Source organism: Vitis vinifera, chromosome 11 (assembly GCF_030704535.1).
Source record: "Vitis vinifera cultivar Pinot Noir 40024 chromosome 11, ASM3070453v1".
NCBI lineage: Eukaryota > Viridiplantae > Streptophyta > Magnoliopsida > Vitales > Vitaceae > Vitis > Vitis vinifera.
In genome coordinates this window covers 343,339-471,775 of record NC_081815.1, presented here as the reverse complement: position 1 = coordinate 471,775, position 128,437 = coordinate 343,339, and the positions used below count along the sequence as shown (strand labels likewise).

Sequence of the window (128,437 nt, the reverse complement as noted above, 5' to 3'; positions counted from 1 at the left end):
TCAACCAGACTTCGCCCGTACCTCGATCGGGAAGGAGAATACCTCGACCAGGAAAGGAAGGCTACTGGAAGAGAGAGAGTATTTTTGCACTCCTTGATTGGACCTCGAATGGGCAATGAGAATCGGTCGATCGGTACCCTAGCCGGTTGAGCCGGTTGGCCTAGTGCCTCGACCGGTTCAACAATTTGACCCCGAAAACCTATCTTTTTATGTTCTTTTTTTTTTCTAACACTTAGGCAAGGTCTTTAGGTAAATTAATATGTCAATTTTGAAACATTTTGCTTAAGGTACATTTGATAAAACTTGGGTTTTAATGAAATTGTAACTTTAAAGAATAAACCGAGTTTTCCAAAGATGTATGAAATGATATGTAAAACCTTAGTGCACACATGCATTCATCTTACATTTGTTTCATATGATTAAAGGTATTCCAAATGTCTTGATCTTGTATCCATTATGTCATTTGATGAATTTCCAAATTAATACCTGAGATTCTTTACAATTTAAACCAATTAGTAATTTAACCATGGTTTGTTATCATCAAAACCTGATTAGAAGAACCCTTTGGCTAACAATCTCCCTCTTTTTTATTATGACAAACCTTAGTTATCTAGGAGAAGAAGAATCTTCCCCCTCAAACCAATCATGGATCAATCAATCAAAATTTATGAAGTTAAAACCAAGATAATCAAGACATGTTAGAGAGAATGAATTTTCAATGGGAAACAGTGTAAGTCATGAAACATATAAGCATATCATATATAAGTCAAATGTACATGAAACATATAAGCCTATCATATATATGATCCAAACAAATGATATGACAATGATATGCATGTAAGTCTCCTAAATCCTAAATATCTTCCCCTTTTGGCAACATAAAAAAGAAACAAAGGGGATCTCTCTGAAATCAAGGCTGAGGAGGTGGAGATGGAAACATGGAGCGTAGATAAGACATCATCTCCTCATGCTGACTCTCCAAGTGATTGATTACTAACTAAAAACCACATATTTTAGATACTAACTTTCATAAGTTTCACACCTTTTGAGTAGTAATTATGCCTAATATGCCCAAGTAATACATTGCTACCCTTGCAAGAGATACTAATGGTTCTTTGTTGAGTTTTGGAGATATTTTAAGGTGATTTTTTAAGCATGGAGTGAAAAATGGAAAATGGAATGGAGGAGGGTGCATAATATGGATGAAGAGGAAGAGGAAATGCACTTAGACCAAGCTTTGGAGCTTAATTGAAGGTGGTGGAGATGGATTAAACATGAAGAAATGAGAGAAATTGCAAAGAGGAGCCGGAATAGCATGATTTTCGATTTCGCATGACCATGCGAAATGAAACAGAAAGGTTGTGGTTGTAGCACATAAGGAAATTGTGAAAAAGTGATTTCGCATGACCATGCGAAATTTTCGCACAATCATGCGAAACGCTCTAGAAGAACGAAATTGAAGCTGATGGATTCTCGACTTCGCACCATCATGCGAGATTGCTAGGGGCTCATGCGAAAATGCATTTTCTCCAGATTCCTTGATGAAGAAGCATCTGGAAGACCTCTAAAATGTTGCCAAGTGTCCTTTTAACCTGGGCCTATAAATAGAAACGAGATTGATTCATAAAAGGAACTTTTGATACATTTTTCTAATTGTAGAACTTTTCATACTTCTTCTCTCTATATAATTCTCCACTTTCCTTCAGTTTCTCTTATTTTCTCGGTAGCCAAACATGTCTTGTGAGATCAAATCTCCAAGCATGAGTAGCTAAATCTCGTTTTTCTCGGAGGAGGAAGGATTTAGAGGCAAGATCTATGGTGAATTAGAGAATTAAGCTTGAATTACAAAGGTAATTTGATCCAATTGATTGATTAATTGAAATTTAGGGATTTTTCTCTTCAAATTGTCTTGGATGATTACTACAATGCAAGCTAGGTAGATTCATCAAATTCTTAATGCTAGATTTGATGAGATTGAATAGTTGCATTGTGTGAATCATTGGAAGATAATTTAAGATGAATTGAATATATGATTCAAATTGATCTCTTGGATTAGATTACCTAATTTGAAGAGAAATTAGATCTAGATCTAAAGCTAAATCAAAAATCGGTTTAGATGAAAATTTAGGTTTTCAATCTAACTTGATGAAAATTAGATCTTAACATCTATTCACCATGGAAATTGCTCTCTAGAAAATCCTAACTCCGAGAATCTCACATCTTATTAATTTTCTTCTCTTTTACACTTCATTTTCAATTCAATTTGAATACATTGCTATCTTGAGATTTTATCATGCAATTTCAAGTAAATTTCACTTGATCACCATCATTCCTTATCATCTCATTCAAGCCTTAATTACCGAGAATAATCCATCTTTGTGGACGATACCTAAATGCCACTATACTACAGTAGTTTGTACTAAAACCACATTTTTGATCGGGTACAAATTGCTATAGAATAGTGAATTAGGTTATAAATTTTGTTTTGATCCAATAAACGACAAAATTTGAGCGATCAATGACCCTCAATGCGCTCAATATTTTGCTGGAGATGTTCAAACGCAACCTGATGTTGATCCATGCGAGCCTTAAGACTCTCAAACCATGAGGTGAAGCTAGTCTGCTATTGATCCATGCGATCCTTCATACGCTCAAATCTCTGCTGCATATACTCAAACTAAGAGGTGAAGCCAGTCTGATACTGATTCATGCGATCCTCCATACGAGTGCCTAGAGAGCTAATATGAGTAGATAAATTCATCCAAAGTGCATGATCAGGAGCGTGAGGTGCCTAATGAGGTGGTATCTCTATGTGAGGAGGCTCAGACATCATCGGCTCAGAAAATGTGGCCTCAAATTGAACACCTTATAACTGGAATGGAGAAATGTCAAGCTCGGACTCTCTCTACTGAAAGCATCTCTCAAGGTCTACTTCACCCTCCATCTCTCGTATCTCGACCTTCTACTCTACTCTGGCATGTGCTTCTTTCTGTCCCCGGGCCAGTACTGGTGGTCTCTTTACTTGTCTAACCCAAGAACCATCGGGGGCCTTCTCAAATTTCATCTGCCTCATCGATAGATCATCATATGTGTCATAACTGCTGGGGGCCTCAAAATCGATCTCTTTGCTTAAATCAACCCCGACATCCTTGAACACTCTGGTGAAGAAGTGACCATAGGGGAGTACGTAAGTCGTGCTCTCGCAACATGAGATCATGTGCATCAACATCAGGTATCCCAAGTGGATCCGTTTCCCCGTCATAATAGAGTCCATGAGGAATGCCTCATGATAGGAGACCTCGTCTTGGTGTCCGCCCCGTGGTAGTAGGATAGAGCAAATCATGTGGTGTAGTACTTTGCTAATCGCGGTTAAGCTGTGAGTCGATGGTTTGCCCATTCTCTGAGCGTCTACAAGTCCACAAATCCTCTTAACGGCCTCTCTAGGCTCGAATCTTGGCGCAGTGGGCCAAATCTTAGACTCGTATACCTTGAGTCCAACCAAAGCAATATCGAAAATACGGTAGATGCTCTCCAGGTCTAAACGGATCTCGATTCATCTAATGGTGGAAATAATCGGGCCACCATTGCCATAAGTAGCCCTTGAATTAAATGCTCGCACCAGAGTCGGGAAAATCGGCTCCAAAACCATCACCACGAGCAGCCAACCCATCCGATTGAAAAAACCCTCAAACCCGAAATGCTGGAGTTGGGAGAAATTAATATTTCTCCTCGAAACGACCTTTCGCTGAGCAAACTTTTGTTTGTACCGCTGATAATCCTCCATAGAGCTAAATAAGGCGATACCAAACCTCGCATTTGACTGAGACAGCTTAGCTGGGCGCTTGCCCTATGCCCTAAAGGCAGCCGACTCTCTCCTAGGAGCCATGAGAAAGACAGAAACAAAGAAGATGAGGCTGGTAGAGAGAGAAACACTCACAACCGAAACCCTAAGTGCGCGGGAATGGAGAAGAAACCAACTGTGTCGCATGGAAGGAAAAAAATGCAATCCAAAACTGAAACCCTAGGCTCCAATCTTCCTAGAAATCCAATCCAAAGCCTTCAATTAGTCAAACCCTTGCTTAAAATCATCTCTAGAAGCCAAAAAAAAAAAAAAAAAAAACCTTGAAGAAATGGAGGAGAATGGTGGAAAAAACAAAGCACGGGAGGCTAATTAAAACCCTAATCCCGAAGAAACCGATCGACCAGTCCTCATCCGGTCGACCTCCTGGTCAATGTACTCAATAATTTGACTTTTCACATTTTGTGCATTTTCTCGTTTTTTGATCCGTCTGCCCTTTTCAGTTGAAATCCCCATTTTTTATACCCAATGCCAAGGGAATTTTGATTTTTATATGTCTGTATGATCCTTATGACATGAAATTCATGCAATCAGAAGGTATATTCATAAAAAATTCATTAAGCAATCATTAGATCATAAAGAAATCACTCCTAGTTGTCTTCTAATATCAACAAATTGTTCTTCACTTAGAGGTTTTGTAAGGATATCGACAAATTGATCTTTTGTGCTTACAAATTTAAGTGTTATGTCACCTTTTTGTGCATGGTTTATAAGAAAATGATGTCTAATCTCTATATGCTTAGTCCTAGAGTGTTGCACGAGATTTTTTGATATATTTATGACACTAGTATTATCACATTTAATAGGAACATGCTCAAAAGATAAATCAAAATCACTAAGTGTTTGTTTAATCCAAAGAATTTGTGCACAACATAAACCGACTACTATGTATTCGATTTCCGTCATTGACAAAGCTACCGAATTTTGCTTCTTACTATGCCATGAATCAAATGAGTGTCCTAAGCAATAACAAGTGTCACTAGTGTTTTTTCTTTCAACCTTACAACCGGTAAAATCAGCATCCGAAAAACCAATTAATTCAAAGTTATCACTCTTAGGATACCATAAGCCTATGTCTATTGTCCCTTTTAAATATCTAAGAATTATTTTTACGACACTTAAGTGAAACTCTTTAGGACAAGATTGAAATCTAGCACACAAACATACACTATACATAATGTCGGGTCTACTAGCGGTCAAATATAGCAAAGAACCTATCATGCCTCTATACACAGTAGAGTCAATGGGTTTACATTTCTTATCCTTATCAAGATTAATGGATGAGCTCATTGGAGTCTTCATTGTTTTGGTTTCTTCTATGTTGAACCTGTTGAGAAGATCTCTTATATACTTTGCTTGATTGATGAAGGTTTTTTCATTTAGTTGCTTGATTTGAAGTCCAAGGAAGAAGTTGAATTCTCTCATCATGCTCATTTCAAACTCACTATGCATGCACTTAGAAAATTCTTCACAAAGAGAGACATTAGTAGCACTAAAAATAATATCATCAACATATATTTGAATTAAGAGCATATCATTTTCTTTGGTCTTTATGAAAAGAGTTGTGTCAAATTTTCCCATTTTAAAATCATTTTTCAAAAGAAATTTACTCAATCTTTCATACCATACTCTAGGTGTTTGTTTCAAACCATAAAGTACCTTTTTAAGTTTAAAAACATGGTTAGGAAAGTTAAAATTTTGAAAACCGGGTGGTTGTTCAATATATATTTCTTCAGTTATAAAGTCATTTAAAAAAGCAATTTTCACATCCATTTGATATAAAACAAAGTCTTTAAAACATGCAAATACAAGTAGCATCTCAATAACTTCCAACCTAGCTATGGGGGCAAGGGTTTCTTCATAATCTATCACTTCTTCTTGATTAAGACCTTAGACTACCAATCTTGCTTCACTTCTAACAATTATGCCATTTTCATCCATTTTATTTCTAAAGACCCATTTAGTCCCAATAACACTTTGATTTGAAGGTCTTGGTATTAATTCTCATACTTCACTTCTTTTAAATTGATTTAACTTTTCTTGCATAACAATCATCCAATTTTCATCATCTAAAGCATCATTTATATTTGTAGGCTCAATTTGAGAGATAAAAGCAAGACTATAGCAAATGCTATTAAGAGATGATCTATTTCTTACCCCACTAGATGGATTACATATAATTTGATCTTGTGGGTGATTGATGACAAACTTCCAATCTTTAGGAAGGTCTTGACTTGATTCACCTTGCACTTGTTGCGGAGGGGATAGTGTCAATGGTGATTCTTCTTTCTTGGGATCCTCTCCAATTACTTCTTGTTGTTTTCTATCTTCAATTTGCAATCTTCCCATGGAGGTCTTCAAGCCTAAATCATCATCAAAATTCTCTCTTTCTTGGAGAGAATTGTTAGATTCATAAAAAATAACATGAATGGACTCCTCTACAACCATGGTTCTTTTGTTAAAAACTCTAAAAGATTTACTTGAAGTTGAATAATCAAGAAAAATTCCAGCATCCAATTTTGCATCAAATTTTCCAAGATTGTTTTTGGTGTTTAATATAAAACATTTGCACCCAAAGACTTTGAAATAGCTAATGTTGGGTTTCTTGTCTTTCCAAAGCTCATAGGGAGTTTTTTTAAAAATGAGCCTCAATAATATTCTATTTAAAACATAACAAGTGTTAACAGCTTTTACCCAAAAATATTTTGGTAAATTGTTTTCATTTAGCATGGTTCTAGCCATTTCTTGAAGCGTTCTATTTTTCCTTTCAACTACTGCATTTTGTTGATGAGTTATAGGAGCCGAAAACTTGTGGTTAATTCCATGCTCTTTGTAATACTCTTCAAAATCAATATTTTCAAATTCTCTCCCATGATCACTTCTTATACAAGTAATTGTAAAACCTTTTTCATTTTGAACCTTATTGCAAAACTTTGAAAATTCATAAAAGGTTTCATTCTTTTGACTTAAAAACAAGACTCATGTGTATCTAGAGAAGTCATCCATAATAACATATGCATAAGACTTTCCTCCAAGACTTGGTGTCCTAGAGGGACTAAATAAATTCATATGCAACAACTCAAGTGACCTAGATATGGAAATTAAGTTTTTATTTTTGAAAGAGTTTTGATTTGCTTTCCCACTTGACAAGCTTCACAAACTTTATCTTTTTGAAAATTTATTTTGGGAAGGCTTCTAACAAGTTCATTTTAATTGAGTTGAGAAATGAGGTCCATGTTAGCATGTCCCAACCTCCTACGCCACAACCAACTTTGATCATGCATGCTTGAAAAACATCTATCATGACCATCATATTTTGAAATATTTATAGCGTAAACATTATTATATCTATGGCCCATGAAGATGGTTTTATCATTTTGAATATCCTTAATGATGCAATAAGATGCTTCAAAAATTATTTTAAAACCTTTGTCATAAAGTTGACCAATACTTAAAAGGTTATGTTTTTAACCATCTACTAATGAAATGCTTTCAATAAAAAAGGATGTATCATTACCAATGTTGTCTTGACCAATAATTCTTCCTTTTGCATTGTCTCCAAAGGTAACATATCCTCCATTTTTCTTTATAAGAAAAGCAAATTTGGATTCATCTCTGGTCATGTGTCTTGAGCATCCACTATCCAAGAACCACTTATCTTTTTTTGAATCCTACAATATAAAACTCAAGTTGATTTAGGTTCCCATATCTTTTTGGGTCCTTAAGGGTTAGTGACCTTGGATTTTTCAATCCAAACATTTTTACCTTTTGCATTTGAATTCTTTTGAGAATCATTTCTTAAAGGACATGTACTACTAATGTGCTCTCCTCTTCCACAAAAGTTGCAAGTAGTGGAAGGACTTACACTGGTGGATTCTTTTACAAAATAGTTTTTAAAATACTTTTGATTTTTTGAAGATTTGAATCCTAGCCCTTATTTGTTAAAAACACATTTTTGGCTAGCTAGAATCATTTTAAAATATTTTTGTCCACAATAAAATATTGAAAGAGAAAAGGTCAACCATTCATTTTTCTTTCTCAAAATCTTATTTTTTTTTTTCAAGATGAGTTTTAGAAATTTAAACAATTGAAAATTTTCCTTTTACTTCTCCAAGTTCTTTTTCAAGTTGTTGAATTTTCTTTTTAAGAGAAATATTTTTCAAACTAAGTTTTTTCAAAATCCTCATACAATTTTTCAAAAACATTATGCATATCTTCATCACTAAAGTTAGAGTTTACTTCATCAAGTTCATTTATTGCCATGAAGCACATGTTTGCCACTTCTTTCTCATTTTCTTCTTCAAGTGATTCTTCACTTTCACTCCTAATGGCCATCATTGCCTTCTTCATTCTCCTCTTGGCTTTACTTTTGTAAAGAAGACAATCATATTTAATGTGTCCCGGTTTCTTGCATTTGAAACATACCAAATCTCTTTTCTCTTCTCATTTCTCCTTGTCACCATGAGATGAAGATTCCTTTTTAGAAAGGTCTTTTCTAAAGGTGAACCTCCTTCCTCTAAACCTTTCACCCATTATATATTTGTTGAGCTTTCTTATGATGAGGGCTAAACCATCATCTTCTTCACTTTGTTTTTCTTCTTCAACTTCTTCTTCTTCTTCCTTAGTTGTAGCTTTGAGAGTTATGCTCTTCTTCTTTTTGTCTTCACCTTCTTTTAGCTTCTTTTCCAAATTGATCTCATATGTCATTAATGACCCTATGAGCTCCTCTATAGGTAGCTTGGTCAAGTCTTTGGCTTCTTGAATTATGGTGACCTTTGTATGCCACTTTGATGGGAGTGACCTCAAGATCTTCATCACCTTTTCGGATTCCTTGTAGGTCTTTCCCAATGCTTCAAGATCATTGACAATGTTGATGAACCTAGTGATCATCTCAACAATAGTCTCATTTTCTTTCATAAAAAACAATTCATAGTTATGAACAAGTAAATTGATTTTTGACTTTTTCACTTGATTTGTTACTTCATGAGTTATTTCAAGCAATCTCCAAATTTCTTTAGCTAGTTTGCATTGACATATTCTATTATATTTATTTCTATCCATAGTGCATTGCAAAGTGAAAACGACCTTAGCATTTAATTGAAAATTTCTTCTATCAAGCTTATTTCATACTTGCTTGGGTTTTGGAACTATGACTCCATCAACTAGTTTTGAAGGAAAAGTTAGGTCATCTTCAATGATGTCTCATACGTCTAAATCAGTTGATTGTATATACCAAGTCATTTTAGTTTTCCAATAGGGATAGTCGGTTCCCGTAAAAAATTGAGCTCTATTTTTTGCAAAACTTGCAGTGTGAGATGAGCTTGATGGAATAGTCATTTCCTCTTAGACGATTAAGTCTTAAACAAGAAGCTTAACTCTGATACCAATTGAGAAAATAAAGGCTAATCTTAAATGAGAAAAACACCCAAGAGAGGGATGAATTGGGTTTTTAAAAATATTTTTGAACACAACAAATTCAAGCACAATAGAAGCAAATATAAAAGGATAGAGTTAGAGAAATCAAACTCAAATTTTATAGTGGTTCGACACTTCCTTGCCTACATCCACTCTCCTCAAGCTCTTAACCTAGTGAGGGTTCCACTAACTTAAAACTTCAACCAAGTTTCTAATCTCCTTTACACTTGAATTCCGGCTCCAATGGGCTCTTACACAATCTCTTCAAGATTCAACTCACTTGAAGGTTTTAACACTTAATTTTACAAGAATGAATCCATCAACCTAGCTCAATGATGGCTCAAATAAAAATCAAAGTTAGGATGAATCACAAAGGTGCACTAAAGGATATGAAAGTGAAAATTTAATGTACCAAGAAAGAAATGAGAGATTTTAAGGCAAGAATAAGTGGGTGGACAAATAAATGCAGGTGTTTTATATGTTATAAATGAAGTGGAGCTCTCTATTTATAGGTTTCTAACCTCGGGAGCCAAGAAAATAAAAAAGCAGCCTCAACCGATTGATCTGAGGTTCGACCGGTTCACTAACCATTGGAGCATTTAATGTTTTGGCAAGTTACCGTTGCTTCGACCGGAACTCGATCGGGAAAGGAAGGCTACTGGAAAAGAGAGAGTGTTTTTGCACTCTTCGACCGGGCAAAGGGAACCGGTCAACCAGTACCTTGGCCGGTTGAGCCGGTTGGCCTAGTGCCTTGACCGGTTCAACAATTTGACCCTGAAAACCTATCTTTTTATGTTTTTTTCTTTTTTAACACTTAGTCAAGGTCTTAAGGTAAATTAATATATCAATTTTGAAACGTTTTGCCTAAGGTACATTTGATAAAATTCGGGTTTTAATAAAATTGTAACTTTAAAGAATAAACCAAGTTTTCCAAATATGCATGAAATGATATGTAAAACCTAAGTGCACCTATGCATTCATCTTACATTTGTTTCCTATGATTAAAGGTTTTCCAAATGTCTTGATTTTGTATCCATTAGGTCATTTGATGAATTTTCAAATTAATACCTGAAATTCGTTACAATTCAAACCAATTAGTAACTTAAACATGGTTTGTTATTATTAAAACCTTATTAGGAGAACCCTTGGACTAACAAATAAGATCAATTTACACTTTTAAGTCAAAATTGATTAGACTTTTAGTGCTAAAAAAATATAACCAAACCATGCTTATTTAATCCAAAATTTAACAAATGCATTTAAAGATTAATTTGACCATAGTCTAATAATAATGAATTATTTTAAAAGAGTTTACTGAATAAGCACAATAATAAATTTTAAAAAACTCATTAAACATTAAATAATTATAATTCATAGGCCATGAAAATCTTAAAATGTTAGATTTAATTTGGTTTTTATCGTTTATGAGACAAAAAAACTAGAAACTAACGATTCAAAGACTATTCTTCTAGGTTATGTTTGGTTGACAGTGTAAGAGTGGATAAGATATGTATATCTTAAGATGTTATATTTCATTCAATAAGAAATATATATTGTAGAATATAATTTTCAATAGGATATAATATATTATGATATTCATATATTATGAATATAATATTCTAAGGTAGTATATCCAATGAGATATGTTATGTTATCTTAAGTTTATATTTAATTTATAAAATAAATAAAAATAATAATATGAAATATATATTATTGTTAACGTTTAAAATAAAAATTCTATCACATTCTAATATTTTTTATTTAAAAATTGAAATTTATTTTATATTTAATAATATTCATGATTAAAATCTTTAAACTTTAAAAATAATTTTTTTTATAATGTGTTGTTCAATATATAAAAATAATTTATATATTATATATAAATATTAGTTTATAATTTTTTTAAAAAAATTCTCTTCGTAAATTTAATTTATAATAAAAAATTTATTTAATAAAATAAGTATATAAAAAAATAATTAAAAATAAATAAATTTATGATACATGGATATGCATATATCATATATAGATATATATATATATAGAATAAGATAAATCACCAACCAAATATAGAATAGAATATGATATTTATTTATTTTTATCACATCCTATCTTATAAGTCGGTTAATTAAATATGACGTTAAAGAAATTACCTTTTTCTTTGCTTTTGAGGAATACATTTAAATACAGTGAATAGTTAAATGCTATTTATTTGAATTCCAAATGCAACAAGAGAAAATAAAAAATATATCAAAAATTGATAGCATAAAATAAGTAAACAAAAATGATAAATTTCTAAAACCTAAAATTTTAGATAGGATTAAGAAAAACAAAATGAAGGAGGAGCTCACTGGGGAAGCTCACGTAAACCATCTGCAGGCGATCATTGCCCCACCCAACATTTTGAAAATGCAGGCAGCGGAAGAAAAATAAATAGGCGAAATAAAGAAACGAAAGTAGCCGTTACCCACACACACTCCTCTCCTTCTCTCTCTTTCTCTACTGTTTCAACATCCTCTTTCTTCACTTCCTTGCATTCTTCCATTTCCGTCTCCCTACGGCCTCCTCCGGCCGTGCCCGCCCCTGGCCTTCAACGTCTCTCTCGTCCTCTTTCTCTCTCTGAAGGGCTCGGATTGAAATGTGAGTGATCCGTTTGTTTCTTTTGTTAGAGTTTCCGAATCTTTCTTTATCTCAGGTGATTTTTTGTACTTACACTCATACTCAACGTAGTTTGGTGATTTTGGAATTTTTTTGCTCTCTTTTTACTTGATTTACTTGTGTTGTACATACGTTCTTGTTCGTTATTTTCAGGTGATTTTTTTGTGAATGAGCAAAAAATGTTAAGACTAGATTTGTAGGGTTTGCAAGATTTTGATGACGGTTTCTGCTCAAGATTACATTAGAAGATGATTTTTCTTTTTTTCTTTTTTTTTTAATCAAAAGAACTGGGAATTATTCAGGATTGTATGTTCAGGAAATTAGGGTTTCTCTTCCAATGTGATGTGGGTGGTCCATTTTCTTTCTTGGAACTAGGTTTTTGGTACGGTTTTTGCCTGAAATTTGAGTAAGAGCCCAGATTATGTTCTACAATGTTGATATTCCAAAGGTTTATTTTTGCCTACATAAATCAAGACTAGAATGATTATATTAATCATTCCAAGCTATTTGTTTCATAGTGACAATCTTTATCCTGCTTTTATTTGTTTATGCAGAGGATAGTAGTAAATGAAGATGATGGTTGGGACACCAGCCACTCCATTCTCTAAGATACAGAGGACCCCGTTGTCTACTCCGGGTGGTCCAAAAGTTTGTGAGGAGAAGATACGTGTCACAGTTCGAGTGAGGCCACTGAACCGGAAAGAACAAGCAATGTATGATCTCATTGCTTGGGATTGCACAGATGAAAACACCATTGTTTTCAAGAACCCAAATCATGAGCGACCAACAGCCCCATACACCTTTGGTATTTTAAACTATTACCCTCCAGTTCTTTGGTGCTATTCTTCATTTATGTTCAATGTCAACCCTTGGATACCTGAGTAGATAGATAAGTTTTTAAGGGGTTATCATCAATATGATCTTTTGAAACTTCAAGATTTGTTGATATGAAGTATATAGAGCTAACAACATGCTTCCTCTGTCAGTCAAAGATGCATTACATGGATGGCATGCCAGGTTTGTGGGTAAGAGTCAAAACAGGGTGTGGAGGATGGGTCCTCTCTTTGTTCTCATGCAGTTTGAAAGAGTATAACAGGAGGATTTTTTACAGCATGGAGCAAACGTAATTGGCAACCAAAGACCTACTTAAATCCCTGTTTGTGTGGTCTAGGGGTTCTCTGATGCATCTACTTAGATTTTTTATTCATAGCTTCAGTGGGTGGAATCTGATTTTGTGCCTATTATTATTATTATTTTGGCTCCCTTTCATTGATTGCGCCTCCTAGACTCCCCTCTTCTGATTGGGCCCTATTTAGAATATCTCTAATTTACCTATTAAATTTCTCAGATAAAGTTTTTGGTCCAACCTGCTCCAATTTGATGGTGTATGAAGAAGGAGCTAAGGATGTTGCTCTATCTGTACTAACTGGAATTAATGGTAACTGCAAGCTTGCATGAAATTCTCAGTTTCCTTTCTGTTTTTCCTATGGGCTAAGTGGATGCTTTTTGAGCCAATTCTAAGTGATACTCAATTTCTTTTTTCTTGCAGCGACAATTTTTGCATATGGTCAGACTAGTAGTGGTAAGACATTTACCATGAGAGGAATAACTGACAATGCTGTAAAGGACATTTATGAACATATCAAGAATGTAAGATATGACTCTTGCCAAAATTTGTTATAAATTTTTTGGGGTGAAACATATTTCTCTTAACTTTGAAGTCATGGAAATATATCATGGAAAAAAAAATGAGAACATGGCTTATAGTTTGAAGCATTCAGATCTGAGTTTCACAATACCCTGTGATATAATTTTATGAGATGTCATTCTGTCTTCTAATTGATACGTGCTAATATTTTCCTCTTTTTATATTAAAATTAATAAATGACAAACCTATTCAATGGTTTAATTTGCCATGTCTCACAGACTACAGAGAGGGATATTGTTTTGAAACTATCAGCTTTGGAGATCTATAATGAGACTGTTGTGGACCTCTTAAATCGTGAATCTGGCTCCCTTCGGCTTCTGGATGATCCTGAGGTATTTATAAGGGATTTTCTAGTGATGAGGAAAATTCAGACAACTCTCTTTACCTCTCCATATTGACATTTTCGATATTTGAATGTAGAAAGGGACAATTGTGGAAAAATTAGTCGAGGAGGTTGTTAAGGATAGTCAGCATCTAAGACACTTGATCTGTATTTGTGAAGGTATCCCCCACATACATGTACTATAAGGTTTTTAAGATTGATAATTCATGTTTTTCCTACATTGACATCCCAACAGTATGACCAATCAATCTTAGTGTGGACAATCAGGATTTCCCAAGCCCCAAAAAGGGCATTTCTAGACATTCAATTCCGTTCTTTTTTTTCTTTTTTCTTTTTAAAATTTCTGTTTCCAGTGTTGATTTCTGCTGAATGGTTAGTGCTTCCATGTGAGGCTGATTTATTTATTTTGTTATTGATAACAAAGTGAACTTTCCCTTGATATTGTATTCACTAAGAATAAGATTAATGAGGGAACAGGAAAGCTATGCTGCATTTTATTAATAAAAAAAGGAAAAATAAAAAATGAAAATTCTTCTCTTGTACCATACTTCTTATTTTCTGGCATTTACCAATATCTATTTATGCAGCTCAAAGGCAAGTAGGAGAAACTGCTTTGAACGACAAAAGCTCGAGATCACATCAGATAATCAGGCTGGTATGCTTAACTAATTGTTATGTATGAGTAATCAGGCTGGTATAACTAACTAATTGTGATGTATGAGTAGTCAGGCTGGTATGACTAACTAATTGTGATGTACGAGTAATCAGGCTGGTATGACTAACTGTTATGTATGAGTTTTATTATTAGTAGGGAATACAAGGTGCATCATGCTTCCCTATTCCATTAATGTGAATAAGTGGGCCCTAATTGTGATGCTTTTTCTTGGAATACATGGTGCCCTAGCTCATCTTGCTGTCTGCTGCAGTTTCCCTACCCCTTGGAATTAATAGTGTAACAATTGCTGCCATTCGGCATGGTAGAAGGTAGTTTGGTAAACAAGAACTATTTGAAGGGCAGAAGGTAATTTGGTAAACAAAGAACTATTTAAAGGGCAAAACATTACTGAAAGAAGTCACTTTGCTTGTATTTTAAGATGTTGACTATCAGCTAAAGAATAAAAACTTTTTGAGCTCTAAACGACCTCTACTCGACAAGGCTACCTTTCTTAGCAGGGCCGAGGACTAGCTATATGAAAAGCTAATAAAGCTGAACTTGAGAAAATGTGTTAACTTGAGATTTCATATCTTAGACAAAACAAAGGTCAAGCTTGAATACTTCAATTCTCCCCCCTCCCTATGAATGCTTTTCCTACTCAATCTGGTACATGGTTCAGTATGTAAGTGCAGATGCGTGCCATCATATGCCTTGTGCTTGGTTTTATTGTTATTTTCATGGCCTGATTTTTTACTGCACATTAACTTTTTAGTAGCAATTCTGATACATACATAAGACTAACATCTTGTCGTATACTACTTCACTTTTTGGTTTCAGACCATAGAGAGTAGTCTCCGAGACAATTCAGGGTGTGTGAAATCTTTCATAGCAAGTCTGGTTCGTATATTTGTTCGCCTTTACCGAGGAGTTTTTTCAGTAAACTACGGTTCAACTCTGATAATTGGAGTACTGGAATTCTGCAGAATCTTGTGGACCTTGCTGGAAGTGAGCGTGCCTCCCAAACAAATGCAGATGGAACAAGATTGAAAGAAGGCAGTCACATTAACCGCAGCTTGTTAACACTCACAACAGTGATTAGAAAGCTAAGGTTAGCAAGTGCAAAGGCTGAAAACATCATGGTTTGCATACATCAGGGACTTCAGTACCTACTATATTTGACTCCTAAAATTTCTTTATTGTGCTATTTAGTCATGTTTTAAAATTAACTGTCAACATAGACGTCCAAACTGGCTTCTGAAATGCACAGAATTTTACTCGAATCATTAATGATGATGTTTGATTGCTGTAGTATTGGAAACTAATGAAATATCATAGATATAACATGTGAACATAAGGTAGTGCTTGAGGCAGTCTATTGAATTTTGAATTTATGGGCCTCTGATCTATTTGGTTAAATTGCAGTTATAAAAGTTAATACATGCCTTTCTTTCAGGATCCAGTTTCGTCCAAAGATTTGTTTTCTGCATTTAAATCTTGTCATCCACCCCATGCAATTGAAAATGCTATAATACAAATATGATCATAATTGTTGATAAATTTTGGGAAAAGAGAACTGCTTTAGGATAGTGTCTTACCAAGTTTTTCTGTTTGCAGTGGTGGAAAAAGGATCGATCATATACCATACAGAGATTCAAAACTTACACGAATATTACGGCCTTCACTTGGAGGAAATGCTCGAACAGCAATAATATGCACTGTGAGTCCAGGATTAAGTCATGTAGAGCAATCAAGGAACACGCTCTCATTTGCAACTAGTGCAAAGGAAGTTACCAACACTGCTCAAATAAACATGGTATGATAAGTAACAAAGTTTTCTTCAATAATCAAAGATTGTGATTATATCATATTCAAGCTTTGGATATTTATTAATGTCTTGATTCAAAGAACTGCTTGTTTTTCATGTTCCTGTTTAACAATGGATGCATAGATAAAAATTCATTCCCTGGGAATTTTGAGTCTAGGAAAATACTTCTTTGTGACCACTGAGATGGACATGTTTAACTTCTCTAGAGCAGTAGGTGAATCCATTTCAATGAATCACCACAACAATAATCCAAGTTACTGTAGAGTTGCATGCTGGAGTCTGGCCTCAGAGCCTTTCTTTCCTTAAGTTTGCATTGGACCACCTTTAAATATATCTGACAAGGAGTTAACACACCTGCAGGCTAGTTTCTCCCCACTGATTATTTGTGGTACCCATTATATGTGTTTTACAAACCAGTTAACCACTCTAATGATAAAGACTTGTTTTCTAAGTCAGAAAATGATTTTTTATGGTTAGGTTGTACCAGACAAGAAATTAGTAAAGCATTTACAAAAGGAGGTTGCCCGACTTGAAGCTGAGCTACGAAGTCCAGAACCTTCTTCCTCTGCATGTATAAGAACTTTACTGATGGAGAAGGACTTGAAAATCCAGCAGGTATGCATGGTAGTAATGTGACAATTCCTCTTCATCTTAGGAGATAACAAGCCAGTCAATTAAGTGCACTTAAATACTCTTTCAGCTCCTAGAAAGAAATATACTTGCTATTTATTACCCTATTTATGATCTTAGAACTTTGGCTGCAATACTTTCTGTTTTTATTATTAAAATATTTATGAATGTAGAAATCCTAGCCAAGAAAAACACAGAAATAGGATAACTACAGTGTATAGCATCTGGATTGTTGTCCTCCGGGAATGATATAGTTTGATTGTTTGTGAATTGTTTAGAGTATAATATACCTAGGATTACCTTTACATAACTAAAAATATCTTCCAATTAAAAGATCAAATTTTGTTTCCAAGTTGAAAATGATTTAAATCAATCTGTAACTACAAGTTTTCACAATCCAGCTTTGGATCCAGTACACAAGAGAGAGCAATATTGAGATCTATGGCTTAGGATTCAAGATCCGTTTGAGATCAAATCAAGCCTAGAGACCAATTCAAATTTGAACCCTAAAAATTGATTCTTTTTATATTCATATCACTAAACCCAATCAACTTGAAGTGTGGTTTAGGCCTTTTAAGTTCATTCATTCAACTTGCATATTTGACTTTAGACTTAATCACAATAGATTAAACCAAGTCAACTAGTGATCAAGCAGTGCCTAGTATCACTAGTACCTCAAAAGCATCTACTGTATCGCATCTAATCCAACCTACTCAGAGGCTTTTTTCTGTCAGATTTAAACATTAAAACCCTAATCTACCAATCCACATTTCCATGTTCAATCTTAGTCCTCCTTGTCCTCTTACTCCACCTTCATGCTTCATCTCTAAAATAAAGGCTTTCTGGCCTCCCATGGAGTGGTTGTCACACAGATTCCATAAGAAAAACTAAAGATATCTCTATTGAAAAGTTAAAAAAGAAACCAGGGTTCAAAGTATCAAAAGAAAATCAAAAAAATGTTGTTCGACATAGAATCCTCTCCTCTCAAAACTAAGTGTGAAAATATTTATATCCTAGACTTAGAATGACACATGGCTCACTCTCATGGGTCACTTGAACCAAAATATTGTTTCAAACCCCTAATTCGTTAAAACAATCTCCAAAAGCAGAATTCTCATTTTGAAAAATGCAAGGAACATGGTGAAATCGATTTCAGGATGTTGAAATAGGAATTTCAATGTTTCTCCATTGTGCCGAACGGCCAAATCAGTTTCAGGGATACTAAATCGGGTTCAAATTGGTAAACTAATTTCATGCACATTCTTGTGTTGAACCTTCCTACTTGAAATCGATTTCTCTCCTGAAATTGGTTGGCTTTGGTTTCCAAACTGATTCCATGCCTCATTTATCTTTTTCTATTTTTGTTTCCTTTATGGCCTATTGTTGCAACTCCTCAAACCCCCCCTCATAAGCACAGTCCTGCCTTCTTTCCATCTCGCACAATAGGATTGCATCCAGCATCTCACATTTTCTCCATTGTCTGCCTTTTTACTGAAAAATAATGCATTAATCCTCAAAGGTGATACTAGCCAAATCTAAGCTAAAAGGCAGTGATTTAACCCATTTCTTGTGTCTAAAACGCAGTTGTTAGCCCTTTTATAGCCATGTTTGATTCTTGAAAATTTTGAGAGAAAGAGGAAAGAAAAAAAAAAAAAGATTTAAAGTCAATTAATCATTTTTATATGCTACTTCAAACTCATTTTACTTATTTTAACTCTTCTATATAAAGAACAAATAATTTAAAATTTCATAAGTTTCTAACTAATTGTAACTATATTTGATTTTCTTTCATATTTTTTAGAATAAAACCAAGCATGAGAAAATTATTGAAATATTTTATTAAATGGGATGAGATAATACCCATATTTAAAAAAACAACTTCCATGTATTGAAAATTGCATATATAACCTCATTTTGACATTTTTTTTACCTTTGAACTTTTTATCCAAAAAGTGTTTAAAGTGAGATAGGGATTAAAAAATTGTTGAAGGATATTTTTGTCAAAAAGAGGTTATAATTCATGTTTCTAAAAGATTGAGGCTATTCTTCTGAATATGCATTTGTTTTACACTTTTAATCAAATAACCCAAAATCATTTTCCTTTTTTTTTTTTTCTCCTTAATGTTTTCCTGGAACCAAACATAGTGAAGTCCAGATTTTGGGCACAAATCACTATTAATCAAGAAATAAATTGTCATCCCTTTTATATTGATGTTTCCTTTAGTCCTCAGCTTGATTGCAGAGGATCCATTTTTTCTTGTTTCTTTTATCTCTTTTTAATAATGCAGAAATTATGAAAAAATCAATATATAGTTCTTGTCTCTAGGTTTCATTACCAACCAGAGGAGAAAAGAAATTTTTTTTCGTCTTTTTCTTTTTGGTGGGGGCAGTGAGCATAGATAGCTCAGGTGATTTAAAAAATGGACTCTCTTCCTTGTCAGTATATTTTAATTGAAAAGGAACATCTGATATGCAGATGGAGAAGGATATGAAAGAGTTGAAGCGCCAACGAGACTATGCTCAATCCCAACTTGAAGTAGAAAGAAAGTCACGGAAAGAGCACGAGGTACTATAAAGATTTTAGTTGGGTCTATATTTCCAGTGTTTGTCTTAAACTTATCTTTTATTTCACTGTCAGGGTTCTCATCAAGTAGTCAAGTGTCTTTCCTTTCCGGACGAAAATGAATCATTTTCAGGTAGACCTACTCCAAAGACTAGGCGAAAAGTTGCAGTTGGGAGGCCAGCAATGGTGAGGCAGTCAGCTACCTCCACAGATCCATCCATGCTTGTGCATGAAATCCGAAAGCTTGAGCTGCAGCAGAGGCAGCTTGGCGAAGAAGCAAATCGAGCACTTGAAGTTCTTCACAAGGAGGTTGTTTCTCACAGACTAGGGAGTCAAGATGCTGTTGTATCCATAGCTAAAATGTTATCAGAAATAAAGGACATGCAAGTAGTTAGGTCCATTCCAGAAGATATCATGCTTCAAGACAAGGCCAACTTGAAAGAAGAGATCACTCGTTTGAACTCTCAAGGAAGCACTATTGAATCTCTAGAAAGGAAGCTTGAGAATGTTCAGAAATCAATAGACAAACTAGTGTTTTCTTTTCCTAGCACTGAGAAGACTCCAGAACCCAAGGCCCAATCGAAGAAGAAGAAAGTCCATCCATTTGCCTTGAGCAACAATGGGACCATGCCAAACTTAATACGCTCCCCGTGCTCACCTATGTCCTCTCGAAAGGTAATGGAATGTGAGGTTGAAAACAGGGCACCAGAGCATAATAATATTGTGTCTGGAGGTGGTGATGCATTACCTGGTCTGTATAAAGCTACCTCACCAAGGAGTGATCAAAGTGGCAACTGTATCTCAAGGGAGGGCACTCCTGTCTCACAGAGATCGAATTCAGTTAATGTGAAGAAAATGCAAAGAATGTTCAAGAATGCAGCTGAGGAGAACATACAGAGCATTAGAGCTTATGTTACTGAGTTAAAAGAACGGGTGGCAAAGCTACAATACCAAAAGCAGCTCTTGGTTTGCCAGGTGAGAACCAGTCATACTTCATGCACTTTTTCCTAATATTGATTTATAATTCAGATCTACTGAGAAGATTTTACTTAAACTTCTTGGTAGAATCAACATGAGTTATGCAAGTCGCAACAATGCTGTTCTGACATTAAGTTCTGGCTCCTGAGAGTTGAGATTGTTTACATTCCAAAAACTTGTCTATTAGTCTGGGTTTCAGTCTGAGGTAGTTGGTCTTGGTCCTAAGATAGTAATATGTTTGATTGTTATCAAGTAGACAGACACACACATACACATTATATTCTGTCTGCTGATACTATGACATGAGGCTTGGGTGTTCTATTCGTTATCAAAATTATTACTTTTGTTCTGATCCCATATAGCTTCTTAGTGTCCAGCATTCTCTATGATGTAGTTGATTGATATCTCATCCATGGATGCAGATATGGTTCGACCAAACTGCATTGAACCTCCTGTCTCTTATGTAGTTTCTCATTGATTCTTTCTTATTATTGTACATGACCTCAAAGCTTCAGCTGCCTTGAACGTCCTTCTTTGGTGCGAATTCTTTTATATCACTGAGATTTGAAGCTGTTCTGTATAAAATCAGGGGTAGAATATTTTGCAGAGTTTTTCCCAATATTGTAGAGCCATAAAAGTTGTTGATTTTTTTTTTCTTTTTTAATTACATGGTATAATCTGGACCATTGATCTTTCAGTAATTCAATTGCAGTTCTTTTAGTAAATTATGTACACTATCAATTTAATGTTGTTGATATCGGTATCAAGTGAGGCATGAAAACATCCATCCAGTCTAGTAACTGAGAACTCTGAATTGAAAGTAAAAATATCATTGACTCATCAGAACTACTTTGATATTTCTTTTCTAGATACATGGAGTCTTCGTAAATCCATATGACTTTAGTTCTTCTTCCTCTTTTCTTTGCTCTGAACCATTTTTTGAATTCTTTGCTCTTTTTATCAATTTCATCCCTTTTCTTTATTCATCGAATTGATAGCCACAGACCTCAGTCTACTTTGGTGCGTTACAATTTCATATCAACTTTAACATGGTTTTTCTTTCCATATGTGGTGTTAGGTATTGGAGCTGGAGACAAACGAGCCTGCAACTGAGGAGACAGATATGATTGATCATTCTCCTGTGTCATGGCACTTGATGTTTGAGAGCCAAAGAAAGCAAATTATCATGTTATGGTATTTGTGCCATGTTTCAATCATACATCGTACACAGTTCTTTTTGCTATTTAAGGGAGATCCTGCTGATCAGATATACATGGAAGTTGAGCTTAGAAGGTTGACTTGGTTGGAGCAGCACTTGGCAGAGCTTGGCAATGCTAGCCCAGCACTCTTGGGTGATGAACCTGCTAGCTTTGTTTCATCAAGGTACTCTAGTAGCGCTGCTAGGAATTCCTCTCTCCCCCTACCTCCCTCCCTCCCTCTGGCTCAATGCACACACACATATTGATAAAGACTGAATTCATAATTTGTTCTACAACAGAATGAGTTTTTCTCTTTGGAAGGGGGAAAAAATGATGATTTTCTGACCATTTTTGGCATGGTGCACACGCAGCATCAAGGCTCTTAAGCAAGAGAGAGAATATCTAGCCAAGAGGGTGAGTTCAAAACTAACAGAAGAAGAAAGAGAGATGCTGTACATAAAATGGGAGATACCAGCAGTAGGAAAACAGAGGAGGCTGCAGCTGGTGAACAAATTGTGGACAGACCCTCACAACATGGAACATATTAAAGAAAGTGCAGAAATTGTTGCAAAGCTTGTTGGGTTCTGTGAATCTGGTGAGCATGTTTCCAAGGAGATGTTTGAACTTAATTTTGTTTCCCACTCTGACAGGAAGCCATGGATGGGCTGGAATTTGATATCAAACCTCCTGCATCTGTGACAAATAATTTCTTCTTGTAATTCACTAATTCAATTTATTTGTGTTCTCATTTTCATCACTCTACTTTTCTTTTGTAAAACAAATGTACATCCATCCCTCTGTAGTAAGCCGGGCATCATCTGCAGAAACTAATAATCTCCTTCCAAATCCTTCCTCGTCCTACTACTAGTCGTGGCCTTGTTTGGATTGGCGAAGTATAAAACAAAAGTTTCTATATCTATATTTAAATAATTTGCGACCAAAAAAAAAACATAGATTAAATTTGCGACCAAAAGTTTTATGTTGAAATTTAACTCTCCTTATTATAATCTTAAAAATTAAATTAAAATGATCTAAAAAATAAAAAAGGAAAAAGATAAAGACATGTATTAATAGAGTAATAGATTTTTTATTTGATTATTTTGATTTTATACTTAAATAGAAGATAATGTTAACATGTTATAATTTTTTTGAAATTATATGATTAATTTGTAAGCGTCTTACCATAATCGCATATTTCTTTACGTCAATTTAAAATAATTATAATAATTTGATAATAATATTTTTGTTATTAGATTTTCATACACAATGCAACCAATATTTGAATAACAATAAAAAAAAAGGGAGAATTATGTTTTGGGGGTAGATGGGCCTCCCAATTAACAAAAGGTCCATATAACTCTTCAAATTGAGTCCAAGACCCGATGAAAGTATGGAAATTGAGTTGAAGGATATCATCCTTCAGTATTTCTAAAAATGCCCTTGTTGATTTTGAGAAAAAAAAATAATATTTCTGAAAAATACTTTTATTTAATTTAATATTTTTGATTTAATTTAATATTTTTTAAAAATACTTTTATGTAATTTAATATTTTTTAAAATACTTTTATTTAATTTAATATTTTTTAAAAATAAATTTATTTAATTTAATATTTAAAAAAATATTTAATTTAATATTTTTTTAAATACTTTAATTTAATTTAATATTTTTGAAAAAAATTTTATTTAATTTAATATTTTTGAAAACTACTTTTATTTAATTTAGTATTTTTGAAAAAAAAAATTATTTAACTTAATTTTATAAAATATTTTATATGTGTTCTTAAAGGGTATATTTGTCCGTTACTATTTCATATCCTTCAACTCAATTTGAAGAGTTATATGGACCTTTTGTTAATTTGGGACCCGTCTACCCCAAAACATAATTCTCCCTGAAAAAAGGAGAGGGGTAAAATAGTATTTTCGTCAGGTTCATGGTTGCTGGTTAGCCCTAAAACCGGCTTCCATTGGTAAGAATTAGGGTTGGACATTGCCATCGATCAGAAACCAGGGAGGAGACAGCAGTTCAAGAATGGGAATTCCCAAACAGCAGCCGCAGCAGCAGTACACGGTGGAGCAACTACTCGCTCTCAATCCCTACAATCCCGATATCCTTCCCGATCTTGAAAACTTCGTCAACGAGCAGGTCTAGCTCACTAACTTTTCTTTTTCTTCTTTTAATTTTTTTTTCCTGAATTTCTCCACTGCCAAACGGTGACAGTGAGATTTCTAATGGTATGACCTCGGCTTTCTTGGTTTACGATAATTTATGGGTGTTTGTTGTAATGCCTATTTCTGTATGTCGTAATGTGAAGTTGACTAAGAAGAAAGGTGATCAATATTTATATTTTCTTTCTCAAAAATGGATGGTGTGCTTGTCAGGTGTCTTCACAAACATACTCCTTGGATGCAAATCTTTGCCTTCTTCGCCTCTACCAAGTAAGTCTACACACCCATGAGAAATCGGTGTCAGATGTTCTCTTTCATGGACACAATATTTTCTGTATGGTTTTACTAATTAATAGTGTTATTGAGTAAAATACTCTGATTATCGGGAAAAAAAAAAGGGTAAAAATCCTCAGACTATTGACATGATATATTTTTTTTGCTTTTTCCCCAGTTTGAGCCAGAGCGAATGAGTACCCAAATCGTTGCTCGGATTTTGGTGAAGGTCTGATATGCTCTTGCTTAGACATTTCGAAATTGTCTTTTCAGCTTATTTGGTGTAGAATGTGAATTTTGTTTCCCTTTTTGCCTTGTGAGCAGGCCCTTATGGCAATGCCAGCTCCAGATTTCAGCCTTTGTCTCTTTTTAATTCCAGAACGAGTGGTATGATTTCTGTTTCTTTATTTTTGCAGTAATTAGGTCAATGCTTAGAATAATAATTCATAGATCTTACTAGAAATTCACAATTACTCTCAATGAAAGGAGTAGAATTTTCATATTTTATGGCAATGGGATTCCATAGTTGAGTGCCGTGTAATGCACATGGTGGTATCTCTTCTAGAGACCTAGCCTGGGATGGTGCTGGTGGCACATTATTGATGAGACTCTTGTCTGGATTGTTGGTCTTCACAGCTACTTGAACTTTTGCATGAATTTTGCAGCCAGTCTGCCTGACTTTTTGTTGGGAAAATAAGTATGGACAAGTCATTCTTGACTCAATGTGGTGATGCTACTCTAATCTCCTGTCCACCATGCAGGAAGTCCTTATTGTCTACTTCCCCCTTTCTGTTATGTGCTAATTGTATTTTCATTACCCAAAAGAAAAAACCTCTGATGGAGTTATTCATTTTGTGTGAGACAATCTACTGCACTCCTATTGTCTAACCTCATGATAGACTTTACTTGGAATCAAAGTGTCTCTTTTCTACTTTTGTATGCCCCTGGTGATGGTATATCATTGGTAAAGGAGGAAATCACAGTTCTAGCTGTGAGTCTGAGTTCATCTATCCACCTTCATTTTCAAATCCAAGCTCGTTATCCCTCATCATTGACTCATATTGTCATAGTTCGCAATGGATATTGGCGAAGACACTCATACTGTGGAAAAATATTCTCTAAGGAATTCAGATTTCCTGGAAGATGGCAAAAGAATGAGTTTTTCAATCATCTAATAGAATGTTCTTTTCTCAAATCTTTGAGTTGCTTTTAGAGCCTATGGGTATTGTTATTTAAACATTTTTTCCCCTTGATTCTCAGCAAATGGAGGAACAGTTCAAGACTTTGATTGTTCTCTCACATTATTTGGAGGTATGTCGTTTCTGTATTGTCTGACTTGTATTGTCATACTCATCCATGCATTTCAACAGTAAATAATTACTTATTCATCTGCAGACAGCAAGGTTCCGTCAGTTCTGGGATGAAGCGGCTAAGAATCGACACATAGTTGAAGTTGTTCCAGGTAATGAGGAATCAGAAGATGGTGTATTGCTTGTGCGTTCCTTGGATGCATGATATACTGGGTTCTTTGTTGTTCTATTTAATAAATATACTGTTTTCTCCTCAAGGATTGCTTTTTAGGAAAATTTAGAGCCTATTTAGGAACTATTTTTAAGACCAGTTTTTTGTTCTTACGATTTTCCAGATTTGAAAACACATTTGATAGCCTTTTAATAGAAAATAATTTTTTGAATATTTGTTCTGAAAACAGGGTGTTTTCTGAGAACATGTTTTAAGTGTTTTAGTTGTTTTCTAGGGCTTATTTTGAAAAGTAATTATACAAACATAGAGAATGATTAAAAATAAAATATTATAGATAAAATTTATTTTTAAGAAATATTTGGAAACACAAAAAACATGTTGAGAACATTCCTAGTTCCCAAACAGACTTTGTTCTAGAAAAATGTTTTTGAAAACTGTTTTCAAAAGCTGTTTTTTGAGAATTTTTTTTTATGACATTCCCCAACAGGCCCTTGGGTTTTCACTTATACAACAAGTGAAATTATAAAGGGAAACTCAGTGATGCATTGAGTTGTTTATCTTTACCTATACAAGAGATTGGTAGGAGAAAATGCCATTGAACTCTATTTAGATAATGGATCTTTTTAGAACTCCATGGAACAGTGTGCCAACTTGGTCTCTTATCTGTATAATCCAATGGTGCACCGCATTGTTATTTATCTATTTTTAAGTTCATGGAATCTTGTGCATAAATTATGTCCTTATGGTTGTTGTTCTGGATGATATGACTTTATGCCTCTATTTTGCAACTAATTTTGAATCACGTGATATTAATAAAGCCTGATCTTCCTTTCAAAAGCTGAGATTGGTAATCAGGATAATGGATTTGAGAACTAGGACAGTAAATATGCCAGTCTGATAAGTATATTTACCACATTCTTCTATTAGCTCACTAGAGCTTATTGCAACAGTTCTATTTTTTAAATTAAGGGGTAGTACTATCTGCTCCTAAGGTTAGTCCTAAACTGCTCTGTGAAACAAGTGCAGTGTTGGCCTTTTCCTATTGTAGCTATTATCATCACTGCTGCCCTTGTTGCTGTTGGTTTTACTATATGTTTTCTCCATGTGTATGCTATGGTTAACAAGAAGAAAAATTGCAGGTTTTGAGCAAGCAATCCAAGCCTATGCCATTCACGTTCTTTCCTTGACTTATCAAAAGGTTCCTAGGACTGTACTTGCTGAGGTATGCTTTGTTTTTGTGTCCTTTCCATTCAATGTTGTTCATGTTTGCTCCAAAATGTTTTGGCACATTGTGCAAGAGGGACAAGCCCCTCTTATGGATGATGAAAACAAAGCTCTCCTAGATTTTCAGGATTTATTGTAAACCTCTTGTTCATATTGATTATAATTGCTGGTTTAAATTTGACGGAATCCCCAGATGTTTATTTCTTTTTCATTTATTTGTTTATTGTTGGAGGAGGGGTGTGCATTGGAGCAGGGTGGGGGAGAGGAGAAGAGATGGATGTATAATTCTTGGTGGCCACGGAACCTGGAATGAGTCTATTTTCTTTATTCTTTCCCCTTCCATTTGATGTAGATCAAATAGAATGTCCTTAATGTGATTTAAGCTACATCATGGGTGATCTTGATTTTTTTTTTTTTTCCTCTCCTCTGAAATTCTCTTGGAACTGATATTTGCACTTAAATTGCTTCTAAATTATCTTCCATGTTACAGGCTATCAACATTGAAGGTCTATCTCTAGATAAATTCCTAGAGCATCAGGTAGCTAACTGTGGTTGGGTTCTTGAGAAGAGTCAAGGCAAGGGCCAACTTATTGTCTTGCCTCCTAACGAGTTCAACCATCCTGAACTGAAGAAAAACGCTGCAGATAGTATTCCTCTAGAGCATATCACCCGAATCTTCCCCATTCTCGGCTGACACCTCCCTTCGGAGGAGCTTGGAGACATCTGCTTTTCATATATTTGCAGCTGAAGCTTGGGACATCACGATCAGCACAATATACCATCCTTTCACTCGTACACCACTTTAGATGCTTCATTTTGAAGCAATTATGTAACTCTGGTCTTTGCTCTGGATTCATGAAGGGAGAGTACCATTTAACATGGTCTCTTAACATTCCTGATAGCTCTGGTTTTAATTGTTTTATTGATGCTTGCTTTTATTGCGGCTTGGTAGCTCAATTTTGTTTTTTGCCTCACCTATGAAAGGTTTCCTCAATATATAAGCAGGTTTTGGTGAGATGAGTTACATGATCGGTCATCTGTTGCACCATTTCTTCAATCACACCAGTCGATGGCTGCCTTCTAAGTGGAATAGCACTGGGTCGACTGTTAAAAACTTGTTTAAGGGTTTTTTATGCTCTTGAGATTTGACCTGGATGGCTGGACTCATTGGGGGGGTTGCCTTTTAACATCAGTAATTGAACGCCACTCCCGAAGTGAAAACACAAAAATTGGGAAGCTGAAGACATCATTACGGGTCCAATTGATCAGTAGGTTTTCCCCCATATAAAATTATTTGCCTTGTTTATATCACCACATACCACAGATTAAAAAAGAGAAAGAATCAATTGCCTACGATTCTAACAGTGGAGCTCTCACAAGCAGTGTATATATTTACAATATCATAACACATGGAATCCATAACCTAGTAGAGGAAAAAAGGGGCCAAATAGGAATAGAAAGGAAGAAAAAAAGAAAGAGCTCCAAAAAGAATTTTAACTGTTGGCTATTTACTCTTTTTGTACTTCAGTATCAGGCTCCGATTGAGGGGGGATTGATTGGGGGGTTTTTACGATCCAATAAATTCGGTATGTCTGCGCATGAGGGCCAGGTAGGGGGACGGTTTTCTTGGGAAAATATCTTACAAAAGAATGTCGGCAGCACTGCTCCTTGTTTACACTGCTGTGTGGATGCTCTATATTCCCTTTCTCCAGTTTCATGGCGTACTTGGGAGCAGGTTGAGTCAAAATATGGGGTTGATTTCATATTTGATTCAGGGGAAGCTTACCTATCTTCAAAAACAAAGTGTCTCTCCATTGTTTACCCAGTGAACAAAACTATCAGAAAATTCCTCAAGAACCTCTGCATTCTGCTCAATATCAGATGATAGCTCTGTTCCGCTCCGCTCCTTTCCCTGTTCAATATAACACAGAGAAAGGTAATTTAATACAAGTTATTGTCCAACTACCTGGGAAATAATGGTTTGGACCACATATACTTCTTTTTCATCATTCTTTTTCTTCAATGTTTGTTTGTTTGTTTGTCTTTAAACTTTTTCTTTTCTTTTTGCTCTTAGTTTTTGCTGTCACTATTTTTTGGATATGCAGCATATGTTAAATAAATAACAGTATATTTAATGCAAAACGCCCTTGTTCAAGTGCCTCAAGCATGAGATGGCGATACATTACCCATATATATACAAAGATATAACAGTGTTTAGCTTCACTAGACAACAATCAAACCAACCCACATGATCAATTGGACCTTAGAATCAGTCAGCCAACCTCTAACCTTAGAATCATTTTAGTAAATTCAACAGACTATAATAGCATGTAAAAGAACCAAACCCCTTGTTTGAAAATACTAAATCTGGAAACCTGCTTGCTACACCCTGGAGAACATTTCAACATACTAATTTTGAATAGCTTGTACATTAGATTAAAACAATAATAACCAACCCAAGAAACAATGGTGAAGTAATGTCTGGATTGTACCCACAGGACCTTGTATGGTATATAAATATTTGATGCCATGGCCGTGAGGCCTCACTTAGGTGACGACAGAATGGCAGTAGGGTGGGTAAATTCCATGTTTGATTCCATATACCAAAGAAAAGAAGTGTCGAAAAAATAGAAGATAAAATAGCAAGCCCATGTCTTCAGGGAGAGCGAAGCTACCTATAGATGAATCAGCTCGAATCAAATAATCATTTCTCATTTATATTTATTTTGTAATGCACTAACATCCATCATATTCTTTTATGAATAACCCAAGATGAAAACCATATAACTGATAAGAGGCTTTTTTCAGGCGTGCTTTGTTCCATGTGGTGGAGGGTGGATATCATCAATTCAGAGTTTGGCGGAACTTATCCAGATCTGTTATGATCTCGAAACAGAAAAGCATAACAATTGTTTTCTTGTAAACCTGATACCAATATGCCAAAGAAAGTACTTACCCTCATGCTGGATCCGTATTGACTTGTGCATGGGGTTGTTTCTCCCATTATTCCATTGACAACATTCTCTGATGACTGCCCAGAAACTGGAGAGTTCATAAGCATTGACCTGCAGCCAGTAAACAGTCAGGAACTAAATTAATCCTGATAAAGTTCATCATTACATCAGATGTTTCTGAAGAGACATCCACATAATCAACCAGTTCAATAAATTGGGTCAGGAAACAAAAAGCCTCTCTATTATGGCTTTACCAAATAAAATTTAATCATATGCTCATCAGCACACATCAAAAGAATACCTGTCATATGGCTCCTCCTCGCATGAATTTCCAGAGGAAGACAGCCAGTCTAGATCAACAAAGTTTGAGCAGTTATACAAATCCCCATGTTCATTATTGTAACTATGATCTTCAAGGCACCGGTCTCGTTGCATGTCTACAAAAAGCTGCCTGCGAGGCATTGAGGGAGTATACCTACAGAAAAGATGAACAATAGCAGATAAGCTGAAACATACATCATACATAATGATTTCAGATTACACATCACAAAACCCAAACCTTGATGATACCGATCCATAAAATATAAATTGATATATAAATGCACCAAGAAGTAGGATAAAGCGATTAATTGATAGAAGAAGAAAGAGAGGAAGAGGAGCAGGAGATGACAAATAGTTTATGAATTAAATATCTAATTATACAAAGCAGACACAGTGGTATGTAAACTTAAAAAGGTTATAATTGTATTCAAATCAAATAGCAAACTTTTTCCCAGATGATTTTGCTCAGAAAGCAGTATACCCGGTCCAGTTACTCCATTTACCATAATATCCATGGAAATATCGCTTTGTGAAACAATTGACCTCATTGACACACTGGCCTCTAGTTTTCTTTCAGAATGTTATACCAGAAAATGAGAGTGCAGCCCTTTGAAATCAGGCATATTACAAGCAAAACATCAAAAATATTTTCCTAACTACTAATTTTGATATAGAACTTCATTCAAAATACTTATCCAGAGTGGTTCTGTTCAGGGCATTACCAAAAATTGCATTCTTCAGTCAAATATTTTCTCAAGAAAGAATTTCCATTTTGATGGCTGATATATTAACTTCAGATAATTCAACATGACTTCACAATCCAACAAGGATGACTGATCTCTAGCAGAGTGACACTCCAAAATACAATGGGCTTAAACACTGAAATTCTACAAGTGTACCACCTCTACAACCAAAGTGAAAACAAAATTTATCTTCCTATGGTGTATGTATTAAGGGGATCTGGTTCCAACAAAAGGGGTAGAGATAAAATAAGAAGAAGAAAAACCTTGTTGGATCCAACAAAGAGAAAGGAAAGCATCAAACCTTGCCAATGCCATATCACTTTCGGAAGTTGAAATTTCCGGTGATGACTCTGAAAGAACCTTGCTTCCCCCTTGTGATCGATTAGGCAAAACTGAGTTAGAAAGTTTCTCCTGCTTGACATTTGTTTCTTGGGCAGGTGAGCTGCTTTCACAAAGTATGTTTCCATCTGAATAACATCTTTTGAAAAATGACCTAGAAACCAAAAGTCAACACGTATCAAAATAAGCTGCAGAAAAATAATCCAGTAGATGAAATGTATTGGTTTTTGTTGAACTAGGCAAGGAAAACTACTAAAAGAACATCAATAAAACAATCCATAAAATCAGTTCCATATTCCTCAACTTGTTCAGAGTTTCATGGGCAGGGTTTTGAGGGGAATTTGTATCTCACTTGTACTTTGGTGCTGTTTTTACCTTTTCTTTTCCTAAAGGACCTTTTATGTTTCTTAATTTTATACTTGTTCTACCTAATACAATTGCAAGTATAGTTTATACATACATGCATGTGCATATATATATATATATATATGGTCATTTTCCAAGCATACACAACAATATTTCTTTGCAGCTTCATTTATCCAGCTAAGTACCTTCCATTTTCATCTATATTTGTTTGTCCATTCCTCCCTGTATTGTAAAGTTGGTCAGAATTTAGCTCCCACAATGCAGGTTTACCCTGTTGTGGCTGGAAGTGCCCCAGGAATCTGCCAAAAAAGGGAAAACATACAACAATATAAAAGAAACCGTTAATACATAATACAAAATACATGCATTAATTACACTCTACGTCTTATCTGCCATTCATATTCTCTTAACATAAACAAGAATGGTGTGATATATTATTAAAGCCAATAAAGCAGGAGGGTTTTGAGAAATATGAATGTCCTGGGTGGTAGATAACAAGAGGCTCCCCATTTGCATGAAAAGCAGAATAAGGCCCAGGTTTGGCTCATGTTTCTGAGGCCTAAAAGAGCTTTTTAACAATAAAAGCACTTTTATATTATATTTGGTTACATTTAAGAAAATTTTTTGGTTAGATACATTTCAACTAAAAAGCTCTTTCAGGCAAAAGTTATAATTGAATAACTTTTGGCGGAGGCTTTTATTTGTTTGAAAACAATTTGTCATGTGAAAATTTGTAACCTTGTATATTTTGTAAAGTGGCAAATTTGTCCATTTTTATTCTAAGATTGTGGTTACATCAGAGAACTGAAAGGTCATAAAAGATACTTTTGATATTGAAACTCCTTTTAAAATGCTGTACTTTTCAAAAATCTTTTCTAGAAGGACTTCCTTAGAAGCTACATCTATGCCAAACAGGGCCTAACTGGCAGACACCACAAGATGTTACCAAAATTTGCTGTCTTGTCCTCAAAAGTGAGTGCAACCAACAAATGATGAATGCAAATCTGACTCACACATTAATTGCAGCTTGTTTCTCTGCATCCATGTACGCATTGCTGTAGTACCGCTGAAGAGTTCTGAAGAATTCCTGGGACTGAGTTGCTGCTTTCCACTGACCCCTTCTCTCAGAGAATATCTACTTAGCATCAATGTTCAGGAAGTTAATATATAGAGCTCTGTAGACTTAATGAACAAGAAGATGATTGCTAAGATATGGGAAGGAGGAATCCAAATCATGATTGTAGCTTTGAAAGCAAATGGGTGTCTGGAGTTGAAAGTAGAATAGTAAAACACCAGGTGTTTTGTGTAATTTAGACAGTGAAAAAGATTACGATCATGTGCACAGGGGTTTGATAAACTGTATGTTAGGAAAACATGGGGAGCTTGGATTTGGAGTTGCACCACCTCTATGTCCCTCCAGGTGCTTAACAATGTAGCTTCTGCGGGATATTTTAGGAGATTTAAGGATCTGTGTAAGGAGCATTGTCATCTATTCTATTAATTTTGGCAGGGGTATTGAGTTTTTAATGGATAGAGCAGTGGCATGGGCTTTTATTTCTGGGTTCAAAGTGGAGATTTTGGCTGCCAGAGTGGCTCATTCTCCCATTTGCTTTATTCTAGTGATACTTTCATCTTTCATGAACCTTCTTTAAGATCAGCTAGCTAACAATGCTCATGGGCATTCTCAGTGCTTTGAAGCAGATTCTGGACTCAAAATTAGGTTAACCAAAGCAGGATAATCCTGTGGAGCGACATTAATGAAATAGCAGTATTGACTGGTAAAATCTTGACTACAGAAACAGAATGGGTTCTCTTCCTTAGTTTAAACTTGGCAAGAATTACAAGTCCAAAATGCAGTTCTGGGTCCATCATTTGAGAATTACAGGAGACAATACTGTCCCTTTTTTGCAGAGGATTTGGAATTCTATTTTTCTTTCTTTTTCTTTTTCTTCTTCCTTCTTCTCTCTCTCTCTCCTTTTTTTTTTTTTTTTTTTTGTGTGTGGATTGACTTAGGCAACAATATCAAGCATCACCAAAGTGGACCGGGAAGGGATCGCTTCTTCCAAGGAGGTGGGAGGTCGGGCATCAGATGTCTGCCTATTGAATTGGGTTTTGTTGAGTAAGTGGAGTGGAAGTACAAGTGGAAGGAGAATTTGTGAAGGGGTGGTGGGTCAAAATACAGGTACGAGAGAGGAACTTGGCCCGCATCGAATTGAGAATTCTTCCAGGGTGAAATCATCGAAGGGATGAGCTACAGAGGAGGTGAGGCATTGGTGCCCATTGTTTGAGAGGTCCCTTCATGACAAGTAATTCAAGCAGGACCCTCTTTTTTATTTGAGTGGTAGTCTGAAGGTAGAGTTGTCACTAGGTTAGAAGGTGAAGTTGCTTCTCCATTGAATGTGGTTTGGGGTTCTTTAGGCCTATCAGTGGTGTTTCTTGTCCCGACAGCAGTGCAGAGAAGATTTGATAATCAACCATTTAATGAATGGGGACTTACTACAAGATATATACAAGAGGGAAAAAAATGAAGAATGTGCCTATCAGGTTATTGTTTTCTGGCATATGAGGATTACTATGTATTGAAACATCCATCCAATAATGCAAAATATCAATTTTGACTCCAATTGCAAAAAAACAAATCAAATCAATTCTTGATGACTTGGCAAAGAGAGAATGAGGGAGTAAGGATATGACAAAGGTAGTTAAAGAAGAGAATACAAACAAAAACAAAAACCTAAGTTCAATTATTCTTTTGAATTAAAAAATTGCATACACTAGCAATCAGCATCACAAGTCATCCTTACCTTGTTATGAGCAGCTGAGCCACCATATTGGTGTGCAAGTGTGTCACCCATTCTTTCATAAAACCCCATTAAATCATCAGCTAAAGGAGCATCAAGATCTATTTTTGGGACATCTATAACACCTAAAGCATGAAGCTGGCGACCAAGAGCTGCCAGGCCATATGCATACTGTGCAACATTAGTCCGATCCAGGCAGTCTATGCAATTGGTCCTGAGCACCCCCTTTTGGAGCATTGGTGGCTTGACAGAATGATTTCCATTAGCAATATTGTTACCTCCACTAAATTTCCTCTCCAAATTATCATCATCCTCGTTGTGACTCTCACAATTTTCATGGAGAGATAAGTCGCTCATATCAGAGTTCCTGCATTATATTTTCATAGCCAACCTTCCTGTCAGTACGCTAGCATTACTGGGAAAAAAACTAATAAAGTAAAAATCTGCAACATGATCTTTTTGCTTCCAATAATACGTGCAATTCTCTATGAGAGATTAGAGTTACATTTTCAGAGATCAGAAAAGCATAGGGAAACCCACCATCCCACCCAATTTCCCCATGTATCTACAAAGTACATACTGCAATATCCATCCCAATGCTATGGCAACCAACTATAGCTAAAATGTATTTCAGCTACAAAGAAGAGGGAAAAGAGAAAGAAAAAAGAAGAAAGCTCATGATTTCTAACACCCAAATCAATAACCAACAAAATCAAACTTCATGAATCACATCATTTATACACAAATTTTAGCAGGAGAAAAAAAAGAGACCATCCACTGAGTGAATAGTGAGCTATATTAAAATCTTTTGTACAATCACATGATTCAACATGCTTAACTTCCAGAATTCAATTGTCTTAACTCAAGGATTATATATATATATATATATATAAATGAAACCTTCATGACAGCAGGTGATTAGGGAAGTTCAGAGGGAGGAAAGAGTGGGCATTAGATCCTTACAAAAAAAAAGGTTCCTTTACTAAAACACAAAATGGAAATTTATTTAAAAGAAATTTTTTTTAAAAAAAAAAAAAAAGAAAAAAAAAATAAAGGGCACATGGAACAGCAAGTGTATCTGCTTTTGTTAATCTTTTAAAGCAAAGATACCATAGCCAAGCTACTGACAGACAAAGACAATCGGAAAAGCGTATATTCCCCATGGCTTCAAGCATGATCTGAAACTAATTGGTTCTCTAGTAACAGAGAGAAAGATCTTTTATCAAACATTAGAAAATAATATCAGTGCAAATAAGCAGAATAAACAAAAGGAGCCATATTTGATGCAAATCTCAGACAGCTCAAATCATGGAATAGAGAACTTACTCAAGTTGAGGCCCTTTCAAACAATCCTCAGGTTTCAAGTCAGGTGTCACTTGACGATAAAAGAAACCCGTTAACGTCAACGCATATGAGGCCACTCTTCCCAGAAGTAGCAAAACATTTGTAGCTTTGCTGAAAAACATTGCTTTTCCCAAATAAGAAACACATCTATAAAAGAGCATTAGCATAAAAAATAAAGCCCAAAACTGAGATAAGTCAAGTACCTCCGAGAATGTCTGTGTAGATCCCAGTGAAGGAACTTGAGGCGGTTTTCCTCTGATAAATCTTTATTAATATATTCAATTGCATTAGCAAACTCAGCACGAAGAATGGACTCTCGAGGCCTCTTCTCATGTGTCTATTGATTAAAAAAATAGTGTCAACCAAAAGAGGGTAAAGAAGATAAAAATTATTCAACATCTGCCAATCAAATGCATCAAAATTTTGGAGTTCCCTATTACCAATATTTCTATACAGTAATAATATCAGAAGTCCTCTATCCTCTGCATGCTTAATGACAATTTATGAAGAAGAAGAAGGTGATGGAAAAAGACAAGAATTAGATCAAGTTATAAATACCTTAATCAAGTTCAAAATGATTATAGGGTTGCCATATCTCTTGACAAGATTTTCAAAGTGAAGTCTGGTGGCTTCATAATTTTGATCCTTCTTTGACACTAAAGAAATACAAGTGTCAGTGGAAAAAAAATACAGCATTATGTTTAATGCTATAATTAGCATGTGAGAACATACATATAATATCAGGTTTAATATTCAAGCGTGACGTTTCCTGTGACCAAAAGAGAGGGATTGAGCCACGATTCTGGACAATAGAACTAATTTGAATGGGAGACCCTTCAGGGACATCTTCAAACACAATCTGTTCTGTCTCAACATCATTAGCTACTCTGCCTTTCTCATTTACACCTCTTTTCAAATACCTACATTAGAAGAAAGCACTCGATGAGAAGCAAATAAACATAACATTAACATATAAAGCAAGTGGCCAAAAGTGAGAGAGGAAAAAAATTTACATTACTCCTAACTGTATCAGAAACATTTTCTCTCTCTCTCTCTCTCTCTCCTTATTGATGAATAATTTCATTGCAATATTACAAAATCTTGAATACTAGTAGCTTAGCTAACCAGGTCCACTTGTTTCATTGGACTCATAAGCAAAGTGAAGTTAAAATCAATGAAATGGATAATAATCCATCAATCGCTCATTCAAGGCATATAATGAATATTCCACACAGAGATGCTTATATATTATATGCAATAAACCTTTTCAAGATGCCTTACTACAACGGATCATTAAAGAATAGCAACAAAAGATACCATGTATTTTCTTAAAAGGACATGGTTATAGCATAGAATAACTAACAATCACAAGAAGCCAGTTCAATCCCACCTGGTGCCAGCATAATGTCGTGAACGCCTTGCAATGAGGGTGAGTTTAAAGTCCCGTCCAGAGATAGAAAATTTGGCCTGGTTTCACACAACATAGAGCAATCAATAAAATGCCAAAGGTTTGGTGCATGCAAAAAGGAGCAGACAAGCATCTACTGAGTTTTCTAGGCAATACTGATATATGATCGAGACAGTAAGTTTCAACAAAATTCGACCTATCAAAAATTGAGTTTCAACAAAATTAGGAAGCTAAACATTTTTTGTTTTCTGCTAGGAAACATTTTTTTTCTTTGTTCTTTTTATTTCTTTTCATCCCTGTTGGGACTCTAACCTCCCACATTCCCACTTGAATCCCTTGCCACTTGAATCAGGCATCAAGGCAGGAAGTAAAACAATTTTTAACTACTTATACCTCAAACAATTTGATCTGCCATTGTAAGTGCAAGTCTATAAATAACTCCCTTTTTCAAAAGTTAAAACATTGCTCATATCTATGCTATGAGTACAAGCAAATGGATTCAAAATTGGAGAATTGTTCTATATCCCCCAAAATGGACATGTATAAGCAAAGGACTTTCAGCCCATAAGTTTGATAACAAGCCTTTATATGATGCTGAAAAAGATTCACTTCTCCCCAAGCATCTTCATTTCAGGGCTTCATGAAACCATTTTCCCTCTCAGGCAGCATTCTTGAGATTGTGAGTGAGAGATATCAGTTATAAAAAAAAGGATGGGATCATCCATAAGGTGAATTTTAAGAAGGCTAATAATCATGTGGACTGCATTTTTTGGACCAAACCCTCAACAAGAAAGGGTTCGGTGTTAAATGGCAAAGAAATTCAGGGATGATTATCTTCTCTTTTCCATGTACATTTGTCTCCATTTGTTCCAAATGTGAAAGCACCTTCTTCTTCAAGAGTATTCTCAACAAAATATTTTCTCTTAGCATTTTCCAATTTATCACATTCAGTTCCTTTCAATCCAGCTAAATTTTTGTAGGAATCAAAAGTCCCTTATAAGGTCATGGCCTTTGCATGGTTAATGGCACATAAGAAGGTAAATACCAATGATATACTACAATTGAGGTCATTTAAAGCCCTTAGTCCCGATTAGTGCACCCTATGTAGGGGGAGTGGAGAGACAATTGATTATCTCATCAATGCTTACATTGTCTAATTACTTTGGAATTCTGGCACAAGATATTCTCATAGGTTGGGATGGTACGGGTTCAACCAAGTAGTGTTCATGATATGATGGTTACTTCTTTTATGTGTTTTGGGAACTCTACTAGAGGCAAGACTCTTTGAAAGATTGGTTTTTTTTTTTATAAGTAAGAGAGTCTTTTTGAAAGATTGTTTGTCTCACTATGATGTGGATTGTATGGAGAAAGAATGCTATGATTTTTTAGGATACTTGGAAGACGCTTGAGATGATGTGAGATTTACTTCATTTCTATGTTTCTTTTTGGGCCTACTGCACTGATGTTTTAAAACCCCTTTCCCTTGAGTGTCATCCAACTTAGTTGGCTTTCAGTATGTTTAGGGTTGGACTTACATGGTGAGGAGCCTAGATGAGCTTTTGGAGATGTTATACTTGTATAATCTTTTTTGTTCCTTTTGTACAAATCTCCTTGTAAAGCAGAGGTTTTTTTTAGGTCTTCTGATCAAGTTTGTATTTCATGGGAAGTATTTCTCATTTTTCTCAAGTTTTTTCTCACATTAATTAATACATCTTTTGTTTCTAATAAAAAAAAATGTTAAAGGTTGGATTAGTTTAGGCCTCCAGACATATCCAACAAGGCAACCCCCATTTCTCGTTTCTTACTTATTATCACAAGAGATTTCCTTATTAGATTGATCTATACGATTGATAAGAGGGGCTTGATTGAGTAGTTTGAGGTTGATGGGGACCGAGCTTGTATCTCCCTTTTGTAATTTGTAAAAAACATCATTTTCTCTTTAAGTGACAAGGAATTCGTTTATAATCTTAAACTCATTCTTAGAACATCGAGGATGGTATCTAGACTTATGATCAATATAGATAAAAGCACTTTAATAGACCTCAAAGTTGACCATGATCATTTTGTGCAGCTGGCTTCTATAGTGGGGTATAGAACATACATATGGTCCATGACTTATCTAGGCCTCTCCCTATGATTCAATCCTAAAGCCACCCAATTTCAGGGACTTGGTTATGTAAAAAGTTTCCAAACAACTAGATGGGAGGAAGATAACTTATATGTTCTTAGCAGGTTGAATTGATCTGGTTCAGACTCATTTAACATAAATTCCAACATACTCCAAATCAAATTTTAAAGTCTCACATAGCCTTTGTAATTGGGAAATTCTGAGGGATTTCTTTTTTAACAATAGAAGAAGCCATCTAATTGCATTGAATGAGATGTGTAAACCTAAAGCAGCAGGAGAGAGGGATAAGCATGCGTGTGTTTGGTCTTGGGGCCTGGGGGAGTCACTGTGAGGAATGGAGCATTTATTGGTGATGGTGGCAGTGGTTCCCGAGGTTACCTGGGGTGCCTGGTTCCTTATGGCATTAGATGATTAGGATCACTTATGGTTTGCACAAAAAAGAGTAGATGTAAGGTTTGAGATCAGGACACCTCACTGGTGTACTTGGAAACCAATAACCCAGGATAGGGGTGGTTGTTTGTAGAGGTGTGTGGTGATGAGATCAGCCCTAATGTTTGCAGTTCCCTTGCCTTCATCCTTTCCAGATTGAGCTTCACTTCTTTCTCTCACAATTCTCCTTCTTCAAATTTCGATTTGCATGCACTTAAGGCATCAAGAAATTGATGACCTATTGTCCTTCTATCGCATTTTGGGAGCATGTCTCTTTCTTTCTCTTCTCAGACAAGAGGTATTGAAACTCAGAAACTAGAGTTGTTTATGGAACCCATTTTTGTTCGGTCATAGGTGGGTCCAAATTATACTCAAATTTAGTTCCCTGACAGATGATTTAAAGATATAAAACTATAAACTAAGATATTTTTGTTATTAGATAAGTCAGGAGATCACAAACAAAAATATAACCGGGCCTAAAAAATTCCAGCACTCCACCTGACCAGGGTTGATCCACCTGCAGCTATACAAGTGAAGGGGAAAGCATACACAAATCATACTGAAATTCAATTTCCTTACGAAAATTCATTCCAAACATTATCCAATCCTCACCTGCTTGAAAAATCCATATACCAATGCAACTGTCCAAACTGTATTCTGGAGGTGATTCCGTATTCCCCGAGTTAAGAATTCATTCCAGACAAACATAGTTTCATAAAGGACCTGCCCTGTCTCATTATCACACAAGTTCCTTTGAAGACTACGCATAACATGGTATGAGTAGCTGAAAAAGAAATCCTTTGTAAGATCCACCATGCATAGGAGCTTCTTGTATCTATAACACCAATAAAACAAATGTAAAAATTAAATAACAATCATAAAGTTTTGAGCAAAATTTCAGAAAGGATAAAGCATAAAGAAAATGTTTAGGTGACAGATTGAAACAAGAAAAAAGATGTTCCATTCATGAAGTAGGAAGAATTGCACTGGTACATAGTATCAACAACAACCTGATAGATAAACAAATAAGATGTAAAAACTGGAGTATTCAGCTATTTTATTTGATAATTTACCGATTGAAAACTTCATTCTATCTTTAAGAACTGCAAGAAAATGGCAACAGAAATTCTAAGCATACTTATTAATTAATGATGAGCGTGATAATTATAAATTAGTAAAAATTAACATGTTTGTACGGCCATGTGCATTAGAAATGTCTGCTGTTAAGAAGGTACTTCAAAGTTAAATTACTTCCTATAGAAAGATTAAAGGGAAATATCGAATGAAAGAATCACAAGGAGAACACAACAATTTCCTGACTAGAAAAAGGGACTCCATTTTTATAAGTCATATCTAAGGTTTCTGCCAGAAGTACAATGGACTTAATATATTTACATTCAGAATGAACAAGAGACCTGTTCTCATTCATAGAATAAGCCATATTGATCTGAACATCAGGATTTGGAAGTGGAATCATCTCACTCTTGGAGACAGCATATACCGTGTGGCCACAGATCACACCAATCTGCCTTCTTTCTGTGATAAGCAGCATGTAATATGGACCCAAAAATTTAATGAAGCCTAGAAAAAGCAAAGCACCATGAGTACTGCAATGAAGATAATATGTTTTCTTAAGGTGCAAATATCTTTAGTACAAAAACATTTCAAACAAGACCTACATACCAACAATTCCATAACAAGTAGTGACAAATCTAAGTCCACCAGTGGACCTGTTTCCTTCGTTTATCCGTCTCAAAAGATCAGAGCATTCACTTTCTGTGTATGTCGTAGAATCCTCACGTATGTTTAGCTCAGAGGGGTCCAACCTGTCAATCTTTAGCACTCTCCAATATGTTCTAGTCTTGTCCCTCCCGATCATATAAAATTTCTGCAGCATGACATATTGCCAAAATATGAGTAAGTTGTTGAATATACACAAAAAGATTTAAAATAAAGGGAGTATATGCACCAATAAACCTGTTTAAGAATGAAAATACTTTGCTAAATAAGCACTTGATCCTTGTTTTTATTCAATGCAAAGTGAGATTGTTCTAAAAATGAAGTAGTCATGAAGAAAAAACAATTAAAGCATGAAATTGGGAAAGGAAGTACAACAGATAAGTTACAATTCGATTTTTTATTTTTATTTTTATTTTTTGATAAGTAAAGAAGAGTATATATATTAAGAAGAGGTGCCAAAATTGCGACCCAAGATATACAAAATAAATACACCCACCCCCACACAGCTGAAACAAAAAAAGCTGCCAAAATGAAGGTACAGAAAACATCCCCACCCTAAAATTCCAATCTTCTTATTAATTTTAATCACAGTAAAAACCATGCAAAGTAGAATAAGTCCCGCAGTCCTATGCCAAAATTCCAGCAAAGGGGATGAAGTATTTACATCTTTGAACATAATATTTGTTTATAAAATGAGAGGTAAACAAACTAGAGGTGCAGGAGTCAAGAAGCATTATCATTTAGGAGGTTCAACATAGAAGGAGTAGTATTTTTTGGTTGAAAGAATAACTAGATGATAGCTTTCTTTTCTAGATTTGAATTTTGAATAGAAGAGGAGTTTCACTTTATTTTATTAGAATATATTACATCAACAAGAGCTGAAACTTTGGAGCTTGTTGAGAATTTGTACTTTTCCTCAGGCAGCTGGAGCTCATATCACAATAGAATAAATCATGATTATGTGACTAGAGAATTGTAAAATAGCTTCAAATAGTGTAGGAGGTTCGTGTAGGAGGTTCATGCAAGTAAGATTTTTACAAACTTGGCCTGAATTGAAATTAGAATTATAGACCATAAATTCTTTGATTAAGTGCCAACCTTTACAAGAAAAATAATATGAACAAAGAACAAAACAAAAAAAGGAAACCAATTTGACACGACAATTCACACAATTTGAGAACTCAGCCATGATGTTTGACCCAGCAGAAAGTTAATAACTTGGCCCAGAAGTAAATGACTCAACCAGCTCATACACTAAAGATTCTAGACAAAACCCGAAGAAAGAAAAGTATGCTTTGACAATTTCCAAACTGGAAGAACATAACGATGGGCTTTTTTTTTGGGTGACCCATGATCAAACTCCATTGAAGATGAACTTTGATGCTAAACACATAACATCTGAACACCGAATGTAGCAGTGCAAGATAAGAGTCATAGCTGAATTGAACAAACACGCATTTGATTCAGATTCCGTATAAGAACCAAAAGGCCCCATCAATGAAATGGAAATGATGCCATGTTTCCACAATTCAAAACACAGCCAGAATTTTCAAGCAAAAGAAAAAACGAATCAAAAGAAAGTATTGCCAGGAGATCAAAGCTAGAGACGAAATTAAGAAAGGCAAAAAAAGAAAAGAAAAGAAGGAAAGGAGAATTACAGAATGAGTCTCGTAGAGTCTGAATTTCTGCATACAAGCGTGGGAGGGACGGGGTTGCTGACGGGGAGACTCGTTCTCAGAAGCCATGATTGGAGGGGTGGGGTTCCAGATCCCGAGCCTTAGGCTCGGGAACAGAATCAGAAGGGCATGCAAAGAGGAGCTGATTTAGGCCCCTATGACCCCATTCACCCACTTTGGCTGCTTCAAATACAGCATCCCCTTCCCCAATCTCCCCCTCTTTGACTCCTCCCTTCCATTCACAATTCCTCCCTCAACCCCCAACACACACCAATAATGCCTCCAATCCAAACCACACCTCCCTTCTTCTTCTTCTTCTTCTTCTTCTTCAATCAAACCCTATTCTATTCTATTCCACCTCCCTAGAGAGAGAAAATCAGGTCAGATCCGGAGAGCGAATGAAAACCACAATTTGGGTGAACCCTCCATCCACACATCACAAATAATAATTTTAACACCCCTATGTTTATATATTTGTTATTTAATATTTACACACACCTCTCTCGACATTAATAATAAAAATAAAAATTGTATAAATAAAATAGAGAATAATAATATTAATGGGCAGTGTGAAAACTGAAAAAGGTGGAGTATGTCATGTGAATCCTGCCTGTGCGTTAGTGTTACATTGTGGTGAAGATTTGTCATGCCAAATAATATTTCATTTTCCCTCTTTCGGAGACACCGTTATATTTTCTTATATGCTATGATCCATTCACCATCAATTAAATCCCATTCCCTCTATGATTCAAATCATATTATTTTATACCTCTATGATTTTTTTCATATTCTTATCTATTTATATTTCAAATTTTCATATTTGAGCTTGGACATAAAAAACTGATTAGTTGACCATCCATAAATGTGAACATGGCGAAGATGTAGGGTTTGAATTTTATTTTATTTTTATGGATAAAAAGGGGAAAAAAAGGTGTGTTGCACGTGGTGATTATAGTGAAAGAAAGTGGTCAAGAATTTGAGACACCTGTTAATATTTTGTCGCCTCTGCCATCTGTTTGGTTTCGGTTTGCCATTCCAGCACGACACGGTGCGACAATGGTTGACTAATCTTGTGCTAATCCCTTTACTAAGTTTTATTATTAATACTCCATTTTATTATAGAATTTTAGCATTCCATAACTCCAAATTTTATCATATATTTTCAACCCTTTAAATTTATATTTTAGTAACTACCAATTTCATATGGTAAACATCTTCAAAAGATTATTATTTCCAGAACCAAACATGGCATGGCTGATTACATTAACATAGGTGGTGCCCAACAAAACAACGATGTGCTGAAGCGTACAAACTGACATGGGGTGGGAATATTGGATTTGGTATCTCAAGATTCTCAACAACCAAAGCATATACCTCCCACTCCCGTGCCAACATTATAGGTTTATGGTTATTCTATCCCTGCGGCCCTGCCCTTATTAGTGTGGAATGAGTCAAATCAAGCTCATCCAGCGATTGGATTATCCGGGTCATCCACTATGTCAGCAATGGTCATGCGCTTCTTCTCCTTGCTCCAGAAGAGTTCTTGTAGATTATATGGGCCTACAGAGAAAGGAGGTCCATCCCAGAGAGCCTTAGCAAACTGCTCATGGATTCTCTCCGTTGGATGGAAAGAATCCCACCATATGTACTCATGTGGGTTCTCACATAACTGGTACTCAGTTACCTTCTTTGTTCCACCACAACTGAAGACGCCCCCATAGGGCCCTGCTCCACAGCATGCATTCACCCCATCCTTGAAATCTTCACAATTAAAACGCAAATTTGTCCTTAGTGTAAATGTAAAAAGTAAAAACTTATCAAGAAGTGGTTTATCACAAATAAATAAATATTGCTAAGTTATTCTCAAAACATAGCAGTTTTGTTGAATAGCATACTAAGACCTTTTGTTTTCTAATTTTACATAAAACAATAGTAATTTTTTTATGTAAAATGTAACAACTTTTTGATACTTATTTAAGAATATAAACACTTTTATAAACTGCTTATTAGTTGTCTACCTTTTATAGAAAAGTTATTTTACTTTATATATAAATAACTACTTTTTTTTATTTATAAAAATGTATTGAACCGTGAAAGTGTCATTTGAAAGTAATTTTAAGAACCCTTTGAACATTTTTAACACTTAAAAAATTTAATTATTTTAAGTGTTAAAAATATTATAAATATTTTTTAAAATCACTATCAAATGCATTCTAAGATTGTATTTATAAGTGTTTTTAAAAAGTATTTCTATAATTTTTAATACATAAATGATAAAAAATTTCAAGCATTATAAATATTAAAAGTGCTTTTTAGAATCACTACCAAACGAACTCCCAAAATGTGTTTGAAAGTGATTTTATGAAATGTTTTTATCATTTTTAATATTTGAATGATGAAAATTTTTAAGTATTAAAAATGTTAAAAACACTTCCTAAAATCATCATTAAAGCTATAAGTAATATATTTTAAAAGTGTTTCCAATGAAAGTAATATTAACAAAAACACTACAAATGAAAAGCATTTTTAACCGGAATCACTCCTAAACAGCTCTTAGTCGCGTACTTACCATACTTGGAGGGATTGTTTATTCTGTCATTAAGCCAATTATAGAAGTTGGATTTGGAGTACATGAACCCTTTCATCGTGTGTTCAAGGCTTCTGAGGACAGCAGACAAAGCATTATTATGTGCAAGTGCAAGAGCACAAGCCTCTTCCAAGCAGCCACCTTCACTGGCTTTGGGGTTCAGAGCCCTCAGGGCAGGTAAACAACCTAGTGGAGACAAGCTCAGGAAACCAAACTTCCTGCCTCCTTTTTCATATAAGACCTGAACAGAACAGGCACAAACACAAGTGTTCAGCAGGCATGATAACCTTTGGACTGAAGTTCTGTGATGACTCAGTCTCTCTCCCGTGTAGATATCGTCCGGTCCTTAGTACAAACTATAAACACGATAGAAAATAAAGGGCTTAATCACCTGAATTGCCTGAGTCAAGTTCCCGATCACCATCCCAACATAAGCTTCGGGATGGTATAACTCTCGCATTTTAGGACTTCCCAGATAGCCGCCCATATAATCATTGCTGCCAATGCTAATAAAATAGACAGCTTCTGACATCAGTTCCTTAGCCTCCTCATCTCCCAACTTCTCTGTTAATGATTTTTGCACCTCTTCAAAGTTCTTCAACTGTGTTTGAAGATCAATCACCTAATGCAGAAGATCAATCTGTAAATCTACCTTATCTCTATATAGATATTCACACGCAGAAAACCATTCCTTACCAAGCCCTGATTGGTTTCAGAAAGAATGCCAGCCCCACCAGAGGCAAAGTTGACGCCATTAATGAAATCAGCGGATGGTTGAAAAAATGGAGGAATCAATGGCAGATTAGCATACTCAGCTGTATCAACAGTAACAAAAAGAAGAAGCCAGTACGATTTAGGTAATGATTCTGAGAAAAACTACATAAACACAAGTGGGCTTTGTACCGATGAAATCAACGATTATTCGGCCTTCACAGAAGCGGCCAGTGGGGTGATCGAAGAAGCCATTCTGGCCATATGGCTTGTAGTCTGCTCTGTTTTCAGGGATGGTGTTGATGTAATTGTTGTTGCCGGGATCGACAGTTGAGTCTCCGAAGATGAAGAAGGCGCTGGTCTTCTCCGATGGCTGTCCCCATGCCCCAGCACAAAATACTGATGATATTATGGCTATGGAGGTGACCCAGTAGCCAAATTCTGAAATCAGGCTCGCCATTAATTAGGAAGATGAACCATTCTTGATATCTTCTCTGTACTCCTTATATAACTCCAAACTAGGGTTTTAGTTGGCGATCCCTCCAATGAAATGACACTATTTTCATTGTAATTGTCAGCGGGGAGGTCCCTCCTCGTTTGCAGCGATGTCTGTTATATATGAAATTTTCGAGGGAAATAAAATTATGACGTATTTGGAAATATCAGTTTTCTATTTTTAATAAATTCTCCCCACCTTACTGTGAACTCAATGAATAAAATGGGAGAAATGAAAAAGGTAGAGAAAAAGTATAGAATGTCTACTATGTAAATCTAATTTTCAAGAATACTTCTTAAAAATAAGTTTTTAATTTTTTAAAAAATTATATTTGAATACTTAAATATCAAAATATTTTTTTCTTCTATTATTCTTCAAAATAATATAATACAACGTATTCATGTTTTTAATTATTTTTTTAAAATTTTATCTAAAAATAAATGAAAACATCTTATATTTATTTTAGATTTGTTAAAGTTAAACAGGTTCGGAACTTGGTTGACATGTACCTTTCTTTAGGAAATAGAAATAAAACTATTTTTTGTAGTTTTTTTTTTTTTTTTTTTCATATTATAAGATAGTGAGGATTTTATTTTATTTTTTTCGAATATATTCTGACGGTTGTTTGTGTCCATGTCATGGAACATCCAACCGTGTTTTTAACTTTTGATAAAACGATGCGTTTTGGGTTGAAGAAGTAAAGACGCATCGTATTATATATAAGAAATATTTGGCAATCTTTGCAAGTGAGGGTATTTATGTAATTATCATATATAACTTCAGATAGCGGGGGATGGGTTCTCGAGGGGAATGGTAAGAGCCCTAGAGTGGGGAACCATAGAAATTATCATCAATGGCGTCGTCGAAGAGGAATCATAAAGAGAAGATAATTCGTCGAAAGTAAGTGAAATCTTCAAAATCGATCGGCATCAGTGACTTTGCGCCACTGTAAAGATGCTGATTTTTGCATCACTGTGAATGCTATAATTATTGGGAATTTTTTTTGCAGAGAAGAGAAACCAGAAGAACCGGAGCTACCGAAGTATAGGGATCGTGCAAAGGAGCGGAGAGAGGATCAAAATCCGGATTACGAACCAACTGAACTCGGCTCTTTTCATGCGGTTGCTCCTCCTGGCACCGTCGACCTTAGGTCATACATCTCCTCCCTCTGTTCTTCCTTTTATATATATATATATATTGTTGTCTATTGCATTCTATATAATATTTGTTGTTGTTCTTATAATTTTAATAGGTCAACTGACGCCAACAAGATATCCATCGAGCACAGCAAGTACCTCGGAGGTTCGTCCTTTTGTTTTCCCTTATTTGTTGAGCCGCTGAGGTTTTATTTATTTCTATTTGGTCTGTTTTTAGGGTTATTTCGGTGCAATTCCAATGCATTGTTCTTAAAATGTAGTGGATTCGTGGTCACTGTAGTCTAAACCATCGTGAAATGGAGCTCTTCTAATGATTCTCCATTAGTTTCCGGATATGAAGTGTTTTTTTGAGATACCAACTTAATTATTTTAATTGTTAACATTCTCTTTAGTGGAACCTACTGCCTTAAAGGGTGGCTGTGTTGATGATTTTGTGGGACTAGCCCCTTTTTTATTTTGGATGGATTGATATTGTTTAGGGGATGTGGAACACACGCATTTGGTCAAAGGCTTGGACTATGCTTTGCTTCATAAAGTGAGAAGTGAGATTGAAAAGAAACCGGAAGTTGGAGATGATGCTGATGGAAAGTCCAGGTAACGTAGTTTGGGTCAATGGTTCTAAACCTGTTAACATTTGTCCTTTATTATTCTGTTTCCTGTTTTTAATTTTGATGTAGCAAAGAAAATTGAACTGTTATTTCCTTTATGTTCTCTTGTTGTTTCTGAGAACCAAACTGAGCTTAGAGGATTTCTTTCTTAGATACGTGGAAGAAAAGCTCTGAATCATATTGCCTTTTTAGTTCTTTTAAAAATCTGAAAGAGGAGACAATGCATGCAAGATTAGCGAAGTTGTCATGTTCACATGAGAAAAGGAAGGGTCAACAAAGGGAACCCCTGAAGAGAAACTGATAGGGAAAGACATAATGCTCAATGCAACCCCAGTTACATGGTGAGCAAAACAAGCAACCCTAGGAAGGCATTAATCCAAACTGAAGACTCCAGAAGCAAATGCTCCTCTTGGCTAGAAAATCAATCGCAGGCTTCATGATATATCAAGTCAGAATAAAGGAAAATGGATAGGAAATTATTTTTTTTTGCAAGGAAATCTGCTTCCTCAGTAGTTGAATGATGGAATTATTCAAAGGAGCCAATGAAAGTGAAGGAACAACTCAGTGCCTCTTTGAGCTAGTGTTTTATGTCCATTAGTCATGTTCCAAATCACCTTCCTCTACTACTGATATGTTTGCAATAGCCGTTTAAATGTTTGATTCTCCTTTTGCTGTTAAAGTATCGTTATTGTTGTTATTATGTACAATATGTAACTCAAAAGAAATTATAGTGTACATTTCCTAACTGCAAAAGTTAATGTGTACTTGGCATATGGTAATTGTTATGTAAATCTGTTGTTTACTGACAGAGTATCCAATGAGGACCAGCCATTGTCATTTCGCACTGCAACTGCAAAGGTGATTTGATTTATTTAGAATTTGTACAACTATTGAATACAATTGTAATTTTATCTTATGAGCTTAAACAGTGAGAAGACTGTTAGCCCAGAGTTGTGCAAATGCTTTTTTTAGTGACCGTTTTACTTTCCTTTTCAGTCAGTGTATCAGTGGATTGTCAAGCCCCAAACTGTTGTCAAGTCAAACGAGATGTTCCTCCCTGGTAGAATGGCATTTATTTTTAGCATGGTAATATTTCTCTGTTTTCAATATGCTTATTTAATTAATTCCTTATTTAAGATGTTTATTCTTTGTTAGTGGTTATTGTCAATCCTGGACTTTTCTGGGAAGCCCAATAATTGTTCATCCAAATATGAACCCAATTAATTTGTGTTTCATTGCTGCTTGAGCATCTAAGGTGGTACACTATGAGCAGGAAAATACTTGTTTAACGCGCTTAAGCTGATTTTTTCTGTACCTTTTCAATTTAGCAAGACACAATTAATCTGAACTGCCTGTTATAAGTCAAAGAAATCTACTGCTACTTTTGTCTAAGTCTAATCTGTGTGGATAAAGCTTACATGGATAACCTAGTCACTACTGCCCAGAGGTTGAGCAGGCAGGCCAGGGCTTTGCCCAGCATGGTACCTCTTTTTTCAATGGTTTTACCTGCTCGATTGTTAATCTAAGTCCCATGGTCACCCTTTGTGAAATGTGCATGAATGATGAAGCTTCACAATGATTGGTGTGTGTGTAACGACCTGCACCCAACCGTGTAGATATCGTTCGCTTTGGGCCCAAAGGGGTCCTTATGGTTTTAAAACGCGTCTACAGAGCTAAGAAAAGTTCATACATATTTAGCACTAGAAACTTTTCCCCCCTATCCAATGTGGGATGTCACAAACACCCCCCTATATAGATACAACATCTTTGTTGTGTCCCACGAGATTGTGGAGCCAAACAAATAAACATCCTATATGAGGCCAAACAAACCCCCACACCGAGGTCGGATCGACTCAGATACAATTTGTAATGATCCCCACCCAACCGTGTAGATATTGTCCGCTTTGGACCCAAAAGGATTCTCACGGTTTTAAAACACGTCTACAGAGTTAAGAGGAGTCTATGCATGTATAGCGCTAGGAACTTTTCCTCCCTATCCAATATGAGATGTCACAGTGTGTGTGTATACATTTGTACCTAATTGGGACCATAAGGGAGGGGGGTGAATCATTGAACTTATTAGGAGAAACCTCTGGAGATCCTTAGCAAAATATTTCTGTTGGTGAGATAAGATTCTGTAAGATAAATGTGAGGACCGTTTGCACAGACACAATTATATTTTGCTGATGTAATTTATCTTCCAGGGATAACTATGTCTTGTATTGTTTAACTTGATGATTGTTGAAAACCGTGTCTTTAAATAATTCTTTAGACAAAATTTTCTGATGTTACAAACTCTTTTTTGCCTTATAGGAGGGTGGATTTTCTAGTGACATTCCAACGACCCTGCATAGAAGTAAAGCTGACTGTCCAGTGCCGGAGGTTAATATCTTCTTCTTCCCTTCCTAGTGCAGTTCTCTTTCCTTGAGTATTAGACAAGTGATCTAATTTTGTTGTTATTTGTTGTGCAGGAAATGGTTACTGTCGGCGTTGATGGTTCTGTGCTGGACCGAATTGCTAAAATCATGTCATATCTTCGCCTGGGATCATCTGGGAAGGTTCTCAAGAAGAAGAAGAAGGAGAGAGATGTCAAAGGTATTTGCTAAATGCCTCTCTTTATCTGAACTCACTGGACATTGTCATTTTGACATGTTATTTTGCTTTATGATTCTGTTATGAGCATAATAGTACCAAGATTCCCTTACTATTTTGGAAACAGTTGGATATTGAAAGGCATATGGTCCATGTAAAAAAAATTAAGCTGGCGCTGGCCTACACACAAAGGATGGGAATGTTATCCTTTGATTTGCATAAATATATAAGTAGTTAGCATCAAAACTGATATTCCTTCAAAATCCTGACAAGATTGACTATTTATTCAAGTTGTATTCTTTTTGGAATTGAATAGAAGTGTTTAATTATTCACAAGGCACTTGTTTTGTTCCATTTTCAGACTCACATGATTAATGAGATTTGTGGTGATGGTGATTCACTAATTCAGTATTTAATGAAAATTGTCAAGTCATATTACTTTTGGATAATGCTTTTTTTTTATTGTTTACCTAAAATTTGTACTCACAAAAGCAAAAGCAGGATTTAAAGCTGTCTTGATAAATTTTGCCTTTTCAGCTTGATGGGTGTTTGACAATCACATAATATTCGCAAAGTTTTTTTTTTCCAGAAATTCTCAAAGTAATTTTCCACGTTAATCAGCCTGCCCTAATTTTATGTGCAATGCCTTTTCTGATTCCTCAATGAATGAACAACAAATAATAAAACCAATCACTTTTAGGTTTATATCTTGATCATTTAGTTCAATAAAAATTACCGTGCTGTTTTGCCTTAGTACATAAGTTATGATCTGGACATGCCATTATCTGCCACCATATATGTATCTGCATGGTTATTTTCTGTTTATGTTTTTATAGTTCAGGAGGTTTATCTTTTTCTCATGGTTATTTTGTCTTGCAGGAAAGATATCAACTGTTGGTAATGAATTTGATGAAGAGAAGAAGCCATCAAAGCTTGATGGTGGAATGTCAAAGAATCAAACCGAAAGGGAAAGCCTGCCACCACCTTTACCTCCCAGGAAAAATTATGTTGATTCAAGAGAGAAACATGGTCCATCTGTTGCTAGATCTGAACAGGATGACATATTTGTTGGGGATGGTGTTGAATATGATATTCCCAGTAAAGACATGAGTCAGAGCCCTGTCTCCGAGGACATGGAGGAGTCTCCTCGAAACAAGGAAAGAATTTCCTATCTCAGTGAACCTGCTTATGGTCCAGTTCCGCCCTCTGAGCCTCAGGAATGGCAACAAACGGTTAGCTAATCTTTTAAGAAACATTCATCTTGACTCAAGCAAGATAAAATGAAGTAAAAGGAATGAAATCTTTGTTATAAATTTTAGAGATATTTAGTCAAAACTAATAGCCAGACTACCAATTTTATTAAAGAACAACAAAAATTAAACGGGCTACCTTTACTCCTTTGTCTTTGTTGAAAGGAGTTAATTCTTCCTTTTGAATTTTGTTTGGCCTGCTGGCTTCAGAATGGATATGATGCTATGCAAGCACAAGCATTGGCTGCTGGCTACCAGGGAGACTGGCAGGAGTACCAATATGCTGAGCAAATGGCTTATCCTGAACAATATCTCCAGCAGAACATGCAAACATATGATGTGCAGGCAGGTATGGGCATTCCTCAGGATCCACGCTTCATGACTCAAGAAGAGAAGGATCGGGGTTTGGGGTCCGTGTTCAAGCGGGATGATCAAAGGCTGCAGCAACTGAGGGAGAAAGATGCTCGAGAGAAGGATCCCAACTTCATATCAGAAAGTTACTCTGAATGCTATCCTGGGTATCAGGAGTACAACCGTGAGGTTGTGGACAGTGATGATGAAGATGACTTGTCAAAAATGGACATGGGTGGACGTGTAAGTGATCACTTTCTTTGAACAATCTGATTATCATGTTCTACTTTTATTAGAAAAATTCTTCTAGAATTTTCGTGTGACTTTATCATCATCCAAAATGAGACGAAAGCTTTATTGAATTTTTGGTGCTTAATGTGAACCAGCAGCTTCTTAATGTTAGTTTAACAATCGTAGAACCTTTATGTTATAAAAGCCAACTGATCCTGGAATATTACTAAAACACTTGTCCAACAGGCTAAGGGTCGTCTACATCGGTGGGACTTTGAAACAGAGGAGGAATGGGCAACATATAACGAGCAGAAGGAAGCAATGCCAAAAGCTGCATTCCAGTTTGGTGTGAAGATGCAAGATGGTAGAAAGACAAGAAAGCAAAACAAGGACCAGAAGCTCACCAACGAGCTCCACAAGATCAACAAGATACTTGCCAGAAAGAAAATGGAGAAGGGTGAGATGAATGATGATGGAGGCCGCTATGATGATGATTCACAACCTGGGAAGAAGCTTCGGATATGAAGCTTTTAGAAGAGTTGGTTGATGCAACTTTTGTACTATTTGTAGGATAATTTTTTTGTTGATCTGGAGCCTGTATTGCACTAAGTTTTTTAGGGCAAAGGAAAGTGAAGTTTGTCATAAATTCTTGCTAATGTAGTAATCGGTTTCCCTTTCTTCTTGTTGTGCATGTCTGTCTGCCCCTTCACAGAGAAGGGAGGAACAGTGTTGAATAAAATAAATGGGCAGGGACAAGCCGGATGTGGTGGATGGTTGTTTTTATTCTGGTTAGTGTAGGAGTTCGTTTTAGGCATTGGTAACAGGTGAGTGTGGCTGTAGAACGATTAGTTATCTGTGACTCTTTTAAAATGGAAAAACATTTTAACGAAAATCATTCTCAAAAATCAATTATTATTATTTCAAAGAATAATAGTGCTATTATAAAAGTTATATTAAGCATAAAGTATCCTTGTTTGTAAGATAAAATAAATATCTTATGGGAAGTAGTAATTTTAATTTTTTTTGAAGTCATAAATTTTTTGGGCTCTTTTTAGGAAGTGTTTTTCAAAAGCTTTTAAAAATGATTTTTTGATATTTTATAGAATCAAAATTTATTTAGGAATCTTAAATGTTCTTAAACGGTTATGTTTTTAAATGTATCTTAATATAATTTTTATCATTAATGTTTTACTTTTAATTATTTTTTTATTTGTATAATTATTTTTTTAAAATAATTTGGAGAAAACAATTGAATTTTGATTATTAAACTTGTTTTTATTTATTTTTTTATTTTGAATAATAAAAAATTATTCTAAAAAATAGTTATAACTTCCCTTTTTGAGTTGAGCGAGATAAATCAAAGACATAAATTTTAAAAGATATTATTGATATTATAAAAGTTAAATTTAAATATTAAACTTCTTGTAGAAGCCTAAATAATGTTTATAGAAGCTTCGAAAACCAATCCTAAAAAGGTCATATATATATAAGACTTTTTTTTATTTATTTTTTATTTTTTTATGGCTGTATAGCCTATATAGAAGTGAATCCAAAACGGGACTTTCTTGGCTTTACAGAAGTGAATCCAAAACGGGTGAGAAAAAGATGGTTGTGGGAGATGGATACGTAGGTGAAGGCTGAACATCAGCGACCAGCAGGGTCTTTACAACCACTTGCTATTCCTGAGTGGAAGTGGGAGCATATTACCATGGATTTTGTGATAGGATTGCCAAGAACCTTAGGGGGTAATAATGCTATTTGGGTGATTGTTGACCGGTTGACAAAGTCTGCTCACTTTTTGCCTATGAAAGTCAACTTTTCTTTAGATCGTTTAGCTTCTCTTTATGTGAAGGAGATTGTGAGAATGCATGGAGTACCAGTTTCTATAGTGTCTGACAGAGATCCTCGTTTCACTTCTAGATTCTGGCATAGTCTACAAAAAGCTTTGGGCACTAAGTTGAGTTTTAGTACTGCCTTCCATCCTCAAACTGATGGCCAATCAGAAAGGGTAATTCAAGTTTTGGAAGACTTGTTGAGAGCTTGTATTTTGGACCTGCAAGGTAATTGGGATGATCATTTACCTTTAGTAGAGTTTGCCTATAACAATAGTTTTCAAGCTAGCATTGGGATGACACCTTTTGAGGCATTGTATGGTAGGAAATGTCGATCTCCTATCTGTTGGAATGATGTTGGAGAAAGGAAATTTTTGGGACCTGAACTTGTGCAGTTGACTGTTGAAAAAGTTGCTTTGATTAAAGAAAGATTAAAAGCAGCTCAAAGTAGACATAAGAGTTATGCTGATCAGCGTAGGCGAGATTTGGAGTTTGAGGTGGGTGATCATGTGTTCTTGAAAGTTTCACCTATGAAGTCTGTGATGAGATTTGGGAGAAAAGGAAAACTTAGTCCTCGTTTTGTGGGTCCGTTTGAAATATTAGAAAGAGTAGGCACTTTGGCATATAAAGTAGCCTTGCCCCCAAGCCTGTCTAAGGTTCATAATGTTTTCCATGTTTCAACCTTGAGGAAGTATATTTATGATCCCTCTCATGTTGTGGAGTTGGAGCCTATTCAAATTTTTGAGGACTTGACCTATGAAGAGGTACCCGTTCAAATTGTGGATGAGATGGATAAGGTACTACGACATGCTGTTGTCAAGTTGGTAAAGGTCCAGTGGAGCAATCATAGTATCCGAGAGGCCACTTGGGAGTTAGAAAAAGAGATGAGAGAAAAACATCCTCAATTATTTCAAGACTCAGGTATGTCAAGTTTAGAGGACTAAACTTTTGTTAAGGAGGGGAGGATGTAACACCCAAACATTTTCTCTTAAGGGTAATTTAGGAAATTGTTATTAATAATTAAATTAATTGATTAATTAATTTAATAAAGTGGAAGAGGGGTAAAAGTGTAATTTTACGAATAACTACCCTAGGTATAAATTAGAAATTTTATTCTTTCCCTTCTTTTCTGAATAGAGTTCCTGTTCGCAGAATTCCAGAGAACGTAAAGTTGGAGTCAGATTTCAGGGTTGAAGAACAGATCTCTATAGGTAAGATTCTAACCCCTAGTTTAATATTTTAGATTTATTGATTAATTTCAAACACATTAGATATATTTTTTTGGAAAACCCCAAATCTAGATTAGGGTTAGATTTTTTTTTTTTTTAATTCGTTTTAATATCAAATAGTGAAAATATAAGATTTTGATTTTAGTATTGGAATTTGGGAGATCTTAAGTTTTATTAGAAAAAAAAAAAAAATTCCTTGGAAGGTTTTGATTTTAGGCTAGGGTTAATTTTATATAAAAATAAATAAATAAATATATTGTTATTTGTGGTTGAAGAGATTAGAAAATGTTAAAAAAAAAAAAAACAGAAAAAAAAAAAAAGAAAGGGAGAACGCGTGTGCACAGCACTGGAAGGAAGGAAGGAAAAAATAAAAAATAAAAAAATGGGGGACGTGTACTGTGCTGGAAGGAGCCTTTATATATATATATATATATATATAAAGCATGACGATGGCAATGAAAGGAAAGAAAAAAAAAAAAAAAAACTAAACTTGCGTTTTTTTTTTGTTTGGTTTGGTGTACCCGACACATGAGCCTTTTTATATATATATATATAATAAAGCATGATAATGGAAATGAAAAAAAAAAAAAAAAGTTATTTTTTTTGGTTTGGTTTGGTGTACCCGAGACATTGAGTGGTTTTTGAATTGATTAATTAAACTAATAATATTTAGTTTTAGATTTATAATTAAGATAATAGTAATAATAGATTTAGCAAAATATATATATATAGAGTTTTATAATGAAATAAAATTGTAATTTAATTAAATTAGTAGTGTGTTATTAGAAATAAATTGGGAATTTATTAGTTTTATTTAAATAAGGAATAGATTAGTTAAATTATAGATAAATAGTAATAATTGTTTCTCTTATATTATATTAGGTGAAAAGTAAATTATATTTTTTTTCAGAATTATTCTTCTCCCAAGCTTTCAAGGACTTCTTTTGAGGTAAGGGAAGTTAATGCAATATTTATAAAATTAAATTATTTTATATGTTATTTTGAATTGTGGAAAAGAAAATGATATTTTGTTACCATGCATGGATCAAATTGTTTTGCACTAAATGTTATGTTGGAATACTTTGTTTTATTTATGACACAAAATATGGAGATATTATGTTATGTAAATTTGAATACTTGAACAAAAACATCACTCTGGTTTATTTGGCCATTGTCAACGGGATATAATAGTTGACTATTCGGCCCTGTCAACGGGATATAATAGTTGACCTTTACATTTCATGGTGGGAATGTAATTGATTTGGACCCCAGCCTCTAGGGGTTTGGTTAGAGGTTACTAGTACTAGTAGTGTTTGGTTCCGTCCACCAGGAACAATTTGAGGCTAGCCACCCATTTGAAAAGTCCCACCTAACTGGGCATTTGATATTTGATAACCAGAGTAATTAAAAAAAAATAAAATTGAATGGATTTGATTGAATCTTATGTGAAAGTGTTTGAATTTGATATGAAATTGGTTGGTTGAATTTTGAATATATTGGTATTTTTGAAACTCTGATATTTGATGAGAAAAAAAAAATGATATCTCCTATTTGAAATGAAAATATTTGATCCATGAATTGCATTAATATTCCTTATTGGGCTGTGAGCTCATTCCCAATTGTTGAAAATTTTTCAAGTACTCTTAGTTCGGGTGAGGAGTGATGGCTAGGCTGAGGAATGGTCATCATTAGGATTTGACTTAGGATTTTACGTTGGATTTTGTTTAACTATTAGTTATGTTCATTTGGATCATTTGATATTTGAAAGTTATTTGGAAATTGAATTTTGAGGATTTTAGATTTTGTTCCGCTACTCTGAACAGGTATTTGGTAATTGGTAACATCCAGTTACAATATGATTGTTTGGGTCAGATTATACTTTAAGCCTTCGGGTTTGAGGTGTGAAATGACCGTCACGCCCTTGGAGTGGGTCTTGGGGCGTGACAGAGTGGTATCAGAGCCGATCCCTGACCCCGGTGTGGGGGTTTGTTTGGCTTTGTCTATTTGGCCCCGCAATCTCGTGGGACACAACGAGGACGTTGTGTCTGCATGGGGGGTATTTGTGATGTCCCACATCGGATAGGGGAGGAAGTTCCTGGCGCTATATATGTAGAGGCTCCTCTTAACCAAGTAGACGCGTTTTAAAACCGTGAGAGCCCCCTTGGGCCCAAAGCGGACAATATCTATATGGTTGGGTGCGGGTCGTTACAAATGGTATCAGAGCCGATCCCTGACCCCGGTGTGGGGGTTTGTTTGGCTTTGTCTATTTGGCCCCGCAATCCCATGGGACACAACGAGGACGTTGTGTCTGCATGGGGGGGTATTTGTGATGTCCCACATCGGATAGGGGAGGAAGTTCCTGGCGCTATATATGTAGAGGCTCCTCTTAACCAAGTAGACGCATTTTAAAGCCGTGAGGGCCCTCTTGGGCCCAAAGTGGACAATATCTACATGGTTGGGTGTGAGTCGTTACAAATGGTATCAGAGCCGATCCCTGACCCCGGTGTGGGGGTTTGTTTGGATTTGTCTATTTGGCCCCGCAATCCCATGGGACACAACGAGGACGTTGTGTCTGCATGGGGGGTATTTGTGATGTCCCACATCGGATAGGGGAGGAAGTTCCTGGCGCTATATATGTAGAGGCTCCTCTTAACCAAGTAGACGCGTTTTAAAACCGTGAGAGCCTCCTTGGGCCCAAAGCGGACAATATCTATATGGTTGGGTGCGGGTCGTTACAGTAACAGTGCAAGTTGAGCGGCGTTGGCGGGAGGGGAAGTAAAACTGTAACAAACAACCGTGTAGAAAGATCGGCCCGTAGGGAAGAAGTGGCCCATGGGCCCCAAGAGCCTATAAAGTTGGCTGCTTGTTTGTTACCTTGGGTTTTGTTCAACTGGAGCGTGCGTGAGGGTGTAGGAGATTGGAATTTGGAAGTTACCTTCATCCTCCTCTTCCCGTCTCCGTCTCGACTCAACCTCCTTTTCTCAATCGAAAACCTAAGCTAATCCCTCAGGTAGAGAAGGCAGGGCGATTGAAGTTATCTTGAAATCATTTGCAGGATTCACTATTTTATATTTGAGGTAGGCTACTTGTTTCCCCTTTTCATTCTTTCTTCTTAATTTTCTCTTCTTTTCTTTTATTTTGCTGTTTTGCCCTAATGAGAAAGAGAGGGTGAGTAACAAGGTAATTGCTTTAAAAACCCTAATACCAAGCCGGGCCATGAACTTTTGATGTGTAATTATGTATCGCTAATTAATTCTCGTGGATGCTCGGAAAATACCCCCCTTGCGCCTTTTTATTTTTATTTTTATTTTTAATTGTTCTTTTCCATTTTTTTTAAATCTCCTATATGATTGGATCAATTTAGCACTTGATTTACTGGATCTCGATTGAGTATGCTAGTTTTGTTTTCTTGTTGGTTATTGTTTCGGAGCTAGTTTCCTTTGGAATTGTGTTTCTGTGGCTGCCTATTTGCTCTGCCTGTTGATTGATTTGTTGGGTTGAAACTGCAGTAGGATAATCCTTTATTGGAATTTATCACACGCATGGCTACGTCCCAGGGGAAAGTTTCATATTCTTCCCTTTCTAAGCTAGAGAAGGGAAATACCAACTTGTACTATGATGATGACTTCAGTGATTCTGTCTGGGCTATGCCCCAGGGCTCAAGGTCCTCCAAACAAGATTACTCCTACCAATACCCCCTCCAGTCCGAGGATTTTGTTGATGAGGAATGCGATTCAATTGAGGAGCCTTGTAACTCTACGCAGCAATATGGTATGCCTCCTGAGGTGAACTTGAAAAATGTTTTGGGTGGGATATTTGCAATTTTGACTGGGCGGAATAAAGGCATCGGTGATGCAGGAAGCCAGCAGTCCCCCACTTCAAATGTTTCATTTCTTGGGTCCGGAAAGAATGGAGATAGTTTCTTGCATCCTTCGGTTTACATACCTAGTGCCCCACCACTTCTGGAGCCAAGTGGGATTAACTATAGTGCTTACAAGGAAGTTTTGGATGCTGAACCCCCAGAATGGGTTCCCGACAGTTCTACCACAGTTTGCATGCAGTGCACTGCCCCCTTCACAGCTCTTACACGTGGAAGACATCATTGTCGGTTTTGTGGGGGGATATTCTGCAGAGCATGCACTAAAGGAAGGTCTTTGCTGCCCGTTAAGTTCAGAGAGAGGAATCCACAAAGGGTGTGTGATGCCTGCTATGATAGGCTTGATCCTCTACAGAATATTCTAATTAATAGCATTAGCAATGCTGCACAAGTTGCAAAGCATGATGTGATGGACTGGACATGTACACGAGGATGGCTGAATCTTCCAGTTGGTTTGTCCATGGAACATGAGATATACAAGTCAGCTAATACATTGAGGAGCTACTACCAGGTGTGATTTTTAGCATTTAAAAAAAGTCATATTTGCACAAGTGATTGGTTCTACCACTTTGAAATTAACACCAAAATGTCCTTTTCTGCAATCTCAAGGGTCATGATGTAATAAAAAGTTCACATCTAAGTTGTCAATTGCATTCTGTATGCAAGAATTATATTGCTAAGATAAAAGGGTGGCTTGAACTCCAGGCCTTCCATACTGAGGTCACTTGGGAAGCTACCCAGGATGCCAGCAGATCAGCACATCTATGACATACCTATTTTATTTATACCATATTCCAATATGGATATCTTTTCAAATTCTTACAATGTAATCATTATTTAATTTGACAGGTTGCTAGATTGAACCCTGAGAGGTCCATTCCCTTAGCAGTTCTGAAAGGAGCCAGAGGCTTGGCTATTATAACAGTTGCTAAAGCTGGCATGCTAGTTTCTTACAAACTTGGCACTGGTTTGGTTGTTGCCCGAAGGTCAGATGGATCATGGTCTGCACCATCTGCCATATTCTCTGTCGGTTTAGGATGGGGTGCTCAGGTAAACATACCATCTGTTATGGTTCTTCCATTTTATGGTGCCAGTCAGTGTTACCATAGTTATATGTTTTTTTCTTGAGAAACTAGAATCAGTTTTGTTCTCAGTCTTAAAGAAAGAGGAAACTATAGAAGAAAAGTAGAACAGTTTTAGGATATGCATGTGCTTCAAAGAACTGTGGAGATCAAAAGGATAGTGCACTAAAATTCTCTTTTGAGGGGAAATTTGTTTTTCCTTTCTCAAGGTGTAGGTTAATTTTGGAGTGATGATGAAGATATTCTAGCAGTTTGTGAGGGTTTTGAAAAGTCTATGGGAAGATCCATGATTGCAAATTCCCAACCAATGTGAAAACTGTCATCCTAAATTTAGTCATCCTGTTCTTGTTGATGGAATATTTTGGTATCTATCTTTAACCACCACACAGAACTTTAGCAGTTTTCTGACTTACTTGTAGCTAATGCATGAAGGACAGTACACATCTGGTGTTTCTCATTTTAGTAGAGCTATTTGAGGGGAACACTGGGGAGGAAAATAGTAGTAGTGGGCTAAGGGTCAGAATCTCAAGGGACATTCAATGAATCAGGGAGATTCTTGGGAGTGAGCTAAGGATTTTTGTACTGCTTCAACTGTGGTCATCTGGGCCTTGTAATGCTAAGGTCAATAAATAGGTCTTGTTGTGTGGAGGTTCCCAAGGCTGGAACCCTGTATGGATAGCACTTGAGTGACTCAAGCATCACCTGAGGAGTGGGTGTCAATGCCAAAATCCCACCATCCCTTGGCATTGTGCAATGCTCCTTGGCTTTCCCCTGGAATTATAACTGATGGTATGTGTCTTTAGAATCAAAAGATCAGATGGCCTCACCTTGAACTAATGTGTCATCCACCAATGGTCACGAAGTAGTTTTTGATAGGAAGGGTGATGTGAATACATTCTGTCAACAGCTTGATTTTTCCATGCTAATTTGGTCTTGCTGTGTCTTCAAATTCTCCATATGGTCACAGATGTTCTTTGTGCTGATCCTTCTGTATTTTCTGTTCTAATTGATGATCTTCTATTTCCTTCCTTCCCACAGATTGGGGGTGAGCTCATGGACTTCATAATTGTGCTTCATGGTTCCAAAGCTGTGAAGACATTTTGTAGTCGCATGCATTTTTCTCTTGGTGCTGGTTGCAGTGCTGCTGCAGGACCTGTAGGAAGAGTGTTGGAAGCAGATCTCCGAGCTGGAGATAGAGGTTCTGGCATGTGTTATACATACAGTTGTAGCAAAGGTATTGTATCCTGGAGATCTATATATATATATATATTCATACTTGAATGCTTTGTATTTGGGGAGTTTCAAGTTTTGGGGAGTAGTAGCTGATGACCGATTTTGTTGGGAGGGGAACAGGTGCATTTGTTGGAGTGTCATTGGAAGGGAACATTGTTGCAACAAGGATGGATACAAACCTACGGTTCTATGGTGATCCTTACCTCACCACAGCCGACATTCTACTTGGGACAGTGGACAGACCAAAGGCTGCTGAGCCCTTGTATACTGCCCTTAAAGACCTCTACTCCAAACTGCAGCATTAGACTCAGCTCCCTTTGCATATACCATCTCCTTGCTGCCCTTGGAAGTTTCCTTGATTCTTGAATATATCTCCATGGATGAACTGGCTGGTGTGAGTCTGTTAAGAATCAAGGGGGTTCTTGATTCTCATGAAATCAATTCCTTGGCCTTGATGTGAAATTATAAAATCCCTCGGCCACCTTGGTTTATATTTTATGTTTCACAAAGGAAAAATAGGATGCACACCACAGACAGCTCTTAAGTATAAATCTATTTCTTCTTTTATTCTGTGTCATGGTATGTAGTGGAGACTGGAGACTGGCTGACTGCACCGTGGATATGTGAATTGAAAGTGTTACATATACCTGTATATAAACTAATGGTGTACATGTTTTTATTTGACTTATGAATGGTGGATCATTTAGAGCTTAAAATATTCTGCTGCCTAGATGGGGTTTCTGTAGCATTACTTGTAGGCTTCTCCCATCCACTTTAACAATTGCCTACTACGGCTTTAAATGATTTTCCTTCCATTATTTCTTTACATATTTTTTATCTTCTTCAAAACCGTTTGTCTTTATCTACTTGATTTAGTTAAAATGCAAAAATCAAGGTATTACTTGTTCTAGAAAAACTTAAATTTAGTTTAAATACAAAAATGAGAGTATTCCTTTTAGATTTTCCAAAATGAGAATGAAATAAATTTACCTAGGAGGCATTACTTTGTTTGAAAAGATGATTCATTCACTTTCTAATTCTAGTTTGATATAAAATAACTGTCTTTTTTCTGGGTTTTGTTGTTGTCACAGAGCTTTATAACTATAGTCTATTGGGTCACATAAAGGATCCCAGAGACCCACCAAATTATGAAATGGGTTGTTTTGGGGTTTTTTTATTTTTAATAAAAATATAAAATCTAAGGCTTTGACCACCTAAAAAAAATTCAAAATGTCATGGATAACAAGTACTAGTTTTGCTTTTATGGATTTTTTTTTTAAAGGAATTATTTTTGCACAAAACTGTCATCTATATCCCCGCATTTTCTGGTAATATATAGATAAACGAATTCGAAAAGTAAGATAAAGGGATATGCATTGAACGTCGGGAACTGCGGTCGACTCTCTTTCCCCAATAGTGGAAATAGCAGAGACGATGGAGGCGATGAAGCTGGAGAGACCTGTAGTTGAGATAGTGGATATGGAGGAAGAAGATGCTGAAGAACAAGTGTCGTTGTTTTTGACACCCATATCTTGCAGGGGAGGCACCAGGAACACTGCAATCTCCGTCGAGCAATACTCTGCTGACAAAGAACTCTATCTCTCCATCAAAGCTTCTCTCCTTCAACCCCAAACCCCTCTCATCCACCTCGACAACGACGATGATGATGATGATCTGCAAATTCTGGGCATAAACCCCCCCACAACCCCACATGCATTCTCCACGAGAAAACCCTTTACTTTTCCTTCTGTTACTGAAACAGGGCAGCCCTCCAATTCCAAACCAGACCCTCCTCCAACCTTCGTTTGTGAAATCTGCATTGACCCCAAACCCCTAAACCACTCCTTCAGCATCAAGGGCTGCCCCCACTCTTACTGCTCCGACTGCATGACCAAATACGTGGCCTCTAAACTTCAAGACAACGTTTCCCGGATTTCTTGCCCCGCACCCAACTGCACCGGAGTGCTAGAGCCCCAGCAGTGTCGTCCCATCCTCCCATCCCATGTGTTTGATCGCTGGGGAAATGCTTTATGCGAGGCTCTCATTCTTGGGTCTCAAAAATTCTACTGTCCTTACAAGGATTGTTCTGCTCTGTTAATCAGAGATGAAGGAGAGGTCATTAAAGAGTCTGAGTGCCCCAATTGTAGGAGGCTCTTCTGCGCCCAGTGTGAGGTTCCTTGGCATTCTGGGATTGATTGTGGGGAGTTTCAGAAATTGAACAAGGATGAAAGAGGGAGAGAGGACATTTTGATGATGAATCTTGCCAAGACCAATAACTGGAAGAGGTGCCCCAAGTGCAAGTTCTACGTTGAGAAATCATTTGGTTGCATGTATATCAGGTGCAGGTGAGGGCATTGTCCTTTCTTCTTCTTCCCATTGCCTCTCATCTGTATTTGTGTGGATTTGTTGTTTTTAGTTACTTTATTATACTACTTGCTTACTCATTTTTTATTGGCCTTCTTTGTTCTTACCGTATATCTTGTTATTAATTAACAAAAGTACAAAACTGAAATGGGCAGTGGCCTCTTCCAATTGTTTATCCTTTTCTAGAAGAATCAATCACACCCCAGGAAGAGAATAGTATCACTCTGTTTATTAATACTGAAAGTGATTTCTTTGCAGCACTTCAAGAATTTTCCATGTCATGGTGCCCCGCTTAAAATATTTTTGAAAACTGACATCATTTGCTCTCTCTCTCTCTCTCTCTCTCTCTCTCTCTCCTAACATTATTATACCATAAGATAACTAGATTTCATCTGCCAGATAACATATTTGTTGTCTTAAAGCATGAACATGGGCTTTGACATTAAGCTTTTACTGCTCAGTTATATTCACTTTATATCCTTGCCTATGAAATGCAACCCCTTAAGAGCATTGCTCCCTGCTCCCATTTAAATAAACAAACAATCTCTTCTACAAACGAAAAAGAGCAAAAAATATCATGATGGATTGTACCTTTCCATAATTTCTTCTATCTGTTTGTTGTAAGATGAATGTGATCAAAGGTTCCAGAGCTTCTAGTCTGTGAGTTAGCTACAGATGATGATAACTTGTGTTACTTCAAATGGTTGTGTTCATCATCCAAGAACGATCTGAATGATTTTATCTTTTTAAAATTCATAGTCGTTCAACATATTTTATTGGTGCTGAAACATCATTATTCAACATGGTACACATAATTCTCAAGATTCATCAGACATGTATCATAAATGAATCTCTGCTGATGATTAATATGGCTATACTGTGATTCAAATAATGCCATGTTATCATCACCACGACTTGCTTTTACAACTGTCCTTCCAAATCTAGTTTTGCTGGGGACATTGCACTGCCAATGCTTTCCTTAAGCATGTTCTTCAACTGCTCTTGTGCCCTCTAAACTTTTGCCAAATCCTTATCAACAGCTTGAGGATGAACTTTCGAAATTTGAGAGGAAGTTTGATACTGTGTGTGATTGTTGGTGTTTTATATTCACGAATAACCTCCCTTTTGCAATGTGACTTCTGTGATCTGAATTCAAGTGTATAACCTAAAAAAATCCTAGGTATCATATTGAAGTCTTCTAAGCTGGTGATGATCCCTTCTGCTGCATTTATTGAACACCCAATGCTGTATGATTTATCATGGTTATTACTCTTCTTGACTAATCACAGGTGTGGATTTGCTTTCTGTTACAACTGTGGAGCTCCCTCATCTACCATCTCCCATATATGTCCCCATTGTCGGCATTAATTCTTGGTAGATATTTTCTGATTGCTTGGTATAAGTTTGATGTAGAAAGTCTTTTTGTATAGTTTGATATAACAATTAGAAACACCATTGCAAGCAGTATCAACTCATATTTTAAAATCAAACTTGGATTTTAGAATCCTCATGGAGGGCTTTTTGCATCATGATTTTTCAACTAGATTTTGTTGATTGTTGAGATGAAAGCTGATTATGAGTTCGCATGTGGGCACTACTAGTTTTGGGGATAAAGTCTCATTTGAACATCTGTCTTGGTAGGATTCAGAGAGGGGAAAAATGGAGAAGGGGGGTGATACAATTTCTGCTGTGTTGGGATGGATAGATGTAGAAAGCCTTTAATGATGAAGATGGACTAAGCTACTAGAATTCTCCTAGTGGTTTGGAAAAAGGGTAATGAAAAGAGATTTGTGACTCCTATGCCCCAAAGACAAAACAGGAAGCCCAACTCTTGATATAAGCTTTTTAAATCAAAATTTTTTCCTGAAATCTAATTCACATCCAATCAATTTACCAGCCATGGATGCAAATCTGGTTCCTTCACTTGTTTCTTTCTTCTTATTTTCTAGTGTGAGATATCATACATGGAAGGGATTCATGGTCTCTATTTGCTAACTGTTTTCTAAAACATTTTTTTTTTTGTGATCAGAAAACTGTTTTCTAACTTAGAAAACACCTTTAGTAAACTTTGAGGTGTTTTTACTTTTAAGTTGCTTTTTGAGCAACAATTAAAAATTTGAGAACATTTAATTTTTTTTTTTTGCATTAGGCATACAATTCTTTTATGAAGAATAAGTTGAGAATAATTTTATCCGTGAAAACAGATGAGAACCGTTTTCTAAAAATATTCTCAAAAAACTGTTTTTAAAATAATATGGAATTAAGGGTAAAAGTCAGAGGCTTAGTTGTCAGGATTATATTGATAGGCCACATAGGAAAGCAGAAGAATGATATTACATTATGAAAATTGTGCAGTAAATCATCCAGCCAGGGTGGTTGATAGTGTTGGTGAGAGGGACCAGAAAGTCAAGGACGATATTTAATTGGATAAAAAGAGGAAGGTGAAGGAAAAGGACCAAATACAATGAAATTATCTGGGCAGCCAAAATGACTGAAGATGGTCCCATATGTCTCCTTCTTTAGAAATACAGGATCCAACATGATCCCACCTTCCCCAAAACATTAATAATTTGTGTGATAAAAAGGTGTTTTTGACAAACACAATAAGCTTCAAATCTTCTTCTATTCATCCAACAACCACCCGCTCTCTGGTATACCAACTGAGGATGAACTCCATCACTTTGAATCCATGACAGGTGAATGTGTCTTGTGTGTGTTTTGATAGCCACTTGGTGCTTTATGACAACTTATCCTAATTATGCAACAAGGAGCAGGTACAATGCCATTGACTTGAGCCATTCACCCTTAGGAATTTGTAAGCCTTGACTTGAACCCACATTGCATTTTAAGATGGTTGCCATTTTGGAATAAAGAATGAAAATGAGAAACCAAATCTCGTTTTTATAAGAACTTTGATTCTTTTTTTTACATGTGTTATTGTGATTCATTTTCCTTTTATGTAGAAAAAAGAACCAAATCACTACACCATTGGTTTGGTTTGGTGGGTCTACAGTGGTTGGAATTAGTAAAGTGTTAGGACTTGGGAGAAGAAGTTTGAAGGAAAATGTGAGAAAAAGAAAAAGAGAAAATAGATTTAAAGTCTTCAAAATTATTTTACTTAATTATTTTTTTTAATGTAAATATTAAAATGTATAAAATTTTAATTATATTTCTATAATAAAATTCGATATACAAAAAATGTTTTTTATTTCCTTAATACTCTTTAGAACCAAAAATGACATAAAGATAAAAGAAGAAAGATTTTGTATAATGAGTATTGGAGTTAGGATTTAGGGTTTTAGGCATTGAATTTTAATAAAATTGTTTGGAGTGTAATATTCAGATCACATTACTTGCGTTTTTTTCACACTTTTTTTTTTGGGTTAATTATTAATTATAATCATTAATCAAGGTCTTACTTTGCATGTATTGAAATAAGATGAATTACGTTAGTCCATTTTGGTAATACATATTCCGTGGGAGGGGTATTTACGTCACTTCGACACAATTGGCATTCCGGTGACGCAAACGGCAAATCACCCACGCCTGGGGCATTTTTAGAATTCTTCTCTAGCCACCAAATTTATCCAAAAAAAAAAACCTTCACATCTTGTATTTTTAGTATTTACATGCAAAGTGAAAGCAAAACACATGTAAATCTAAATCAAGGAAATTTTCGGGGCAAAGATATAAAATCCAAGGAGTAGAGGGCTTTATAGTCAAACACCAACGACTAATGATTCAAAGAAGCGAAACTTCTCCGCTTTATACGGCGGATTAAAACTTCCCACACGAAATGACCAAAATATCCATGATTCATCTCATAGGCTCACCGCTTCCGAGGTCATTATCGTAATATCAGTCCGCAGCGGACACTCTCACACCATTTTATATAGAAACGTATTGCAAAGCTTTGAAAAACAATTATCATTAATTTCCAGCAATTAAAAAACGCTTCCGCCACGTGTCCCAATGATAAATTGACACGGAATCGAAAATAATCTTAAAATTAAATTGAAGAGAAAAGAAAAAATAGCGGTTTCTCTTCTGAGCATTCCAGTTCTGCTTCTTCTGCTGCTCTGCTTCTTGAGGTTCTGCTCTGCTTCTACTTCTTCTTCTCATTCGGTCTCTCTTTTCATTTTGGATTTTTTTGTTTATTTATTTTTATTTTTATTTTATTTTTACTTTTTTATTGATACCAGTTTCAAATTTTCAATCATCTGCGGACAATTGCCTTGGATTATGTAGAATTCAGTTTTTCATTTTCCAGATGGATGGTGGAGAGAATTTGCGTGAACTCGGGACTGGAGAGAATTTCAAAAGAATAATTTCTTTTTTTTTGGTTAGAATTTAGCTGATTGATTATTAAGGTCGGATGAGTTTTTTGACAATTGAGGAGGTTTTGGCTGATTTTTTATTTGATTTTTTGTTTGGTTGGATGTTGAGTTGGCGATCATGTGGTTGAATTAGGGTTTTGGAAGGGTTTCTGAGGCATGATTGGTGTAGATTGAGGTGGTCTGAACTGCATTAAATGAGGTTTTTTTCACTGTGGCTCAGAAATGACGAAAGGAAAAGGAGTGATCTTTTGTGGGAGAAATATTTCAATTGATAATTTCATTTCTACCATTTTCTCCTCCGATGTGTTTCATTGCTTTCTCTAAATTGTGTGTGAAATTTCCATGCTTAAAAGGAAAATTTCTTTCTTTCTTCTTCTTTTTAAAAAAATTTCTCTTGAAAATTTGAAAGTGATATTCTGTTTTGTGCTTTATTGAAGTTAGATAGATATTGTAGTGCTACACTACCTCACTTTATCCCTTGTAATGTATTGGATCAATCCATAAATGGTTTTATTTTCTTTATTTTGCTTCCCTAGATGTCAATACTGATCCTAGTAGTTAAAAAAAAAAAAAAAAACAAGGCAGGCAAAAAAATGGAGCTTGGAATAGCTCTTGGAACATGTATAGGTACTAGTTGTTTGTATGATATATTTTTTTTAAGGTGGCCACTTCTTTTTTTTTTTTTTTTTGTTTACATAAATTATATATATTGTGTATATGGGGCTTCCTGAACTTCTCTTGTTTGGCACCCTGCATTTGTTTCTACCTCCCACATTGTGCTTTGGTTCTAGCCAGAGAATCACAATGTTTTAGTCAACTTGTTCTGGTACTAAAACAGGTGACGGGTCTGGCAGGAATGGCTTCTCTTCATATATGTGTGTGGACATGATCTGGATTCTTTTCAATTCCCGTACAGGAGAATCTCTCAATTTTTTTTATTTTATGTTGGTTTCCTGTGCAACAAGTAATTTTTTGTTTGTTCTCTAGACATATTATTGTTACTATTTTTTACTTGCTTTTCTAGTTTAACTCTCCAGTATGGGATTAATGACTTGTTAACTGTCTCTGGCTTTCATAATCTTAGGTAGTGGCAGAGAGGATATGAGCGGAGGTGATTATCTTGCAACTGCAGTGCAGCATAGATATTTGGACATATACCTTTACAGTTGGTACTGGCTCTGAAAAAAAAAGAAGAAAGAAAAGCAATTCTGTGGAGCTTTTGCTTTTGCAAGATTCAGCTCAGGGATTTCACATTGCACAGCGTTTTATAATGGATGAGTATCTGGATCACTTGTTTTCATCCACATCATGGTCAGATGTGAATGTGAAGGAGGGATCATCTTGGATTTGTGGTGAGCCTAGCCAAACAAATGGGATGCTTTCAGATTCAATTGGAATATATGAAGGTGATAAAAAAAACTCACCTGTTGGCATGACTAATTCAAACCTTATGATCGAGGGCTTGGTTACTCAAGATACTTCATCTATTGTTCTTGGTGGAGAGTCTGATCATGGTCTTGGCAAGGGCTTACTTTTGGAAGAAGCTCCACGGCAGCAAGACCTTCAAAACACTGAAGGCAATTCCTCCTTGAATGGAGCAGTGAATGGCAGCTCAGAAGTTGGATACGTGGGCCTGCAACTAAATACTCCTACTTCAACCCCATGCTCACTGGATCTTGGCTCTCCCAAGCAGCTTTCGCTGATTGGTGGCATGTCTAGGTCATCTCGTCCTTTCACTGAGCTGGATCATGTTGGGTGCAATGGTAATGAGCCATCTGATTTTCAGAGATCAGTTGGAAATTTTCAAGCATTGCCTCCAATTCCACAGTTGTGGTCTCAACCATCTTACGGGGGTGGTTCCTCCTTGTCTCCTGTTATGGGAGAATACAAGATGCAGGGCTTTGGTCTGCAAGGAGAATATGTGGATAATGAAATGGATATCATGAGGAACAGATACGTTGGGGATGAAATTCTGCAACTTGATAACATTTCTTCAGCAATCCCCATAAAGGTATCAATCTTTCAAGTTTCATGGATGATTTGACTAACCAGGAAAGATCAAATTAAGGGAACCAAATACACATGATGGTGACGTCACCTTGCCTTGTGGTATGCTGGTGGCTCAATTTATCTGATGCTCTGATTTAGTGGGGAAGCTAACTATGTTTTTGTCGAATGTTCTAAGTTTGAGAGCTGCATTTACATTTTTCTTTTGGTACAATGTAGGGGAAAGAAGAGCAGCACACTCATCCTTTCTCTCCTTCTGCGGTTGGGCCCCACATGACAATGACAGCATCTGGATTACAGTCTTTGCCACAGGTGCTTCATATAATTTCTATTTCTCCATGTTTAGTGAAGGATTTGTTGTCAGTTTTTTTAGTATTGTTTGCTCATTAGTTCTTATCAGCTGTTAGAGTTGAGTGAAGGAAACCCATCAAACATTATACAAATCAACCTCACAATTTTCAATTACAGACTACGGTAGGTACTGCTTCTGGTGGCTGTAATGGAACTGGAAAGCCGCGTGTAAGGGCTCGTCGAGGCCAGGCCACTGATCCTCACAGTATTGCTGAAAGGGTTAGTTGTAAATTTTGTATGATCATCTGAAACAAGTTCTTCATGTTGTTTGTTATTCACTCTCATATCTAAGACACATCATTAGACTTTGAAGTTGACATGTAAAAAATGGCTTTGATAAAGACTTTCCTGGGTTATAATCTCTTTTGTTGTCCCTTTGAAAAATATCTATGATGCAGCTTCGGAGAGAGAAAATTGCTGAAAGGATGAAGAACCTGCAAGAACTTGTTCCCAATTCCAATAAGGTACCTACTTATTTTGTTTGTTTTATTCCTCATGGAGTGCTATATTCATGTATTGCTTTCTTTTCTTTTTTCTTTTTAGTTTACATTTAGTAATATCCAGGTGCTTCTGTAAAAGCTAATGTTTTTGTGCAATCCAGATGTGTATGGTGTATGGCATTTATTTCTAAGTGTGGTTAGATTAACCTTGGTGACGGAAACCTGAGAGCAGTAGACAAAACTTCTTCAATTCCAGAAGAATTAAATGAGCTCTTTGATTTCAACAAATCAAACTACGAGTTCCCTATTATTTTTTGCAAATTGATTCAGCTGAAAATGGTCCAAAAAATGAAAAATGACTAAACCCTTAGTTTTAAGCTTTGCTTGGGATAACCTTTTTAACCAGGACCTGAAGCTCTAGACATTGATTCAATCTCAGTATTATAAAAATTTCATTAAATGAAATGATTTCCTGCATGAGCTGAAAAGGAATTTTGGAGCTTGAGGAGAGCTTTTGGCTTTTGAAAAGCCAATCCAAATCAGACCTTTCTCTGTTAAAATAGCTGTCTGAATTCTGTTAAGCATGATCCAATGATTTTATCAAATTACAAGCACTCGTCCAGTCATATCTTACTCTGTTCTCTACTAGTTTCTTGGTAAGCACTACAGGAGAGTTGGGTTCAGCGTCTGTCATGCTATTTCATTCCCTTCATTGCATCTAAATATATGAATTTTGAATCTCTAGATACCTATAATTCAATAGAATATGTGAACGATCCATATACAGCACCTTTTCTTTTATTAATGGTTCTTTCCTGATAAACCCTTGTAAAGAGAGAATGGCTTATTTTCCAAGATCAGATAATTATTTCTCAACTCTGCAATCTGTAGTTGGCAATGAAAAACTAATCTTCAGGCCAGGACATAAGCTGTTTTCATCAATCTCAAGTTAGGAACATGTGTTCGAGGAGCTTAATTGTATGGAAGACCATTCACAGCAGGACTCTAAAAAGAGTACTGATTCCTTTTTGCTTTCTGCAGACGGACAAAGCATCTATGCTCGACGAAATCATTGAGTACGTCAAATTTCTTCAGCTCCAGGTCAAGGTATAAAGTGGATAAAAACTTTCTCCAATCCATGTTTGAGATGTTGAACTTAGTCTTCAAATTTACATTTGTAGAGTTAAATGCAGGGGCCAGAAAATATGGGTCCTTGTCTTGATCAAATTGTAATGATCTATAGCAATGAGATTTTGGGCATTGCTTTCTTACAGTTGGAAATTTTGCACTGCTTCTGAAATGATGATTTACAGGTACTAAGCATGAGTAGGCTGGGGGCAGCAGAGGCAGTTGTTCCTCTCATCACAGATGGCCAAGCTGAGGTGCTATACCCTTCTCTTTCTGTGAGCACATAAAAACTTTTTCCTTCTTTTAGTGAACAGAAAAGAAATGAGCATGGTTTTCACATATTTTGGTGAAAACCAGGAAACCTTTCCTCTTCTTCTGATGTGGATCTTGCCCACCTAAAACTCTGCTAAGAGGAATCACTCAATGGGGTTGAAAAGACCTTAGGTGACTTGATTCCATGAATGTTCCATGTGGGATCTCGTCAAGGACAAACAGGGTTAAGTGGTTGGGAATATTAATTATTCTAGCGAAATTTAGTTAAAACTTCACATAAATGGACCAAGTAAACTTGCATAAAAATAATTTTTGTTATCTAGTACCCATCATTGTTTAGATAGATGATATCCGTATGCGAGTATCCATTGGTTATCATTTTATAGTATTTTTTTTTCTCATTATTAATGCATGCTTATAGAGATGAAGATAATGAGGGGAATTTGAAAATTCTACTCACAAGGCAATTCTTTAACATCCGACGTTGTTTGGTTAGGGCTCTAAGGGTCTGTCACTTTCACCCTCGGCTGGTCAAGCTGAAGATATTTGTCAATCTCCTGATCAAATTGCCTTTGAGCAAGAAGTAGTGAAGTTGATGGAGTCCAACGTGACCATGGCCATGCAATATCTTCAAAGCAAAGGTCTCTGCCTTATGCCAATTGCTCTTGCTACAGCCATATCCAGTGGAAAGGCAGCATCATCAGGTACTGGGTCCGATGAGGGAAAGAACGGTTTGATTGGTGGATTCATTCCCAATAATAACAGTAGCAGCAACACCAGTAGCAGCAACACCAGTAGCAACAGCTTACCTGGCATTGGGACACATCATACATCTTCTGATGGCAATGTTCTGATTGGAAAACTCAGCAGAGAAGGCATCACCACCAGTAGTTGCAATGGGGCTATTAACAAACAAGAAGAGTTGAAGAGCACCTCATGCACTGCAAGAGAACTGAAAGCCAAAACTTAAACTCTGGTTTGACCTTCATTTCTGATTCCAGTTCAGAACTCAACTCTGGTTTGAACTTCATTTGTGATTCAATTTCTCGTTTTTTGCCTTAGGCTGGTAGTTCCAGAATTTAGGATTAGTAAATACTATCTGAGTGGGTCTGTCTTTAACAGTAGTGGGATTTGGTTGTGTTTTGTATAGATGTACATATATACATGCATGCATATATATACATTTATATGCGAGCATGTGCCTATTTGCATAAGTATATAACATTTCATGAGCTCCAGTTTACGACAATGGCCCTTGGCATTCAATTTTATGGTCTGGTTATTGGACTTTTGAGGCCTTCTACTGAATTGGGTTTATATCCATTCACTTTGATAGGGTCTAAAAGCACATTTCCTGTTGAAATTTACGGACACTACAGCTCCATCCTATCCTCACTGCCTTGTTTCAGTTGAAGAATCCTTTTCTTGTCCCCCCCCCCCCCCCCCCCCCCCCTTTACAAAACATCATCACATTGACCCTTGGATCTGTACTACATGCTTCTTTCTGTCCTCCCCTTTACCATGTGAAGCGCCTTGTTTCAGTTGAAGAATCCTTTTCTTGTCCCCCCCCCCCCTACAAAACATCATCACATTGACCCTTGGATCTGTACTACATGCTTCTTTCTGTCCTCCCCTTTACCACGTGCTTCACAATCGCTGTTTAACCAAATCAAAGAGTGTTGAAACTGCTAGAAATACAACCATCTTTCTGGGTTTTGGGAACCCAAGTGGAACTGGATGTCAAACATACTGAGATAATACCATGCCTAAAACTGGACCTTGAAGGCTAAAAAGACTTTTACATAACCTTTGACAGAACCACCCAGTTAAATTGAGTGAAAATGCTAAAAAGACTTCTACAATTAATTTTACTCATCATTTCCTCTTTAATACATAGATTGGGGGTAAATTGGGGGCTGTTTTCCCCCTTTTGTTAAGAGCTATGATAAAAGAACAACAATGGTAGTCCAGTACAATAATGCAATCCTAACCCTGCCTCTCTTTTATGCATATTGACCCTTGGATCTGTACTACATGCTTCTTTCTGTCCTCCCCTTTACCACGTGCTTCACAATCGCTGTTTAACCAAATCAAAGAGTGTTGAAACTGCTAGAAATACAACCATCTTTCTGGGTTTTGGGAACCCAAGTGGAACTGGATGTCAAACATACTGAGATAATACCATGCCTAAAACTGGACCTTGAAGGCTAAAAAGACTTTTACATAACCTTTGACAGAACCACCCAGTTAAATTGAGTGAAAATGCTAAAAAGACTTCTACAATTAATTTTACTCATCATTTCCTCTTTAATACATAGATTGGGGGTAAATTGGGGGCTGTTTTCCCCCTTTTGTTAAGAGCTATGATAAAAGAACAACAATGGTAGTCCAGTACAATAATGCAATCCTAACCCTGCCTCTCTTTTATGCATAAAAAAAGAAGCAAAAACTAGCTCGTAGGACGGTCAAGACTTGCTAATATCCGTTTGCAGTTTTCTGGGACTTCTTCTGGAAATTTGTTATGCTGCAGTGGGGACAAATGTATTCCAGCCCATCTGTTTTTGCATAGTCCTGTTGTTCAGCATGTAACTGTCAACCCAAAAGCTAAAAAAACAATACGGGGAACTTAAAAGTTCTCTTTCCAATTTAACAATAAATTCCAAATATTTAAGGAATAGCAGTAGTGTGTTTGGAACGAAGGAGCTTTGGTGCAAAGAGTCTAAAGCCCTGTTTGTTAAAGCTTTTCAAACGCCAGAAGCCTTTAAATGCAGCTTTTAAGATTTGTTTGGATAAAACTCTTAACCATGAGCCTAACATGATGTGTCCAGGTTTTGAAGAAGCGTGAACATGTGATGAAGAAAGAATATTTTTATTTAATTAAAGTTATTGAAAATATCATAATTATCCTTATCCTCAATAAAAGTATTTTTAAAATATAGATTCCAAATATAAAGTTCTACGTCTACTACTATTAAAAGTAGAAGTTAAATGTTATCCCAAACAGCACCTGGTGCCTCCCAAAACTAAATAGATTTAAAAACACAATGCCTTATATATATATGTATGTTGCATTTTTAATTTAATTTTCTTTTATTTATCTTATCACAAATCTAATTTAGTGGCAGTATTAGTACACTCAACGGGTCTAGATATGAAGTATAACAGATAGATACAAAAGTGGTAGCTGTGATTGTCGGACTTCACAACATGAACAAAAAAAGGAAAAGAAAATGGCTCATTCCTAATGATTTTGCAATATTCTGATTCCAACATTGTCAATTTCCTGATTAATTACTGGATGCAACAATGTAGATATAACAAGTCTGACAGTTCCAATAAAGTTCAATTCTGGAAAATTTGAGAGAAAATGTAAAGGAAATAAAATTGTGAGGAAAAATAGAAAAAAAGACAAAAGTGAAAGAAAATAAAAAATTAATAAATTATTTTTATATACTTCTTTAAACTCATTTCACTTATTTTCTCTTTTATATAAAAATTTAAATAATTTGAAAATACATAATATTCAACTAATTTTAATTATATTTTATTTTTTTTCACATTTATCTTGGTAAACAAAATATAACAAAATCATTTTCCTTAACAACTTTTTTCTTTATTTTAGTACTTTTCTAGGAACCAAACATAGCCCCGGGGTTAAATGTGAATCCCAAATAGGTTCTGCTTCTTACCTATCAAAAAAAAATCTTTGAGCTCTAACAGACATATTTTCTTACTCATTTTCCTACTAAGGGTTCTGGATCATCTTTGCAATATGCTCCTTATTAAAATAGGAGCTTATATGTTGGAAATATACCTTGAAGGCACCAAGACCCTGGCGCCGATCACACCCAAAATGAGCCCATTCACCACATATTCCACAATTCACCCAGTCACCTGCTGCACTACTGATGCAACATTCCATGTTCCAATCGTTAGTAATGCATAAGGGTTAGTGCATAAACAAGTCAGTGCGCAGAAGAGCATGTGTGTGAGAGGAATAGAGCACAGACCTGTGACACAACAAGCAGCATTCCCCATCTACATCATCATGGGCTAATTCATATTCTAAAAGATAGGTTTCATAATGTCTTTTTAGAGTATTCCCAACACCCTAAAAGAAAACAGGAAGAACAAACAATAAATTACAATAAAAAGTAGAAACAATAGGAGAAAACAGGGAGAACAAACGATCAGCTCTCCAAAATCACATTAAGAAGTAGCAAGTCAATAATATTCAAGTAGAAAAACAGAAAATAAAACCAAATGAAATTGAATGTCCTGCATTCAACAGGCTAAACGTAATTAAACTTTTGGATATGCTTATGAATGGACAAACCATCCCAGTAACTATCAACTTGAGATAACACCAACCAAACCTTGATCCATAATCAAATGGTTGGGATTCTTTATCAGAGCCAAAATAAATTACTAAATAATTCCAAAATTGAGCTAGCTACGTGTGTCCAAAATTAACATTCTTCTATTATTTGGTTCTGAGGAACACTGACAGATTTCAGGGATTATAACGAAACCAGCATGACAAAGACCAAGAAGCCTGTGACCAGAAACAAAACACAACCATAATCTCAAATACAATTCATTTAAAAAAAAGAATTTGAGTGCAGATAACATAATAAATTTTAAGGCAAAAGAATAAGCAAAAAATAAAAATATGAAAACAGAAGAGTTCAAAAACATAAAACCAGGTTACTCACTTCAGTAAAAAGGTTGCACACAGTTCATTATATGGTTAATCACGATAAGAAAGAGAGATCAAACACACAGGAAAGGAAAATAACAAGGGATATGAAGGGGCAGTTTAAAATAAAAAAGAAGCCAAATGATAAATCATGTCTAAATGGATAGAGGATGCATCATGAAATATATGAGAAACCTCACCATTAAAAAAATTCTAGATGACTGGACATTGGAAACCCTGTACCTAGACATTGAGATATGTTCCCTACATGAAAAGATTGCTCCAAGCAAAAGCTTATTGTTCAGGCTCAGTTATCTGAAGCAGCATTCATTCCAATCTCAAGACATGCATTTGCATACATGCAGAGCAGAACATCTCACAAACCAAATAAATAAATAAAGCATGAGTTTGGGACACATACTGTCATTCTATTAGTCAATGTGTGATTTCGCATCTTTGAGAAAACTTGTCCTTTCCAGTTGATGCCATTCCCTACATGGAAGCCTCCCCTTGAAACCACCTGAACAGGGTCCCGAATTTTCAATACAAATTTTTGGTAAACTCCTCATCAGAATCTGCTTACTCCTTTTTGAAAAGACGAGGATAAAACCTGCTTAGAGAAAAGTTTTTTTTTTTTTTTTTTTTTACTTGGCACATGAAAGAGGTTACCTCTCTATACAAGTTGTAAAGGTCAAGGCGTTTTGCATTAAGTATAGCATCAGGGAATTCAGCCAGCCCCCCTTGAGGGACAAGGCGGGTATGCCCTCGGAGAATCAAAAATTGCATTACATCCCTGAGAAATTCCTCCTGCAAAAGTAGGAAAAAAAAATAAGGACAACAGATCTAACTTCAAGATATATATAAAAACCCTCATGTCAAAGTTGCATTGAGTTGAGAACACAATCCTAGTAGGAGATATTTTAGCCATTGCCCTTACTTCCAAAACTTACCATTTCAAACTAATGGAATGCACTCAATGCTTGTGAATAGATTCAATAGTCCTATTTTATGGACTTTTCTTAGGAAGGGCAGTTTTGGAGTTAAGTAACATAATGAAATACAATATCAATGGAATGGAGATAAAGATGGTCGTAATATAAGGTCATCAGTTAGCACAATAATTTCATTACAATATATTTTGCTAATAATATCCTTTTGCAGTTCCTTGAACCTGCATATAAGCATCATTTTTCTTACTCTTTTAGAATTGTGAGAAGTCCTTCACACTTCATAAGGGATGGGTAAAGGAGGTGTCCTGAGTCCAACTGGTTGAAGTACCACTAGTCCACTGTCCATAGCACCCACTCCCCCCCAAACACGCACACACCCCCTACCATCACCACCAAAATAAGATGCGATCCCAACAAAAAGGAAAAAAGCATACTTACAACAGTAGATAAGACCGGCTGGATTGACAGAATATAAATCAAATACCAAGGCATGACAATGAAAGGAAATGAAAAAAAGGAAAAAAAGTTCCCAAACTGATGCACAAAATGGAAATCAAACAGCTTTCTCTGAATAATGAAGTCAATAATGGAACACACTGAGAAATTAAAATCAGACTACTAACTTCTGAGCAAATCTGAATTGGTGATCTGCCACAACCATGCTTCTTTAGAGGTAGAGGGTTCAAAGAAATAATCTGCTGGGCCTGGAAAGAGCTTGACAACAATTTGCGATGTGTGACAGGTGTGGTGCCATTGTGCTTTGCTGGAACAACTGACAAGTTACCCTTTGCTTGGTCTCCATCACACCTGCTGGCCTCAGAAATTCCAGAAAAAGGCAGCATTTTATGATTGCGAGTGTGGGGAATTGGCCTCATTGCAGCAATCTTTGGTTTCTGTTGAAGAACACCTCCATTTACACCTCCCAAGACTTTATATCCAGATGGTTTGGTTTCATGGCATGGCCCAGACCTTTTCCGACTAGCTGGAGGAGCTATTAACCAGCTAGGAGGCCTAGGAAGAATAGAATTGTTTTGATTGAGTTGTTTGGCATGCCTTGTACAAAAGAAGAGGAGGCGGTCAGCATCATCTTTTTCAAAGGAAGCAACAGATAAACCTTGAATGCTAGCTATTCCCAGGGTGACTAAGCTGCGATAAGATACATCTGGTGCTAGCTGCCTCAAAACCTGCAGAGACATCCCAACCTACATAAGCATGAAATGGGAAACCATGCACCCAAATTAACTCAATCAAAACTTACAGAGGGATTAAATGTGTAGTGTCTAGCCTATCAAAAAACAAAAAAGAAAAAAAATTGTAGTGTCCAGTTGTCCTCAAAGCATGAAGTAGCTAACCCTTCATTGGCAAATGCTTTATCTCATATATCCATCAGATACAACAATCATAATTTCAAAGTAGAGCTCTTGCAAATCAATTATCGCTCCACAGACAGCAAAAATAACAAATCAATGTTTCAATTGCAGGTACCAGCTCATGATATAACTTTCCCTCTTCGAGTAATAAAGAGAGATTAAAGAATACTAAGATAAAAGGAAAAGAAGCAGCATACGTATTGCATGGCCAGGCTAATCCAGTGGCCAGTGCAATACTTTAGTTTTCAACCATCAAATTACAATTCTTTAGGAAGTTCTTTGTGATAAATGCAACCTTGAAAAATGAAATTTGTGTTGTAGCTCATCCAACAGGTGATCTAGCAATTAATCAAGAGAAAATTACTAAATTAAGCAGCATGGCAAGGTCAAAAGTTCCATTTCCTATCACAAGGCGCCTCTCTGAACTTCTGGCATGAATTGAACTATATGCATAAAGAACAGAAAAGAACTCAAAGATAACAAAATGAAATCGAAACAAGAGTAGAAGACCTGGTGAGAAGGTAACCTGTGAAGCCCATGTTGGAACCTTTATACGAACTTCAAATACACTAGCCCCACAAGCTATTGATGCAGACCTCCGAGGCTCAGATGAAGACAATTTGCTTTCCTCACAGCTGGGTACTGCATGGACTAACTGACTCTTCTCAATAAGCTCATTCTTGATATAACTCTCCAACAGCTGAGAAAAACCAGAAAAATATCATCCAAGAACTGCATAATACATTTTTAACCACACTACAAGTAAAAATTTAATAGAACAACCAAACATCATAAGGATAATGGATCATTGCCTGATCATTTAAACAAGTCTGGGCACTACCAGACACTAAAAGTGATATATGGGCAGAACTACAGGTTGATAAGTCGCATCGCATGGTCACTACGCCACGAGAAAATGTCCCTGCTTGAAGAGGTGGTGGTGGAGCACTGCAGCAAATTATAAAATCCATCAATCAACTCAAACTGAAATTGAACCTCATAGATTTTACAATTCCCTATCCACCACAACCATCATAAAACAAGGAATCAAAAAGTACCTCACACGATTATGAAGTTTACTCCCGCGAATCTGAAGAAACCACAAGGGCAATAATGAGAATCCCATTTTTAAAAAGAGCTTTGAGAGATGGTGAATGGACTGAATGGTGACAGTAAAATTAAAGCAGGATAAAATCAATCTAATTGCCTTGCTCTCCAAGAAGAACAATCACAACTTGTTAATCTTGCCTCTTTAACCCAACTCTAGGCTACTCCAGGCAAAGCAACCTGGCCCAAAGGCAAGGAGTTTCTAGGCCTTTTCAACACAAAAGACCTTTATACAGGTATGGGCTAAGCCCAGTGTGCATTTAATGTCATTGAGTTCAGACTGGACTGATCAATACTAAATACTTTAAAAAAGGTATTTTTGCCCAAAAGAAATACTGGATACATTAAATGTTATTAAATTATTGAAACCATAGCACCTTAAAAATTGAAATTGTAAATCATAACTCTGAGTTCATTTTCCAAAAGATTCATCAATTGGCATCACAAAGATAGCACCAAGAACTAGGGATTGCAAAAAATAAAACTAAATGATCAAAAGACAGAAACAAGTAGAAAAGCAATAGAATGGGCCACAAGGCAAATACAATTTACTTTTAAGTAGCAGATGCCATCACCAATCTAAGTCATAACCACAGGGAAAAGGTTATGTGGTTTAGGAGGTGTCATAGTCAAATAAGGAAAACCTTTTTCCCCCTTATCTTTTTCTTTTTGGTAGATAAATATAAGGTATATTGTTCTTATTCTATAGCAACTGCACTTTTGCTTTGTAACTGTTCTTATTTTACTAATGGTTCTTTCCTCCACCAAAAAAAATGGATTTTTGAAAGGTATTTTTTTCATACGTAAAATTTTCTTTTTGATCTGTACTACAACTCAAACCTAAAACCTCCCACATCAACAAACCCCCCCCCCCCCTCCCCAATCCTTTGTCACTTGAGCCAGGCCTCAAAGAGCAAATTTTCGGAAGCTACTCCAAGAAACCTTAGATTTAAAGAACTAAAATCCCATAAATATAAAGATACCGGGAAAAATATGAAACCACTTTTTGTTGACACCAAACTCATTTATGACCTATCTGAGCTCATGTGAAATCTTCAGGCAAAAGAAAAAAGGAAAAGAAGTAGTGATTGGGTCAGTCCAAGAAGAAAGCCTTAGAAGAGCATCCCAGGTTTTATGTATCATTATGCACAAAGGGCTGACCAGAACAACACTAGGCTGTTCTCAGAAATGAGAGTCTTAGCCAACTATATGAGGCAAGATTAAGGAACTTAGAGACAGATATGATAAACTACTGCAATAAACTTACTTCAATGCACAGGAGGGCATTGAGGCCATCCTCCAAAGATCCCAGTAAACATGCATCCTGAAAAGAATACAGTTTGTGACCAATCCATAGCAAAGAAATAATATCAGTAATTTTTGCCACCAAGTGACAAATATAAACTTGAAATTTTGTAACCGAAACCAACCAATGCGCTTGGTGCTCCACAAACAAGAAACCTCATGCTCACATCAGCATCATATATCTTTATAACAGGAAGAGTTGCAGGCAAGCTTTCCTCCTCGTCAACCTCAGGAGGAACAACATTAATCTTGGGAGGGTCTCCAAGAAGGCAGGGTCCAAGCTTACCACTAACTTTCTGGTTGTTGGAAGGTACGGTGTTGTTTTGCACACAATAGAGCCTAAAGGATGCATGGGCAAGCTGGAATGCATCCCACGTATGGCTGCATGAACTGCAGTGTACAAAAGAACCAGAACTTAAGTTGAGAGACTTTCACAATAAAGAAGTGGGATGGTCTTCAACATAAGCAGTTGATTAATAACTACAAACTCTATACAACTAACAATTTAGTCCAGCCTATACACGCATTAATCTACATATGTGTCTGTGGGTCAAAGTCATCTAATCCACAGAGACCAAAAAAAAAAACAAAATAAAAGAAAATGCTCACACACAGTAATAACAAACTCCAGTAAGTCATTTCAATTGTAGTCATTATTTAAGGCATTGATCAGTCAGAAAAACTAATTTATAAATGTATCCTTGGGTTCTGACAGATTCAACAGTGTAAAGAGGCTCTAACATCATCCAGATGATAGAGGAACCAAATCATGTTTATATTTTGTGAGAAGGTGGATGACTGTACCTTTGCACCACAGAGAACAGTGCTTGACGAAAATGACAAGCTGCATAGCAAGAAAATGCATTTTTCCAATATATTACATAAGAAACACCCTGTCAAAGAGAAACAGCCTGATTCAACGACTTCTTTTCATTAGGAAAGCATATCCAAAACCATATCTAGTTCGATTTCTCAATCCTTAAATCCAGATTGAGAATTCAAGCCTAACAACCATTTCAACTAGTTACATTAATAAAAAATGATAATAGTGATGATAATAATAATAAGTATTAAAAATGGTACTAGTAGATATCCTCACAAACCAAATCCACCTTAGAATGAAGTGCCTTTGCTAATTTTTCACCATTTGGGGTCTCTAGATAAACCTGAAACATTTTAGGTTGAATTAGGTCAAACAACAAGAAACCACAAATTAGTTCAACAATTATAAAGAAACTCTAAGTCCATAACTGGATGATTTGTAAGTAGGAAGCTAATAATTAAGAATATCTCAAAAGTGAAGAGCTGTTCTTTTGTTTTTTCTTAACTATATTATTCCAAAACAATAACTCCTTTCTCAAGGGTTACCAACTCTCTTGACCTGATATTTAGAAGCTAAAGTTTTAAATACACAGTAAAATTGATATAAAGCTTAACCTTTTGGTTCTTCACAAAGAAGCAAGTATCGAGTTCTAACCATTAACATAAGCACCAACCCATGTCTTGACATCAAACATACCCAAAATAACCAAAAATAAAATTAAAACATTAAAAAATAAATCAGAGAAAAAAGAAGTCGAAATGGTGGCAATGAATAAATACACACAAAAAATGTACATAAATCAGGGATCCAAATTGCACTGAACAAGCTCAGAATGATAAAACACTCACAGTTGTGGGCAATGTGGGACCAAAGAGTTCAACTAACGCCTCTGCAGAGGACAAGTCCACCCCTCCCCATGTCAGAGATCCTATTTCTTCACTACCCGGAAGCTGCTCCCCTTGCAAGTAAAGGAAATTTGGCTCCAACGATTCAAGTGACCGTTGAAACTCATGGATACTAGGATTTTTCAGAATCTGAACCTGCATTCAAGCATCAAGATAGAGGCTGCAAACTCTTAAAAGGGGAGTTTCCAGTAAAAATGACAAGAAGGAAATTGAAACACAGACCTCAAGGCGGCCGGAAGAAACAAGTTCCGGGAAGGGATATGGATGCTGTTGTTGATCCTCAGAAACAGGGATTTTGCCGCACACAACTGCGAGGAGAGCACAGTGATTTCTTGAAGCAGCTTGAACATGGAACATCATTCAAACCGAACCACCACTCTTAACTAATCAATCAGAACCCTAAAATTGCTGCATACCCTCAAATAAATTATCTCCTATGTATGAATGAAAACTAACCAAATTCACAAGTCCCACCAACCAATTGAAGAAACAGCCCACAACCCACCAACCCAATTCCCTCAATAGCGCCACCCTATGAAGAAAAATCTGGAAAATTTTCGACCGTGTAGCAGACAAGAACAATTCCTAATTAAAATTTTCGAAACCCTAGAGAAGGAAGAGACGAGACCCTTATTTATTAATTGATTTACGAAACTGAAAAAAATATAAAAAATCAAAGGAAAGTACAACTCCTAATTAAAATCCTCTTCACGCTCAATCAACCCACCAACCCCCATCCTAAAAAATAACAAATAAAAATCCAATGCCATCATATTATGAATCGTGAACCCCAATAATAATTGCGAATGGAATTGACATAAAAATAAACCCATTTCAGGGAATTGCTGAGAAAGTGTCCGTTTTTCACTAAGGGCGGATAGAAAAAGTAGCAAACACATTCCCCGTATCCCAAAGAAAAAAGAGGACAATTACTTACATTTAACACGACTAGGGTAAACAGGAAAGTATTGTGGATAGTACAAAGCGTTGGGATATATGCGTACGCACTTGCTTTCTCCAATACGAATTTACTATCGTATGATTCTTGATCCCTTTCCATTCTTGTTGGGATTTTCCGGAATTCCCTTTTTATGGGTTGTATTGGGTTGGGATTATCCTTTTCCATTCTCAGACACAAACTCTATCCAAATTCCACTTGAAACCCATATGACCCATATGTCCCCTCTGCTTCTTTTTTCATACTCAAACCAACCAACCCAATTGAATTTCTTGCTCTTGTTTAGATGGCTAGTAATTGTATCTTGTTGAAGTAGAGGTGGAGTGGTGAGGATGGTGTTTTGGAAGATTGGCGGTGAATCCATATCAGATGCTAGCGTTGGTGGTGGACTTTACCAAATACCAAGTGGATATTTTTGGAATGGGCCTATAAAGCAGAATTTGAATACTCCCTTTGTATCTCTTCTTTAGCTGTTTGCCTTGACTTGTCTTGTCTTGTAGACTTGTCTTGTAAAGCAGAGTTTCTAGACTTGTCTTGTAGTTGAATCTTGAGAACGACAACCTCCTCCATGCCTACAAGGCCTCAGGCCTCTGCTAAGCAAAATACTAATCACATGTTGGCTAGCAACGTGGGTTGTAGAGAAATGAGGTCTGCAATCCAATTCACCCGACCCCGTGAGCAGGAGTGCTTGAATTGGGCGGACGACCACCCATTGGTCAAAAAATGCATCACTCCACACGTGAAGAGCAACCGTGCCTATCCCACTATGGAACCACTCCTTGGCAATGCCACTTGTTGGCCCACTAATACATGTGTAGACGTATACGGTAACTCTATATATTATATGAATGGGTTTTTTTTCTCTGCCACAAGAAATAAAAGAAAAAGAGCTAGGAAATAATCCAGAAGGATAGAGAGAGCTAAAAAGGAGAGGAGAGGAAGGTAGATTTCTCGTGTATATTATTCAATTAGCAACACCTCATAATTTATGTGAATCTCAAGAGAAAAAGTACAAAACAAACCACAACACACACCAGTCTGGCACCCTCTACTCTAAATAAAAGAAATGTGATGAATTCTTTGACATCTCTTCCTCATCAACTTCAAGCAGAATCTGGGTTCCCTAGATTGGATTCCATTTTCCTTGTATCGTCTCTCCTGGAGATTTGCTTTATACTAAAGGTAGCTTCCTCTGTTTTTCTCAGTATTACTGGATTTGGATTACCCCTTTATGGGTTCAGCTTGTTTCTTGATTCAATTTCTGGGTTCAAAGCATTCATCACCACTGCCTCTGCCTCGGTCTCTTCGACACTCAAGATTCAGTTATTCGGAAGCGTAACGTAACACCTAGTTCTAGAGTATATTCTCATAATTGGGGATTCATATAGGAGATTTCAACTCTTTGTAGATTGGTTTGGACGGCCAAAACCTTGTCACCTATCATTCTGATTGAGGAATTGAACACCCAACCTATGACACAGCAACAGTTTCTGCCGTAGGGTGTCAAAAAGGGCTTTTAGGGTTGGAATCGAGGCTTTGAGAATTAAGGGTAATTTAATTTCACTATTTTCTATTGGATATGATTGGCGCCAGGGTGCAGTGTAGAAAGTGGGAATGAAAATTTTATAATGAGTGAGGTAAGGTGGATGTTTGTCCATGGCCACCCCAGACAACAAACTAGCTGATCTAGTTGACATAGTGAAATCCTGGATTCCCCGGAGGACCGAGCCTGCCAATTTGTCGAGGGACTTTTGGATGCCCGATAAGAGCTGTAGAGTATGTTATGAGTGTGACTCCCAGTTTACTGTATTTAACCGCAGGCATCATTGTCGGCTTTGTGGACGAGTATTTTGTGCCAAGTGTACTGCAAACTCAGTTCCAGCACCATCTGATGAGCCCAAGGCTGGTCCAGAAGATTGGGAGAGGATTAGGGTGTGTAATTTTTGCTTCAAGCAATGGGAGCAGGGGAAACTGACAGTTGATAATGGGATCCATGCATCCAGCCCGAGCCTCAGCCCATCTCCATCAGCTACAAGCTTGGCCAGCACAATGTCTAGTTGCACCTGTAACAGCACCGGCAGCACTGTCAGTTCAATTCCATACTCAACTGGACCTTACCAGCATGTCCAATATAGTTCTGGACTCAGCCCTCGTCAGTCTGCCCAAATGGATTCAGTTGCTGTTAAGCAAGACCAAATAACAGGTGGGAGCAGCACAAATCCTATTGAAGATGTAGCAGGTCCATCTGCTAATCAATACACCTTTTGCATCAACAGGTAACTTTTCCTAATATATCACTTTTTCAGGAACAAGGAAACTGTAGTTCTTAAATTGATGCAGCCTCTCCTTTTCCTTAACTCCTTTTAAAGTTTCAGATCTCATGCAAAAAGTAAAAAAAAAAAAAAGAAAAGAAAAGAAAATACATAATTTGGGTTCGGAAGGGAGCAAGAATTAATTAAGCTCTCATATTAAATATTAACATTTTTTTTGCAAGTTCCTATGTGATGTTAAGTAATATTAGACAATTTTTAGTAGTGATTGAGTGACAAAGTCAGTAGATTCAGTACTTCCTGTCTTTTGTCTGAAGTTGATCAGGAAATAGTTTGGAGGTTGAAAGAATATATATACATTTAACGTTACTTAAGGATTTGACCTTTACTTCTAATTCCTCGACTTTGATAATTGGAATAGTTTACTAAAAGTTATTTTAATGGCCATCCTTCTTCAAGATGCTCCCAAATTTTCACTGCATATCAGATCACACATCTCAATTTTAAGCATGGCTTAAACCATGGTCATTCTGTTCTCATGTGTTTTTGTTACAATTATCAGTCTGCCACGTATTTCTAATTCTTGCTTATCCTTTGGTATCAGGAGTGACGATGAAGATGATGAATATGGTATTTATCAATCAGATTCTGAAACAAGGCATTTTTCTCAGGCTGATGAATATTATGATGCAGTCAATTTTGATGAGATTGAGAGTGTATATGGACCACATAAAGTGCATCCTGATGGAGATGACACAAAAAGCACAGAACATTCTCAAATACCTGAGAATTTTGATACACATAGTTTAGAAGGAATCAAGAATCATAGGGAAGAAGCAGAAAATAATGATAATGGTCATGAGTGTGAAGCTCCTCCTCCATATCGTGTGGAATGTATGCATGCAGAACCAGTGGATTTCAACAATGGCATTCTCTGGCTCCCTCCAGAGCCAGAAGATGAAGAGGATGACAGAGAAGCTGCTTTATTTGATGATGAGGATGATGGGGAATCTACAGGAGAGTGGGGGCAGCTACACTCTTCAAGCAGCTTTGGTAGTGGGGAGTGGCGTAGCAAGGACAGGTCAAGTGAGGAGCATAGGACGGCCATGAAGAATGTGGTTGACGGACATTTTAGAGCTTTAGTAGCTCAGCTTTTGCAGGTTGAGAACCTACCTGTGGGTAAGGATGATGACAAAGAGAGTTGGTTAGAGATAATTACATCTTTGTCGTGGGAAGCTGCCACATTTCTAAAACCAGATACAAGCAAAGGTGGAGGGATGGATCCTGGTGGTTATGTGAAAGTTAAATGCATAGCTTGTGGGCATCGTAGTGAGAGGTAAGCTCATTAGAAGAAATGTGATGATGGCTTACCTTTAATCCTATCTAATGATGCAGCTCGTACTTTAATTAGCTCTCACTTTTATTGTTAGACCATCTTCCAAAGGCTCATAATTCTGCTCTTATATGAATGTTTAAACTCTCTTGGTTACTACTACTCAGTTCTGTTCGAAGTTATTGAACATTTAGCTATGCTTTAGGCATCCTTGTTTAGTATTCACCTTAAAACTAGTAAAACATTATCACTGCCTCTTCTAGATACATTTCTGTTTCTGGACCATTTAAATGTCAGAGATAAATATGGTAGTTCCCATTATGCTCAAATTTAGGTTTTTTTTCCCAGTTGTACCATCAGCAGTTCTGTGTATCTTTTTCATTTTTGGATAAGTAAGATTTTATAAAATGAGTGCCAAAAAGAAGGTGCTACCCTGTATGTGGAATGTATATGAAGACCAGAAAACAAAAGATGCTTCACAAGCTTGGTAGTATTATTTTTTTATCTTTACATCTTTGATTTGCTAGGATTTTTCAGTCATGGAATACTCAACTTTCAAATTTTTGAGATGGTGAGATTTTATTGGTAACTGGAAGTAACTGTTAAGGAAACAACCAGAAAGAGGTGATTACCTTTCTTTTTCTTGGTAGTAAATATACAACATCCATAATTTAATAGAAAGCGTCACCCCATATAGAGTGGAAAATGATGTCCTATTGCTAACTAGAGGATTCTGGATGACAATTGACAATCACCTTGCAAACACTTTAACTAGAGGATGCTGTCAATTTCTTTTTCTTTTTCTTTGTACTGATGAAATTTTAATTTCATATCTTCCAGTATGGTGGTTAAAGGAGTTGTTTGTAAGAAAAATGTGGCTCATCGACGAATGACATCTAAAATAAGTAAACCACGTTTCCTACTCCTCGGAGGAGCTCTGGAGTATCAGCGGGTTTCTAATCACTTGTCAAGTTTTGATACTTTGTTGCAGCAGGTTTGGATTGTTTATCTTTTTCTTGTCTTTTCAAATATGTAATTTAAATCCCTAGGCTGTAAATATAACTTAGGGTATCAAGCCCCAACATATTCCTTCGATAATGTCTTATTGAGTGAATTGAGGAGTTTCTTGTTCTTATTGGTTATAACCCGTTTTCAGGAAATGGACCATTTGAAGATGGCAGTTGCAAAGATCAATGTTCATCACCCCAATGTTCTTTTGGTAGAGAAGTCAGTATCTCGATTTGCACAAGAGTATCTTCTGGAAAAGGATATATCACTTGTTCTGAATATCAAAAGGCCACTTTTAGAACGTATATCTCGCTGCACGGGTGCACAAATAGTCCCTTCAATTGATCATCTCACATCGCCAAAGCTGGGGTACTGTGACATATTCCATGTGGAGAAGTTTCTTGAAGGGCATGGGAGTGCTGGGCAAGATGGGAAGAAATTGGTGAAGACTTTGATGTTTTTTGAGGGTTGCCCAAAACCTTTGGGCTGTACTGTAAGTTTCAAATATATAAATAGACGTGCTTAAGTCTATTCTATTTTGGAATGAAAAAGTATTATCTTTTAGAGCCTATGGATGATAACTAGGACCTACAGTTTGTACTTTTACAGTTTTACTTAGGATCTACACAACAAATGCCTTAGGCTGTACTTAGAAAATAGTGTAGCATTTGAATCCAGAGATTTGGGAAGAGTTGGCAAACAGGCTACTGAGGCCCTTGGGTTAGGTTTTTATTTATTTATTTTTTATTATATATATAAATGATCTAAATCTTACTCTGGATTGGTGGATTTTTTCTTTCTTCAGGTTATTCTGGAATGCCTGCATGTGATCCTACATTTTTGACACTTTAACTTTTAGAAAGAATTGATGCTCATCTATTGCTTTTCTTTGTTTCAGATTTTGCTCAAGGGTGCTAATGGGGATGAGTTGAAGAAAGTGAAACATGTGATCCAGTATGGAGTTTTCGCAGCTTACCACTTAGCTCTTGAGACATCTTTTCTTGCTGATGAAGGTGCTTCTCTGCCGGAACTCCCTTTGAAGTCTCCAATAACAGTTGCATTACCTGATAAACCACTGAGTATTGATAGGTCCATCTCCACAATTCCTGGTTTCAGTTCCCCTGCCACTAGAACGCCTCAGGGCTCCCAAACTACCAGAGAACCCAAGAAATCCTATAATAACCGCATGTCAGATGGAGCCTCATCAACCAATGCTGCCCCCATTTGCAAATTGGAAGTGATGCAATCAACTTGTTTCTCAGATGATCCTAACTCTCAAACACTGTACACAGACCCTGCCTCTAGCTCCAGCAAATCTTGTGCTTCATGCACTTCCTCATCCCCTTCAGGGCAAGAGTACTCAGTGGCTTACCATAATGAGGCATTCTCTAGTTGTGACTGCGAGGGTAATAAAGTGTGTCTGAATGGATCTTTTAAGAATGAAACTTCTATATCCAATAGTGGCCAAGGTATTTTGGATGTTTATTCGAGTTCTAATGGTTTTAGCACCTCAGAGGCACCAAGACAAGGTGTTGGCAGTAATCATGCTGACAGCAATGGATTGGCTGCAAATCAACTTGATATTTTGGAGTTGGAAACCTTGGAAAAGTATAATAATAATAATCACCATGAGGTGATGAGATCTTCAAAAGAAGAGTTTCCTCCCTCACCCTCTAATCATCAGAGCATTTTGGTGTCCTTGTCAACACGCTGTGTGTGGAAAAGTACCGTGTGTGAGCGGGCACATCTCTTTCGAATAAAATATTATGGAAGCTCTGATAAGCCTTTAGGGCGGTTTTTACGAGAGCAGTTATTTGATCAGGTATTTTTTTTCTCTTCTTTTACATGATTATATACTTCTTTCCTTGTCAACCCTACAAGCACATTTTTACATTGACTAGACTCATTCCATTTATTAGAGTTATTGCTGCCGTTCATGCGATATGCCATCAGAAGCACATGTTCATTGTTATACACATCGTCAAGGCAGCCTTACTATTTCTGTGAAGAAGCTTCAAGGAATTGCTTTACCAGGGGAGCGAGAAGGAAAAATCTGGATGTGGCACAGGTGTCTGCTATGTCCTCGCACCAATGGGTTCCCTCCAGCAACACGCAGAGTAGTGATGTCTGATGCTGCATGGGGTTTGTCTTTTGGAAAATTTTTGGAACTCAGCTTTTCAAACCATGCTGCTGCAAGCAGAGTTGCTAGTTGCGGTCATTCCCTTCATAGGGATTGCCTACGGTTTTATGGGTATGCTTTCCCTTTAAACAATGTTTATGTTGTGATATCAAGGCTGATAAACTGTGTTGCTTTTTAACAACAGAATACTATGGACATGGCCTCGTGCAGGTCTGTTCCTTTTAGTCAATTCATCATCCTCCTGTGATCCAAAAGGTCAAGAACAAACCCAGTTGTCCCTAGAGGTATGGTGATACATGTGTATTCACTTGGACATGGAGTACAAACGAATTACTGACCCTTCAAATGCGATAAACACACTCTTGATCAGTCTGTGCCCATTACAAATTGATAACTTTTCTGAATTTCATATAAAGGTGCAAAAAATTATTTTAATGAATTACTATGCTTGAAAATCTTGTAAACAATGTATAAAGAACAGTAGAAAATGATATAGAACAATTTCATTAATGTTTGAAGAGAAGTGTGTTTTTCAGAGGTGAGGACAATATAGTTGTTTTGCTTGGTAATCAATTCTAGAGAAGGTAGTTTCAAATATTAAATAGCTGTTGTGGGTGGCTGTGGTCTTTTGGTTGTTTTGTTTGGCTCCTGTTCGTTTTTCTTTTTTTGTGTATACTTACTATATATGTAGGGTGCACCCCCTTTCTATGGTGCTCTTTTAATAGACTTCCTTTGTTTGCCTATCAAACAAAATATATATATATATATTAAATAGCTGTTGGATGTGCTATTATTGTGTTCTTGTTTTTGTTTAGCCTGCTAGATCCCACTTGGAGAATCTTGGGTTGAATTGACTAAGAGCCAGTAAGTTTATATATGCTCCATGTATCCCAAGACATACTCTTGAATAATCTTCTCCTTCATTTTTTAAGTTCAAATGGGTTCTTTCTAGGTCTTTGAGGGATTTGGCCCCTCTGCTGTGCACCAGTCATCAAGTTAGGCTTGCTTGGGCACCTTATCTCATATGGGTCCAGAAAGCGCCTGGGCTATTTAAAAACCCAGCTTCATCATCCATAGTTTCTATCTCTTCTTACATTATTGTTTTACATGTGCAGTTTTGGAGGAATGGTTGCTTGCTTCTGCTATGCTTCAATTGATGTTCATTCCGTTTATCTTCCACCACCAAAACTTGAATTTAACTCTGATATTCAGGAGTGGATACAAAAGGAAGCAGATGAGGTTCATAATCACAACCCTTGGTTCCAATAGATCTTGTGGTTTAAGAATTCTCATTACTTATGGGGTGATTGATCCTGTGTAACAGGTGCACAACAGAGCAGAACAACTATTTACTGAAGTGTACAAAGCTCTTCGTCAGATATTGGAAAAAACATCAGGCACAGAATCACTGGATGGCATGAAAGCACCTGAATCAAGGCACAATATTGCAGAACTGGAAGTGATGCTAGAGAAGGAGAAAGGAGAATTTGAGGTATGTTTGTGATTTGTGGTTTTCCTTTTCTGCTCCTGTCCATTTATGAGCTAGATTGTAAAGAAAAAAAATTCTCTTTCCTTTATGCAATAGTAAACAATTTGAGATCTAATTCATCGGTATTGAAAAATTTTCCAATCATTTTATGTGCAATTAGGTATATTTATGTGCTAGCACTAAAGAAGCAATTCTGTTTCTTGCTGCAATTAGTTTACCCTGCCTTTCCTTTCAGGAGGAAGGGATATTACCATTTATGTTATCTGGTTTCTGATAGATAATTTGGCATTATTTTAGGAATCACTATGGAATGCACTACATAGGGAGGTGAAAGCTGGCCAACCTGCAGTTGATATTCTTGAGATTAATAGACTGCAAAGGCAGTTAGTCTTCCACTCTTATGTCTGGGACCAACGCTTAATATATGCAGCCAGCTTAGGTAGCAATAATCTCCAGGCAGGTCTGAGCAGTTCCACACTGAAACTGAAGGAGAAACCCCTCACTTCTGTTGAGAAGGTTGTTGATATGAATGTGACATCTAAGGCAGGTAAAGGCTTTAGTAGTCATGATTTGATTCTTCTGGATATGAACCCTAACATAGTCCTTAATCTAGGTGGAAAAGTTGGCCCTGTTAGCCAGCCTAGCAGAGTTCACAAAGGAAAAGACATGGATCAGGGTTTGAATAACAGGAAAGAGGCTGAGATTTGTCTTTCTTCTAGCTCAAATGTCAATGATCAAAGTGATCCTGTGGAATCTGGAAAAATTGTGAGAAGAGTCCTCTCAGATGGACAGGATCCTGTGGAATCTAGAAATCTTGTGAGAAGAGTCCTCTCGGATGGACATTTCCCAATTATGGGAAACTTATCTGATACCCTTGATGCAGCATGGGCTGGTGAAAGTCATGCAGGAAGTAAAACATCTAAAGAGAATGGCTATCTATGTGCTGATACAGTGGTGGTAGAGTCTTTGGCTACAGTAGAACCAGTTGCAGCAGACTTAGAAATGGAAAACTGTACTAACCATCAAAGTGAGGTTGAGGTAGCTCATTCTCATGGCTCTTCATCATCTATGAAGGGGCCTGAAAAAATGGAAAACTCCATGACACCAGTGGGGGTGCCTTTTTCAAATTTCTCTTACATGTTCAGCAAGAATTCTTCATGGAATGCTCAAAAACTTGGTATAATTTGTGAGTATAATCCTGCATATGTCTTGTCATTTCGGGAGTTGGAACATCAAGGCGGTGCCAGGCTGCTTCTTCCTGTGGGTGTTAATGAAACAGTGGTGCCTGTTTATGATGATGAACCCACTAGTATTATCTCTTATGCACTTGTCTCACCAGATTATCATGCACAGGTGTCAAATGAGTTAGAGAGACAAAAGGATAGTGGCGAATCTTCTGTCTCATTGCCAATCTTTGAGAATCTACTTTCACTTCACTCTTTTGATGAGACGGCTTCTGAATCCTATAAAAATCTTGTCTCTACTGATGAGAATATCTTATCCTTGTCCGGGTCTCGGAGCTCCTTAGTTTTGGACCCACTCTTATACACAAAAGATTTTCATGCCAGAGTCTCTTTCACTGATGATGGCTCACTTGGGAAGGTGAAGTACACTGTGACTTGTTACTATGCAAAGCAGTTTTATGCCTTGAGGAAGACTTGTTGCCCTTCTGAATTAGATTTCATACGGTCACTTAGTCGTTGTAAGAAATGGGGGGCCCAGGGTGGCAAGAGCAATGTCTTCTTTGCAAAAACCCTGGATGATCGATTTATCATCAAACAGGTTACAAAAATAGAGCTGGAGTCCTTCATCAAGTTTGCACCGGCTTATTTTAAGTACTTATCTGAATCAATCAGCACTGGGAGTCCGACTTGCCTGGCAAAGATCCTGGGCATTTATCAGGTATTATCTATTAATTGTTCCATTTTCAGAAAGATTAAAGTTCTTACTAGTTTAACAATAATTGGAATCCTGAAAGATCTGAAACTGTCAATCTACTAAAGCCAATCTTCGAAATCGTAAATACATATGAGGCAGTCATTGCCTTTTCTTCTTCTTTCTTTGATGGAACTGCTGTAATCTTTCCCCTGTTAATCCAGCTATAAATGCAGTTTGAAGTTGTATGTTTAAGCGTGACTGATGAAAGTACTCCTAGATGTTTTTCTGATATCATCAACCAGGCTTCAGATTCATACTCTTGTCAAAGGCAATATGGTTTTATCTTGGCAAAAGTTTTCCTGACTGAAATCAGTAGAACACTTTATCTAGGAAATACATTTTTAATCATCTGTGAGAATGGGATGTTTGGGTAATTACAAATAATAGATTGGTATTCGACAGATGGTACTCCCTTGGTTCTCCTCTGTAATATGTCTCATTTCATATGAGTCTGTTGACATTCTTTTCAAGGTTGAGAAGTTAACCAAAGGGATATAGAAGTATTTTTTACTCAATTCCTCTATAATTTTCACCATATTTGTGTTACTTTCTCTCATTCTTTTGACATCAATCTAGTCTTGATCTGCTTCCTTTGTTGGTGGTTGTCTTGAAGGTTACATCAAAGCAACTTAAAGGAGGGAAAGAATCAAAGATGGATGTTTTGGTAATGGAGAATCTTCTTTACAGGCGTAATATTACACGGCTTTATGACCTAAAAGGATCGTCTCGATCACGTTATAATCCAGATTCAAGCGGGAGCAACAAAGTTCTGCTGGATCAGAACCTGATTGAAGCAATGCCAACTTCTCCTATTTTTGTGGGGAATAAGGCAAAGCGGTTGCTAGAGAGAGCTGTCTGGAATGATACTTCATTTCTTGCTGTAAGTTCAGAAACTAACTGCATGCCTCAAAGGTTTATAGGTCACCACATGCATAATCCTCCCCTTTGGTTTTGAATGGAGCCATTGCTGGAATTGCCTTTCCAGTAACTATGATGCTTGGGAACGGTTGATTTTGCTAGAATCAGCTAATTTAAATATTTAGTTTATTTCTTTTGATAGGTAAGAAAAATTAAGGCATTATAAACAAAAGGGGGTGCAACCCAGCATACAGGGGTATGCAAGTAACACAGAAGGCAACAAAAGGAATAAAACTGAAAAGACCGAATTGATTAGGGGAGATACTGTCTTCAAAATCTAGTATAGAAATAGAAATTGACCTACCTTCTCAAAAGCCCTTGGTCAATGCAAATAATGTTTCAAGATTCTCTTGTTATAGACTCTAATTTGTTATCATTTTATGTTCTTTCAGTCGATAGATGTAATGGACTACTCATTACTGGTTGGGGTGGATGAGGAAAAGCATGAACTGGTCCTTGGGATAATCGACTTTATGCGGCAATATACCTGGGACAAGCACCTTGAAACCTGGGTGAAGGCCTCAGGCATCCTTGGGGGGCCTAAAAATACATCTCCCACTGTGATTTCACCAATACAGTACAAGAAGAGGTTCAGGAAAGCCATGTCTGCTTATTTTCTGATGGTTCCAGACCAGTGGTCACCAGTAATTATCCTTCCCAGTGGGTCAAAATCAGACCTTTGTGAAGAAAACTCACCAGGTGGGCCTTCCTTTGATTGATGTCCCCACAAGCAAGTTGAACATCAATATGTCGAAACTTATTCTTGGATAGCTCTGTTGATCGTGCATTAATGGGAAAAAAAAAAGGAAAAAAGAAAAAAAAAGAAGCTTTTCAGGGGTATGATGTTGGATTGGATGGTGTTCCTGTGGGTTTATTCTTGTTCTGTATAGATTTATGTGTCTAAGAGTAATCCAAATTTTGATGTAATGTTCTTGTATGATTATTTTCCATATGTAAAGGTTGCGTGTCTATGTTTTTTACATGTTTACTCAACTAATTTGATCACATGGGAAATGGTGGTAGATTGGTCTTATTCAGATAAATTTTCTCCTTAAATCATCAAAATTTGGTGGATTCTCTGTTCCATTTTCATTCCACCACTTCTGGCCTTTGTGAGTTACTAGTATGATCAACAACATAATAACAAGCCAAACTATAGATTCAAATTACTGTTTTTTCAGTATCCACTTTGCAAAGCCCAAGGATTTTCAATTCTGGTGAAGAAACTTAATCCACCCGTTCGGCATGGCCAAGGTGATTGGCAAGGAGGAAATTTTTGGAGATTAAAGGCTTCACAAGAACCCTACAGGAGGTGGTCGAGTTGTGCTTGCAGATCTTGGATTGACACCATATTGATGGTGCTCTGTACCTCTTCAGGGGTATATTCTGATTTCAGCAGGGATTGTACTTGAATATGGGCTTCCACAATATTTGTCCTGCATAAAAGTAAATTCAATCCAATTAAATTTGAATAATTACTTTTAGTCGAACTTAGCACTAAAGAGACTGTTTACAAAATACTTGAGTTGAATTAAGAGACAACATAAGCTAATTAAATTGAACCTCCCCGAATCATAAAATACTGATTACATGAGATTTATCAGTTTGGACTTAACAAGCATGGCATTCTCCTAATTATAAAAATCTCCATCAAGTACACTATAAAGAACTACAATAGGTCTAAATAATCAAAGTATAAATTAGCACTGCAAGGGCATCTCTCTTTTGTGTGTTTTGGAGAACAGTAGGAAGGTTGAGCAGAGAGTCAACAGATCCATAAAAAGGGAAAGTAATAAAAAGCATGAAACCAGGTTAATCACCCAAATTCTCAGATACTCAGGTGAGGGACAAATTGTGAATTCTATGTGTGAATCAACAACTTACTTTATTGGCTTGAAAAGAATTGTTCTTGTTGATGGGTTCTGCAGATAAAGCTTCATTTTTTCCATCACCTTCGGCAACTCTTGCTGTAAGGAAGCACTTACCTGTTGGAGATACGTAACTTGAAATCAGCTCAATTTGAATGGTAATGTTTTTGTAATTTATTTATTTATTTATTTTTTTGATTGGAAATGACGCAAAGATATATTGATAGCAAAAAGAAGTACAAGAAGAAGGATGAAAAATCCTCCCACCAAAGACAACTAAATTACAAGAAAATACACATAAACAAACGAACTCCCACTAAGGACCAATCCTTATGGAGTACACGCCACTATCCAATCCAGTTGAATCACAAATGTTTTTGTAATTTATCTGTCCCAAGTTTTGTTATAACTTCAAATTCCAAACATAGGTACCAGATACAGGCAAAGAAAACATATCAAAAGCAATCTTTCACAATCAGAAATATTGTACATTTTTGTGGTTTAGATATAACATCATCTTGTTAATAATTTTTTGATTTAAAAATAAAACAAGAACAGAGTATTTAGGTTGTGATCTTCCAACTCTGCTAGATTGCTTCTAATGGCTTAATTGGGCTATCATAGTGTAAGAGAGAAGGAGCCACAAAAGCTGCTTGGGAATCTTGACCACAACTACAACAGTTTGTTAGTGACCCTTGTTGATGCAATGTCCTATAAAATACTACAGCAAACAAGCACCTGATTTACATGACATACCTTCTGAACAAGTTCGGCCACCTTATCAGGAGTAGCAAAAGCTTGATCCTTGAGTGGTTTTGCCATAACTGAGTCTAGCTTTTGATTCTGACTGCCCGATGATAATGCAACTTTGACAGCTGTTACCTACAAAAGGTAAATTGGTGTTGCAGTTTATCTTGAAGGCTAAAGATAGTCTCTCAAAAAAGGAGCTTCAGTAACTAGAAGATATGAACTATTAATCCAAGATAGATGCCAGGCATTCAGCATATGACTGTTCACAAGGGTTGCTGCATAAAATAACTTTCCAACACTGTAAATCTTAAACAGGCACAGTAAAGTCTTGGTACCTTGTATTGGATTTTTCCACATTCTCTTATGGATTTGTTATAACGTTAGAAAAGAATTTCAGATTTCAGATCTGAGAGAACTATTCTCAGAGTTAATGAATTCTTCTTATCTGCTCCATGAAAAAACATAAAGCTTCGTGTGTTTAGGTTGTTCGCTTATTTCTGTATAACCTCTATTTGTTTTCTGAAATTTCTAAATTACAGTTTTTCTGAGAGTATCACATAAGAACTGATTTCCCTTTAAAAATATGATGATAGACAAAGAGAACAAACCTTAGTAACAAATGAAAGCATGGGATCCACAACTAGCTTAGTGACCGACATAATAAACTCCTCACAAGTGGCTTTGAGGCTTTTCTCCAGTTCCTGCAAATAAACCAATGATCACCCATGTTACATTGCATGGCAACACATCAAATTGGTCCAACAAATTGTGCACTTCATACGTACACCAAATTTCTAATATTTTTTTTGTTAAAACAAATTCTGTGCTAGCTTTCATTATTTCCCATGCACATCTTGAATTTAATGTAACTATATAAGCTTGGTATGAGAACCAATACATGTAATTAGTATTGTCCCATTGATGGGTGCATAGGTTCTGGCACTCTAAAACCATCTATTGGGATTGGCAGAGAGAATGAGGCAGGTCCATATATATAAACACACTTTGGGAAATGACTTCTGATGAGAAAAGTCATGTCAGTCTTCATTTGAAACAATCCTTCTTCCTTTTTTTTTTGGTTTGTTCTAGCAGTAACAAATTCCAACATTTGTTTGATTGCTGCATGCATAAATCTAGCAATCTAAACCATCTATTGAGCTTATCAGGAGGATAAGGCACATCCAGTCAACCTATGGTTTGAAGAATGAATTCACAAGTAAAAAAACATGCCAGTCTCTTAAACTAATGCTTCTGGTTTTTTTTTTTCCATTTTTGATTTACCATTTTTGAAGGTTTTTTTTTTTTTTTTTTTTTGTTTCTTTTCCCTTTTTTGGAGTGAAGTATCCATGATCTTGTGCTCAAACATGAGCATGGGGTTTAGAAACATTTCCTGAACCTATTTTTCTGTAAGATAATGCAGCCAAAATAAAACTTTTAACCAACAAATGTTCAAGACAACCATTTTAAAGATATAAGATCATCAATGAAAGGCAATGTCACAAACCTTCTTGGCATCTATTTGACTTTCCAAAACTCGAGGTGATAAGGTCCTTGCCAATGAGGTTGATCTTGACCAGTCGAATAGTGAGGCTTGACCCCTAAGTATGCGTCTTAGATGCTCCTGTAAATGAAACTTAAACTACATTAAAAAAAAAAAAAAAAATCTTCCTTTTTGTAAGAGATATAAAACAATGACTACATCTCTATTTAATAGACTTAGATGCCAGAAAAGACATTCCATAGCAATTATATAGTTGAGCATTTTTTTTTGGTTTCTATTGGTGTGCCAGTCAGACTTGTACAAGTCTAAAGTTTTTTTAGTATTGAAGTGTTGTTTTCGATACTTGGGCCCTGTTTGGATTGATCTGTGAGAAGCTAAAAGCTCTTTTCTAAGATCAGTAAGAGTTTAAATACTGGTTTGGGTAATTTTGTTATAATAAAAAGAGTTTAATAAGTTAAGAAAACGTTGCTTCCCCTAGAAGGCCTAGGGAAGTTATTTCATGTCTAAAGAAATTTTAACAATGCCAATATCGTCACTTCAGCTTGAGCTTCAGCTTCTAGCCAGACTCAAAAAACAAAAAGCTATCCCGAATTAGGCCTCAGATGATCCATTTTAAACATTTGATAGACTTCTTACTTTGGAATCTCTCTGATCATGATATCATTATTACAATCATGTAACAATTTTGACATCTAATGACAGCACTATCTTAACCATGATTCAAATAAAATTGAAGTAAATTTCTCTCCCACCCCTCTGTTTCTGTGTAATCCTCCCAAGCAAAAAGGATTTAAAACTCATAAGGTACACAAAATAAACAAAACTGAAGAACAGAGCAGGTTTCAGGCCCAACCCACTTCAGTAGAACAAAATTCCCTACTTCCACAAGAGAAACTCTGTGTGGTTCACAAGAATAATTTTTTTTCATTCTTGATGTAGTGCACTTAAATCAAGGAAAGCTTCACCTCCAGAACATGTGATTAGTTTGCAATGCATAATGGTAAAACAGTGAATGGCACATTAAGCTCATGGAGAGTATCAGATTTGGAGGTACAAACCAGTAAATGAGAGAAATCAAGTTCTTTGTGTGTGACTGAAAATTCTATATCAAATGGAGCAATCTGGAAAATCAAAATTTGGAAATATTAGTCATACAGTTTTACTTATTCAAATAATTGCCTAGGAAACAAAAGAAAAGAAAATGGGAAGATAACCTGCTCCCTTAAAATAAGAAGATGCTTTATAAGGAAAAGCTGTCCATCCATTGGTGATGATCTCTTTACAACGAGTTTGCTTGCTTTCTGAAAGAAAAAAGGAAGAATAAATTACAAAGTGGTGCATACATATGAACAAACTGCAGAACATCAAATATAGCTGTTCAGTGAAGTGAAAATTTACTCCTGATGGAGGAGTCAATTTATGGGCCATTGACCAGATTACAAATTATTCTTTAGCATATTATCATAATATTATTTGAAACTTATAGTACTACTGAAAAGCTTACTCACTTGGATAGATAGCGAGCAAACTTCCACTGCCTCCTGATATAGATGGATAAAAGAAGCAGCTGAGCATCAAAAAAAGGGTAAAGGCAAAAAATATATTTATTCACAAGCCAAGAAGTTGAAGAACAGTGATTGCACAAACACTCAAATACCTGGGCTAAACCAGTGAAAACTGCTGGTTCCAGACAACGATACAACTTCGACAGGCAAGACAAGGTTTTCTCCAGTGGGGGGTACCAAGTTTTAAATACATCTGGGTTTTCATCAGCCTGCAATTTGATAACCAATTGGGAAGAAAGGATATGAAGCTTAGTAAAAATATATTAAGTTCTATGCATGCAAATCAGAAAAAGGTTAGTACATCAGCCAGAAACAAGCACAGAAACAGAACATATATGTTCTCCACTCATGCACTCTAAATATATGAAATTTTGCAACTGGACTCACACAAAATCCTAGAAGTTAAACTAATCCTCCAACTTGACCACAAAGAGCAGGGAAATTTACAAATAGAAGCTATCAAAATTTACAACACATAATCATCCATATAAACTGAAAAAACAAAAAGGAAGATAAGTGATCCCTACAGAAGTAGTTCCTGATTTTGACTCAGCAGATTGCTCCAGCTTTGCAGGGTAATCCAAGTCGTCTTCAGAAGGAAGATAATTTGCAATCTACAAAAGAAAAAAGAAAGCTTCACAATAAGACCAGTGTATATGGAGGACCAATGGGAATTCACAAGAAAATGTTCCCAGAAAGAAAGGTAAGCACGGATAAAAACACTGCAAAAACATATGCAGGTATCAGTACATGAATTCACATTGTCTGATTCATTTTTATCTGAAACCATAGGTGAAACTTGTGTTTGTAAGTTCTTTCAACTTCCCTCCGGAATGGGATTGATTTTTCAAATTTGAATGTCTAAGAAAATTCATAAAAGTCTGATGAAATTACAGATTATGCAGAGCAACAGATAGTGAAGTGTAGCTACTTCCGAAGATCAATTCTTCATTCTTACCTTTTCACACACTTGTGCAATATTCCAGAAGCACATAAGCTGGTTATTTTATATGTACACAAGTAAATCTGAATCCAATGCTTCTAGTAAATGATCAAGAATCATTCTAATAAATTCTTCATGATGACCAATATTTCAGAGACAAAAACCATTGGAAAAACGGTATCTCCATAATTTCTCTGATATTTCAAGACTCTCAACAATGAGGTCATATATATGCAGCCCGCTCATCAGAAAAAAATAATGATCCGAGAAAGAAAAAAAGAAAAGAAAAGATGAGGTCATGACATGTAGAATACAGTCCCAGAAGGAGATAAACTCCACCTCCAGCTAGTAAGCATCCAATTTCTCATCAAATACAGTACAAAACAACAAACAAGTTTTACAAGCCCATCCATAGAATACAACTAGAATTAACAACAAAAGGGAGCAATCTGTGTAAATAAAAGATAAAGTAAGTGCAGATATTGACAAAGTGCATTTGAAGTGGAATACACACCTCATCACGAATATGTGTTCGAGCACGAAAAGTCAATCGCTCATGAACATCGGCTAGAATTCTATGCAATGTGGGGCGTAATCCAGCTAATGATTCACCCCGTCTACTGATCTGTTCTCCTAAAACTTCAACTTTAAGGATATCAATGAGTTCGCAAAGAAAATCAAGATTTGTTTCATGAATAAGTTTTGGGCGAAGTGTATCATACAAATAAGTACACCTGCAAATCAAATCAACATCATAAGCATAGGATATAAAAGTAAGGTCCAGGTGACCAAACTTCCTCTTAGAAAAATTTCTAAAGTAAAAAAGAGGAGGGTGGATGCCAGAAAACAAATATATGAAAGACAAAGAAAAGCAACATACTGCAGAACAACCATTTTTTTTCCTTTAAACAAGGACCGATATTTCAACATTTTTTAAAATAAGAAATGCAATTATTTAAGGAATAAGGGGAGTTTTGAAAAGGGGAAATCCCTCAATGAAGAAAAGAACAGAAAGGGAAAAAAGAACAGAAAAGGGGATAATGTAGAAAAGCGAGAGAGTAATTATAACATAAAAATTTAATGAGAAGGTAATCACTTTCAGAATGTCAGAGAAGGAGACCCTCTTTCTGCATGGACCTCTATATCATGGTTAGCTGTTCATTACAGCAGAAAACATTCACAAAGAACAACTAGAACAGATTTCTTAACATTGTGCTGATACCTCCAAGGACAATTTCCCTGTGGAAAGCACCACTTATTAACATGGTAACATCGGCGAAATCTCCTTCCCAAATCATTCATTTGATTTCTATGACACTTTCCAAGCAAAAAAAGGAATACTACCCAGAGAGCATCTTTCCATTCACCAAGTTTCAAGAGAGGAGGGGAAAAAAAGTTATCACCCAAAGCTTTATACTTGTGCAAAGTAAGGTGTTACTTCGATTCATTGTCCTAAAGTTTATCAGTGCGGTTATTTTAACACCTTATGTTAATTAAACACAAAAGCTCTACTCAAAAGAAGATAATAGGAAAAGCTAAGGAAAAAATGAAGCAAAAACAAGTAGCTGTACAGTATCATTCAAGAAACTTACAGAGGATCTATTAATGGAGCTAAATTTGAAATATCCTCGGAAGAAGAAGGGAAAAAATGATCAAAGAGCTGGTGCTCAAGTTGACAGACCTGCCATTTACAATAATTTCAATTAAAATGGCTTCAAATCTTTCATATGATATCTATGTTCTTTTCCACTAATACAGAGGTTTATAACAGGGACAGCAGTAGACTCTTCAGAGAAAAAACCAATTTGATAATATGCATATTTAAATGATACACCATACATATGTGCAAGTTTTATCTATAAACAGATTCACATGTTAATAACTATTAGCACGCATATATCTGTGGAGACTGTCACAATAATCAATACAAGACTTGGAAATGAAGTAGGCTATCATCGGCTCCAGATCTATCTGGAAAATAAAGTAGGACCACAGACTACATTGTTTAGATGATATGAAACACATTAAATGCTACATTGTTTAGATGATATGAAACACATTAAATGCAAGTCAACACTATATCAGGAGTCTTTCTTATGGCATAATGTCGTTTCATTTGAAATAATAATGTCAGTCCTTCGCCCCCTTAGGAATTCTGTTTACAATGAAAAAAAAGGGCTAGAGTAAACAACTCCAGTGTAAGTTCTTCCTTGCTACAATTTTGCTTCACATATTGCACCATGTCAGAATAAGTCCAGACCAACCTTATAAATAACTCTGACCAATAACACCGACATTTTTCTTTTCAAAAATAAAATAGCTCATATGGGTCTGTTGGCCAAGAGATGTAGGCGCAGCAAGCAAAGAGGAAAAACTCCCAGCATTTAATTTATAAGGAAGGAAAATACAATCACTGAGATTAAAATAGTAAAACACAGTGTAGAATTTCTATGTAGGTATAAATTTCTTTCCTGAGAATGGGGTTTCAGAAGAAAACTTATTAAATATACCCTGTCGGAGTATATAGAAGAATTCGGCTCCACTGAAGAGATAACACAACCATTCGATTTTGTGGGTAGAAAGTAGCAAATATATTCAACTGCTTACGTAATCCATGCCTTGAAGATGCAAATTTTCAATATTTAATCACTCAGAAACTAACGACAAAATTGGTAATCTCAACAGCACCTGCATTAGGTATGCACATCCAGATCTAGTCAATGATGGCAAGGCCTCTTTCTTGGCAAACTCAGAGATCCGTTGATGCACGATGCCTCTTATCTGGATAGCATGAAACAAGAGCATTTATTTAGGGTGAAATGACCAACTAGAATGAAGAATAAAATTATGAATCACCAGGTTACCAAGGAAAACCGCTGTTCACAATACAGTCTGTGGCATTCTGAAAGAATCTGAACATATTCTTTCCTTGATGATCTGCTTTCGATGTCTTCCAACAACGGCTTTAGCTGCAATCGCTTATAACTGTTAGTCTCCTTTACTTAAGAGAGATCAAGTTGAAACATATAAATTCCTCACATCCAAGAGATATAAATCTGATGACAAAGATTTAAGATAGGGAGGCTTTTGTAGATGATTCATTCGCATGGAGGCTTAAATTAGCTAATCAGGCAGCTAATAGGCTTGCCAACAAGGAACTATTTCCTCGACTGATTTTAGAGAACTGACCTCCTCCCCCATAGTATTACCAGGGATGTCCTACTTCTCTAGATTTATTTTCTCTTTGATTCTGAAGGATCTTCCAAACTTCTAGTGTATTCCTGGTTTCTTTTTCATTAAATTTTTGTTCCTGTCCAAAGAAGGAAATGAAAGAAAAGAAAAGTATAGAAGAAGGGTAACATGAGAACATTTTTCCTCCATGCACTCCAAAACAATCATCTCAAGATTGAGGTAACTTGGTGGGGAAAAAAATTCAAAAAAAGGGAACTGTGGGGCTAACCATTTCTCTTAACTTCCTTTCTCTCTATTTCTTACAGACACAATGAAAAATAACATTTGAATTCCCTTCTCTCCTCTATTCTCTAGTAGTGATCCAATAGACTGTGCCTCTCAATGGGTTTTTCAAGTTTCATCTGGTTTTCATGCACTCACATGCTATAGACCTCTAGTGGGTATTTTGCAAAGAAACCACTATCCTGAGAACCTCTTCAAGTGAAATATCATTGAAGTCCAAATTTATTGATTATATTTTAAGATACATGCTGCATCATCTTGTGGGTTCTACATGTGGGTCTCAACATCAAAACTTCAAGCCAACAAGGGAGTTGAGTAGACACTCTTCTGGTAATTGCATTTTCTACACCAAATTTAATACCAGTCCAACCCTGTTAACCCTAGTCAGTGTGTTACCTCCTGATGAAGCTTTGGAGTTGAAACATGAAACGTGAAACGGACATGTGGTCACCACCAATCATGAGGTTAGACTATTGGAACTCATCTAAGAAATTGTTGATTAACAGGGAGAGGCTCATAAGGCAATAACAGTGCCTCTTGATAATTTTGCTCAATTTTTTGAGTCATCTCCCACTAACATGACAACTTTGTCTAAAACAACAGGAAGGCAGAAAGGAAATGGTTACCTCACTTGCTGCTGCCTTGAAGCGGACATAAATGACAGATGCCTCTACACTCTCGGAAACAGCTGCTTTGCTGCCTCCACTGCTCCGAATTGCTGCCTGTACCTGATGAAGGAAACAAAAGAGCATATCACAAAGCTTTTTCTTTTTCCATTCATATTCATAAATAGTAAACTGTCAACTCATAAAAATAATTCACCTGAGAAGAAGCACTTTTGAGAACAGAAACTACATGAGAGCGAATCATACCCAAAGCTCGAGACTGTCAAAAGCATGCAAGGCACGTGGTCTTTAGACTTTTGGCATTCAAAACAAAACTTAAAAGAAAAAAAGTCCCATCCAGTAATGAACAGTGAAAATTGACATCCATCACTACGCCTGATCAACCACTTAAAACTGTTATAACATTATAGTCAATTGAGTACCTGGAGTTGTCTGAACTTGACCAAGTAAACACTTGATTCTGCATACTGTGGATTGCTCTCAACATACCTAAGCATGGTAAAAAAAATAAAGATAAGGAAAATTTTTCAAACTACAGAAACTGTATTCTCATAAAAGCCAGTGATTGTCGGTATCATTAATAATCAGCATGGTTAAAAAAGCTAGCTCAGAACCATAGATTATCCACAAAGGACTAATTTAAAAAAATACACTTACGATATGCACTCATCAAGCCGTTTAAGCAGAGGTAGAAAGTTCTCATTGCCAACATTCATGTTTGGAGAATAAAAACTGGTAGCAACCTGCAAACAGGTATACAATAAAAAAATGCATGCAATTTACAAATAAAGGTGTGCAAGGCCATCTTCAGGCATTACGCAAAGTTTAACAACCACATTAAAAAATGTATAACAAAGAAAATCTAGGAAAACTTCAAGAAATCAAAACAGAGAGAGAATTCATTTAGCAATATTAAGATAGAGGAGTCCCAATCTCTACACAGGCAACAATTAGACAATCAATCATCCATGAATTTCATGAAACAAATGCAGATTATAAGCGTATTTTGCGTATTGGCAATTCCAGGTCAAAATTCTCATTGCCTCGTAGCTCATATTCTTCAAATCCTCTCTTGGACATTTGCCTTTTCCAAATTGTTCGTGTTTGAAGGTGGCTAGAGGAATTGGTACGTGCATTTGAGGTGATGGATGATAACAAATAGTGATCAATTGTATTTTAAATTTTTATCCTTTTATTGGAAAATGAAATTGAAGCTTAAAAGTGTAAAACATTGTGTTTAAAACATTTGGATCAACTTCTGATCGATCGAACCAAATGGTAACAGTTTATCTTGAACTCAAATTTTTCAGTCTTATCCAATCTATCAAACTTCGATCACACTTGTGAATTTTCATGATTTTCCAAACAACTCTCAACCATTGGATGAGTTTCAAAACCCTAATACTTAAGCCCTCTTTCTAGATGTGGTGTGGGCTACTATAAGAGAAAAAATCCTGGGTTTTTGAGCTTTAAGTTTCTCTTACTATATTGGGGAGTGTTTGCCTTGTGAGAAAATTTATGGGTTTGAATTAAAAATCAATTTTTGAGTGAAAAATCTTTGTTCCAAATGGGTTGATTCATTGTGTTCTTCATCCTATCTCTCATATTGCTCTCATATCTAACTTATTGGGGTAAAACCCAAGATTCTTCTTGTGTGGACTCAAGAAGAGGCCGAGATCAAAACTTGGAGTGGATTCCAAGTGTTTTCCTAAAGTGGTGGTAGTTGAAGCTTGAAGGTTCTAGGCAAGTGGTCCGGGAGAGGATGAAAGACTTAGGCTAGGTAAAACCTTGTACTATGCTATTTTTTTCTTCATGGTGGATTATTTGATTACTTGAGGTCCATGGTTTTTTTTATCTCTTTGGAGGTTTTCCATGTTAAAAAATTGGTGTCATTGTCTCTCCTTTCTATCTTGTCTTTTGATTAGCATTTCATGAGTTTATGATATTTTTTACTGCGTTATGATGATTGAATTAATTGGAGCATGAGCTGAAATGTGTCTATTGAGTCTTTGAAAGAACAAAATATATGTTAGTTGTTGATTGATGACAAGGGGCATGTGAAAAAGAGTTTTTATTTTGATAACTTGTTTGGGAGAGTGTTGGTGCATCCATTGTTGCTTCCGATTTGCTTGTTTGTTCATAGGATTGAAAAAGAAGATCATTGTATAAGGAAAAATAGGGGCATTGTGAGCATTTGTGAGATAACATTTCTAATTGTTTTGAAAAAACACCTATTCAAAGCCCCCCCGCCCCCCCCGCCCCCCCCCCCCCCCCCCTCTTCTAGCTGTTATCCATAAGTAAGATTCATCTTCACAAATGATTTTTTTCTCTCCCTTTTTTCAATTATAAAATTTTATGTTAATATTTTAATAAAACAAATAAGCGAGTTTTTCTAAACAACTGTTTGCATAGAACATAAATGGCTCATTTTCTTTATGAAGAATTAGAAGATAAAATAGTTCATAGTCAAAAAATCAGCAAAGCATTGAACCTCTAGCTAAGAAGAGCCCCAAGGAATCAACTACCAAGAGCTTCATCAGCATGAAATTCTTCACACGGTAAGCACTCTTGCATCATGAAATTTTGTATTGAGTATTTGAACAAAAGTTACAAAACAAATAATCAAGTTTTATAGGACTTGTATCATAATTTATTAGGGTTAGCAAGCATTCTCTCAAAGCATTTAAGTAACTAACCCCTAAGTCAAATTCCCCACTAACCCCACCCAAGTACCAGCCAAAGAAAAAGGAAAGAAAGAAGCAAAACAATGGATTCAAATTATTATTATTATTAAAATTGTTATCATTATTAAAATTGTTATAATTAAAATTATTATTATGATTAGGAAACAAGAATATGGCATAAGTTTTCAAGTATAGTATACTAATATCAAGGTAGGTGTCACACAGCTGTCCTTGAAAAGCAATTACCTAGGGCCTCCCTAACTTTTCAAGTTTTATTTGATCTAAATTAGATGACACAAAAAATTGTTTTTGAGAAATTTATGGTGGAGAGATCAATCCTTGCGCATTCAATTCGCCAATCTCTATTTACTCTTCTAGTTTAGAGTCTTCAATCTCTCTCTCTCTAGACCATTCCTCTTCCTCAACATCTTGGAACTTAATTTTCATTGTAATTTGTCAAACAAAGAAATCAATGGCCTTTCCTTATTATTGCTTTCTCTATTTCATGTCTACTTAGAGGTATCTTTCCCAGACATTAAAGTATGGATATTCACCCCTTCATGGTTGTTATTTACATGATCCTTTTTATGGTTTCAACCAAAATTGTTGTTCTGGCTATCCTGCTCTCCCTCAACCATATCTTCACAAAATATTCATTTAGAAATCAAAAGGCCCCATGTAAGGGCTAAGTTTTTGCCTAGAAAAGTTTACTGTTGCTGTGTTGCAACTGAGGAAGCTCTATAGAGCCCTTAGTCCTGTATGATTTTGATGTATATGGGCAGTGGAGACTCGGAGAATTGATCGCCTTTCCTTCACTATTCAATAGTGATAGGTTTGTGACACAAACTCCTTTTACTAGCTAGAATTTCTTAGGTTTTTTTTTTTATTTTATTTAAATCAAGGACCCTTCTATGGCTAAGCCCCTAGGACTCTCCATTGGGGTGTTGACCGCCCCGCAACAACCAGCACCGAGTAAATTCAGGGTATCATCAGTGGCGGGATTCAAATCCAGGACCATGTGCCATTTATTGGGACCACACTTTCCAATATTCGCCCTGACCAATTGGGCTATGGTGGGTAGAATTACTTAGGTTCTTCTTAGAGAGGCAACAAATATGTGGTAATTTCTTTTTGGGTTTTGGTGGTAACATCGTGTAGGGTTCTTTGGCAAATAGTCATACTTGCTTTACTCTGAGTAATCTAGTTAGAGTGGAATGCCTAGATTTTCAAGGATAGATGGAGGCCTTTAGAGTCATTCTAGGATGTGTTTACTTCCTTTCTTCTTTGTAAGTGTTAGTTACCTTTACAAGTTTAGGCACTCCATTGAGTGTGATGATGTTGGATTAGAGATATGTATGGGATGAGAGATGAGAGGAGGCTGGTACTGGTTTGCAGTGGAGTAAAAGTCTTTTGATATTTCTATAGAGGAGGTCGGTGAGGGGTTAAGAGGTGTCATTATGGAACAAGGAAGGGGCTTTTCAGCCTTGATTAGGTTCAGGGATTTGAGCTTAAAATGTTTATTAGAGGGGGTGGAATTTTGCTATAGAGATAACAAGCTGCAAAAGTGGAACAAAGTTTGGGAGGAGGGAGGTAGGAAGTTCGAGCAAGAGTGTCGCTCAAATGGGGCAGGAAGGTTCATTTTGTGCTCAATCATCATTGTAGAGGCTAAGAGGTTTTCTTTGGTCTTTCCAAAAAGGAGGGGTCCATGGGGGATGGCTCATTTTGGCAGAGAAGCTATGACTGTTAAAGGTCGTTCTTGTAGCAAAGGCCAGGAGAGTGGCCCTTTCAATTGAGAAATGGAACAGTTCAAGAATGGCAACTAAAAGTGAGTCTCTTGTAGACATAGAGAAAATGTGGACCATGTGGGAAATGAAGCTTAGCTTCATCTTGGGGAGAGTGAGGTTCAAAGTAGAGAGGATAGTTACAGGCGCTATTTGGTGAGTAGACTTGTCGAGGGATTTTTCTTAGCAACAGAGTAGTGTGCTTTGAAAAACTGGCCATCTGGTCTCTAGTCATTGAAAGGGGATCTAAAGATTTTGGTGTTTGGGGATGCAATACTTTTGTTTGCCTTTGAAGATTGTTTTAAAGCAGAGAGTGTCCTTGTTAGAGGAAAATGGGAAAATCTTGCAATCGGCAAGGTGGAAGCTCAAGACTGGGTGTTTGTTAAAGGAGGGATCCATTAGGAAAGCGTGGATGAGAATGTTGGGTTTGCCTTTGCATATGTGGAGTTGGGAGGAGTTCATGAAGATTGGGAACTGTTGTCGAGGTTTTGTTGCAGTGGATGAAGATACGACTTATTCATCATACTTGCAGTGGGCAAGGATTTTGGTGAAGCTGGACCTGAGAGCCTTGGCAAGGTTGTTTCAAGTGGTAGTTGGCTCGTCTACTTTCTCCTTGCAATTATGGTGGGAAACCCCTCTTAGGTTCTTGAAAAAGGTTCTGAGAAGCTATAGCAGTGGGACTTCAAATTTGGAGGTTAGGGGTGATGAAAAGGGAAACTCACGCACTAGTATTAAAGTGGGGAAGGAGTTGTGCCTTGTGCAGACTAATGGATATGACGTGTCGCCATATAGATAGGAGAAAGAGGGTTGGTAAGGTTGCAACTTTCAGCCTTTTTGTAGGTGTAGCAGGTGCAAAAAGAGAAGGTTCGTTCTCTTGGAGTGGGCATGTTCCTTGAGTGGGATGCTTTGAACTTGAGGGATATGGCAGGGGGGTCTTTATTTTTTGGGATAATAGGATGCTAGATTTGATTGGTATGAAAGTAGGAGAGTTCTCGATTTCCTACCAATTCAAGAATTGTGATGATGACTCTTGTTCAGTCTTTTCTGAGGTCTACGGCTCTACTACAAGAAGATACAAAGAAGCATTCTAGGATGAGCTAGGGGGCATTAAGGGTTTGTGGCAGGACCCTTGGTGTGTAGGTGGAGATTTTAACTTAACCAAATTCCCTATGGAGCGAAATAGGAACTCAAGGTTGACTTCAACTATGAGAAGATTCTCGAAGATAATTAAAGAGTTAAAGTTGAGGGACCTTCCCTTACAGGGGGATTTTCACTTGGAGGGGTGGTTTGAATTATCAATCTCAGTTGAGATTAGACAAATTTTTAGTCTCTAAGGGTTAGGAAAGCGTTTTAGTGGGGTAGTACAAAGCCTTCTTCCTAGATTTATCTCTAATTAGCACCCTATATTGTTAGATTCGATAATGTGGTTGAGGGTGGAGGGTTTTAAAGATTTGTTGCAAATTAGGTGGATGGGGATTCACTTAAGTGGTTCCTTTAGCTTTAGTTTGGACGAAAGGTTAAAAGCTATAAATTCATTTTTGAAGAGCTACAATAAGGAGGTGTTTGGCAATGTTACTTCCAAAAAAGAGTTGGCTTTGAATTATGTGGTATTTTGGGATTCCAAGGAAGGGACTAGGCTCTTAACGATGAAGGAGCGGGATGCTAGGCAACTAGCTAGGGAGGAGTTCAAGAAGTGGGTTCTATTGGAAAAAAATTTTTGGAGACAAAAATCAAGGGAAATAAGGTTGAAGGAGGGTAACACCGTGATAGAAATATTGGTTTTTTTCACAAAATGGCTAATGGCTAATGGCTAAGGCCCATAGGAGAAGGAACTCCCTAGACAAGATTAAAATAAACGGTCAATGGATCTCTAGGGAGAGTGAGATTAAAGAGGGGATGGTTCAGGCCTTTTAGTCTCTGTTAGCTGAAAATGGGGATTGGAGACCCAGTTGTTCGGGGTTGTCTTTTGATGTTTTAGGAGATGATGAGGTAGTTTTGCCAGAGGTTTCGTTCTCTGAGGTGGAAGTGTTCAAAACCCTCTCCAATCTCAATGGGGATAAAGCTCCATGCCCGAATGGTTTTTCCATAAAATTTAGGCAATTTAGTTGGGATTTTGTGAATGATGAGGTGATAGGATTCTTTAGAGACTTCCATGAGCAGGACAAATTTGTGAAGAGTTTGAATGCTTCTTTTTTGGTGCTTATTTCAAAGAAATGGGGAGTTTAAGATCTTAAGGATTTTAGGCATATAAGTTTGGTCGGCAGCCTTTACAAGTTGTTAGTTAAAGTGTTAGAAAACATATTAAAGAAGGTTGTGGGAAAGGTAGTGTCTTATTCCCAAAATGCTTTTGTGGAAGGAAGGCAAATTTTGGATGCATCTTTGATCACTAATGAGGCTATTAACTCGTTGTTGAAGAGCAATACTTGTGGTTTAATTTGCAAGCTAGATATTGAGAAGGCCTATGATCATGTCAATTGGAATTTCCTCCTAATGGTTCTTAACAAGATGGGTTTTGAAGAAAAGTGGACCAAGTAGATCAATTGGTGTATTTCTACCGTGAGTTTCACAGTCCTTCATGACCATTCTCTGTCGAGATTCTTTCAAAGCTCTCGAGGCTTGATGTAGAAAGAACTTCTCTCTACCTACTTATTTGTGATTGTAATGGAGGCCCTCAATTGCTTGCTTAAGAGGGTTAAGGTCGGTGGTTTCTTGTCGGGTTGGCAGGTGAGAAGTAAAGGTGGGAAGGGGTTAGAGGTCTCACATTAGTTGTTTGTTGATGATACTTTAGTTTTCAATGACCAACTAAAGTTGTTTTCTTCACTTGGGAGGCGACGTGGGGGAAGGTGCTCGCTCTGGATAGGCTCCAAATAAGAGGGGTGCAACTTCCTAATTGTTGTTTTTTGTGTGGTTGTGAAGAAGAAAATGTAAATCATATTCTTATACACTATATAGTGGTTAAAGCTTTGTGGGATATTATTCTTGGGTTGGTAAATGTTAAATGGGTCTTTCCAGAAACTGTAAAGGAGGTGTTAACTAGCTGGAGGGGCCCCTTTGTGGGGAAGAAAAGGAAAAAGGTTTGAAAATCCATACCGTTGTGTATTTTTTGGACGGTTTGGAAGGAGAGGAATAGACTAACTTTTAGGGGGGGGGTGTTGAATATCCAGAAATTAAAGAATTTTTTTGTTTGTAATTTATGGAGCTGGGCCAAATTGTATTTAGGTGAGGAGTCTATCTCCCTTATAGGCTTTTTGGAGTACGTAGCATCCACTTAAGGGGAGGTGAATCTTTTCTGGTCTTGTTGCTCTTTTTTGAGGCCTTAGCCGCCTTGTATACCCCATGTATGCTTTGTGGCTCTTTGCCTCTTTTTTAATGCATTTCTTGTTTACTTATCAAAAAAAAAAAAAAAACTTTAGTTTTCAATGAGCCTTTTCGAAATCAATTGACTTACTTGTGTTTATGTGGTTTGAGGCCATTTTTGGGTTGAAAATTAATTTGGAAAAGAGTGAGCTAATTCCAGTGGAGGGTGTGGAAACAGGAGAAGAGTTAGCTCAATAGTTTAGGTGCAAGGTCGATGCTCTCCCCTCATTTTACTTGGGTCTTCCATTAGGTGCTCCTTTTAAGTTTGTCTCAATTTGGGACAATGTAGAAAAGAGGCTTTGCAAAAGAATGGAATTGTGGAAAAGACAACACATCTCCAAGGTGGGAGACTTACCCTAATATGTAGCACCCTTTATAGCATGTCTATCTATTTTATGACCTTTTTTTGTATCTCAAGGACAATCAAGATGAGGCTGGAGCAAATCCAAAGGGATTTTCTTTGGGGAGAAGGGACCTGGGAGCGAAAGCCTTATTTGATAAAGAGACCATCATCTGCTCAAACAAAAACAAGGGAGGATTGAGGGTATGGTTTAATTTGCAAGCTAGATATTGAGAAGGCCTATGACCATGTCAATTAAAATTTCCTCCTAATGGTTCTTAGCAAGATGAGTTTTGAAGAAAAGTGGATCAAGTAGATCAATTGGTGTATTTCTACCGTGAGTTTCACAGTCCTTCATGACCATTCTCTGTCGGGATTCTTTCAAAGCCTTGAGGCTTAAAGTAGAAAGACCTTCTCTCTACCTACTTATTTGTGATTGTAATGGAGGCCCTCAATTGCTTGCTTAAGAGGGTTAAGGTTGGTGGTTTCTTGTCGGGTTGGCGGGTGAGAAGTAAAGGTGGGAAGGGGTTAGAGGTCTCACATTTGTTGTTTGTTGATGACACTTTAGTTTTCGATGAGCCTTCTCAAAATCAATTGACTTACTTGTGTTTATGTGGTTTGAGGTCATTTTTGGGTTGAAAATTAATTTGGAAAAGAGTAAGCTAATTCCAGTGGAGAGTGTGGAAAATGTAGAAGAGCTAGCTCAATAGTTTGGGTGCAAGGTCGATGCCCTCCCCTCATCTTACTTGGGTCTTCCATTAGGTGTTCCTTTTAAGTTTGTCTCAATTTGGGACAGTGTAGAAGAGAGGCTTTGCAAAAGAATGGAATTGTGGAAAAGACAGTACATCTCCAAGGTGGGAGACTTACCCTAATTTGTAGCACCCTTTATAGCATGTCTATCTATTTTATGACCATTTTTTGTATCTCAAGGACAGTTAGGATGAGGCTGGAGCAAATCCAACGGGATTTTTTTTTGGAGAGGAGGGACCTTGGAGCAAAGGCCTTATTTGATAAGGTGGACCATCATTTGCTCAAACAAAAACAAGGGAGGGTTGAGGGTAAGGAATCTAGCGTCCCTTAATAGAGCCTTGTTGTGCAAAAGGAGTTGGCATTATGCGGCGTAAAAGGGGCCTTGTGGCAAAAAGTGATTAGTGGTAAATATGGGGAAGAAAATGGTGGGTAGTGATCCTACAAAGCAAGAAATGGGTATAGGGTAGGTCTTTGGAAATCCATTAGAAAGGAATGAGACTTTTCGAGTAGCAGAGTTACTTATTCAGTGGGTAATAGGAGGAGGATGAGATTTTAGATGGATAAGTGGTGTGAAGACGAATCACTAAGATTATCTTTCCCTTTTGTATTTGCTCTAGCCACTTCCAAAGAAGCTTAGGTGGAGGATGTTAGGAGCTCTTCATTTGATAGGGGTTGTTAGGCATCCCATTTCTCTAGGTGACTCAATGATTGGGAGGTAGATATGGTGGAGCAGTTTCTCTTGAGGTTGAAAGGGTAGAGGGTGTGCAATGATAAGGAGGACAAGTTGTTGTGGACAAGGAAGAAGAATGAATTTTTTTTTGTTAAAGCTTTATACAAGGATTTGGAATCGAGAAAACAAATGGATTTCCCAACAAGTGTTATTTGGAACTCTTGGGTGCTGCCTAAAGTGAGCTTACTTGGATAGGAGGCCACCTACAATAAGATCTTAACTTTGGATCACTTAAAGAGAAGGAGGGTGGTCAGTGGCAAATAGAAGTTTTCTTTGAAACAAGGAGGAAAAATCAGATGATCACATTTTCATCCACTGTGACAAGACACGGGTTGTATGGCATCTTCTGTTTTCTCTTTTTGGTGTGTCTTGGATGCTTCCCTCTTTAGTGAGAGAGACACTCTACAGTTGGCACGGGTCTTTTATGGGTAGGAAAACAAAAACGGTTTGGCATATTACTACTTTGTGTCTTTTTTGGATAGTCTGGAAGAAAAGAAATAGTAGGGCGTTCGATAATGAAGAGCATTTCGACCAAGGTATTAAACTTATTTTTCTTTGTAATCTTTGGGCGTGGTCCAAATTGTTCATAGCTTTGGGTCCTTCTATTGTAGATTTTGTGGATTAGATAAGGTCTTGTTGAGGAGTGACATTTTTTGTTGTCCCTTTTTGTTTTTTGGTGGCACTTTAGGCGCCCATTGTATACTCTCCCTATGTACTTTGGGGAACTTTTGGCGTTTCTTTTTTTAATATGCATTTTTCTTTACCTATCAAAAAAAAAATATTGGATTGGAGATTCAGTTCTGTAAGTAGGTTATGGAGGTGTGTTGGATTGGAAATTTGCCTGTGTGAGTAGGCTGTGGAGGCTTGTGCTATGAGGTTATTTCTTCTTTTTTTTCTTTTGCCTTTTTCCAAGAGGGGAGATATGGGACATGATGTCACTTTCAACTTTCCAATTTGGTTGATTGAAATGTCAGGCTAGAAAACAAAACATATTTAGAAAATATATTATTTGAAGCAAACCAAAACCCTGATCAAGATAGCATTCAAACCTTACATTCTCCAACTCGTCAAAGTAGTTGAGTTTGCTGCGAAGTGCTTCTGCAAACTCAATCAGTCTTTGTTTCTCTACTAGCTGCAATGGGAACAAAAAACCATGTAAGAGATTGATATTGTGTGAGAATATATCTTCAAGAAGAATAAGATAAACTAAACTAAACTAAACTAATTGTTATCAGGGGTTATGAACTTGAATTTATAAAGCTTAAACTTGCTCATCCCTAAATCTTAGAATGGGTAGTGGAGCTATAGAGTAAAATAAGTGATTATCCATCAATAAATGTGTTTCCTTTGGACTTTAATTATAATGCAAAACAATCTCTAATAAGTAGAACTATACTTGATGATTGGTGCACCGGATATAGTTGGATACACATCAAGGTCCACCCCATGTTTTAAGGATAAATGAACACTTACAAGAAACCCATTACATTTGCTTTACAATGTGCAGAAGGACAACTGAATTATTCCTTTTGGTATTGAACCAAATTCAAGTTATTACTTTACTATTTTATTTTCTAAGGTATTTCCACATACATGAAAACAAAAAGATAACTGCTGTCTTTAATAATAGAAAGTTAACAAAGACAGAGTGTATATAGCTGTGTACCCCTATGTGGATTTGAGGAGTTGTTGTGTCCATAACAATACATTACATAAGACAAGCAATTAATTTAGTTATGCCTTATTTGAGTTTCATGGGCACAACCTATCTGATTTATATTAGGACTTCAAAACCTTAGGCACTAGAAACTGTGATTTGTCATTTGAAACCAAAACTCATTGCAGTCAACATTCTGTCGACATAAGTGAAACATCAAATGCCAATGAGAAAGAGAAGAAGTATACCAATCGGTCACAAGCATCATGAAGAGTTTTAGTCTTTGTTGCTACTGCTTGGTGCTGCAGTTGTAGTTCATTAAATAAGTCAAGGGTAGCATCCACCTGCATAAAAGGTAGCTCAGATATTTTAAGAGGCATGAATGGTACTCCAAATTACCAAAAGGATCAACTGAGATAAAATTGATAGAGATTTTAGAAAAACCACTGAGCTTTGAACAAACTTAAAATTACCTGATGAAGTATATCATCACATGTTTGTATGCGCTCTGTTAATGTGTTTACGTAGTGGCGGTACTTCTCCTCTGTCTAATGAAAGAGAGGAATCAGATGCCATATGCCCAACTCACAAAATGGACCATAACCAAATATTGTGCAACAAGAAACCACTACTAACCTCTGACTTCATGGCTGATTCAAGATCAGTAAACCACTTATAGAACTGCACCATGGAGGATTAATATTTACAGAAAGAAAAGCTTTAGCTATATAGTTGTATGTTCCATGGAACAATACAAAATCGGAGGCAAAATATTAAAGAAACATACTAATATCAAAATCTTACCATACTAGGCTTTTGCTCGAGTACAATCATCCTAATGTACAACACTTCACAAAAATTGAAGGTAAAAAATATCGATTTGACAATATGGACGGGAGAGCAGGAAGAAAAAAAGAGTAATAAATAGGAAGTGAATGCAGTGATAGCTCCACTTAAACTAGCCAACCATCAGATGTTGCCTACATGAAACCAATTTTCCTAAACTGCTATATCTAGGATTCTAGGGCTATATCCTCTATTAGTTTGTATTCCATTAGACCTTTTGTTGATGCCTCAACTCCCATCCTTCTTAGCATTCTCATAGTCCTTACATCACTTCCATTTTTTTCCTCTACTTGAATAGCAAGTTCTTAAGTTTCAGTCACTGATATTGCATATTGTCAAATCAAATTTGCTAACATGCATGTTGAGTGAACATCAAAGCCCCTAGTCCCTGCTGTAAGCTGTATGCATGACATAAAATGATAAGGCGCAAGAAGCCACTTATAAGACCAAATTTTTTACACGCTGCCAACATATGTATTTGAGTAAAGCCCCATAATGCCAAGATCAGCAGCCTCGAGTGAAGCAAGTCTGCAACATCTCATGCATAACACATTCACATGCATGTGCATAAAAGAGACATACATATGTACATAAATACATACACACAGATCTATATATCTACATCTACAAACATACACACAGTGGAATGTTTTTTCTCCATTCATCATGCATTTTGTTATTCTTACAATCATGATAAACAACTGATGCGGGACCACATACACTTCCAAAAGCTTAAGCTAATGTAAGACCCAACCAACATTAGTAATCACCCGACGTGGACCATTAGACTTTTGTTTGTCCTACGTCAACAACTTAGTCTACCATAGGAAGTGATCAACTGTGGTACAGGTTCAAACTTCAGTCAGGATAATTTGAAATGAAAAGATGCACAACATGGAAGCGCAAATACAAAACAGACCATTACAAATGTGCAGCAGAAAAAGCAAACTGCTATGACCATGAAACAACATAGAGCTCTTTATCAAAACAAAAATATCCTTTGAAAAAAGTAGAAGGGGAAGGTGAGAGTTTCAACAATAAACATGAAAAAGGAAGATGTCCAGTTTTCTCAAAGCCATTACTGTTATATGGGGAAAGCATGGTTATCAAAAATCACAAGATTAGGTACAGAATGAATCCAGTAATCTACCTGATTTGTGTTGACTAAAACTGTCTCTATAGCTCCAGAATCTTCCCAAGTGTTATCCTTAGTGTTAACGGACAAACCATTCTCCCGCCCTGAGATATGCTCATGGGACTATAACAGAAAGAGACAGTTATTTTGACATGAAAATTATTGCCTTGGGAAAAAAAAAGAGCATTTTATTAAGTTAAATGTCATTATGTTGCCTGATTTGAAAATTTGTGTTAACAGAAGCAGCATAAAACTCACCAAATTGGCTGGAAAAGGTCGCTCAGCAACCGCATGAGATAATGTTGCTATAGCTGCTTGTTGCTGCTCAGTCAATGGAGCATTCTGTATAAAAAAAAATTGGGGAAGGTGGGAAGGATGGTGCACAAACAAGAACTCTATCAACAGTTGTTTTATCAAAACATAACAAAAAAGAGCTTCATGATTGACCCAACACATTGTTGAAGGTATTGGTGAAGGCACAGATAAGCATTAAACCTAGCTTACATGACATAAATTCCACAATGATTCAGAGGAATCATGAACAAAACAGAAACCTTCCATCAATACATAAATTTACCTATGACCAAAACAATACCCACAGAGAAAATTCAATGGATATAAATGTGGATGAAAGTAAATTTTGCAGAGGTGGCGTATAATTCCTCGGGAAATTGTATAATATGGAGCATGAGCAAGAGAAGGCAATTGAGAGGTAATCAGAAATTAAAAAAAAAAAAAAATCAAAGAGAAAGAAAGAGGACCTGTTCCCAAGTAGAAGCGAAATTGTAGCCTTTGGAAATTGCAGCAGACTTAGGGAGAGTAGCAGAAGCAGGCTTGGTGGCCATGAGGAACCTGCAGAAATGAAAACAACCACAAGTCCTTCGTTCAGGATCTGGAAGCTTAGGGCAATTGCAATTGGTCCAGTAATGAAATAGAAATAGGAATTATAAATGATAATTCTCAAGCTTCTATGGATTCAGATCACAGATCTGGGGATATACGTAAATATTCTGATTCCTGAATTCAAAAGGTAGACGAGAGAGAGAGAGAGAGAGAGAGAGAGAGAGAGAGAGATTTGTTACCAGGAGAGAATCACCACCGCCTCACCCCCAACAACAAAAATCAAGATTCAAAATCCACACTATTCGATCTGCGTGATCTCTTCAGTCTTCACTGAGACGCACAAGGAATCTCTGATGTGGCAAACAGGGCCTTGCTCCAACGTCCACCCTCTCTGTTATATGTTTCTTATTTTATTTTTATTTTTGTAATTTCTTAAATGGAGCGTGGGGGGCTGGGTTGGGCTCTCCTAATATGAAAATGGGCTGGGTCGGGCTTCTCCTAATATGAAAATGGTTAAGTTCATTCGCCTCCCCGACGTTTTGCCAAATGCATCTAATCCTCATTTTTACAAGTTTAAAATTTTATCAAATATTTCCCTTATTTTGAGAGAAAGGGATGGTGAACGAAGATTAGAAATGAGAATGATAAAAAGGGTATCTTGTATCTAACCAAAATCTAAAAGTAAATAAAATTAACCCTGTGAAAGTTGGTGAGCCCAATTATGGCCCACTGGGCCTGGCTTTACCAGCCAAGTTTCAACCCAACCCAAATGACTGGGCTTATTTAAAAGCTGTTCCATCAATTTTTTTTTTAAAAAAAATTAATCTATAAATAAATTATCCTTATATATATAAAAGGTGTTTTCATGTGTTCCACATTGGATAATTTAAGAAACAATTGAAGATATAAAGAACGTTTTGTTAAAAATATACAATTTGATCTATATACTACTTGTGATATGAGATTGACTTTCCTTGCAAGACTTAAAGAAATGAATAGATATAGCAAAAGAAACTGACTCAAATATTTGCAGAATAATAAAAATGGTATGATACTGAAGATGTGGAGTTGCAGCTTAGAGCACAAAGAAAAATGCAGAAGAATGTGACCAATCATGAGCTTTTAGAACAGCTTTTCAAAATTACAAGTTGAAACATATGACTTGCTTGAAAGAGCTACACCTATAATACAGACAGATGAAAAAGCTCAAAACAAGGGGTCCAGAATGGGTCAGTCCTTCACATCAGTAACACCTTCTGCAGAAATCTGAAACCGGGCATCAGCTTCAGCTAAACAAGGAGAACTTATTACTTTACAGATGCGCTCCTCCCCTCTTCCCTTCCGAAGAGCGAGCCTGTGACAAGGGTGGAAAAATTAAAGACAGTAATGTTCAAACAATGAACTCTTTTCTGGGGTGCGGGTGGGGGTGGGGTGGGGTGGGATGGGGAAGGGCAGGCAAGGATAAAGATACTTGTGCTACAAGCATACCTTGTTGTGGAAGCATGAGCCATAATGTTACCACCAATAGGTTTGATTTGAGGTCCAGCAAAGATGGCAGAACCATCCACTTGAGCAACAACTTGATTTGTGATAACAACAGCTACACCGAACTACAATCACAAAACGTGCAAGGAAATTTCTTATGAATAAGAATGCTAGACCAAGTCTTTATGCAGCATGGCTGTAACATGTGCATGTGATGGTAGGTATAACTGGGAAAAGAAAAACACAAGAAACCATCTCAAAAAGATTCTCTATGAATACTAAAATCCCCAGGTGGATTATTCACAATCTTAACAACTCAAACCTCTAATTATTTAACCTGATGAACCAAAAGGATAATCCCTGAATATGATGCGTTAAAAATGAAGATCTAATAGTCTACCTCATCTGCTAATTTCTGAAGGCTCCTTAGGAACTTAGCAAGATGCATTTGCCTAGCTGACAATTCTCCCCTTCCAGAAAAATCTGTTCTATAGAGAGCAGTAGCGCTGTCTACTATCATAAGAGCAAACCTGCAGAAGCAAAATCCATTAAACTAGTTTGAACCTGAAAATTTTGTACCAAGTCTAAGATAACTGAAATCAACTAAAGGTATTTGACAAACAAACAAACAAACAAATAAGTAAATAATTGTAAGCTATATATGATCAGAAATTTTTTATTATCATGAAATCACTTAAATTTATCATTACATCCCAAACACAATTCCAACCAAACAGGAATCTTAAATGTCAGAATATTAGATGTACCAGTGTTATAAAATCCTTGGTAATGCACATAAACTCCTCAATATGGCACATGTGATATTCTTCATTCCAATAATCTTCAAAGATCAATAAAAGCACAGGCTAGGATTAGAAAACTTAGTCTATATTTGGAAATTGTTCTTGAAAACAATTTTCTATTCTATAAAACATATATTAGTTTTCTAACTTAGAAAACAGTTTTCTAATAATTTGTTCTCAAAACAGACTATTTTTAGAACAAATTTTAAATATTTTCAATTGTTTTTTGTATAGTGTTGTAATCAACAGTTGAAAATATAGACAACACTTTAAAACCTTTTGCATTGTACATAAATGTGTGATACTTTCATTGGGAATAAGCCAAGAAAAATGTGTTTCATATCTTAATTCCCAAACAGAGTTTTATTCCTAAAAACAATTGAGAATTGTTTTTAACAACTGTTCTCAAGAACAGTTTTCAAAAACTTTTTTTTTGAGAACTGTTTTTGAAATCTTTCCCAAACAAATTCTTAGTTTTGGTTTCTAGAAGAACCATAACATAGATTAAACACAAATTGGGAGAAAGAAAGGAATTTTCATTGGCTCAAAATTAGGATAACTGTTTAAACAAAATGTTACTGGTCTATTGGATATACATGCGCATGAAACAAAAGACTAGAGTTGTCTGAAGTAAATTTGGTCGCCAGGCCCAATCAAACATTGGTTTCCAACTCAAAGGAAGATTGTATTCATTGCTTTTTTAGTTTTGATCCAAAACAATATGAAATCCTTAAAGTCTATAGGGTCAAGGGACTCAAGGCAATTTTGATAACATTGGCAACTTGGTCCCAAGTTTATCTCATGTATGGAATTGATGCTTGCTTGAAGGTCATCATTCAGCATGCTCTAAAGGTTTGTTTTACATTAATGGTTGACCATTTGCGCCTTTGGAGCATTGTAGCATCTTTAATTTTATTTTTTATTTTTGAAAAAAAAAGGGACCATTTTTGAGCTATTTTCCAAGCCCACTTAGACAAGTTGACCTATGTTCTTAATTTTCTTAACTGACATAAATTTTTTGGTTGTCGGAGGTTCAATCTACTGACCTTGGATGGGTTGACCATAGCGCACTTCTCAAAGCATCAGTCTGGTTTTATATCTTTTAGGAGGTTTTGCTTAGGTACAGGAGCCCATCTTGTGGTCATTTGTGAGTGTGTTCAACAAAAATCGAGCATTCATTTAGAGAAAAAATCCTCCTCATTGCACTAAAGATAAACCTGGGTAAAATTGAGAATCCCATAGGACTAACTCCTAACAGTTATTGTATGCAATCTTTAGTGTTTTGCTTTTCAAGAAGGAACCTTCAGGGCCTAAAGGTTTAAATGCATTGAAGAAGGCTTGATTAGGTTGATGGAGCTTCATCAGCCTAGTTATGCATCAGCAGATAGCCCCCAAGTCAAGAATAAATTACATAAAGCTAACACAATTAGGTGAAGCAAACAATACCTTGTTTCCACCATCATTGATGCTGCTTCTAGCAAAAGCCTCGACTGATGATCAGTGTTATATGCTCTAGCATAAGCCACATTTTCCAAAACATCAGCACCATTCAGTCCGAACCTAAAGCATTCAATGTCAACCATTAAGATCACTCTATACACAGAAACATGCTTATCTTGAGGCAACTTTGTAGCACCTGTCTGCTATTTGTAAAAGTCTCTGTGGTCTGAATGTGCCCTCAGCATCAATGTACATTGCTTTTCCCTCACCACCTCCTTGATCTAATGGTAGCTGAAACATTGAAGTGTAATAGAAGTATGCTTTAAGTGAATATATGCTCTGCTAACAGATGGATTTTTGGAATGAAACTGAGTTAAGATTGCCAGGTCAATCAGCTGCCTTCAAGTGACCAACTATGAAATTCCACTAACTCAATTATTTCCTTCAGAATTACAATTCCTAAAGAAACGGTACAAGTAAATGACACATTTTTTCATGTGCACGGCTTCCTTTGGCATAGTTCACCTCTACTTTGACTTCATCAAGAGGAACATCCTTTTAAGAAGAAGAAGATTTCAATTCTACGTTAAGGACACTTCAGATGGAATGGAATACCTTTTCCAGGCAGGACAAAGAACAGGAATTGTGCAGGGGATTCCCAATATTACCTAAGAGATGTTCCTTAGAATACTTTCTCAACTTGTTCATACACTACATTGGTATTTCAAAATGAGTGAAGTAGCAATATGTGGCATTAAACATTTACATCATATCTCATTGCATAACCTATAAATAGAACAAAAATTGGATGCTTAGACAATTAACATTGTGATCCACTAGCCTAAATTTAGGGGGGTGGGGGGGTAGAAGAGTTCAACACCTAGATACACACCCACCACATGTTTGTGAGCCCATGTAACCTAAATTACATTAGTCCAACATAAGATGTTTGCATTTATCTCCTATGAGTTATGGCATTGAATTAAACTACTTGCTAATGCAAAGAACAGAAATGAGCTCTTACTTGGCAAGTGACACAGAGTGTGTGGCAGAGCTGAGTCTTTCCAGAGCGGAACTCTCCATATATCTCAGTTATAGATCCAGTCTCAAGTCCCCCTATCAGATGTTAACCGTGTCAGGTCAAGCCAGTTACTACTTAATCTCACACAATTTTGTTTTGCTTTGGGTTTTTGGGTTAAACATGCAATTTTTGTGGTGTTTAGTCTTGAAATAAATTTGTGCAATATCAGTCAAAAACTACCTTCCAATATCTTGTCAAGTTCTCTTGATCCAGATGTTATCTGAATGATCTCAAGCCTTTGGGCGTGGAGTTGGCTAGCACTAGTAAAACCCAGTGGGACTAGTTTGGAAGCTGTCAATTAATAGGAAAAACCAGCAAATAATAAGAGAAGTGTAGACAATAATGAAGGGGATTTGGAAAAACCAAAAAAAAAAAAAACAGAAAAACAAATGGGGAAAAACAAATGCCTGCTTCAACAATCTTGTCAACTTTAGCTTCACTAATTCCTTTGATTTGCAGAAGATCTTTCCTTGGAGAGTATGCAACAGATTCTACGGTGCAGAGACCCGCATCTTTAAGCTTCTTTATGTCAAGGGATGCAATGCCCGATGCCTTGAATTGAAAATTTGTTTTTTGTCAAAGAAACAGGCATCGTCAATGCGTGTATCAACAATTATCAGAACAACCCATCAAGCTATCATTGAGATGAAATGGAAATGTAATCAAGAAAATTCTAGGGTTTGTCAGCATAATTACAGCGCATCTGTTGCAATTTAGAATTTTTTTTTAAATGACTCGAAACAAAAGGATCTCTAACGAGAGAAAAAGCGGTGGGTGAGTGGGCAAGGGATTAACAATAAGAGAGAAGATCCGTGATTGGAATCTGGAAAAGATGCAAAACCCAATCACCCATAGTTGGAATCGAAAAAATATGCAAACCCATCACCTATGATTCTGGAAAAACAGCAGAGGCAATAGGGATTCTTGGGAAAACAGTGAATTGGAGAAAGGGGAATGAAGAATACCTGCAGATGTTCAACAGGGAAAGGACCATGCTGCATGTCTTCCACTTCCTCGTGTGCTTGAGCCATCTTCTGCTGCTCCATGGTTGCTGCTGCTGACGCCTATGCCAATGCTTCGAGCCTGAAGTCTCTCGTCTTCCCTCTTTTCTATGGTTTTCAAAACCCTTGTGGAGAGGCGCCAAAATTTCAGATTTTCTGAAAACTTGCTTTGTAAGCTTGGGTCCAATCATGGGCTGCTCTGGATACCATAGACTTCTGCCATTATATTAGCCCACAAAACTCGGCCCACATTTCAGGAAAAGCCCTTGTCCTGGCCCATCCTGAACACTTCACCAATATATATAGATATATATGTATATTGTGAGCTGAATTTCTCTTAATTATTCAAATCATAACACTTGTAATCTTGTATCAAATTTTAAAGAAATGTTGATGATACTCATCATAATTTTCAGTTCTTTCTAATTTAAAATTAATTCGTTGTTGGCACCGATTGCTAACATCAATGTATTTATGCATTACCCAATAGTCCACTAACTACATTTTGAAGGGTTGGTTAGGGTTAGGGTTAGGGTTTTTGTTCACCCAATAAGATATACTTCTATTACTAATTCCTAATCTATCAAATTTTAGCTCAAAATAATCTGGGGTTTCTTGAGAGAAATCCACTTATTGAAACCCTTTTCACATTCATGGCCATCAAGAACTGGGTAGAGGCATAGAAATGATTTGGGAAGGGGTTGGCTTGGGAGGTTGCTATTTGTATTAAAGATGAATGGGTGGAGCTGGATTTGCGGCTTATAAATGTCAAAGCCGTAGACTTAATATACTTTATATTAATATTTATGCCTTAGACAGGCCAACTTATCTTCACATCTGACACACTGTTTGCATTCATTCCTTTATGTTTGGCCCAAGCAGAGTATGGCAATGGAATTAGGTGGTTCCCCTTCTCCAAGATATATACAAGCACCTTCTATATGTTTGATATTTCTCATTCCAATTTCCACCTACATATATGGATAAATAGGCTTTTTCATACTAGTTTTATCCCTGCCCAATTTTTTTATTGAAGTCCCTTGTACGCAACTATGCATCTTCATCATTGTTTTGCATTAGGATTTGGGCATATTTTCATTTTCTGTTGCAAGTCAACACAATCTTCAGTATAATTTTCGTGACTAGTTTCAAATCTCAGACTGTGTGTCTCAAGTCAATACCAAATTCTGAAAATAATATAGTA

General features: G+C 36.4%; 12 protein-coding genes across 20 annotated transcripts; 7 read left to right on the top strand and 5 right to left on the bottom strand.

The window, feature by feature from the left end:
- Window positions 1-11,674: 11,674 nt before the first annotated feature.
- Window positions 11,675-22,587, top strand: LOC100254378 (kinesin-like protein NACK2). Its single transcript, XM_002275010.5, has 15 exons — window positions 11,675-11,911; window positions 12,484-12,734; window positions 13,278-13,367; window positions 13,479-13,579; window positions 13,856-13,969; window positions 14,058-14,139; window positions 14,568-14,635; window positions 15,473-15,532; window positions 15,619-15,743; window positions 16,250-16,448; window positions 16,938-17,075; window positions 19,567-19,656; window positions 19,729-20,628; window positions 21,710-22,014; window positions 22,202-22,587. Exons 2-15 carry the CDS (start codon window positions 12,497-12,499, stop codon window positions 22,527-22,529), a joined length of 2,838 nt encoding a protein of 945 aa, XP_002275046.2. The 5' UTR covers window positions 11,675-11,911; window positions 12,484-12,496; the 3' UTR covers window positions 22,530-22,587.
- A 1,115-nt stretch (window positions 22,588-23,702) lies between these two features.
- Window positions 23,703-27,932, top strand: LOC100259495 (eukaryotic translation initiation factor 3 subunit K). Its single transcript, XM_002274950.5, has 8 exons — window positions 23,703-23,973; window positions 24,210-24,266; window positions 24,448-24,498; window positions 24,594-24,656; window positions 25,530-25,580; window positions 25,665-25,731; window positions 26,891-26,973; window positions 27,466-27,932. Exons 1-8 carry the CDS (start codon window positions 23,860-23,862, stop codon window positions 27,667-27,669), a joined length of 690 nt encoding a protein of 229 aa, XP_002274986.1. The 5' UTR covers window positions 23,703-23,859; the 3' UTR covers window positions 27,670-27,932.
- Window positions 27,933-28,224: 292 nt separating this feature from the next.
- On the bottom strand, window positions 28,225-43,882 carry LOC100242326 (phosphoinositide phosphatase SAC3). The gene is made up of 16 exons (XM_002277368.5): window positions 43,207-43,882; window positions 41,492-41,696; window positions 41,224-41,389; window positions 40,421-40,643; window positions 37,234-37,310; window positions 36,576-36,763; window positions 36,402-36,499; window positions 36,047-36,180; window positions 35,826-35,954; window positions 34,503-34,866; window positions 32,712-32,833; window positions 31,884-31,997; window positions 31,295-31,486; window positions 30,231-30,404; window positions 29,932-30,040; window positions 28,225-28,887 (listed from the first exon to the last, which is right to left on the bottom strand). The coding sequence occupies exons 1-16, from the start codon at window positions 43,291-43,293 to the stop codon at window positions 28,768-28,770; spliced, it is 2,502 nt and encodes an 833-aa protein (XP_002277404.1). The 5' UTR covers window positions 43,294-43,882; the 3' UTR covers window positions 28,225-28,767.
- Window positions 43,883-44,429: 547 nt separating this feature from the next.
- Window positions 44,430-47,111, bottom strand: LOC100247462 (GDSL esterase/lipase 5). Its single transcript, XM_002277346.4, has 5 exons — window positions 46,715-47,111; window positions 46,508-46,626; window positions 46,203-46,433; window positions 45,794-46,052; window positions 44,430-44,985 (listed from the first exon to the last, which is right to left on the bottom strand). The coding sequence occupies exons 1-5, from the start codon at window positions 46,980-46,982 to the stop codon at window positions 44,687-44,689; spliced, it is 1,176 nt and encodes a 391-aa protein (XP_002277382.1). The 5' UTR covers window positions 46,983-47,111; the 3' UTR covers window positions 44,430-44,686.
- A 652-nt stretch (window positions 47,112-47,763) lies between these two features.
- Window positions 47,764-53,884, top strand: LOC100264670 (suppressor of mec-8 and unc-52 protein homolog 2). Its single transcript, XM_002274540.5, has 11 exons — window positions 47,764-47,918; window positions 48,028-48,168; window positions 48,271-48,320; window positions 48,655-48,769; window positions 49,593-49,641; window positions 49,780-49,869; window positions 51,097-51,165; window positions 51,255-51,378; window positions 52,255-52,607; window positions 52,836-53,219; window positions 53,454-53,884. The coding sequence occupies exons 1-11, from the start codon at window positions 47,872-47,874 to the stop codon at window positions 53,730-53,732; spliced, it is 1,701 nt and encodes a 566-aa protein (XP_002274576.1). The 5' UTR covers window positions 47,764-47,871; the 3' UTR covers window positions 53,733-53,884.
- Window positions 53,885-59,124: 5,240 nt separating this feature from the next.
- Window positions 59,125-63,176, top strand: LOC100242383 (uncharacterized). Its single transcript, XM_002274155.4, has 5 exons — window positions 59,125-59,345; window positions 59,778-60,656; window positions 60,995-61,195; window positions 62,266-62,461; window positions 62,581-63,176. Exons 2-5 carry the CDS (start codon window positions 59,811-59,813, stop codon window positions 62,763-62,765), a joined length of 1,428 nt encoding a protein of 475 aa, XP_002274191.1. The 5' UTR covers window positions 59,125-59,345; window positions 59,778-59,810; the 3' UTR covers window positions 62,766-63,176.
- Window positions 63,177-63,738: 562 nt separating this feature from the next.
- On the top strand, window positions 63,739-66,353 carry LOC100252570 (E3 ubiquitin-protein ligase RSL1). Its single transcript, XM_010657780.3, has 2 exons — window positions 63,739-64,805; window positions 66,114-66,353. The coding sequence occupies exons 1-2, from the start codon at window positions 63,895-63,897 to the stop codon at window positions 66,190-66,192; spliced, it is 990 nt and encodes a 329-aa protein (XP_010656082.1). The 5' UTR covers window positions 63,739-63,894; the 3' UTR covers window positions 66,193-66,353.
- A 2,393-nt stretch (window positions 66,354-68,746) lies between these two features.
- LOC100257707 (uncharacterized) lies at window positions 68,747-74,609 on the top strand. Of its 6 annotated transcripts, none has more exons than XM_002277308.4 (8): window positions 68,747-68,915; window positions 70,246-71,172; window positions 71,388-71,480; window positions 71,637-71,738; window positions 71,918-71,983; window positions 73,001-73,066; window positions 73,273-73,341; window positions 73,857-74,609. In XM_002277308.4, exons 2-8 carry the CDS (start codon window positions 70,432-70,434, stop codon window positions 74,328-74,330), a joined length of 1,611 nt encoding a protein of 536 aa, XP_002277344.2. In that variant the 5' UTR covers window positions 68,747-68,915; window positions 70,246-70,431; the 3' UTR covers window positions 74,331-74,609. The 6 variants fall into 6 exon arrangements, with proteins under 6 accessions (XP_002277344.2, XP_010656080.1, XP_059596693.1 ...); XM_010657778.2 differs by having other exon boundaries at window positions 68,750-68,915; window positions 73,273-73,362; XM_059740710.1 differs by having other exon boundaries at window positions 68,770-68,949.
- A 1,003-nt stretch (window positions 74,610-75,612) lies between these two features.
- LOC100262830 (AT-rich interactive domain-containing protein 4) lies at window positions 75,613-86,152 on the bottom strand. Its single transcript, XM_002277288.4, has 15 exons — window positions 84,742-86,152; window positions 84,463-84,654; window positions 83,904-83,957; window positions 83,596-83,684; window positions 82,917-83,181; window positions 82,754-82,810; window positions 81,438-81,469; window positions 81,192-81,327; window positions 80,906-81,079; window positions 79,633-80,193; window positions 78,729-78,866; window positions 78,481-78,579; window positions 77,371-77,471; window positions 77,175-77,265; window positions 75,613-75,931 (listed from the first exon to the last, which is right to left on the bottom strand). The coding sequence occupies exons 1-15, from the start codon at window positions 84,877-84,879 to the stop codon at window positions 75,836-75,838; spliced, it is 2,223 nt and encodes a 740-aa protein (XP_002277324.2). The 5' UTR covers window positions 84,880-86,152; the 3' UTR covers window positions 75,613-75,835.
- Window positions 86,153-86,315: 163 nt separating this feature from the next.
- LOC100267980 (1-phosphatidylinositol-3-phosphate 5-kinase FAB1B) lies at window positions 86,316-97,553 on the top strand. 4 transcript variants are annotated; one of them, XM_059740666.1, is made up of 13 exons: window positions 86,349-86,419; window positions 86,683-87,753; window positions 88,352-89,083; window positions 89,921-90,074; window positions 90,237-90,581; window positions 90,987-91,910; window positions 92,008-92,339; window positions 93,344-93,467; window positions 93,553-93,720; window positions 94,015-94,264; window positions 94,331-95,619; window positions 96,269-96,535; window positions 96,966-97,553. In XM_059740666.1, the coding sequence occupies exons 2-13, from the start codon at window positions 87,134-87,136 to the stop codon at window positions 97,290-97,292; spliced, it is 5,532 nt and encodes a 1,843-aa protein (XP_059596649.1). In that variant the 5' UTR covers window positions 86,349-86,419; window positions 86,683-87,133; the 3' UTR covers window positions 97,293-97,553. The 4 variants fall into 4 exon arrangements, with proteins under 4 accessions (XP_002277309.1, XP_010656078.1, XP_010656079.1 ...); XM_010657776.3 differs by having other exon boundaries at window positions 86,348-86,419; window positions 94,015-95,619; XM_010657777.3 differs by having other exon boundaries at window positions 86,348-87,753.
- A 17-nt stretch (window positions 97,554-97,570) lies between these two features.
- LOC100247522 (conserved oligomeric Golgi complex subunit 3) lies at window positions 97,571-121,855 on the bottom strand. Its single transcript, XM_059740667.1, has 26 exons — window positions 121,663-121,855; window positions 121,342-121,432; window positions 120,839-120,922; window positions 120,596-120,703; window positions 119,236-119,280; window positions 119,073-119,147; window positions 118,848-118,943; window positions 117,997-118,074; window positions 107,958-108,043; window positions 107,723-107,789; window positions 107,497-107,559; window positions 107,301-107,402; window positions 106,065-106,169; window positions 105,889-105,981; window positions 104,793-104,881; window positions 103,715-103,934; window positions 102,785-102,871; window positions 102,350-102,466; window positions 102,201-102,233; window positions 101,907-101,993; window positions 101,751-101,813; window positions 100,696-100,812; window positions 99,800-99,892; window positions 99,198-99,323; window positions 98,458-98,558; window positions 97,571-98,009 (listed from the first exon to the last, which is right to left on the bottom strand). The coding sequence occupies exons 2-26, from the start codon at window positions 121,423-121,425 to the stop codon at window positions 97,877-97,879; spliced, it is 2,352 nt and encodes a 783-aa protein (XP_059596650.1). The 5' UTR covers window positions 121,426-121,432; window positions 121,663-121,855; the 3' UTR covers window positions 97,571-97,876.
- A 594-nt stretch (window positions 121,856-122,449) lies between these two features.
- LOC100252629 (DNA repair protein RAD51 homolog) lies at window positions 122,450-127,438 on the bottom strand. The gene is made up of 9 exons (XM_002273767.4): window positions 127,198-127,438; window positions 126,640-126,784; window positions 126,413-126,523; window positions 126,176-126,267; window positions 125,348-125,442; window positions 125,158-125,271; window positions 123,309-123,438; window positions 122,912-123,033; window positions 122,450-122,777 (listed from the first exon to the last, which is right to left on the bottom strand). Exons 1-9 carry the CDS (start codon window positions 127,276-127,278, stop codon window positions 122,654-122,656), a joined length of 1,014 nt encoding a protein of 337 aa, XP_002273803.1. The 5' UTR covers window positions 127,279-127,438; the 3' UTR covers window positions 122,450-122,653.
- Between the last annotated feature and the right edge of the window lie 999 nt (window positions 127,439-128,437).

Bases quoted from the DNA above. Each gene is read 5' to 3' on its own strand.
- LOC100262830 (XM_002277288.4), bottom strand. From the start codon at position 84,879: ATGATGTTCCATGTTCAAGCTGCTTCAAGAAATCACTGTGCTCTCCTC. The intron at 78,867-79,632 runs GTTAGTAGTCTG...CTACTTTTGCAG, and splicing joins CAATTCAGATTTGCTCAGAA to GAGGAATTTCTCAGGGATGT. The intron at 78,580-78,728 runs GTAACCTCTTTC...GACCCTGTTCAG, and splicing joins TTTACAACTTGTATAGAGAG to GTGGTTTCAAGGGGAGGCTT.
- LOC100259495 (XM_002274950.5), top strand. From the start codon at position 23,860: ATGGGAATTCCCAAACAGCAGCCGCAGCAGCAGTACACGGTGGAGCAA. The intron at 24,267-24,447 runs GTAAGTCTACAC...CTTTTTCCCCAG, and splicing joins GCCTTCTTCGCCTCTACCAA to TTTGAGCCAGAGCGAATGAG. The intron at 25,732-26,890 runs GTAATGAGGAAT...GAAAAATTGCAG, and splicing joins CATAGTTGAAGTTGTTCCAG to GTTTTGAGCAAGCAATCCAA.
- LOC100247462 (XM_002277346.4), bottom strand. From the start codon at position 46,982: ATGGCGAGCCTGATTTCAGAATTTGGCTACTGGGTCACCTCCATAGCC. The intron at 46,434-46,507 runs GTAAGGAATGGT...CTTCTGCATTAG, and splicing joins CTGAAACCAATCAGGGCTTG to GTGATTGATCTTCAAACACA. The intron at 46,053-46,202 runs GTGATTAAGCCC...TGTTCTGTTCAG, and splicing joins ACTTGACTCAGGCAATTCAG to GTCTTATATGAAAAAGGAGG.
- LOC100242383 (XM_002274155.4), top strand. From the start codon at position 59,811: ATGGCTACGTCCCAGGGGAAAGTTTCATATTCTTCCCTTTCTAAGCTA. The intron at 60,657-60,994 runs GTGTGATTTTTA...TTAATTTGACAG, and splicing joins CATTGAGGAGCTACTACCAG to GTTGCTAGATTGAACCCTGA. The intron at 61,196-62,265 runs GTAAACATACCA...TCCTTCCCACAG, and splicing joins GTTTAGGATGGGGTGCTCAG to ATTGGGGGTGAGCTCATGGA.
- LOC100242326 (XM_002277368.5), bottom strand. From the start codon at position 43,293: ATGGCTTCTGAGAACGAGTCTCCCCGTCAGCAACCCCGTCCCTCCCAC. The intron at 37,311-40,420 runs GTGAGGATTGGA...GTGTGAAACCAG, and splicing joins TATATGGATTTTTCAAGCAG to GCCAAATTTTCTATCTCTGG. The intron at 30,041-30,230 runs GTATTCTTTTGA...TACTGGCTGCAG, and splicing joins GAGGAGGAGCCATATGACAG to GTCAATGCTTATGAACTCTC.
- LOC100264670 (XM_002274540.5), top strand. From the start codon at position 47,872: ATGGCGTCGTCGAAGAGGAATCATAAAGAGAAGATAATTCGTCGAAA. The intron at 48,321-48,654 runs GTTCGTCCTTTT...GATATTGTTTAG, and splicing joins GCACAGCAAGTACCTCGGAG to GGGATGTGGAACACACGCAT. The intron at 49,870-51,096 runs GTAATATTTCTC...TTTGCCTTATAG, and splicing joins TGGCATTTATTTTTAGCATG to GAGGGTGGATTTTCTAGTGA.
- LOC100257707 (XM_010657778.2), top strand. From the start codon at position 70,432: ATGGATGAGTATCTGGATCACTTGTTTTCATCCACATCATGGTCAGAT. The intron at 71,481-71,636 runs GTGCTTCATATA...TTTCAATTACAG, and splicing joins GATTACAGTCTTTGCCACAG to ACTACGGTAGGTACTGCTTC. The intron at 71,984-73,000 runs GTACCTACTTAT...TGCTTTCTGCAG, and splicing joins TTGTTCCCAATTCCAATAAG to ACGGACAAAGCATCTATGCT.
- LOC100252629 (XM_002273767.4), bottom strand. From the start codon at position 127,278: ATGGAGCAGCAGAAGATGGCTCAAGCACACGAGGAAGTGGAAGACATG. The intron at 126,268-126,412 runs GTAGTTTTTGAC...AACATCTGATAG, and splicing joins ACTTGACAAGATATTGGAAG to GGGGACTTGAGACTGGATCT. The intron at 123,034-123,308 runs GTAGACTATTAG...TTGTGATTGTAG, and splicing joins TTCAGAAATTAGCAGATGAG to TTCGGTGTAGCTGTTGTTAT.
- LOC100267980 (XM_002277273.5), top strand. From the start codon at position 87,134: ATGGCCACCCCAGACAACAAACTAGCTGATCTAGTTGACATAGTGAAA. The intron at 87,754-88,351 runs GTAACTTTTCCT...CTTTGGTATCAG, and splicing joins TACACCTTTTGCATCAACAG to GAGTGACGATGAAGATGATG. The intron at 93,468-93,552 runs GTTCATAATCAC...CCTGTGTAACAG, and splicing joins TACAAAAGGAAGCAGATGAG to GTGCACAACAGAGCAGAACA.
- LOC100252570 (XM_010657780.3), top strand. From the start codon at position 63,895: ATGGAGGCGATGAAGCTGGAGAGACCTGTAGTTGAGATAGTGGATATG. The intron at 64,806-66,113 runs GTGAGGGCATTG...GACTAATCACAG, and splicing joins TGCATGTATATCAGGTGCAG to GTGTGGATTTGCTTTCTGTT.
- LOC100247522 (XM_059740667.1), bottom strand. From the start codon at position 121,425: ATGGCCACCAAGCCTGCTTCTGCTACTCTCCCTAAGTCTGCTGCAATT. The intron at 120,704-120,838 runs GTGAGTTTTATG...TTTCTGTTATAG, and splicing joins GACCTTTTCCAGCCAATTTG to TCCCATGAGCATATCTCAGG. The intron at 100,813-101,750 runs GTTTGTACCTCC...TTTCATTTACAG, and splicing joins TTGATTTCTCTCATTTACTG to GAGCATCTAAGACGCATACT.
- LOC100254378 (XM_002275010.5), top strand. From the start codon at position 12,497: ATGAAGATGATGGTTGGGACACCAGCCACTCCATTCTCTAAGATACAG. The intron at 13,368-13,478 runs GTAACTGCAAGC...TTTTTCTTGCAG, and splicing joins TGTACTAACTGGAATTAATG to CGACAATTTTTGCATATGGT. The intron at 15,744-16,249 runs GTTAGCAAGTGC...TTCTGTTTGCAG, and splicing joins ACAGTGATTAGAAAGCTAAG to TGGTGGAAAAAGGATCGATC.